The 114,022-nt window shown below is 33.6% G+C and overlaps 6 protein-coding genes and 4 pseudogenes across 8 annotated transcripts; 1 reads left to right on the top strand and 9 right to left on the bottom strand.

Annotated features, from left to right (window-relative positions):
- Positions 1-9,076: 9,076 nt before the first annotated feature.
- LOC107633803 (mannitol dehydrogenase-like) lies at positions 9,077-25,469 on the bottom strand (annotated as a pseudogene).
- Positions 25,470-30,740: 5,271 nt separating this feature from the next.
- On the bottom strand, positions 30,741-38,266 carry LOC107631385 (putative mannitol dehydrogenase). 2 transcript variants are annotated; one of them, XM_088508763.1, is made up of 6 exons: positions 38,118-38,266; positions 37,936-38,049; positions 37,347-37,859; positions 37,103-37,256; positions 35,769-35,944; positions 30,741-30,932 (listed from the first exon to the last, which is right to left on the bottom strand). In XM_088508763.1, the coding sequence occupies exons 3-6, from the start codon at positions 37,350-37,352 to the stop codon at positions 30,903-30,905; spliced, it is 366 nt and encodes a 121-aa protein (XP_088364889.1). In that variant the 5' UTR covers positions 37,353-37,859; positions 37,936-38,049; positions 38,118-38,266; the 3' UTR covers positions 30,741-30,902. The 2 variants fall into 2 exon arrangements, with proteins under 2 accessions (XP_088364889.1, XP_088364888.1); XM_088508762.1 differs by lacking the exons at positions 37,347-37,859; positions 37,936-38,049; positions 38,118-38,266 and having other exon boundaries at positions 30,903-30,932.
- On the bottom strand, positions 37,353-37,715 carry LOC148572564 (putative mannitol dehydrogenase pseudogene; annotated as a pseudogene).
- A 1,358-nt stretch (positions 38,267-39,624) lies between the features above and the next one.
- On the bottom strand, positions 39,625-46,942 carry LOC107631386 (uncharacterized). 2 transcript variants are annotated; one of them, XM_016334815.3, is made up of 15 exons: positions 46,471-46,942; positions 46,111-46,233; positions 42,930-43,014; positions 42,680-42,801; positions 42,557-42,607; positions 42,034-42,153; positions 41,703-41,961; positions 41,296-41,628; positions 41,104-41,210; positions 40,929-41,022; positions 40,720-40,861; positions 40,470-40,629; positions 40,273-40,389; positions 40,073-40,199; positions 39,625-39,986 (listed from the first exon to the last, which is right to left on the bottom strand). In XM_016334815.3, exons 2-15 carry the CDS (start codon positions 46,185-46,187, stop codon positions 39,741-39,743), a joined length of 2,040 nt encoding a protein of 679 aa, XP_016190301.2. In that variant the 5' UTR covers positions 46,188-46,233; positions 46,471-46,942; the 3' UTR covers positions 39,625-39,740. The 2 variants fall into 2 exon arrangements, with proteins under 2 accessions (XP_016190301.2, XP_016190302.2); XM_016334816.3 differs by having other exon boundaries at positions 42,930-43,009; positions 46,471-46,663.
- Positions 46,943-56,146: 9,204 nt separating this feature from the next.
- On the bottom strand, positions 56,147-58,144 carry LOC107633804 (L-type lectin-domain containing receptor kinase IX.1 pseudogene; annotated as a pseudogene).
- A 3,151-nt stretch (positions 58,145-61,295) lies between these two features.
- On the bottom strand, positions 61,296-62,066 carry LOC107633805 (lectin 7-like). Its single transcript, XM_016337406.3, has one exon. It carries the CDS (start codon positions 62,064-62,066, stop codon positions 61,296-61,298), a length of 771 nt encoding a protein of 256 aa, XP_016192892.1.
- An 8,927-nt stretch (positions 62,067-70,993) lies between these two features.
- Positions 70,994-71,791, bottom strand: LOC107633807 (lectin 7 pseudogene; annotated as a pseudogene).
- Positions 71,792-84,351: 12,560 nt separating this feature from the next.
- Positions 84,352-85,173, bottom strand: LOC110269827 (lectin 11-like). The gene has a single exon (XM_021117613.2). The coding sequence runs from the start codon at positions 85,171-85,173 to the stop codon at positions 84,352-84,354; it is 822 nt and encodes a 273-aa protein (XP_020973272.1).
- A 1,144-nt stretch (positions 85,174-86,317) lies between these two features.
- LOC107631387 (L-type lectin-domain containing receptor kinase IX.1) lies at positions 86,318-88,696 on the bottom strand. The gene is made up of 2 exons (XM_016334817.3): positions 87,342-88,696; positions 86,318-87,191 (listed from the first exon to the last, which is right to left on the bottom strand). Exons 1-2 carry the CDS (start codon positions 88,576-88,578, stop codon positions 86,440-86,442), a joined length of 1,989 nt encoding a protein of 662 aa, XP_016190303.1. The 5' UTR covers positions 88,579-88,696; the 3' UTR covers positions 86,318-86,439.
- A 5,674-nt stretch (positions 88,697-94,370) lies between these two features.
- On the top strand, positions 94,371-95,645 carry LOC148572563 (uncharacterized). The gene is made up of 2 exons (XM_088507592.1): positions 94,371-95,181; positions 95,314-95,645. Exons 1-2 carry the CDS (start codon positions 94,371-94,373, stop codon positions 95,643-95,645), a joined length of 1,143 nt encoding a protein of 380 aa, XP_088363718.1.
- Positions 95,646-114,022: the final 18,377 nt, after the last annotated feature.

Genomic DNA, 114,022 nt, shown 5'->3' with positions numbered 1-114,022 from the left:
AGGCTTGGGAAGTAAATTCACTAACATTATCAAGACGAATTGCTTTGATTGGATTTTCTGGAAATTGTGCTTTTAATCGAATAATTTGAGTCAGTAATCTCGCAAACGCCAGGTTGTGAGAAGACAATAAGCACACATGTGACCATCTCGAAGATGCATCTATCAGGACCATAAAATATCTAAACGATCCACATGGTGGATGAATAGGTCCACATATATCGCCTTGAATCCTTTCTAGGAATTCAGGGGATTCAAATCCAATCTTTACTGGTGATGGCCTTAAAATTAACTTCCCTTGAGAACATGCAGTACAACAAAATTCACTAGATTAAGAATCTTCTAGTTCTTTAGTGAATGTCCATGGGAGTTTTCAATAATTCTCCGCATCATGGTTGTTCTCAGATAATCCAATCGGTCGTACCAAGTTATGAATTCATTTGGGCTAGTAAACTTCTGATTTACAGTTGCATGTGATTCAATTGTACTAATCTTGGTATAATATAACCCAAATGAAAGTGAGGACAACTTTTCTAATATAACCTTTTTATTTAAATCATGAGTTGTGATACATAAGTACTCATGACCTCCCTCATTCATAGTCTCAATATGATATCTATTTCGGCGAATATCTTTGAAACTTAACAAGTTTTTCAGAGACTGGTAGAGATAATAGTGCATTATTTATTATGAATTTTGTTCCTCCAGAAAATAAAATTATAGCTCTTCCAGAGCCTTTTATCACATTGCCGGAACCAATAATAGTATTAATATATTCTTCTTTTGGCACAAGATGGGTAAAATATATATCACTTTTAAGAATGGTGTGCAAACTTGCACTATTCGCAAGGCATACATCTTCATTATATATTTTTGCCATTTGAAGATAAATAATAATAAATTGAGTAGTAATACATGCACAGTCAAATTGAATTCTTGATTGGAATTATTTTTCTAAAAAACACTGCACATAATGTCATATACTAAAATTTTATTTTAAAACTTGACTACATTTAATGATTTCAAAATTCATAAACATTAATATTTCATTATTTATATACATCATATTTGAAACTTAAATACATAGAAAATAAAACTGAACAATAAGTTCTTTACATTATTTATTTACATGGATACTTAACAATTTCACATATTAAACTATTCCATCATTGATCAAATGACCAATATTTCCTTCAGGGTCCTCAAAGAAATCGGATACATCATAATGAGTGGTGAAATTTTCAGCATCATTTGAAACAAAATTCATTTCCTTTCCTTTGTCGTCCTTTTTCAAAGATGCTTGATAAAGATCGACTAAGTGTCTTGGGGTACGACAGGTACGCGACCAATGGCCTTTTTCACCACAACGGAAACACTTATCATCTGTTGATTTATTTTGCCTAATATTTCTTTCTTTATCCCACTTCTGGTGAGATCCTCTCTTTTGAACATAATTCCTTTTCCTTCCATATTTTTTCTTATTATTAAAACCTTGTCATTTTCCTCTTCTGGGGTAATGACTTGCCACATTTGCTTCAGGAAATGGGGCGGCGCCAGTTGAGCACGCTTCGTGATTCTTTAAGAGCAACTCATTATTGCGTTCAGCAACAAGAAGGTAAGAAATTAGTTCAGAATATTTTTTAAATTATTTTTCTCGATACTATTGCTGCAGGAGCACATTCGAGGCATGAAAGGTTGAGAAAGTTTTCTCCAACATATCATTATCAGATATCTTTTTTCCACATAATTTTATTCGTGAGATGATTCGAAACATTGCCGAATTATATTCATTTATGAATTTAAAATCTTGTAGACGCAAGTGCGTCCATTCATATCGGACTTGAGGAATTATCACCGTCTTTTGATGATTGTACATTTCTTCAAGGTCTTTCCAAAGATCTGTAGGATCTTTTAATGTGAGATATTCATTTTTCAATCATTCGTCAAGATGACGACGAAGAAAAATCATGGCTTTGACTTTATCTTTCTGGAATGCATTATTTTCAGCCTTAATGGTATCTCCAAGATCCATTGAATCAAGATGGATTTCAGCATCTAATATCTATGATAAATAGTTGTTTCCAGATATATCAAGAGTATTGAATTCAAGATGAGAGAGTTTCGACATAATGAAAATTTGTTACCTGAGTCTTTCTAAAAATTTAATCAGAGTCTTGTGCTGATAACGTGTTATAAAATAAAGAAGTATAAGTAGAAGACTCTAGTACCACAATTACTATCTCAATATAATAAAGATGATTAATATATTTAGTTATTTACTAATATTATATGTAAAGAGTGAGAGAGAAGAGTATTCAAAAATACTTGTAAAATAAAGAAAGAGAGAGAATTGTATTAGTAATATAAAAGAGAGAGAAAATTTTTAGAGGCCTGCTACACATACAAGTCTTTTTGGCTTACAAGTCTTACAAGTTGGCACAAGCCCAACAAAAAACACGCATTATGTAAGGCCCACATCGGTTGGAGAGGGGAACGAAGCATGCCTTATAAGGGTGTGGATACCTCTCCCTAGCATGATGCGTTTTGACGAGTGAGTGTGGGGGGCTTTGGCCATCATCCCTATCGTCAAAGGCAAAACCGTGAGGCCTTGTGTGCTAAAGCGGACAATATCGTGCTAGCGGGTGGTCTGGGCTGTTACAGATGGTATTAGAGCCAGAACCCGGATCGATGTGCCAGCGAGGGCGCTGGACTCCCTTAGGGGGGTGGATTGTAAGGCCCACATCGGTTGGAGAGGGGAACTAAGCATGCCTTATAAGGGTGTGGATACCTCTCCCTAGCATGACGCGTTTTGATGAGTGAGTGTGGGGGGCTTTGGCCATCATCCCTATCGTCAAAGGCAAAACCGTGAGGCCTTGTGTGCCAAAGCGGACAATATCGTGCTAGCGGGTGGTCTGGGCTGTTACACATTACACTCCCACATTCAAGAGTAAATAAACGCACGTTATTCAACCACTTCTTGTTTTCAAAGCGCGCTACTCACCATGTATTATAAACGACTATTCTTCTTCTTCATCCATGAAAACGAGTTTCTTGCCAAATTTGAAGATAATGGAACTTCAGAAATACACCCAAACGATTACAGAAATACACTCAAACGATTACAGAAATATATCCAAAGGATTACAGAAATACACCCAAACGGTTACAGGAATTCACCCAAACGATTATAAAAATACACTCAAAGGATTACAGAAATACACTCAAAGGATTACAAAAACTACACCCAAAGTATTTAAGAAATACACCCAAAATTCGTTGAAGTACACCTTATGCATAATTCAGAACTCTTTATCTTTCTCCTCCTCATCTTCTGCTGCTTCTTCTTCTTCAAAAATGATTTCAGAGCTTAATATAAAAAAAATGGAAATCGAGAATAACGAAGAAAGTAAACAGAGAGAAAAGTACGTAAATAAAGAAGGAGAAGGAGAAGGTAAGAAACGAAAGAAGAAGAAGAAGAAGAAGAAGGTGCAGTGAAAATGTGCAGTAATGGTTGAAGAAGGAGAAAGAGAAGGTAAGAAACGAAAGAAAAGAAGAAGAAGAAGAGGAAGATAAAGAAGAACGTGCAGTAAGAAGAAGAAGAAGGTGCAGTGAAAACGTGCAGTAATGGTTGAAGAAGGAGAAAGAGAAGGCAAGAAACGAAAGAAAAGAAGAAGGGGAAGAGGAAGAAGAACGTGCGCAAGAAGAAGAAGAAGGTGCACTTGTAAAGACTTGTATAAAAAAACGCTTGTATGTGGAGAATTTCTCAAATTTTTATTGCTGTGAAGCCTTATTTATACTTGTACAAGATTATCTTTTTCAACCTTTATTAAAAGCTAGTCTTAAGTTTTTTTCTTAAAAATTTCAGTCGCCCATATTAATGGTCATCCACATCATATTCTTATCTTAACATAGTCGAGTCTAATAGATGTAAGGTGACCACTCAGATAAAGACGCCTATTTCATCTTTTGCTAAAGATATTTTTATGCTGTGTTTTAATTGGTTTCTGTATAATTTATTCGGTATTCCTCATCACATATTATTAAATTCCTCAAAAGATTTTCTTTCCAAAAATAATAAAAAATATTTAATTTGGACTAAAACCAAAAAAATAATAGATTAACTATTAGATTTTTTTAAAATTATTTATATAAAAATATAAAAAAATAATTAATTTATATTCGTAGAATATATAAAATAATTACTATATTATTATTATATTATAGATTAAAATTCACTAATTTAAAATTTCTTTTCATTTTTAATATAAGTATTAGAAATAAATAAATTTTTTATAACTAAATGTAATGTAACAAAATATATATAATATTAATTAGTTCTTAAAAAATTCTAAAAAAATAGTTTTTTTTATTTTAATAAAATAACTATTTATTAAAATAGACAAATTAATTATTTTCTTTTCATATACAGTTTTTTTAAGACATAAAAGTAATTAATTAGGATATTGGTTAAGATAATTAAAGTCACTATTTCATTAAATTTTTAATTTAAAGAGAAATCCTAGTTAATTTTGGTATAGAAATTTTAAATTTGAAAACATTGATAAAAATTATATTAAATTTTGATTTATTTTATTCTCATTTAAATTAATTAATGCACAAGTTAAAAATCTGTTTTGAAGTTATATTCGAGTTTTAATCTGATTTTTAAGGTTTTAATTTACTTAGTTTGATTATTTAACTTAGGTATCCGTGACTTATATTAGGGTTTTAAGTGTTTAGTTGAAAAAAAAATAAGGTAAAAAAATTCAATTGTCACATCAAATAGTCGCTAGAACGTATAATGTAGCAGTCGTTAGTCCATCTCAGCATGTCGTTAACGATTTTGTGAGACTGTGATAAAAATAAGATCAGGAACCAATGTGAGTCATAACTATTAAGTTGGGAGACTAAATTGAGTAAATCAAAATTTTTGAAATTAGATTGAAATACGAACATAATTTCAGAGACCAATAAGTATTATCTCTTTGTTGACAATTAAGTGTGTGTTTGGATTTCAGTTTGTAAACGAGAGTTTGTGTAAAATTAATTTTGCAAACTTGATTTTGATGAAAAGTAAGTTTGTATTAAATTGATTTATGTTTGGTAGTCTTTATATCAAAATGGATTATAGTAAAGTAAATATTGTTTGGATTACACTACTCAAAATTACTTTTAGATAAAAAATTACTAAAATAGACATCAACTTAAATAAATTTTTTATATTATTCTATCATTTTAATTTAGATATTTAAATAGATATTATTATTTATTTTATAATAAAATTAATATTTACTTACTAAAATAAAAATAATATATAAAAATTGACAAAATATATTTTTATATCAAAAGCAAAAATAATATATGAAAAATATATCAAAATATATTTTATTAAATTATATTACTTATAATTCTTTTAATATTCTCGGTACTCTTTTATTTAATACTATTTTAAACTATAAATTTTAATTATTTATGATTTTATTCTTAGTTATAATTAATTTTTTATTTACTTTGTTCTTTTTAATGGGATCAATAATTTATATTATAACAAAATTATAATAATAAATTAATATACAAGAATTACACTTACAAATTTTAACAAAGCCAAACAAAAATATATTTTTTATACAAAATCAAAAGTAAAAATTTAATAAAAAAATATAGTTATATATTTAAAATATTTGAATACTAAAGAGACTACAAGCAAGGAAGTAAAGGGTAGAATTGGTAAAACAAAATAAATTCAATACTAAACGTGATTTTCTAAACGCAGAAGCTACAATTTCCATCTTCTTATAAACGTACGTTACGAATCTAAAATCACGTTGGCGTTTAGAAAAAAAAAGTATCCAAACAAAAAGAGGAAGCGTTCAATGCACTCAAACGTATTTCTCTTCTTTCTAACGCAAAACCAAACACACCCTAAGTTGTATTAATGGTAATTAAGATCTGATAATGGTTTATAATAAAAAAAAGCATTCTTTTGCAACAATTAGGGATCGGATGTCAATGAAGCAGGACGGGGCCGGGGATGCCTCCCTGCTCCCCATCTTCGCCCCCAGATTTACTCCCCGTCCCCGTCCCCGTTCCTTGCCGTGGGGGAATATTGCTCCCATCCCCATTCCCATAGGGCCCTCATTCTCCGCGGGGACCCCATTCTCCATTTATCTGATAGTTCTAACTAATTATTAATTTTCATATGAATAGAGGTGTACATATATAATTTGATTTATATATAATTCGGATGATAAATTATTTGGTGACGTACTTCCTTTTTTTAGGGTTTATTATTATTATTATTATTATTATTATTATTATTATTATTTACATTAAACAATAACAAGCCAAATTATTGCCATAACATAATAGAAGAATAAAGTTTATCATTCTTCTCTAATAAAGGAAACAGAATTCTTTTCAATAATTTATTTAACATTTAGTAGAATAAAAATAAATTTTATTAGAATAAATTTTAGTACAAGTTTAATATTTTTATTCATCATAAAATATTTATAGAATTACTCGTAGATAAATTTTAGAAAAAAAGGCATGATTTTTAATTTTATTTTTAAATAAACTTTATTTTTAATTTTAAAATAAATTTTAATTTTATTTTTTAATAATATTAATTTTTTACCGTATATAATTATTTAATTATTTTTTAATCATATATAAATAAATTATTCTTAATAAGACTTTTTTGTGTTATTCAATTATTTTTTTTTAAAAAATAATTAAACTTTTCACAACAAAAAATAATAAAAAAAATTATGAATGAAAAAAATTAACCATCATGATAATTTTTTGTATTTTTATTCATATTTTAATTATAAACATAAATTAATTTGATTATATTATTTAGGAAATGTGACTATAGATGTAAATAAAATTTAGTTATATTACTTATATATAGTTTCATTGTATTGTATTGCTTATAAAGTTAGATTATAATTATGACAATAGAATTGTTCTGATATTTTTATGTGTGAATAATTGGTGGTGTTAAAATATTACTCTTAATTATAAATAAGGTTTATAATTTAAAAAATCAAAGACTCAATTAAAAGATACGAAAAAGATGATGTTAAAATATTCTAATTCTTTAAAATAAAAATATTCAAAATTTAATTAAAAATTATTTAAAATTTAAACTCAATAAAAATTTATATTCAATGTGTTTTGTATTAAATATATTTAATAACCTATTATATCATATTGGTTGAAATTAGCTTTTATAATGTTAATTTTCTAATAACACTTTACTAGAAAAAACTATTTTTTCAGAATTTTTTAAAAACTAATTAATATTATATATTTTTTGTTATAGTACATCCTGTTAGAAAAAATTTATTTATTTCTAATGCTTATATTAAAAATGAAAACAAAATTTAAATTAGTGAATTTTAATCTATAATATAATAAAAATATAGTAATTATTTTATATATTGTACGAATATAAATTAATTTTTTTTATTTGTAAAAATTTTAAGAGCTTGTTTTATATATATATATATATATATATGAATGTGATATATTTTTTTATATAAATAATTTTAAAAAAAATCTAATTGTTAATCTATTACCTTTTTTGTTTTAGTCCAAATTAAATATTTTTTATTATTTTTGGAAAGAAAAATTTTTGAGGAATTTAATAATATGTGATGAGGAACACCGAATAAATTATACAGAAATTAATTAAAATACAACATGAAAACATCTTTAACAAAAGATAAAATAGACGTCTTTATCTGAGTGGCCACCTTAATTTTCATCTTTCGTTGAGATATATTTAATTTCCATAAAAATAAAATAAAAATAATAAAAAAATTAAATTATTCTTACTAATCTAACCCTAATTTTTTTATTTTTTTTCTTTTTTTGTTTTACGTTGAAATGAAATTTTAATAGAAACACGTCTTCTTTGCCTCTTTCCCAAATTCATGGAAACTCCAACGACGCCAGCATTGTTTCACCGTTGATTTGAGTTTGTACCACCATCACGCACTTCATTTTAGAAGGAAAATGTATTTCAATCCTCTTTTTTTGTTCACGTTCATATTCCTTCTTCTATTACTGTTTTTGTGCATTTTGATCTCTTTTGCGTATGTTTGTGTTTCTTTTTCTACCACTATTTCTACACATCTCAATCTCTTTTTTATTCATGTTCATATTCATTGTCTATTTCTTCTTTCATTGTCGTCTCTTATTTCTCTTTTTATCATATTTTAATCAAAATATTTTAATAAATTTAAATATAAAATAAAAAATAATATTTTATTATATTTATATTTATTTAAAAAATTAAAATTTAAAAATTTTAATTAAAAATATTTTAATAAATTTTAAAAAATAATATAAAAAATAATAATCTATTTATATTGTTTAATATTTATATACAGTTTTTTATATATATTTATTAAATTTAGTTATTAATATTTTAATTAAAAATATTAAGGACATAAAGTATACAAAATAATAATAAAAAAGGCTGACAAACTCATCTCACAACACACTTTAAGAAACTAAACAGCAGAACTCCGTTCCAAAACTGACCCAGAATCATCCTCATCGTTGTGTTTATTACAAAGATTTTAGTTGACCGCAAACTATGAAGTGTGGACATTTTGTTGAATTGTCGTGTTCACATATTGGATACATTTTGGATATAATATTTATCGACATTCGGCCGACACACGTGTCTATTGTGTTCAACCATGTTTTATTAAAAAATAAAAAATTCTTTTTCGAACACCAATTAAATACCATCATGTGTTAGCGTATCCAGTCTAATTCTTAATATATATTCTTAAAATAAATTTAAATATAATATATATTATTATTTATTAAAACAAAAAATATTTTAAATACTTGATAAAATTAAAATAAGACATTAAAAATAATTAAAAATTAATTTATATCTTAATATCAATAAAATATCAAAATATCATTACGATTTGTTTCCATGTTACATGTAAGATGTTGGCATGTCTCCCATGTCGTGTCGTATCAGTGTCGGTGCATCATAGACGGCAAAGCTTGCAAAGAACCAAATATTTAAGGCTTCCTTCCTTTAAGCATTCTAATTAGTAAGAGAGTCCTTGAGGGTGTTGGCCACATCAATGACAAATCGATACCTAACATCATTATTTGGGAGCCTCTCTAACGCAGTTCACGTACTCCATTGCTATAACCTCAACCTCCGCAGTCACATTATGATTTGCTGCAAAATCCACCATCTCTTGCATCTCTTCAATACCTCCTATATTACTCCCACCAACCATCTTCCTCCCTGTATATACCATCATCATTTCATTGATTATAGAATTAATTAAGTCCCATTCCACATACATATATCTAACATATGGAGACTTACCCATAAGCAAAGTTTGGGCTGACATCTCAAGAGGCAAGGGAGGTGCTCCCACAAATATGAGTTTTCCACTTGTTTTCAATAAACCAAGCGATGGTTCAACCGAGTGATTACCAGAAACTGTGTCGATAATACCGTCATTGTACACATAGCATCCTAATTAAACACGACAAATTGTTATGGCTACTAGCTATCTATCTGGTTATATTTAGATCATGAAACAATGTCAATAATTTATGTAAAAGAGTTTACCTGCAACTGTTGATGATCATGACTGATCAAGAATGCATCGGCACCAAGCTTCTCCAATGCTTCCTTCTTCTTGCTAGGAGAAGTGCTTATTACCGTGACCTTCATATTAAAGGCCTTAGCAAACTCACAGCCACGTGACCAAGGCTCCAAGTCCAACCACGCCCACGTGCAGGCCCGGCTCAGAAAGCCCATAATATTTCAATGGGCTGTAAACTGTGATTCCAGCACTAATCTGTGTAAGTCGATTTTGTGTCTAGAACTATTTTCATTCGATATCAATATTTTTTCTAATATGTTATTTTTTATTTAAATAGATGTCAAATTCGTGATGAAATTAATCTTTAACCTATTGACTATTGAGTTGGGGATATCGTAGACAACAAAAAAAAATATTGTACATATTTATTATTATTTACTCATTGATGGCATATATGCATTAATACTGTTCACTATTCGTCTATACATGTACTTTATGATGTGTATTTTCGGAAAACGAAAAACGAATTCCAAACACACAAAACTAACCGGCAAGTGCACTGAGTCGTATCAAGTAATAATAACTCACGTGAGTGAGGTCGATCCCACAGGGATTGAAGGATTGAGCAATTTTAGTTTAGTGGTTGATTTAGTCAAGCGAATCAAGAGTTGATTTGAGTGGTTTGTGTTTGACAGAAGCTAAATTGCATGAAATTAAAAAGGAGAGGGACAATTGGCAAGAATTTAAAGTGCAGAGAAATTAAAGAGGCTGAATATTAAAGTGCAAGAAATGTAAATGGCTTGAATTGTAAAGGGAATTGGGAACGGGATTTGCAGAAATCAAACAAGGAAAAGTAAAATGCAATAAACAGAAAAGTAGAAGATGACTTGAATTAAACCGGATCTAAAACGGAATTGAGAAAAAGCTTGGTGTAGCGACGAAATAAAGAAATTGAAATTGAAAACTGTAGATCTTAGGACTCAAGAGACTAGATAGCTGAGTCTAGATCTCACTGCCTTCCTAGATCCAACAAGAACGATGCAATCGGAAATAAAGAAAAGTAAGTTGCAGAATGAGTAGAAGAAGAAGCAATTAACAGAAATGGAAATTCAATTGTGCAGAGATTTAAACAAGATCTCAAGGTGAGATTGAAACAGAATTTCTTCAATTCTCCACCCAAGATCCAAAACAAGAAAAGTAAAGAGTGCTGAGCAAGAACAAGGAAGAAGAGAGATCAATTCTCCTTCCCAATTCTCTAGAATTCTAAAGCAACAATTCAAAAATGTAAAGGTGAGCTCTCTGTAAGTGTTCCCAAATTCTCTCCGGAAAAGCTCTCCTAAAACTTAAATCCTAAGCTATTTATACACTTTCTTCAAATGGTCTTCAAGCCTTGAATTGGGCCTTTGCTCTTGATGGAATTGGGTTGATAAAGGCCTTGGTTGATTGCTCTTGGAGTTGGAGAAAGATCCATTGTAAACCGGGTTGAAATCATGAAAGTTTGAGTAAAAGTTTGAGGCAAACTTTTACTCAAACTTTTTATACCAGATGGCTTCACTTGCTGCTACCAACGTTTGGGCTAAAGTTTGAGGTCAAACTTTTGCTCAAACGTTGGCCCCTTGTGTATATGTGTGGCGCCAACGTTTGCCAAAAAGTTTGAGGCAAAGTTGGCGCAAACTTTTCTCCTCCAGGGTGTGCAAGTGTGGCGCCAACGTTTGCCAAAAAGTTTGAGGCAAACGTTGGCGCAAGCTTTTCTCCTCCAGGGTGTTGGTTTTGTGATGCCAACGTTTGCCAAAAAGTTTGAGGCAAACGTTGGCTCAAGCTTTTCTCCCAAAAGTTTGAGCTAAAGTTTGAGGCAAACTTTTGCTCAAGCTTTTTTCCTCTGGAGTGTTTTCAATTCTTCCAAAAGTTTGAGCTAAAGTTTGAGGCAAACTTTGGCTCAAACTTTTTTTCTCTGGCATGTTTTCAACTCTTCTAAAAGTTTGAGCTAAAGTTTGAGGCAAACTTTGGCTCAAACTTTTTGTTCTCTCTTGCTCCTAGCCATTCCTTCTTCCTTCAACCTTCTTCAAAACTCTTTCCACCTATCATCAATCAATCAAAACAATCAAAGCTATGCCCCAAATCATGAGATTGTGTTTCTTTCATAATATATGACAATTATGGCATAAAATCTCATGAAAGTGCATGAATTCATACATGGTTGATTGAATCAAAGTAAACATGGAAATCTACCCAATTGGCTTGCTTATGGCTTAAGAAAGTGCATAAAATCAATTGAAAACAAAAGAAAAAGGCTAGTGAAACTAGGCTAAGATGACTTGTCATCACAACACCAAACTTAAAGCTTGCTTGTCCCCAAGCAAGAAAAGAATTATTGAGAAGAAAGAATGAAATGGAAGAGGATGTTCATGCTAGCAGAGTATTATTGGTAGTTCATGGGGTTTTATGTGGATATGTAAACACTCACTTCTTATTGACTTTTAGGCCTAGAAAGTCTCCTTCAAGCATCAAGCAACACACTGCTATGACCTCTCATTATTCCTTTGTCCTTGACTATTACTTTTTTCTCTATAAGCTTTAGTTCAGTGTCATGTGTAACAAGTTCTTTTCTTTCTTTATACTTGACGCATTATTCACTATAAACACTTGGCTCACATTCCTTCTTAAAACATTGATGCCCAACACCTCTTTGGGTTACTAAATGCCTTGTAGTTAGGTTGCTCTTGATAGTGGACTTTCAGCTGATGATCCCGGGTTAGTTAACCCAAGTCACCAAGTGTTGATGCACTCCAAAGAACTTAATAATCCAAGCAGATCCTAGTACAAAGACACCACAGGCATATATTCTAAGGTTCAAGCTATTGGTGTCTAGCTTTGTTTCTTTTTTTTATTTTCTTTTGTCTTGTTGCCACTTTTTGGCTATTTCTTTTCTCTTTTTTTTTTCTTTTTAACCAAGGACTTTTATTTGATTGAGAGTCATAGATAGTAGGCCACTTTCTACTTAGAAGGAGACATCCTAGTTCTCTTATTCACTAAAAGTGAGCTATCATACAATCACACATGCATACCACCACTTACTTTTATTGTACTTCTATCTAACAGAGAACTATCTCACTTCACATTCAAACATTTCTTTTATTGAATTAAAGATGCAGACGACAAAGCATGCTTTTTGTTAAGTGAAAGTAAACACACAAGCACACACTTAGACTAGCTTACTTATTGCAAAAAAATTGATTCTACTTGAACTAGATAAACACTTTAGCAAGACATAAATCAAAGCATTTCTTAACAGCAAGAGTTAAGTATAGATACAACCTATTGGTTTGCAGTTCCTTTGTCCTTCCTTCTGTTGTGCCCCTTTTGAGTTATGATGCATAATGTCTTCAAATGGTGGTTAGTTCCCTGCACAATTCTCAAAAGTTTCTTGCTTCTCAAGCCCTTAGGTGACTGGTTAGTATGCATGAATCGAGTGTGGCTTTTGGATTTAATTTGGTGTGGGAACACCAAACTTAATTCCTTGCCACTGTCTCTAATGCAACAGGTTGTACATTTATAAATTCTTTTGGCCTTGCTAAAGGTTATGGAACCAAACTAAGAAGCAATTAACTGGTTGAATAATTTGTCTGATTGCTTGGAGCTATCATTATGCAAGAGGTGAGAGTATGCTTTTAAATGAGATTTTGGTGGAACACCAAACTTAGAATCCTTCATTCTCCCTTAAATTGTTTTGGTGTGCAACACCAAACTTAGATCCTTGCAATACAGACAAAACTACTCAACCTTTTTATTGAAACAGCTATGAAAAGAAAACTACCTCAGGTTGGGTTGCCTCCCAACAAGCGCTTCTTTATTATCATTAGCTTGACATCTCTTTCTTTGATCATGGAGGCTGAAAAGCATAGTGCCTCAGCTTTTCTCCTCTTACTGTGAACTTCCTTCCGGTCTCCTTTTTGATGATCTCTAGGTGTTCAAGTGAAAGGACCCGGTTCACAGTGTAGTATTCAGATGATTGTGGGGACACCTTCATTGGTTGGGTGTTTAACACTACTTTATCCCCTGGTGAAAAGCCTTCAGTAGGGATCTTCTTGTTTCTCCACCCTCTTGGCCTCTTCTTCTTTTCTTTCTCAAAAGATACTCCCTGCCTTGGTGGTTCCTTATCTGAGATGTTGAATTTCTCATCTGGAGGTTTTGGATCTAGTTCCTCCTTGATTTCTTTGGTCTGTTGCACTATCTCTACTTCTTTCAAGCATGGATTTGGAAGTCTTGGAGCTAACTCATTGACTACCTCCTTCAAACTTTGATCTCTGGCCTTATCCTCCGTACACTCTTCTTCTTGAGTGGGCTCATGTGGGGTTTTAAAAACATGGAATGCTAGGTGCTCATCATGCACTCTCAGCAACAATTCCCCTTTTTCAACATCTATCAGTGCTCTGCCCGTAGCAAGAAAAGGCCTCCCTAGGATGATGGGAGTGTTAGGGTCCTCCTCCATATCCAGAATGACAAAATCAGCTGGGAGAAGGAATTTCCCCACTTTTACCAGTATATTCTCTACAACTCCAATTGCTTGCTGGATGGATTTGTCAGCCATTTGAAGGAGTATTCGTGTGGATTTCAGCTCACAAATTTGAAGTTTCCTCATTAGAGACAAAGGCATCAAGTTTATGCTTGCACCAAGGTCACAGAATGACTTTTCAATTGTTATGTCTCCTATGGTGCAAGGTATATAAAAACTTCCAGGATCATCTTTCTTCTCTGGTAACTCTCTTTGGAGAATAGCACTACATTCCATTGTCATCTCAACAATTTATCCTTCTTTTAGGGACTTTTTCTTTGTCAGCACTTCCTTCATAAATTTGGCATACACTGGCATCTGTTCAAGTGCTTCTAAGAAAGGAATATTGATGCTGAGGGTCTTGAATATGTCCAGGAACTTTGAGTATTGCTTATCCTCATTCTCTTTTTTAAACCTCTGAGGTATGGAAGTTTGGGGATATGTGGCTTCACCCCTTCCTTCTTCTCTTGTAGTTGTGTTTCAAGAATGTCCTTATCTCTCTTTGAGCTTTTTGCATTCTTGATTTCTTGATCTTCTTCACTTCTCTCTTCTGTCTCTTTTTGTGGAACTTCTCTGTTGTGTTCTTCCTGATTGATGGCTTTCTTCTCACTTTCCACTATAATTGTTTTGCACTCCTCCCACTTTGTAGCTTTTCCTTTGTCCCTTGAGTGGTCTTGAGTGGCACTAGGGGATACATTTGATTGCTTCTCATCCATCTCTGCAATTCGTTTAGCCATTTGTTCCATATGCCTCTCAAGATTTTTACTTGTTATGGCTTGATCCTTCCGTGCTGCTTCATGATCTTGTCTTGCCATCTCTTGATTTTTTATGAGTTTCTCCACCATTATCTCTAGATTAGAGATTCTTTGGGAGTCTGGATTTAGTTGTGCTTGTGTAAAGTGAGATGGTTGTTGCTGGAAGTTGTTTGAACTATTTGTGGGGTTGTTTTGTGGGTGGAATGTGGACGTGGAAGGTGGATGATGGTTGTTTTGGTTAGTGACTGAATTATTGGGTGGATAATAGCTGGAATTTGGGTGGTCATTTTGGGGTTTTCTATATGGATTGTGGGTTATGTTTTACTGGTTGTTGTTCTGGTTGCTTCTTGAGTTGTTTTGGTTTGAATTCCTTTGCCATGGTTGTTGGTTTTGAGTGTGGTTATCTCCCCATCTGAGATTTGGATGGTTCTTCCAGGATGGATTGTAGGTGTCACCATAAACCTCATTTTGGCCTGAACCTTGGTTGTGCACATATTGAGGTTGTTCCTGCTGCTGATCTTCTTGGTTTTCTTTATTTTGCCCCCATGTGGTTGATGGTTGGCTTGTATTCACTGCTGCAACTTGCAAGCTATCAATCTTTTTAGCCATCTGCTCAAATTGTTGTTGAATCTGCTCCTGCATTATCTTGTTTTGAGCTAGGAGGGTGTCAACCCCTTCCATTTCTAACACTCCTTTCCTTAGTGATGGTTGGCGTTGTCTCTGATGGCCAAAAAAATATTGGTTGTTAGCCACCATGTCAAGGAGGTTCTGAGCCTCTTCAGCTGTCTTCATGAGTTGCATTGAGCCTCCTGCTGAATAGTCAAGTGCCTCTTGAGCTTTCATTGTCAGTCCTTCATAGAAATTTTGGAGTTTATCCCATTCATTAAACATCTCAGGAGGGCACTTCCTGATTAGAGCTTTGTATCGTTCCCATGCCTCATACAAGGGTTCAGCATCCATTTGTGTGAATGTTTGTACTTCAGTCTTCAATCTAATAACTCTTTGAGATGGGTAAAACTTGGCAAGGAACTTGGTTACTAGATCATCCCAGTTGTTGATGATGTCTCTTGGGAAGGATTCCAACCATTGAGTGGCTTTGTCTTTGAGGGAAAATGGAAATAGCAGCAATTTGTAACTGTCAGGATGCACACCATTGGTCTTCACTGTGTTACGTATCCTCAGGAAGGTGGATAGGTGCTGGTTTGGATCTTCCAAGGGGCCTCCTCCATAGGAACAGTTGTTCTGCACCAAGGTGATGAGTTGGGCCTTCAATTCAAAGTTATTTGCATCGACATTTGGGGTAAGGATGCTACTCCCACAATGCCTTGGATTAGCAAATGTATATGAAGCCAAGACTCTCCTCTGGGGTTGACCATTGTTGTTGGCCATTCTCACTGGTGGATTTGTTGGATTTGTTGAGTGTTCCTCCAATTCATGATATTCTTCATCTGATTCTTCCTCTCTAGCAACATTTTTTTCTCTTGCTTCTCTTCTTAGCCTTCGGAGGATTCTTTCGTCAGTTTCATGAAAGGTAGGGATCTCTCTTCTTGTATCTGACATACAAGCAAAACACAAGAATCACACAATACCAGAAAAGCAATAACACTTCAATCCATGGCTGAAGTGAAATATTAGTTAGCTTAGGCAAAAATTCAAACAGTTAGCGTGTTAGTCAAAAGTTAAAGAAACAGAAAAGAAAAAGTGCTTGATCTAGATCTCCACTTCACTTAATCATTGTCAATCTAATCAATCCCCGGAAACGGCGCCAAAAACTTGATGTGTATTTTCGGAAAACGAAAAACGAATTCCAAACACACAAAACTAACCGGCAAGTGCACCGGGTCGTATCAAGTAATAATAACTCACGTGAGTGAGGTCGATCCCACAGGGATTGAAGGATTGAGCAATTTTAGTTTAGTGGTTGATTTAGTCAAGCGAATCAAGAGTTGATTTGAGTGGTTTGTATTTGACAGAAGCTAAATTGCATGAAATTAAAAAGGAGAGGGACAATTGGCAAGAATTTAAAGTGCAGAGAAATTAAAGAGGCTGAATCTTAAAGTGCAAGTAATGTAAATTGCAGAAACTTAGATTGCAAGAAATGTAAATTGCAGAATCTTAAAGTGTAAGAAATGTAAATGGCTTGAATTGTAAAGGGAATTGGGAACGGGATTTGCAGAAATCAAACAAGGAAAAGTAAAATGCAATAAACAGAAAAGTAGAAGATGACTTGAATTAAACCGGATCTAAAACGGAATTGAGAAAAAGCTTGGTGTAGCGACGAAATAAAGAAATTGAAATTGAAAACTGTAGATCTCAGGACTCAAGAGACTAGATAGCTGAGTCTAGATCTCACTGCCTTCCTAGATCCAACAAGAACGATGCAATCGGAAATAAAGAAAAGTAAGTTGCAGAATGAGTAGAAGAAGAAGCAATTAACAGAAATGGAAATTCAATTGTGCAGAGATTTAAACAAGATCTCAAGGTGAGATTGAAACAGAATTTCTTCAATTCTCCACCCAAGATCCAAAACAAGAAAAGTAAAGAGTGCTGAGCAAGAACAAGGAAGAAGAGAGATCAATTCTCCTTCCCAATTCTCTAGAATTCTAAAGCAACAATTCAAAAATGTAAAGGTGAGCTCTCTGTAAGTGTTCCCAAATTCTCTCCGGAAAAGCTCTCCTAAAACTTAAATCCTAAGCTATTTATACACTTTCTTCAAATGGTCTTCAAGCCTTGAATTGGGCCTTTGCTCTTGATGGAATTGGGTTGATAAAGGCCTTGGTTGATTGCTCTTGGAGTTGGAGAAAGATCCATTGTGAACCGGGTTGAAATCATGAAAGTTTGAGTAAAAGTTTGAGTAAAAGTTTGAGGCAAACTTTTACTCAAACTTTTTATACCAGATGGCTTCACTTGCTGCTACCAACGTTTGGGCTAAAGTTTGAGGTCAAACTTTTGCTCAAACGTTGGCCCCCTTGTGTATATGTGTGGCGCCAACGTTTGCCAAAAAGTTTGAGGCAAAGTTGGCGCAAACTTTTCTCCTCCAGGGTGTGCAAGTGTGGCGCCAACGTTTGCCAAAAAGTTTGAGGCAAACGTTGGCGCAAGCTTTTCTCCTCCAGGGTGTTGGTTTTGTGATGCCAACATTTGCCAAAAAGTTTGAGGCAAACTTTTGCTCAAGATTTTTTCCTCTGGAGTGTTTTCAATTCTTCCAAAAGTTTGAGCTAAAGTTTGAGGCAAACTTTGGCTCAAACTTTTTTTCTCTGGCATGTTTTCAACTCTTCTAAAAGTTTGAGCTAAAGTTTGAGGCAAACTTTGGCTCAAACTTTTTGTTCTCTCTTGCTCCTAGCCATTCCTTCTTCCTTCAACCTTCTTCAAAACTCTTTCCACCTATCATCAATCAATCAAAACAATCAAAGCTATGCCCCAAATCATGAGATTGTGTTTCTTTCATAGTATATGACAATTATGGCATAAAATCTCATGAAAGTGCATGAATTCATACATGGTTGATTGAATCAAAGTAAACATGGAAATCTACCCAATTGACTTGCTTATGGCTTAAGAAAGTGCATAAAATCAATTGAAAACAAAAGAAAAAGGCTAGTGAAACTAGGCTAAGATGACTTGTCATCACTTTACAATTCAAAAAAAATGATACTATTTGCAAACACATAATTACTAAGAAATTCAGTACTATTCACAAATATTGTACTATTCGCAAATACGCCATTTGCATGTTTTAAAACACCATTCGAAATCAATATCTACTTAATTGTTCTCAAGTTTGGTATCTATTTAAAATATAAAAGTTAAGCAATTCAATACACGAGGCACAAAATAGTATTCCCCCAATTTAGTATCATTGGTGGTGACGATACGTTGCAGCAAAGAACAGTGTTCCTTCCGGTGCGTCGAAGTAGCGGAGATTTTTTTTTGCACAATTCCATTCTCAAAATCAAATTGCTGTCTTTCCTTTTATTTTTGGTGACTGAAAATTAAAAAACAACAAAAAAAAACTTAATTTTTTTTCATCTCACCACCCCCGCCACCCCTACATCTTCTGATCCTCCTCTTCCTTTTCATTTTTCTCTTCATATCACCAACTGGAAATTGTGTTTCAAGTCACCAAGATCGGCTGGGCAGTCCCGTTCATCAGAATAGAGTTGCAAGTTGCAAATGTGGCAGCAAGAAAAAGCCTTGTGTCGAAAGAGAAAGAACTGAGTGAACCCAGATAAAGAAGAAGTTTTAGCAGCAGAGACTATAGCACAAGGTGAAGAGAGCAGCGGACGGTATCCCAGCAACCAGTAGGGTCGAGATTGTAGCTGAAGATTTGAAGTTTATCTTAAAAGTCAGACTAAATGGAAAAGGAGATTTCGAAAGTCCAGAGAAGTAGGGCGACCTAGAGATGGAAGAAGCACGATGGGGAAGAACGTGCTACCGCAGCAATAAACAGAGATGGGAGAAGTGTTGGAATCTGCTGCATGTCATGCGCTTGAAAGCAGGAAAAGATCCTTGTATACTTCTTCTTCTTCCTCCAAATGCATACTGTTTCTACTGTTAGTTATTTATTCCAAAGTGGGATTAACACTATTGGGCTTCATGTTTCAATACTTTGTGTTCTTTTCTTTTGCTGACTTTTTCAAGGATTCATTTTTTTGTTTTGCGGTTTAGGGTTTCACACATATTCAAACGAGTTACAACTTAAAGTGTTGTCGGTAATGGTTCTATAATTCACGGGTAAGCATTGGATTCTTGCATAATTCAAGCGCCTCGATCATGACATCAAATTCCTTTGGGTTCTTTCTTTCTTTCTTATAATTTTGATTTGCTTACTAATAAAATGGAATCTAATTTTATTGCAAGCAAACTTCTTTGCAAGTTCTGAATTATCTGTTATTCGTCAGAATTTCTTGCCAAGTTTATTGCTATCCATTTTTCTTTTAAATTCATTTCCTGTGTTTTCTTAAACTATGCAGGAAAAATTGAAGAGAAAGCAGATAATGTGTATCATTTTATTAATATCTCTGCCTCTCTTTTTTTTTTTTTTTTTGTTCTTGATCATTTTCCTTATCTTCCCTTAGGAGGAACAAGGTGTAGAACATCTCTTCAAACACTTGTAGGATTTTCCAGACAATACGTCACAACATTTTGATATTGTGTGCATTCTTTTTTTATTTTCTATCATACCTATTATTCATTTGTTTGCTTCAAGTCATTCATGTTTGATAAAGATATGTTTCCAATAAAAATTGTGATCAAATAGATATCTATTTAGAATCACTCCTATAGTGTTTTGATAAATCCCAATTCAATTTCTAATTGGTTTGGCTCACATACTTGAATCTTATATGCTTTTTATTGCTCTGTAATACATTCCATTATCACATATAAAAAGTTCTCATCATTTCATCAAGTTTATCTATTTATTTATTTATTTAAATTCTATTATTTTGGTGACTTTGTTTTAACTGATATTGTGCATGCTCTGTTTTCAGGTCCTTTATTTATTTAATTAATTTTGTTCATTGCAAGAGATCCGTTAACCCTTTCAAACCTCTATATTTAGGAGGATAGGTGGAAATATGGTAACTAATTTCATCCATTCTAATAAATTTCTTTCATCAAATCTATAATTGTCCTTTATTTATATTTTTGGTCATTTATTTGTGTTTTGGCTTCCAAAGGTTCAAGTTGGAGGATAACTTTGTACAAAGTTGACAGTAAATTGGGTGAAGGTGAACGTCTATTGCAGCCTCTGAATTTTCAAAGTTATTTGAAACTTTTGGTTTGAGATTAATTTTGGTTTTAGTTGACTTCTATTTTTTATTTCTCAAATGGCACTAAAATTTGGGATAAGATCAGCAAAGGCAAAACATATCTTGATTTGGCAATAAATTTGGGCACTATAACTATAGCCCTTCTTATGAGTGGCAAATTCATTATATATTCCTTTAATATCTTGATTGTAAATATCCTTCATTACACATTTCTATATTGAGGAGGTAGAGGATACTAGCAGAGATAGAGACAATTGACAGAAAAAGGTCAATAAAGTTTGTTGTCATGTCTGTGTATTACAATTTTCTTCAAGATATGTATCTTTTTAAAATGAAATTTTATCCGAAATGATTGTATATTTAAAAATATTAAAAAATACTAATTTTTTTTTCTTACAATAAAATACATAACAGAAAATGAGTGAAAATAGAAAATAAAAATGCCAGATAAAAAGAGATAATACTGATAATTTTTTATCAAGGATCTAATTCATTTAAATTAAGAAAAAACAACAGTAAATATGGAAGAATAATTTGTAACTGATGATGTTATTGCAACAATTGATGAACTCAAAGAACTTGAAATGCCACAATGTGGTTACTATTTTGTTTCATTATTTATTTTTCATTAGTTGAAATTAAAATGATGGCATTGATTATTTTTAACCTTTTCTTCCTACTAGGTGCATCTTTGATTGGTTCATTTGTCAAATCAAAAATTCTTGCTGCATTTTCTGTTCCTACTGGAAAGAATTATTCATGCAATATTTTGAAATACAAGAGTCTGATCTTGAAGTAATTTCAAGACCTTTGCTATCTTTTAGATTTCATTTGATATATACATTTTCTATTTAAGAGGCATAATCTATTGAATTTGCATTTATGCATTATTAGGTAAGTACTTTAATTATTATGTCTCTTTGATAGTGTGATTGCTTGAATTGGTGGCATGTTTTTTGGCTATGATACCCAGGTATTTATTTCATTTCATTTTGGATTTCATATACATGATTAAAAAAAAACCATTATTCCTTCTTTAAATTCGTGTTTATTATGCCACATCTGCCCCAAATGATTCTTTCTGTTTCTAATTGTGTGCATCAAAGTTACTGATTTCATCTGATTTCTTACTTATAGTAGTTCATTGTGAAATTCTAATGTGTGTTGACTGAAGATATGAGAGATATATCAAGGCATTTTTCCCCTTCAATCATACTCCAAGTGTAATTAATAACCAAAATTTCTATTTTACAATTCATTCTATTTTAAGTAAGAACTGAGTTGTCACAATATCAAAACAAGAAAATTTTGATGCAGCTTTATCTTTGGTGCATCTATTCTTTTATAATATTTGTTTTATACATAAAAGAGAATTGTAATCTTACTTTAAGTTACTTACATATATCATATGTCTAGACTGATAATAAGGTAAGTAAGGTGATATAGAGTTTAAAATAGTTAAATTATGTTATTCACCTAAGGTCCCGTACTATCCCATCTAAATTGAACATTGCTAATTGCTATTATAACCGATGCAATTTTCAATTCTCATGGCCGCAATCAAGTTTTTTTTTTTTTTTTTACATTTTTTAACTTCTTAAATATAGTTTGTTTATTTATTGTCATTTTGATTGGTGTCTAATGACTAATATGTGATTAATGACCCAGCTTTGTCAGGTTGAGACTTAATTGGTCACGAACCTCATCTCGCACATGTTTAATGAAAATGCTCCCTACACGTTCACTGTGTTATGATTTGAGTTACGGGCTCTGAAAACATTGTTTAAGTGGCTAAAATAAATTACAAATTCCATAAAAAAAAAATTTTTGTTAGTTTCATGGTTTAGTTGCTAGATGCAGAGGATGATCCTTAGTTGATAAATCTAATGGCTTCTTAAGATATGCGCTTTTTTTCTAGAGAACATTGGAGGCCAAAAAACAGGCAGATTAAAGTCCACATGATGCTTCAAATGAGCCTTAGGTAAATATTGCAAGTTTGTTCTTTCTTTTTGTTTCTTTTTCTTACATTTAATTTTTGTATTTTTAGGAATACACGCTAATGCTCTATTCTTGATGATGACTTGATTATAGAGAAGTTCTCCGCAGCAATTAGTGCGTCCATTATTGGTGTAATTGGAATGGAGACATCACTTGGAAGATATGGCATTAGGGATGTTTTTTGTTTAGTTTGTGTATAATTTTATAGGAAAAAATTTGGTAACCAAAATTTTTCAGCCATAATCAGCCAAAACTTTCCATATTTTACTTCATTTATATCACTTAATAACAGTTTTATTTTTTACTTCACTCTCTTATCATTCTACTTATCGTTCATTCTACTTATCACCGTTCTTATCAAATCTGCTAATTAATGATATTAATTAGAAAATCATATCCCTTTTTATTAGGCACTATTGTAATCAATACTTAATATTCCTTTTTATAATTTGATTTTTATATATAAAAATACAATAAAGATTAATAATAATTATATTTAAGAACGATAATTATAATATCAATTACATTAAATAATTGCAATTGATTCTTTGTCCGTTATGGTATTCATTATCAATTATTTAAACTATATTTTATTATGTAGTTCAAATTATTTTACATATATACTAATAAATCATGATTCAAAATATTTTAATATTTTATTTTTGAAGACATTATACATTTAAATCAACCTATAATTTTTTAAATCACCGTCTTTGATAATTTAAAATTTTATTTCATGTTTTTCAAAGTGAAAATGATTTATTTTAATTCACATATATTTCTAAATTTTAATATAATTAGATTTGAAAAAAAAAATGTCAAATACCTAAATTAATTTATTCAATTGACAAATTTATTCATAACATCCACAAGTTCATACACATAACATCCATAATTAAGTAAGATACACATAACATCCAAAATTTTATATTAATAACATCCATAATTTCATACTCATAACATTCATAATTTCATACATATAATATTTATAATTAACAAATTTTTACAATTAATATTACCAAATTTTAAATTATGTGTCTTGTTATATATTTCAAATTATCTTACATGTACACCAAAGGGTTATAATTTTAATATTTTTTATTTACTATTCATATGTATACTTATTTATTGATTTTAATACGACGAATTAATAATTATTTTTTAAATTTTATTTTTTAATTTTAATTTTTTTATTTTATAATAGCCTATATGTAAAATATGAGTTGTATACCAGAAGTTGTTAAATTCTCTAATTTAACATCCATATTTTTATACGTATAATATTTATAATTTTATATATATAATATCCATAATCAATAAATCGGTGCTAATTTATTATTTTATTTTGCAGGTCATGAACCAACAATTTTAGATATTTTTAATTTTCAATAAATAAAAATTGATCAAATTTAAAATATTTTATTTTTTATAAAATGTGTTGAGGTGATTTGAGTTTTTTTTTAATTAAAAATATAAGAATTTGAAATTTTTATTTGGAAGAAAAAAATTATACAATTATAAATACATGTAATAATAATGAAGGAGAAATTTTCGCAATCTGATTCACATTAAATTTAGAATTAACTTTTAGTATAATTAAATAAGGAAAGATAATTAATGATAGAAAGAAATTAATTGCATCAATTAAATTAGGAGAGTGATTCACACTCTCTTATAAACGCAAATACTATTAGTCATATACCTTTATTTATTATCTATAATATTTTGGTTACGTAGCATTGCCCAATTTTATATTCCATGAATTATGTTCTTTTGTTTCCAACTTACAAAGTGACTACACGGAAGAGTATGTTAAACAACAATGTTGAAAGAATGGAGTTAATTTTGAGGGTGTTTGAAAGTTTTAAATAAGTTAGAGTTTAATAAAATGTTTGAGAGAATTGAATTAGTTATGGAGAGAATTCTTTGATTAGGAACCAAAAGAATATAATTGAAATAAAACATGTAGAGTGTGTTTGAAATAATTATTTTGTCCTTTTAACTATTACCACTAACTCTTTAGTAAGGATAATTTTGGTAATATCATAGCTCATGAGAATACAATTGAAAATTAGACTACTTTTTGTGTGATTTGATTTAAATTAAATCATAAAAATTGAATTCTTACTATAAATCAAATTTGCGTTACTTTTTACTACTTAAGTATAAAAAAGAATTCTAACACTGGAGTGAATTGAAATCATAATGGTATTATTCATATTATCACTGCATCTACAAATAACATTAGAATAGTCTAATGTTCTTCGTGTCTTCTTTTTTTTTAATTAAAATGATTACAATTTACTTTAAATTTTACAAATATTTTAAAAATAATAAAGATGATCGTTTCTTTTTTATGCTAGATAAAATAACCAACAATTCTTTTTTCTAATCTTGCTTGTTCTGTAAATATTGAATAATGGGTGAGTCTCTTGTGGCTAACATTGTTGTGGTTAAGTGTGGCTAAGACTTAAGAGTTGACCATTCACTAAATAAACGGCACCTGGTAAGTTGGTTTCAGATATTTTTTTTCCCCTCTTCTTCTTATAAAACAAAAAACATTATCAAGAGAAAAAGAAAACTGTCTTCAAATTTCTGAAATTTCAACCTCATCACTTCCTCTCTGTCAGCATCTCAAATTTCATATACATATTTATCACTAAGGCTTGAAGTTTCGATTGGGATGATAAAAAAGAAGAACATCAAGGGCAGTGTTCTCCGCAAGCAATCCATAACCCCATTCAAAGCTACCAAGAACAATTATTCCTCCAACAGCAGATGCAGCATCACAATCCATATGGCATTGGTATCTATGTCGGTGGTAGCATCAGCAATGGAAGAGGGTTAATGTTCTCTCCTGAAGCCTCTCCAATCATGCAATCACCATGGTCTATGTCTTCATAATACGACTCTTTACGATATTGTACTACAACAAATAAGGGTTTTTGCAACAGTCAAAAATTGTTACCGTAGAATGAAAAACCGTTTCTAAAACTTTAGGCGGCAACGGTTTTTGACCTGTGGTATATGCGGCCGTTGCCAATGCTCATAGGCAATGACAACCGAAAAACCGTTGCCATAATTACTGGAATAGACAACGGTTTTGAAAGAAAATTTTAAACATTTTAAACAACGGTTTTGAACTGTTACTCGATAAGCAACGGTTTTAAACCGTTCTCTTTCATGATCCAACAGTTTAAAACTATAACTGGATAGACAACGGTTTTAAACTGTTGTAATTTTATTATTCACAAAGCCAACGGTTTTAAAGCGTTATCATTGGTGTCATTTTTTGGCAACGGTTTTAAAACGTTATCATTGATGTCGTTTTTTGGCAACGGTACGGTTTTAATACCATTGTCATTTTATAGTCGTCTTAAGACAACAGTTTTAACACCGTTTTTTTTTTTGTGACTTTTGACAACGGATTTTTGTAATGATATAATTCTTTATTTACAATAGTTTTCTCATGTTGCATTGAAATTAGTTCCAACTATTTTTTTAATTTAGTGTCAATAAATAAGCTTAACTATTTAAATCAAATCACTAAAGAAAAAAATACATAATAAAGAAAAGTAGTACTCATTGCTTTGCATCATTTTACAACTTAAAATACACCAAACAAAATTCAAATCCAAATTAGAATCAATTAATTCATTGATTGCACACTCAAAAAACTTCAAAGTTTATAATCTATACATGTTGACACTAGCCAAGCCATTACCGATTAAGAACTTGATGTAGCAAGTAGCATTCTCAATCAACATGTAACTGCTAAAGTAACTAAAAGAACATTGATTAGCATCAAACATAATGCAAACTACAAGAAGCATAGAAGAGAAACATGCAACACAAAGCATATCACAACTTTGATCTTAGCAACATTGTTTGCTCTCTCTTTATCTGATGAGGAACTCCTAAGGATTTGGATCTTAGACAAGCCGCGAAATTTGTTTCCAAGTCTGCTGCCACCGAGAATGTCCTCAGCTGAGTCATCAAACAAATTTATTCCCTGAATATTACCATAATTTAAACACTCATTTGTGAAACACTAAGACATCCATTGAGAGAATCAACTCGAAATTCTCAGCCACTTTACATGCTAACAAGATAAACCAACCAGCAATTAAAAAACAACCATTAATAATAGAAAATAAGCTTAATCCAAAACTAAATTGAATTCAAACAAAACTTCTATGCTTAACTTTTTACATAGAGAGAACATATTCAGCTAAATGACTCTTTGATTTATAATAGAAAATAAGCTTAATCCAAACACACCAAACCTCAGCGGACCAAGTGGGGGACAGTGCAGTGGACGCAAGCAGAGAGGAGAGCACGGAATAGCAGTGGATGACAAAGTAGGAACCGATGACGACGCAGAACTATTTTCTCCTAACATTGCTCAGAACAAAATCTCATTAAAGAAAAAAAATTCAATCAACAAAGTAACTAATGGCAGAATAAACCAACATCATCATAGCAACAACCAACAAAATTCATAATAAGCGAAACCAATTCATAAACCAAACAAAATGAAATCATGGGGTTCTTCCCAAAAGATTTTACCATAATAGAAGAATAGTCTTTATAGTTTATACCTCAAAACAAACAGGGCAATTGTGATGCATTGTTTTTTTCAAACAGTGATGACCAGCTTCCAATAATTTAGAGTAGTAGCACCCTAAAACATATAATGATTAATTTACAAGGATCAAGAAAAAAAGATATAACTATGCAGAGAAAACAGGAAAAAAAATAAGGAACAATGAATAAAACTCACCATATTTCTCACCTCAATTCACCATTCCTAGCAGTATCATTAACCAATTACTCACTTAATCAAATTATAACTCAATAGCTGAATAACTAAAAAAAGCTATACCTGATGCTTATTGATGCAGGCAGGCGACCCACAATCAATTTTATTTGCATTGAACAGTTCCAGCCAAAACAGAATTAATATTTTTCCTATTTTGAATCAATGACCAAAACAGAGCAGTGACCAAAATAGAAAATGCATTCCAGCCAGAGAATCAGTGACCAAAACAGAAAATGCACTTCTAGCCAGAGAACCAGTGACCAAAACATGCAGTATTATACCAAATCAATATTCAAATAAAAACAGAAACTAAATCAATTAAAATAATAGAACAAGAGACACTTATGTTACCTAAACAGAGGTTGAGCCACAATGAGGAGGCAGAGAACCAGTGACACGGCACGATTCAGAAGCAGCGACATGCAGATTGTAATGCCCCCAAAGAGAAATACTTGAAGCCAAATCAAGCATGAAACACAACCAAAAAAATATAATACAGATTAAAAGCCACAATACAATGAACATAACTATTGAAATATCCACATAAACTACACATAACTTCTATCCACTAAAGTTGCTACTTTCATCAATACGTGGGGAGAAGCTAGAAATACCGGGAAATGGTTGTTTCACTTTAATGGTGCTGTTATTTCTCAATTCATTCAATTAAATGAACATATTGTATACCTAACCGCACGCCCAATCAAATTCTAGCAATTCAAACAAGTGATGGTTCTGTAGTAAAATAGCATCCCTTGAGTAAAAAAAGTAGGAACAGCACAATTGCACAACATACCCCTGAACTAAACTGCAGACAACTACAACTAACTTCAATGAACCATATTCTGGATACAATGATGTTTTTTTCTAGTACCTTGTTAGGGGATTACATTCTATCAAATAATCCAACTAATCCTAACAAAAATCATAGACTACCGTTTATGTTTAGACAATAATTTGAACAATATTCGATCCAATGTCACAACACCTAATCAATTTTCCTTTTTGAATTGAAAAAAAAGCAGCTAGTGTAGCATGAGTAAGAAAGGGACTTGCAGAAAATACGGTTACAAAGTAAAAAATGGACACATGAATAACTGTACTAAGCAACAGAGAGAAGAATTAGAAGAAAAAGAAACTCACTCTGCATGAAAGAAACGGGTCTTCGAAAATGTAGGACAGCAGACGACGGCGTGACTGCAAAAGCAGCAAAGCAGAAGCAGAAGAGGTGACAACCCACAAACGACGGCGAAAAGCATCGACGGCCAGGGCAATAACGACGACGGCGACAACACGCAGCAGCAACTCCGTCTTCCTCGCGCGACACATTTCTCTCCTCAACGATGACACGGGTGACGGCTGCAGCAGGACGCAGCGGCGAGCTGGGCGCGACGGGGTGCGGTGGCGGCACGGCTCCCTCCCCTCTTCTCCCTTCTCTCTTTCTTTTCTTTCTTTCGTGGGTGTGTTGCCATGTGTGTTGTGTTGTGTGTGTGAGGAGTGTGGCAGCAATGTGAGGAGGGAGGGAGGGTGAGTGTGAGTTAGAGTTAGTGTCAATTAGGGTTTTGTTTTGGGAGAAAAGTGTTAGAATTAGTAGGTATTTTTAATAAAAATAGGAATAATTTAGAAATTAAAAATTAATTTTTTATTTAACAATAATATTTATAAAAATATTATTTAATTGTTAATTTATAAATTATTTTTAATTAAATACACTAATTTAATAATTAGAGATAATTAGATTAATTTTTTTAAATTATAAATACAATTTAAAATTTAATTATTTAAATTAAAGTATATAAAATTTTTATTATTTTTCAATTAGTAAAATTTTTATAAATAAAAAATATTTAATTAATATAAAAAATTTTGAAAATACAATTTTGAATAAGTACAATAAACCATTTTTATATGTATTTTTTAATTTATATAATTATTTAAATATTAAAATTGTTATTTGATAAAAAAATTATTGTAATGTTTATAAAATCGTTTTTTAAAATAGTCTAAGAGAACGGTTTTATTTTGTTGTTATAACGTAATGAAAAATTGAACTTCAACTGCAACACTATAAAAACTGTTGTCTAAGACTATCTAATAGAACGATTTTAAAGTGTAGCAATTTAGGCAACGGTTTTTAAGCGTGTCATTTGTACAATTATTTAAATAACATTTACAAACCGTTGCTTAAAACAAATCCTTGTAACAATTATAAAACTGTTCTTTAAAATAGTCAAAGAGAACGATTTTATTTTGTTGCTATAAAATAATAAAAAATTAAATTTCAACAGTAACATTATAAAAAATCGTTGTCTAAAATTATCTAAGAGAACGGTTTTAAGCCGTTGCAAATTTTAGTGTTGAATTCGAAAATTTTTCATTTTTTCGATTTATTGCTGTATCGATGATGTCCAATCTTTCTCAGTTTGGATGTTAAAAATTTACAAATGTGTCTCTGATGATTTGTCAATGGGTTCAAATAAATTGTTGACTACTCTTGTTAAGTATGATTTTTGTAACTCCACATATGGTCACGTGTCTAAATTTGATTCGTTTTTGAAATTTAGCCGTCTTAGCCACATTTACTTGGCCACCAGAAAATCACCCTTGAATAATACCTATGTTTTGAATGGTTTGAGAGATTCTAATTAAAAAATCATAGCTAATTACAGTGACGTTAGCGGTAGATGTGTGTGGTTATTTCAGTTAGAGATGATACTAGCCAAATGTATAGGTTACACGCTGTTAATCTACTATATCACACTAAAAAAAGGACTACCAATAATAAAGATGAAGCCGTCCAATATATAATATTAAATTAAATTCGAATCTAAGAACTCTTTGTATACTGAACTAGTTATTAAATTTTAATATACAACTTTGTGGAGTATAGATGTATTGTTTATTTATTTAGTTATAAAATTTATTTTGTTATCTTTTTATATTTTTTAAATACAGATATCGAATCAAATCTTAATCTTTCAGTTTTTTAGTAAATATTGGCTATTTGGTGAGTCTTTAATTTCCAATGATAGTATAATTTGTGTTGTAATTTTTGAAATTCTTAACTCAAATTAATTCTTCATATATGATAGGCAAGATTTGTCATGTTTATTCAATTATGATAGTATTACATATTTTTATAATATAAATTTTGTATCAGTAATAAATAATAAAGGTAACTTAAAATTATATGTTTATAAAGAATTAAAGGTGGATGAAAAAGAAAATGAATAATAAAGAAAAAGATAACTTAGTAATATAACAAACATTTTTATTAATGCAAAAATAAATTTCTTCATTTTAAAACTCATGGACCACTGGTTTTATTTATTTTAATACTTTATGATGCATAATTAAGAAAATAATTCTCCTAAGTTCACTCTTTGATACATGAATCACGTAAATTTATTAAGAACTTGGCTTCAATGTGTTTCCAATGTTGTGAGGGAGAGAGAAAGAAAAAGAAGGCTAAGAAAAGGAAGGCTAAGAGTTATTATAGGAAAGTTTTATTTTTATCCGTTGAAATTATAGCATATAACCACTATATAAACGTTTGTAGAATTTCAATTCAATAATCATCAACAATAACAACTACATTCACATCTTCTTTTCATATTATTATTATTATTATATTTTATTTTCTTTTCTCTTTAGTAATTATATAGCGAGTGCATTATTGTGAGTAGTGTTCAATTTCATATTACTTTGTAGCTATTAGAAGTCAAAATTCCGCTGCAGACTCAACAATTGGTATCAAGAGCTAACGTTATATTATTCATTATTTGAGTGGTAAAATTCAATTTTGAATATAATGGCTTCTACTAGTAGTAATGTCAAAGTAGGCAAATATGAAATCGAGAAGTTCAATGAAAAAAATGATTTTTCCTATTGGAGGATGCAGATGAAAAATCTGCTTATATCACAAAAGTTACACAAGGCACTAGCGGGAAAAGAGAAAAAGCCGGAAGGAATGGAAGATGAGGATTGGGAAGAATTAGATCTTGAGGCACGGGCTGCAATAATCTTATGCCTTGAGAGGGATGTTGCTTTCCTGGTGAACGAAGAAGCAACTGCAGCAGGCGTCTGGTTAAAGTTAGAAAGTAACTTCATGACAAAGACTCTAACTAACAGGATCTACTTAAAATCCAAATTGTATACATGCAAGATGGAAGAAGGCACCTCAATCCGAGAATATATCAATAAGTTTGAAAGGATCATATCAAAATTAAAGGATATAGATGTGAAGGTTGATGATGAAGACCATGCACTCATATTGTTACTTTCATTACCGAAGTCCTATAAAAATCTGGTGCAGACATTGATGCTGGTGGGTGACACTTTGACCATGGATGAGACGAGGGCATCACTTTTAGCAGATGATCTACGTAAGGTTGCTACAAGTGTAATGTCATCTTCAAATGGAAGAGAGTATAATGATCAAGCACAAGGATTGTTCACGGCTAGAGGAAGGACTAATGAAAGAGGAAAAGGTAATAAGCGTGGAAAGTCTAGGCCAAAATCTAGACCTCACACGGAGAGAACATGCTTTAAATGTGGTGAGGCTTGACATTTCAAAGCAAATTGTCCAAATAAGAAGATAACTTTCAAGAAACAGAACAACGACAACCCAAAAGAAAAGCAAGAAGCAAGCTACGTCTCAAATGATGAGGAGGATTGTTACTCTGTAACAGAACAATCTTATGAAATCTCCGATAAGTGGATTCTTGATTCAGGAGCCTCTCACCATATGTGTCCAAATAGGAAGTGGTTTACTACCTATGAAAGCATAAATGGTGGCACAGTTTTAATGGGCAATGATCATGCTTGTAAAATTGTAGGGTTGGGTACTATAAAAATCAAGATGCATGATGGAGGAGTAAGAACCTTAAAGGATGTGAAGCATATTCCAGACTTGCGTAAAAATCGTATCTTCATAGGTTTGTTGGAGAAAAATGGCTGCAAAATAGTTGCGAAAAATGGGGTACTAAAAGTTGTTCGTGGTTCTTTGGTAGTGATGAAGGAAGTTCATCACGGTAATCTTTATTCTCTTTTGGGGACAACAGTCACAGGTGAATTAGCAGTTGGAATCGGTGGAAATAGAGATCAAACAAATTGCACAAAAATATGGCACATGCGGCTTGGACATATGTCAGAGAAAGGTCTATCATTACTTTGTGGACAAGGTTTGCTGAAAAATATGAAGAAACTACAAATGGAATTTTGTGAGCATTGTGTGTATGGAAAGGCACATAGGGTGAAGTTTTCTACAAGCAAGCATAAAAGCAGAGGTTGTTAGACTACATGCATACTGATGTTTAGGGCCCGGCTAAAGTTACTTCCAAGGGTGGTTCCAGGTATTTTGTTACTTTTGTTGATGATTATTCCAGGTATGTTTGGATTTACTTCCTCAAACATAAGAATGAGGTATTCGATACTTTTAAGCAGTGGAGAGCAATGGTTGAAAACCGAACAGGTAGGAAGCTGAAAACTCTACGATCTGATAATGGCACAGAGTACACGGATGGAGCTTTCAAGGAGTTCTGTGACCGAGAAGGCATTACAAGACACTGGACAGTTAGAGAAACACCACAACAGAATGGAGTCGCCGAACGACTGAATCGTACGCTACTTGAGAAGGCAAGGTGTATGCGCTCTAATTCCGGGTTAGGCAGAGAATGGTGGGCAGAATCGGTTGCTACAGCTTGCTACATAGTAAATCGATCCCCACATTCTTCTCTAGATGGAAACACACCTTATAAGGTGTGGTCAGGGGAACATGCAGATTACGAGAAACTCAGAGTCTTTAGATGCACAGCCTATTATCATGTCAAAGATAATAAGCTTGATGATAGAGCTAAGAAGGCAATCTTTTTGGGGTATCCAAGAGGGGTTCAAGGCTATCGCCTTTGGAGTGTAAATGATTCTAAGTTTGTAATTAGCAGGGATGTTACCTTTGATGAACGATCTATGATAACTTTGTCTAAAGATATGGTGCCAGATGATGGTGATGTTGGAAAAACTTCAAATACTCAAGTGGTGGAGATAGAGTCTAAATACCAACAAATAGACTCTAGTAATGTTCAGGTGGAGCATCCTAATGCTACTCGAGATGACGCAGAGGATGAACTTGATCATGAGAAAATTCAGCGAGAAAATGCACATGCATTACAACAGCAGCAGCAGGATTCTTTGGCATCTACTAGGCCAAAGAGGAATTATAAATTTATTCAAAAGTTCGGGTCAGACAAGCCTTTGAGACATTATGGGCAGGTAAACTTGGTAGATTATGCACTCTCAGTGGAGGATGATGAGCCGGTCACCTTCAAACATGCTATCAAAGACAAAGATAGAGAGTTATTTTGTCGCTATGGAGGAAGAGATGCAATCTCTTCATAAGAACAAGACATGGGATGTGGTCCCATTGCCCGTGGGAAAGACTGCAATTGGTTGTAAGTGGGTGTATAAAAGAAAAGAAGATCCTACTAAGTCAGATGGTACAAGATTCAAAGCTAGGTTAGTAGCAAAGGGATTTGCACAGAAAGAAGGTGTTGATTACAATGAGATATTTTCTCCTGTGGTGAAACACACTTCCATACGGGTGCTTTTAAGTCTTGTCGCTCATGGTAATTTTGAGTTGGAACAACTAGACGTGAAGACTGCATTCTTGCACGGTGACTTAGAGAAAGAAATCTACATGTATCAACCTAAGGGTTTCAAGGTTGAGGGTAAAGAAAGTCAGGTATGTCGCTTGAGGAAATCGCTATATGGATTAAAACAATCTCCTCGACAATGGTATAAGCGATTTGACTCCTTTATGTTAAAACAAGGTTTTTTCAGAAGTAATTATGATTGTTGTGTATACATTCGTAAGCTTCCTGGAGGTGATTATATCTATCTTCTATTGTATGTGGATGACATGCTTATTGCCTCTAAGAGCAAGGTAGAGATAGATATGTTAAAGGTTCAACTTGGTAAAGAATTTGAAACAAAAGACTTGGGTGCTGCACGAAAAATATTAGGCACGGAAATTAAAAGAGAGAGATCAAGCCAAAAATTGTTCTTGAGCCAAAGAGGATACATTGAGCATGTCATTGAAATGTTTGAAATGAAAAATGCTAAATCGGTGGTAACGCCGTTGGCTCCACATTTTAGGCTCTCTGGTAAACAATCTCCCACAACAGCAGAGGATAAGGCTTACATGGAAAATGTACCTTATGCTAGTGCAGTCGGTAGCCTAATGTATGCTATGGTATGTACACGCCCAGATATTTCACATGCAGTAAGTGTTGTTAGCAGGTTCATGGCAAACCCGGGTAAGGCACACTGGGAAGCAGTCAAGTGGATATTAAGATACTTGAAGGGCACCATTGACACATGTTTATGCTTTAGTGGAAAATCATGTCAAATCAGCGGCTTTGTTGATTCTGATTATGCTGGTGATCTAGATAGAAGACGTTCTACGACTGGTTATGTATATAAAATACATGGTGCTCCGGTTAGTTGGCGATCGATGTTACAAGCTACAGTAGCACTATCTACTACAGAGGCTGAGTACATGGCAGTAGCAGAAGAGGTGAAAGAAGCACTGTGGCTAAGGGGTCTTCTAGATGATTTAGGGCTGAAGCAAGATTGCGTGGATCTGAATTGTGATAGTCAAAGTGCAATTCATTTGGCTAAAAATCAGGTTCATCATGCTCGTACCAAGCATATTGATGTTAGATATCACTTCGTGTGTGATGTTATGGAGAAATGTGACATTTCTCTTGTAAAAGTACACACAGATGAAAATTCCGCTGACATGTTGACTAAAGTGGTGTCAGGAAGCAAGTTCCAACACTGTTTGAAATTGCTCAATATTGTTCCATGTTAGGCAGTCATTGTCAAATGATGCAACCGAATACGAATACCATTCTTTGATCGTCCAAAATTTGCGTAGATTTCAAATTGTGAACGAGGTGGAGAATTGTGAGGGAGAGAGAAAGAAAAGGAAGGCTAAGAAAAGGAAGGCTAAGAGTTATTATAGGAAAATTTTATTTCTATCCGTTGAAATTATAGTATATAACCACTATATAAACGTTTGTAGAATTTCAATTCAATAATCATCAACAATAACAACTACATTCACATCTTCTTTTCATATTATTATTATTATTTTATTTTATTTCCTTTTCTCTTTAGTAATTATATAGCGAGTACATTATTGTGAGTAGTGTTCAATTTCATATTACTTTTGTAGCTATTAGAAGTCAAAATTTCGCTACAGACTCAACAAATGTCAATGACAAATCTATACTTCACATCCGCTTGGAGGAGACGCTCCATTGCTGCGTTCACATAATCGACAGGGATAACCTCAATGTGAGGTTTAACACCATATTTGGCAGCAAAATCAATCATCTCTTGTGTCTCTTTAATCCCTCCAATGCAACTCCCAGCTACTAACTTTCTCCCTACAAAAACACATATAACATTTGTAATTAACATACATCGTCATTTTAATAATCATGAAATCCAATGTTCTGAGAACTGGATGGATAGGCTAACAAAACTGACGTGATTGAAATTTTGTCATTTATTTGTGTAGAAGTTGGTTAAAATTCAATTGCTAAAAAAGTAAAAAATTAGTCAAGAATTAAAAATATGACATGATCTGTAAATTATTTGAACGAGTAAATGAGCAAATTAGTCCCTGAAAAATCACTTGTTCTCCAAATAGTCTCTAAAAGATTTTTTTAATCAAATTCATCTTTTAAAGATTTTAAATTAGTCATGTTAGTCATTTCGTTACTTTGTTTGTTGATGGTGTTAAAATTTACTAATTAATGTGGCACGTTAAGTAACACTTTAATACACACCTAGAAATCTTAATTGACTATTAACATGATTAGTTTATAAAATTAGATAAAATCAACTCCAAATTGAGGGATTCCAATCCTTCAAGTTCTCTCTATAATTAGGTTTTGATTTGATCTAATTTCATAAAGTGAATATGTTAATAGTCAAGTAAGATTTCTAGGTGTGTGTTGGAATATCATTTAATGTGTCACATTAGCAAATTTTGACTCCATCGATAAACAAAGTGACGGAAGAATTAATATGACTAATTTAAAATCTTTAAAGGACGAATTTGATTAAAAAAATCTTTCGGAGACCAATTTGAAGAATGAATAATCTTTCAGAGACTAATTTGACCATATACTCTTATTTGAACCCTTTATATAGTTGACTAATTTAAAAAATTTTATAAAACAAAAAAATCTTTAAAAATTTATATATTTTATATAAATATATTATTTTAAAATTTAACTAATATGTGTCTCAGAAATATATATAATTAATGTTAATATAGTTTTTTTATATAAAAAAATACATAATAAATATATTTAAAAATTAAATTTTATATATTTTTTATAAAAAAATTTCAATTAATAATTTTAAGCAGTGATCTTAAAAATACATGTTAACTAATTCATTATTTAATTTTTATTATATATTTTCATATTTTGATTAACCTCAGTCAAAATTATAAATTTTTGAAGTTTTAATTTTACCGGCTTTGAATATTAGAGATAGTAGGCATGATTATGATTGTACTATGATAGACTTACCCATAATTAAAGGAAAGACGGGTAGCTCTAGAGGCTTCTCTAGTGCACCAACCATGATAATCTTCCCATGAGAATTCAACAGACCAATCAAAGGAACCAAAGGGTGAATCACAGAAACTGTATCAATAATACCATCCAAGGTGCCCATTGCAGCCTGGTGGATACACAGAACAAAAGTTCCATCTATTACTTATTCACAATAAATCACGTTTCAAAGAGTTTAGTTAGTTAGTTAGTTATTTACCTTCATCTAATGTTGGTCAGTGCTAAGCAGAAACGAATCGGCTCCAAGATGTTCAACGGCTTCATTTTTCTTACCGGGAGAAGTGCTAATCACACTCACCTCCATCCCAAAGGCTTTAGCGAACTTCACGGCCATATGGCCTAACCCGCCCAGCCCAACCACGCCCAAATGCAAACCGGGCTTGTTGAGCCCAAAATATATCATGGGGCTGTACACAGTGATGCCGGCACAGAGGAGAGGAGCGGCGCCATCAAGAGGCATGGCATCCGGAATTCGGATCACAAAGTGTTCGTCGGCAACCATGAAATCTGAGTAACCTCCATAGGTGATGGTGTCATCAACGTTCTTGGCGCCGTACGTGAGGACCATTTGTGGACAGTAGTTTTCAAGATCGTGTGCGCAGTTTTGGCAGTTGCGGCAAGATTGGACCATGCACCCAACTCCCACCTTGTCTCCAACCTTAACTTTTCTACCTTACTTCCCACCTCTGTTACTATCCCCACAATCTCATGCCTATATATAATTTGATACTCAAATTAGAATTACAATAATCCAATATTATTTGTTTTATTTATTCGTAGATAGATACCCAGGTACTAAGGGGTAAGTTGAGTTGCCCCATTCGTTCTTGAGCATGTGGAGATCTGAGTGGCATATCCCACAGTAGAGCACTTTGAAAGTAACATCTTTGTCTCCAGTTTCCCTGCAGAGAGTAGAGTGTGTTAGCAGGCATGTTACCGTGAAATGAACATAAAAGCCACAGAATAGTACCTTCTTGAGAAGTTGAAGGGGGAGAGAATGCCAGATGCGTCCCTAGCTGCCCAACCAAAAGCCTTTCTTGGATGCTCCATTTCTGTCTGAACCAGAAACACCTTGCTTGTTTAATATGTATGTTGGTTCTCGAGGATTCACTTTGATGCGAAAGCGAAAGAGCAACACAAATTTATTAGCTCTTTCTAGTTTCTACACAACATGGTGAATGCTAGCCTACACCTGTCCAATTGAGGTGGATGGTACGCCTGCCACTTTTTGCTGTTTCGCCCCCAGCACATATTATCATTTTATGCATTCCTTGTGGGGGAATTGTTATGTGATGAAAACTCAGGTGCAGTCGACTTCACATGAGGTGGATAGTTGAGAGCCGTTAGATGATTTGATTGATTTGACTAAATTTTCATCTAACGGTCCTCAGCTATCAATTTACGTGAAGTTGACTGCACTTGAGTTTCCACCTTGTTATGTATGGCACTATGGCAAAAGTGGAAATAAATGAGAACATATATTTTTTATTAATACTGGGCCACTCGGCTGGGATTGTTAATGGGCCAATATGTTGGGTTGTGTATTGTGGAAAATAGTTTGAAGAAACGCTATTGCAACATTTGAATTAAATTTTGAAATCATGGCGCTGCGTCCAGGCCAGATCCCGGATGAGAAGATCTTTGAAGTATTTTGACAGAGCACCCACTCTTTTGGGACTCAATCTATTCATACAATAAAGTGATAAGTACCGTGTCAATTAGCCGTGAATTATTAGGCGTTAAAAGGGGATAAGAAGTTGGAACTACGACAAAGAAGATGAAGATTGCGGAAGGTTGGGCTGCCCAGCCTGGACATTGTCCAGACAAAAAAAAAGTAATTTCATGTGTATCAAAGCTTCAAAGCAAACAGGACCAAATGATCAAAACAGAAAATCTCATTTTATTTGGGGAGTTTTTGTAGTGTTACTAATACTAACTATGCTGGTCATAATAAAATAAAAGAAACGTATAGGGGTTAAATCAAAAAGCAACATAAAAGTCACAAGCATGTGCCAGCCGGTGGCAGGCGTGCCAACCACCTCAATTGGACAGGTGTAGGCTAGCATTCACCAGTACAAGTGTAGAACACCTCATAAGCCAGAAGAATCGTGTTATCGTGGTGGGGAGCAGACCACTTTTTTATGCTCCAATTCGTACTTTTATATTATTGCAAAGTTGATTGTTCCTTCTCCATTGGCTTTAATAGAGTGAAATTTTGGAAAAGCAATGGAACATGGAGAAGGAATAATCAACTTCGGAATAATATAAAAGTATGAATTGATAAGAAAATTACGCCCAAATTTGAGACCTTATATTGAGTTTCAACTATTTTTTTTATTAAGTTTGATAAATATATTTAAAAAGAAATAGTATTGGAAGCCTATATTATTATGGTTCCTGAAATTCTTCGTGTTGTATCAAGTAAGTTATAATTATCACAAGATAACAATTCTGTATTGACAGTTAAAACTAAGTTGAAAATTAAAAATCGACATTTTTATTATTCTATTGTACAAATTAATTGCAATGCTAAAGTCTAATTAATTACAAAGCTCCATTTACTGTGTCCACAAAAAGGTGGAGACACAATAAATCAATTGGTTGGATTTGGTGGTCTTTCTAAACGGATATAATCATACATAACTCCTTGAAATTGGTTTATAGCTCTAGATTGTCTTAGATAAATGATATTCTTTCCTTTCACAAAATGATGACTAGGCACATCAATACTATACAGCCTATGCAATCCATGGATTCCATGTCTTGCTATGGCATTGTCTCCTCCTATTGGCCCTGTTCCAAAGTGGGCAGGATAAACACTTGGATCATTGAACCGAACCTGATCATCAAACATAAAAAAACACATTACTAATAGTGTGCATAGCATAAAACAGAGCCATAATTTGGTCACAGAAAACCATGTACCTGAAGTTCAGCATCAGCAGCAGATGCTAGGGCTAATTGTAGTGTGTAGTTCCCTTCTATTATGTCATTGCGATGTTCAAATATAATTTGCCACGTTGTTGGTTCGTATGTCTTATTCCCCATATTCCTGCATTCATCGTCACATCAGTATTATTCGCTATAATCTATATAGTTATGGACAGAACTTAATTAATTATTACCTTGTAACATGGGCATAAAACCAATCTCTATTGTACTTGTTGACACCAACAGTGAAAACAAGATCTTCATTTGGATACATGTCAGAATAACGTTCCCACAACCCATATTGCCTAAACCTGCCAAAAAAACAGACACTTAAATGGAGAGAAAAAAGAATGTCCAGAATATATATATTTTGAGCATGTTATGAACTAACTTGTCTTTGCGTTGTTCAGTGTATAATTTGTTCATGAGAGTAGGGTAAGGATCTGGTACGTAGAACTCTACGGCTGTTCTATCTGGGATACCAATTTCCCATATGGTTGGTCCATTTCTAGGAGGACTATATACAAGTTGATCCAATTTGATGACTCCTCCTAAATGTTCAAAAGATCAATTCTAATTTCTAGTTGAGGTAATCATCATAATATACATGATGATAATGTAATAAGATAATTTAATTGTACCTGGTGTTATTATGATTGTAGAATTATATTTGTAATCACCAAGAAAGCCAGGTACCCAAGCATACAAGTTATAATCCCCAGGTACAACATTTTTAATTGCAAAGTATCCTTTGGAGTCAGCTTGAGTCCAAAATTGGTAACCCTGCATGTGATAATTGAATGACATATTTATTCATTCAAGAAATAAAATTCGAATAATGGAAATGTACCTTGCTCTCTTTCTGCCATGATCCTGCATCTCCAGGTAATGCTAGGCCAACATAAGCATTGTTAGCATACTGCAATCTCCCACCCTTAACACACCTGCTACATTTTATATAAGTTATGGTGTGAAATTAAATAGGAAAATAAACATATGAAAAACATTGTATCAAATTGTTGTACCAATCTTGGACTAACAATCTTCCTAACACTGTTCCTCGTTGATCGGGTGGAAAGTAATCTGGTGATAGTGGAAAATCGTAAGGCCAGGCTTTGACTTCTTTGGAGAGCTAATAATAAAAAGACAAATTATTAATTATTGAAATTATTTTCACCCTCAAATAATAATTAATAGGTAAGACTTAAGAGAGAAACCTGGTTAATAGCATCTGACCAGAGAGACAAGGGATCATCGGAGATTGAAGCAGAGTTAAGATAGAGAAAAACAGGTCCAAAAACCTTTTTATAAGTGTCGCCTTGTTGGAAAGACATGGTTACTTCTTTGCCGGCATAGTGAGTGCTGACAAACATGGAAAGAGTGAAGGGGCCAACGTGAGAAGTGAGGTCTTGTTTGATGGGGCCACCATTGCGGAACTCATTGGAAGGAGTAATCATCCAGAAACCCACGGATTCATCAGGTTGAAGGCTAATCCATCCATGAACGTTGTTTTCACTGTTCTCACATGAGTATTGGTATTTGTCATCCACCTGAAACCAACACAAATAATTACACAACAAAACAAATCAAATCATTTACACATTCACGGGTCCTTTTTAAGTACCTCTCCTCTAAATTGAGGGTTGCTTGGTTTCGTTAAGAGAACAGCTTCAGGGTAAGCCAGAGTTTGTCCCATTTCTCTGTCTCTCATTGTTGGCATGGTTCTTTGTCTTGTACTAGATAGAGCCATATAGCTGAACCTATCTTTCAGGAGCTTATAAACAAATCTAATTTGATCAACCTCAACACCTGGAAATCCTTCATCAGGCCGATCAAATATTGCATATGAATAAAATCCTGAATCACCTCTTCGCAAAATGTACCTGTATATGTAAATATTACTACTACTACTTCATTCATTCATTCACAACATTATTAACTCACAGTATAGATACCTTATGTCTATATTAATGGGGACATTTGAGCCCTCCATCGAAGTTGTCCATGTCCTTAAAAATGAAAGCTCCACCGTATTCTCGTCAGAAGCTATAACCGAAAAATTTGTTCCGTGGATTCTGCACTATGCATGCATCAACATGTTTTACTCAATTTTAATTATGATGTGTTTGTTTATTGTTTCAGAATAATGAAAACATAAATACAAAGACATAGATTTTGAATTTTTTTTTTTTGTTTCATGTCTAATATGTGAGTTCTAATTTTTCAGTACAATACTAAATATATGTATTTTGTATGTAGTATATCTTTTTAAATTTGAGTCATAAACATAGATTTGTAGGTATAGACAGTGACCAAATACTACTCTCTTCTCATACGTTATTTTATTTTATAAAAAATACTATATTTTTATATAATATAATCAATTAAAAATAATTATTTAAAGATGACTTTGTGTTCATACTAAAAAAATAAATAAATAATGTGCACAAAAATAAATTAATATGAACATATTTTTACCTTTGAAAGGTACTGGGTTTTCCTGGTTCATTCCAAACAACATCGAAGTACCTGAAAATATAAAGACATTATATTTGTTTATTTGATTTGAAGTAAATAGCTTGCTTAGATTTGATTAGATACCCTCTATCTTGGTCTTCATTTTGAGGTTCAAGTACATTCTCAATTCCGTTATAAGATATACCAATGATATAGCCTTCCGGTATTGACAAAGTTACCGAAACAATGCCATTATCAACCACCAACTGAAAATAAGTAAAATTCAAATTCAGTTATGTTAAAGTCAACACATCAATTAATTAAGTATTTTTTAGCTTTTTTTTATAAAAATAAAACTTAACTAATTAATTAATTTAGTTTATTATTAATTCACCTGCTGATGGCTTTTTTCATTAAGCTTGACTGCAAAATCGGAAGATGATGGTGTCTGCATGCTGTTTCTCCCCCTTAAACCTTTTCTAAAATGAAATAAGTACAGGACATTAGAAAAAAAAATGTTATAACAATAATAATAATAAAAGTGAAAGCAATAACATTATATAGCATTGGCTTGCGTTTTCAACAGGGCAAAAGAAAATAAGAGAAATTAAAGAATTTGATGACGGCCAATTGAATAGCAATACATATTCCAGTTATGGTCAAAGTGCCCATCATTTTCTTTTTTCAAAAGATTGCTTCTTGTAACTTGTATTATTGTTGCTACTATAGTTAGTTAATGGGAGAAAATGTAGTCTCTGTTATTGAATGCACGTAGCTAGCTGCTAATTTCTATTCCTATTCCTAGATAGTAGATACTATATATCCTAACCAATATGGGAATTGGCTAGTGTAATTTCACTTTCACAGTTGAATTATGAGAAATGATTATGTTATGCTATGTTGCTAACTTTTTATATTGCAATATCCCACATTACATAGAATAAGTTTAGATATACCATAAATCTAAAGAAATAATAACAAACACACAACATAAATTTTAAACCTCTATTTTTCTTTTTTAATTTTGAAAGTATATTCTTTTCTATAAATTATTGGTTGATAATCTTCATAAAATTAGGTAACCTTTTACTTGAAATCAATTCATGTTTAAAACAAAAGTTGTACCTCTTAATTTTATTGCAGTTTCAAAAGCTTAGTAAGAAGGTATTTACAAATCATAAAAGTCTTATTTTAATGATAAGATTCGTAATGTAGAATTGATAGATAATAGAAGAAACTATAAGATTCCTTCTAAAATTGATAGATGAGGAGTGTTAGGGGTTAGTACTTTTGTTAAATTCTGGTTAATATTTAACTATTAAAAAGAAATTGAATGATTTTATATCATTAGATACAATTTCACACTATTAAAAACATCATTAATAATTAATTGATGACTAAAAATTACAAAATCTGTTAGTCTCCTAGATTTTTTCGTAGATATATAGCTCCTTAGAACAATTGCCATCGATGAGAATTGAGAATGCAGTATACTGAATTTTATTTTAATTCAGGAACGTAATAGTTAGTTAATTGCATTTTCTAGATAGAAATTATATGTGCAGCACGTGACAGCAGAAGTGTCAGAAAGTGCAGGGGAAGATGTGTAATATAATATATAGGTTCCTTTCTTTTCATGGCCCCAAGAGAATCACTAACTTGCAAAGTAGCTTTTCAATTGTGATTACGGTAAAAGTAATGAAGACACCACAAACAAAATTTCTATTTCAGAAAAGGAATTAGATAGATATTGTTGTGGTGACGTCATCGTATAAAAATAATATGGTAAATTATTAGATGATTTAATATATTTAATTAAATTTATTAATTTAAATTATTTATTAATTTATAATATTATATTTGTATAAAAATGTCATCATATGAATATTTTTTAAGATACTATCAGTCATGAATAATTATTGGATTTTTTTTGTTCGAAGAATAGTTATTGAATTTGGATTAAATGATAGTAGAACATCTCTATAAACATAAAAATAAAAATCAGTTTTAGAGAATTGGCATGTATATTGGTCAAATATATGTTCTCATGCTATATTCATATGTAACATTCCTTCAAGAGATTAATAACATAATTTAAGGATATGTTTGGATGGGTCATAAATAACTTTTTTTATTTTTAATTTATGAAAAATTATAATATTAATTTTTGATGTAATTTTTAAAATTAAATTGTAGTTTTGTAAGAAACTATTTAAATACTTATGCAAAAATTAAAAAATATGACTTCTTTCGTAATAAAAAATTTATTATCACATTTCTTTTAAAATAAATATTTTTAGAATTAAAAAATTAAATACAAAATATCTTATTTATAAACTACTTTTATATAAATATTTGTTATTTAAGTTATTTTTTTTAATTAATTATACCATTTTCTTAAACTGGACCTACATGTAACAAAAATTTTTTGATTAAATAAATGTAACAGACTTACTAAAAGTTATAATGCATGAACGAATTAAGTATTTTGTTGATTAGTAATTAAAAGTTTTTTAGAGAAAAAAATATGATTGGTAAGTTATCAATGCGTAGATTATTTGAAGATGTTCATTTCCATATATCCTTCAATGCCCTTCAATTAAATATTATTTGACTTTCATTGCTTACGTGTCAAAATTTAATTTAATGATATAACATTTTAAGTAATATCATATTTATTACAATATACACCTTATTATTTTAATTGATTACTAATATAATAAATTTATGAAATTAGATTAAATGATGAGAGATTATAAATATTAAAGTCTCTCATTTTAGTATTAATTTTATAGACATATTTAGTAATAAAAAAAATTAGCCAAAAATAGTTATAACTTATCTTATTTAAGATTCATTAATTGTTGCAACAATTAATGAATATTAAATAGGATAAATTTAGACTATTTTTTGTATCTCTAGTATTATCGTTAATTTTATCTAAATTTATAAACTTATTATGTTAATGACTCATGAAAAGTGTCAGTTGTAGTGTCAACAAAATTGTTAAAAAAAAAAATTGATGTGACTAATTTAAACGAATATAATTAAAAAATTATTTGAAGATAAAGACGAATTTGACTATTTTCTCGTAAAAATATTGAAAAATCATTCCTAATATAGTACTTGTTAACTTATTTGTTTTATATTTTATTACATATATTTTATGTACTATTATATTCGTGATTAAAACAATAAATATAAATAACTTTTTTAAAGAGGGAAAAACAAAAAAGAATTCAGGAGATGGAAGTCCTAAAAAGTTGTCATGTGAGAAGAAAAGAAATGGTTACAAAAAAGACAAAGAAACCGTGACCTTTTTTATTTTGCTTATAAGTTTTTTTTATTGTTTGCTTATAACCTATAGTTGTCATGGAAAGAATAAAAACAACATCATCAACATAGAATGTCTTCATTTTAAAAAACATTCATACATACTCCTCTCCACCTTGTTTTATTTTCTTTTTCCTTTTTATGTTCTCTCTGACACACGTAAAGATTATTAAGCACCAAATTAAAATGCAAAAAATGCTATATAAGCCAAAAGTTGAGAGATGAATTGATGATACAATTACCTTAATGTTGTCTTATCAGAAGAGGAGGCACCAAGCAACAACAAGAAGAAGAAGAAGAAGCAGAGTTGCATAGTCATTCCAAACCACCACAACAAGAAACCTTGTTTCCTCAATGTTATTACCCTTTAAAAAACCATACATATTAATTAATTAAAAAGAAAAAACAATAATATTAATATTAACAAGCTTCATTCGAGAGATACAGAGATTACAAAATGGCATAATGAACCAAGAAAATGCTGTTTGAATGGTTGGAAAAGTAAAGAGCACTGTGAAACTACCTTAGCATATGTTGATAATTAATTAAATTAAATGGAATTTAAGAATAAACAGAGAGTTTTGTAAAAGACATGGACGAACCTTTAGGAAAAAGTGTTTGTTTTTCAGTTGAAGAAGATGAAGGTGAATGAGCAACAACAGAAACAGGGTATGGGAAATATAACAATTGTTTTGTGTTCTCTCTCTCTCTCTCTTTCTATAACTCTCTTCGTTACTTTAAGTTCTCTTTGGAACCTTAATAATTCGCAGCTTAAAAAAACGTGCTGACATTAACATAATGGCAAGTGATTGGCCTGTATATATATATATAACTGGAAACTCAATCACCAAAACAAGTAAACAACTCTGCCTTTTCTTTCATGCTACTACATTATATTTTTTCGGCTATATATTCTATTATTTAATTTATCTTTTTTACTTTGCCTAAATGGGTTGGGAAGCCACATACAGCTACCTCTATTTTTTCTATGATTTCACATTAAGGAAGTCTTCCCTTCAGCGTAGGACATTGTCCACTCTTCAGGGTCATATCGGTCTTTTACAAATACTCTTCGAGTTTCAGAAAATCATTTGCAGCCCCTCATATATGGTGTGGTTAGGTGGAGACGTAGAATAAGGTAAGAATCTCAAAAGAAAATGTAGTAATAATGATTAATTTCTCTGTGTTTACTGAGAAAATCAACAATAATTAATTCTGAATAAAGCAAATTGTTGACCAATAGTTTTTTCTTTTAATAAAAAAAAATATATAAGCTTATGTTAATGAAGTTGTTTTGTGGCGTTATACCAAAAGGTTGACGAAATAAGAGACGTGACTGGTGGTAAAATTGATATAATACTTGCCCCGAATAACTTCTAGTCTAGTCTTCTAATTATAAATGGTACTTGGTAAAATAATGGAGGCGTTGGTATATACCTAATCCTTCTTGTTAGAAAACCATGACATTTAGTTATGATCATTTGATAAAAAATTGCCTAACATGCATACAAAGTATATTATAGTTCTGTTTTACTTAATACATTTTTTTTAATATCATATCTATTATCTAGGCCCGAACCATAAAGAGAATAGGTAAGAAAAGAATAGCCTCGAATTCAATATTATTTCGTCAACACCACCCCAAAATGGAGAAAAATTAATATCGTTATTGGAACCGCCACCTATAACAATTGACAAAGTTATTGACAACCAAATAAATCCAACATTGGTGTGAGTTGACGCTCCATAAGCATAAGGTTATAAACTAACTTAAGTTGATCCAGTAATTAGTTTATTCATTTGTTTAAATAAATGTTGGATTTGAATTTTGTCTTGTACATATAATAATTTATTGACTAATAACAATCGTTTAAATAAAATTCATATCAGTAAAGATGTGTTTGTTTGTTTACAGAGAGACATTGAGATAGGGACACTGAGACACAAAATCGTGTTTGGCAGAAGAGACATGGACAGAGACAATGTGTCCAGAGACATTAAATTAGTGTATTTTGTGTCCATCCTAATAGGAAGGACACGGAGACACTAACAAAGAACACAACTTATTTTTTATTTTTTCTTTCATTATTCTTGTTAATTTTTCATAATTATATTTTTTATTGTTATATTTTTCATCTCAAAATTTTTTGAATGAAAAAATGAGAATAAATTGAATTTTCATAATTTGTTTTAGTTTATCACCAAACAAAATATAAGAACACAAAATATTTTGTGTCTCTCTTTATCAATGTTTTGCCCTATACTATCCTGTTCTCAGTATCTTATCCTATCCTATTCTTAAAAACAAACACAATCCAACTGGTTAGTCCTTGTTATTTGGACAAGGAGATAATGTAAGCAACTAAAAAAAAGGCATATTTCTGTGTATGTGTGAATATGGCACCCACTATTCCTTGTTGGACGTGGTTTAAGGGCAAAAGTAACTCCCGTGAGACCTTTGCTTAGATCATTTGTACGATTGTAAGAATAATGATTGAAAATAATTCCGAGTTTCTAACTCATCATATTAATGATCCTTTTAATATATAAAAAAATAAAATTTAAATATATATTATTTCTTAAAAATATAAAAGAATGATATTATGTACTAAAATTTTAAATTTTAGATTTTAATAATATAAAAATAAAATATTAGGAAAGTGTTGGATAATATTGATAAAAATGATTGATCTTTTAATATTTCTTAATATAAAAAGGATAAAGCTTTAAAATTTTATTTATTTAAAAATTTTAAAAAAATTAAAAAATAAATTAAAATTTTTAATTATTCTTTAATTTGTTTTGAAAGTAAAAAAAATTGATGAAATAAAAAATAATAGGTACTTACTATAGAATTAAAATAATAAAAATTATAAAAATTATAAATGTAATAATAATATTTTATTACTATTTTTATTTTAGAAGATTTCTTTTCACTTTATAAACTCTAAAAGCTTCTGAAATTTTTTTTTTTATGGGTAGATTAGACAACTCCCAATTCTAAGTACCCCAATAAATTAAATAATTTTCATTCTTCTCGGTTGCAACTGGTAGGACTCGAATCCGAGACCTTTGAGATGGAGAGAGGGCGGAAAAAGCCTCTGAAGTCTGAACCACTACTTTTTTGTTTATGTGGGGCACTTCTGTTTTAGCCTGGGATGTTTCATGGTAAAGTACAATATCTAGAGAACAGGACCGCAGATTAGAAAAGTGGGACAACAACATTTATTTTTTTTTATTTTTTGGTAAGGGGGACAACAACATTTAATTATGCTAATTAATACTTTTTTCGGCCCAATTGTGGAAGCTTTGGTCACCATTGGATGGATTATATAATTAATACGTTTTAATAAAAATATTGGATACTATGTAACACTAATTTGAATTTTTTAAACTTTATTTTCCATTTTTATTTAAAAAATAAAATTAAAAGTGGGGTTGGCCTAGCAAAAAAATTGTATATAACCAGTTTTCAACTAATTTGTGCTATTAAAATTAAGTATGATTTGTGTTGTAGTAAGTATCTCAACTTTTATATCTATCAAATTATAATTTTATTATTCACAAATCATGACTAGCTAACTATACATCATAAAAGCTTTGTATAAATAAATGATACTCTTTGTTATCGATTATTAAAAGATAAACATAAGAAATAATTAGTCGACCACTTAATCACAGCACAAGCTAGGCTTGTGTATATATATATATATATATATATATATAAGTGACACAACCTGTTAACTAGAACCAAAAACCAAAGAGATTAAATAAAACGTGAGAAATATTATTATAATAGATAGATTGCACCTGGCAAGGACATTTGGTGCGGTCTAGATTCTAGAAAGTTTAGCGACGATAATTATTTATCTTCTCTAAAGACAATGGCTCAATGGACTTAAGCCAGGTGCACTTATTAGAGGATTATCCACGGACCCTATAGCAAGGATGACTCACCAGGTCTCTGCATTTAACAAAGTTGGTCGTTAATTTATTCAATTAGTTGAATCTGTAATGTTCCGTGAATGAGAATATTCTACCATTAAACTTTGACAACAATTATTGTCTGCTCAACCGAAAGGCCAAACACAAGAAAATAAGGTAAAAAATAAGGGAAGTGCTAGGAAAACAATAAAAATTTTGAACAACATAAATAATTACCAATCAAATGAAAATATATTACATTCTAATTTAATGTTATTAATTAAATTTACTCTTTTAATCCTATTAATTCACATTGTTTACACATTGTTCAAAAATTTTGTTGATTACTTATACTTTTCCAAAAAATAATCCCTTTGCATTGGTCACTTGTGGCCTGTGAAAGATGAAGTCATGCAACCAACAATAAATTGTTGAATTCGTAAATTGCTTTATTCCCCTTAACTAAGATTTCAAATTCAAGCAAACTGATAATGTTCAATAAGGGTTGGTATAAGTCGAAATTCTTTTTATTTTTAATTTTTTTTTACATATAAAATCGTCCTAAGATTTAATTTGATTTTAAAATCGTTCTTACCTTAAGGACCAAAATCGTATAGAAGTGGCAGCAGAAGCAGAGGTGGAGGTAGATCATAGACAACTTTTTCTTTCTTTTTTCCTTCTTTTTCTTTCCTTCTCCGTTCGCAGGAGCAAAAATACTCTCTTTTTCTTATTTTTTTATTTTATAAATTTTTTTATTATGGATAATTTAGTCCAAAATTTTAATATTTAAGTAAAAATGACGAATTTTTAAAACTTGATTTTAAACTTTATGGATGATTTTGTATGCAAAAAAAAAGTTGAAGACGAAAAAAACTTTCGACCTATACCTTAAGGACCAAAATCGTACTTAACCCTGTTCTACAATAAGGCGTAAGAGATCATTTAAATTAAGAAAAACATGTGTCTTTGGTAGCATTGCTGATTAGTCTAACATGACATGGGTTGCGTTGGCGACGAAATCGGGTGAGGGTAGAGAAATCAAGGATTTAAGGCCCATCAGTATAGTGGGAAGTATTTATAAAGTGGTATCTAAAGTTCTGGTTGCAAGGCTGAGACCTCTAATAAGTGGATTAGTTGGAGATACCCAAATAACGTTTGTGCAGAGTCGACAAATTTTGGATGGAGCCCTAATCGCATGTGAGACATTAGCGTGGCTTAAAAAGACAAGAAAGGAAAGGGTGCTTGTAAAACTAGATTTTAGAAAGGCCTTTGACTCGATAAAGTGGTGCTTCATTGATCATGTCCTAGATGAAAATGGTGGACACATGGAATGTTAGAAACAGTAATGATGTCGGTCTTAATAAATGGCTCTCCAACAAAGTCATTTGCAATGGAGAGAGGACTTAGGCAAGGTGATCCAATAATATCACCTTTCCTATTTGTGTTAGTAGCAAAAGCCTTAAATAAGATGATTCAGCGAGTAGTGGGAAACAGTTGGTTCAAGGACTAGAAGTGGGTAAGAAAAAAGTGTCATTAACGCATCTCCAATTTGCGAATGACACAGTTCTATTTTGCCCAGCTGATCCAGCGGTTTTGATATGCTATAAGCGCATTCTACAGTGTTTTGGCATGATGTCGGGGTTAGAAATTAATTTTGAGAAATCAATTGTCATCCGGTGAACTGTGAACCTTAGCTGGTAATCAGGTTGAGTAGCGCAATGCGATGTAGTGTGGGTTCATTACCAATAACTTACTTTGGTATCGCCCAAGGAGCAAATCCAAAGAAGGTGAGCACGTGGAAACCATTACTTGATAATATTGAGAAGAGATTGGGAGCGTAGAAGGCTAGCCTACTGACAAAAGCAGGGAGGGTGGTAATTATTAAGTCGATTAAGCAGTCTTTCGATGTACTATTTGGGATTGTTTAAAATGTCGGTTCAAGTAAAAAAGAATATGATCTCTCTGCAAACTAAGTTCTTTTGGGGAGTAATAGAGAAAAGAGAGTTATGCCGACCATTAAGTAGAGCACCATCCATAAGCCTAAGGAACACGGGGGGATTAGGGGTGGACAGTTTGGAGATGAAAAATGCAGCGTTGTTTAAGTGGTAGTGGAGATTCTCCGATGAATATGAGCCATTATGAAAGAAAGTAGTAAGCTCATGCTATAATATTGATACAAATACGTTTGTGGGGGATCAGAACTTCCGTGGATCTAATGGACTTTGGAAGGAAATTGCGGGAATGATAACCAAAAATAATATCATAGGAGAAAATGTGTTGGTGATGGTAAAAAAGTGAGATTTTGAAAAGATGTATGGATGGGGGACAAAACGTTGGAAGAAAAGTTTCCTAAACTCTTTAACATCTCAAATCTAAAAGATAGCTACATCAGCGAGTGTGGTGTGTGGATTGGTACTAGTTGGGCCTAGAACCTTCAACGGTGGAGAGAGTTCTTTAAGAGAGAAAAAACACTTGCTAGTGAGTTACAAAAAATGTTGGATTCTATTTTTTTTGTGTGCAGGATAGTTTGGTATGGACGTTCAATGCAGATGGAAAGTAGTCAAGAGAATCCTTTAATACTATGGCAACAGAAAAAGAGTTTGAGATATCTACAATGAAGCATATTTTGATGATATTTGGTGTGGATTAGTGCCGTCAAGAGTGAAAATGCTTGCATGGTTCGCCTTAACAGGGAGACTAATACAAAAGATACCTTGTTGAGAAAAATATTATACAATCGGAAGAAGAAAAATGTGTCACGTGTGATACCAAAGATGAGACGGTAAATCATTTTTGTATACATCGTCGTTTTGTGAGTAAATTGTTGTGGCTGTCTTTATGTTGGAAAAATGTATGGTAAGTAGGATATAATAATATGAGGTTATGGTTTGAGAGTTGGATGAATCAAGAGACTCACAAACTCAAAAAAAGGAGATGAAGTATTCATTTCTTTGCAGTTATATGGATAGTGTGGAAGAGTCGTAATGTAAAAGTATTTGAAAATAAAATGACAACATGAAATAGTGGGTGAGAGCAAATAAAAAATTGTGTTGATCAATGGTGTGTTACAAAATAAAAGGCAATGACAATACCAAAAAAATAGAAGACAAGATAAAAAAAGAACATGTTAAGTTTGGTGGCAATGTGTATATTTTTATCGAAAATAAATAGCTTTGTGGTAGGTAGGTACTTGACAACTAATGATAGTGAAATGAGGTGGTTTATGGGTAACATAATGAAGGAAGATACTGCGGGAGAGGCATTACTTAAAAAGTTACAAGTGGTAATTCAATTTTTACCGAAAGAAATTAGTGTTGTTGAGGAAGATATTACAATGGTGGTAAGCCAAAAAGATATTGTCGATTGGATTGAAGGGGAGGAGGAAATAAATTGAAAATCAAGATTCTTAAGGAATAAAACACAAAAATTTGAACCACTTGTTTCAAAATACGGAGGTGATCTGATACATAAGGATGAGAGCAAATACTAAAGGTTCGTTTTGGAAGCTTTAAAAGTAATTTTTTTTTGAGCTTTTGACTTATGAAAAGTAGTAGTATTAATGTCTGGTGCAATTTTTAAAATTGAATCGCGGCTTTCTAAGAAACTATTTAGAAGCCTATAGAGACGTTAAAAAAATGACTTCTCTCATAATATAACTATTTTTTATCACATTTCTATGAAATAAGCACTTTTAAAGTTAAAAATCCAAACACAAAATAACTTATTTATAAGCTACTTTTAATCTAGCTATTTATTGTTTAAATTATTTTTTCAAAAAAGATTTAATTAAACTGTTTATCCAAACTGGACCTAAATAAGACAAGCATGAATCAAATGACCGTGAACAACAACACTTAGTGGACATATTGGTGTCAAGAATGAGCTTTAAGAATATAATATAATGTATTGCTTACTTCATTATTAAAGTGATGCGTCCTGGTGGTCGGGTTATGTATGTACATTAGATGGTTATCATGGAGTAGGTGTTTTAGTAGTAGAATAGTGATTTATTACATAATAGCATTGAGATAAATTGCAATAGGAGAATGTATACATATACTACTGCAGGTAGATTATTTTAAAATTCATCGGGAACGTTCTCTCTAATGGCAATGCTAAAGGGGAGTAACTAATTTTTGTATGATGTCTTGTTTAACTCTCTCCGCTTAGATCGAGTGTGTAACAACTAACAACCAATCTGGAAAAAAAAAATCTAATTGAATTATCTAGCTATTGGTATAAAAATATTATTAATGGTTTTTTTCCTTTAAAAATATTTTGCTGACTCATTTTATATTTTAGCATATTCTTTTGATGGTAAATGCTTCCATAAATATCTATTCACATGTCAAACGATCTAATAGTTTGTAATATCATCTTGAGGCCTGCTACACATACAAGCCTTTTTGGCTTACAAGTTATATAAGTTGCTCCAAGTCTAAGAAAAAAACACGCGCTCCTTCAACAACACATTTACTCTTCGTCTTCTTCCTCAATCAAAACGCAAACCATCAAGAAAAAAACACGCTCTCTTTCCACCCACGTTCACTCTTCCTCTTCTTCCTCAATCAAAACGCAAACCATCAAGATTCAAAACAAACTACTACGATTATGCAGAAACGTTCCAACTCTTCGCGAAGAGTAGAAGAAATCAAGAAGAAAAGATACAAATCTCCATAAAAAATTACCAGAAAAAAGGAAGAAACATTATTCAAGGTACTGTTTTACTGTTCTTCTAGGTTTTTCTTCTAGATTGTCTCTGTCATATGCCTCATCCTTAACCAGCAAAACATTAAAAGATTTCAAGAAGAAATATACTGTCTCCCCCTATTTTGGGTGTATTTCTTAAATCCTTTGGGTGTATTTCTGTAATCCTTTGGGTGTATTTCTGTAACCGTTTGGGTGTATTTCTGTAATCCTTTCTGTAATACACCCAAACGATTACAGAAATACACCCAAATGGTTACATGAATTCACCCAAACGATTACAGAAATACACCCAAAATTCGTTGAAGTACACCTCATGCATATTTCAGAACTTTTTCTCTTTCTCCTCCTCATCTTCTGCTGCTTCTTCTTCTTCAAAAACGATTTCAGAGCTTGATGTAAAAAAACAATGGAAATCGAGAATAACGAAGAAAGAAAACAGAGAGAAAAGCACGTAAATGAAGAAGAAGAACAGAAAGAGAAAGACGAACGTGCAGCAAGAAGAAGAAGAAGGAGAAACAGAAGGAAAGAAACGAAAGAAAAGAAGAAGAAGAGGAAGAGGAAGAAGAACATGCAAGAAGAAGAAGAACGAGAAAGAGAAAGCAAGAAACGAAAGAGAAGAAGAAGAAGAAGAAGAAGAAGAAGAAGAAGAAGAAGAAGAAGAAGAAGAAGAAGAAGAAGAAGAAGAAGAAGAACGTACCTTGCATCGCGTTTTGGGGGGTTTATTCGTTAATTAACTTGTAAAGCATACAAGTCCTAATGACTTGTATGCGGAGCTTTTCTCTATCATCTTTATGTGAAAATATATTTACGAGAATATCCATCTTTTTAGGTTGTTAGATGCATAATGTGAAATTTAAATTCTAACACTTATTTAAACAAATGAGTAAACTAATTAGTTGATCAATCTAAATTAATTAGTCTTGTTACATTATTTTATTTGTTTATTTTGGTTATTGTTTTTTTTTTCTCTTTGGTCTAAGAATGTGTCAATTTAAAAATTTGATCTCATGGTATTTTACTATTTTTTTAGCAGTCAAGGTTGGTACTGGTAGAATACTCCTTTAGATTGGGCTCTGCAAAACAATTCAGCAATTTTCTGGTTCAGAATACTTAAACTATGTACAATTCGTCAGTAAGATCCAATAGGACCCAAGAAGAAAGAAAAATATAATAAAAATAAAAAATAATCTTCTTGACCAAAAATAATTTTCAAAATACAAAAGACTGACATTTTTTAATAATAAAAATATTTTAATAAATATTTTTATTTTATTTTTATATTTATTATGAATCAAATAAAATATTAAGACATAATTTAATTTTATATTTTTTATACTAAACATAATATAAAAACTTAATTTAGTCGAGTTTCACCACACTCAACTTTTTGTCCATTGCAATGTGGTAATCATAGCAGAAAGCGTATTAATAATATATAAGATTGCGTTTAATTAGCACAAGTGGTATGGATATCTTAATTATTGAGGCAATCAGGCCAAATTCAGAACCCCAAAGCAAAACAAAAAACCATATACAAAATATGAAGAACTACATCTGCTGAGTGTTGACAATCATCACTTACACAAAAACAACGAACTTGTTTCGTTCGCCATGATACAAAAATACACGATACATATTTGCAAGCTATAATAGAGATTTTCTGGACCCTGCTGACATGGATGAGTAGTTTGAGGAGTCTTTAGATGTGGCTGTGGTTCCAGAAGAAGTGTAGGTGAATTTGCACATGTCCATGGGAGGTGCGAAGTACATAGGCACAGGTAACTGTGATGGAAGTGTTGGCAAAGGAGCTTCAAAATTAAGCACATTTATGACTTGCTTTATAGAAGGCCTCATAGTATAATCAGGGTGACAACACCACAATCCAACGGTCATCAAGCACTCCATTTGCTTCACATCAAATTCCAAATCTAACCTCCAATCAGCGGCTTCTAGAAGCTTCCCCTGTCCATACAAGTTCCACACCCATTCTATCAGCCTCACTTTGCCGGGCTCTTCTTTAACTTGAACCGGCCTTCGCCCGCACGCTATCTCGAGCGCCACGGCGCCAAAGCTATACACATCAGATTCCTTACTTGATTTCCCAGTGGTGACACACTCCGGGGCTAGGTATCCCATGGTGCCGGCCAAAACCGTGGTTTGAGTCCCCAGTTCATGGTCCACCAACCTTGCTAGACCGAAATCGCCGAGTTTGGCATTGAAATTGGCATCTAACATGACATTACTTGACTTAATATCCCTATGCACCACACATTGTTCCCATTCTTCATGAAGATAAACAAGTGCAGATGCCAAACCCAATGCAATCTTGTACCTTACAGCCCAAGAAAGCATGACTCCTTTTCCAAACAAATGAGAGTCAAGGCTACCATTAGGCATGTACTCATAAACAAGAAGAAACTCACCTTTCTCATGGCACCAGCCTATGAGTTGAACCAAATTCCTGTGCCTCAGCCTGCTTATTACTCTTACTTCTGATATGTACTCCTTTTTCCCCTGTTTTGATCCTTTCGATACTCTCTTCACCGCAACTTCCATTCTTGGATTCCCTACTGCTCCTTTGTACACACCTCCAAATCCTCCTTCTCCCAGCTTTCCTTCTTCCGCGAACCCGTTCGTCGCTTGGCTTAGCTCCTTCTGAGTGAACCGCTTCGGACCCGTTCCTCTTTCGAATTCATCTTCTATAGAAGCATCGAACCCCGTATCGTCGTCGTCTTTCTTGGCTCGGTTTCTTTTCTTCCTCCAAAATACAAAACAAATAACACCTATTAAACATGCTAGAGTACCGAATCCAACACTCAAACCACTGGCCAAACCAACCTTGCTTTTCCCCGTGCTCGAGTCCAAGGTTGAATTGAATGACCAAGACAGAACGTTGTGTATTTCGATCCAATCACCGGTGGCGGCGGAGAATCCAATCCTAACAAATTCCGGCAAGAATTCCCTGAGATCAATGACATGTGAGAGACTAAAACTGCCGTTGAATGTTGGATTATCTGCATAAGTAAGGAACACGGAGAGATTCTTGGTGGTGGAGTTGTATGAAACCCAAGCATTAGCAACGGATCCATTCTTCATGTTCCTATTCCAACTCACGTTTGCAACAGATATTATAGAATTAACATTGATCCCAACATGATTAGGGTTTGGATCCCATGGATTCTCAAAGCTGTCAAACTCGACAGCGACTATTTGATTGGCAGTGGTGTTGAATGCAGATTCCCCGCTGAAGAGCCCAAGGAACCCTCCAACTGAATTGTTTGGGATGGTTGATTCAAAAGGTGCAATGTAGAATGATAATCCATCACCGAACATGTTGGGATTGATAGCTTTCATAATAAAAGAGAAATGTGTGGTGAAATCAGTGAGCTGTCTTGTTCCTTTATCCCAAAGCTTCACCGGTTGATCAAACGAGGCGCGGCCCACGCTTTTTGTAATAGGGCCGTCGATTCTGTTCTTTGTCAGCTGTAAAACTTTTTCCGACACAAATGCATCGCCCTCGAATTTAATTAGGTATAGATTTGGCATGAAATTATCCAAGTTGAATGAAACAGACTCTACAGTTTTGGTGTTATAGAGAAAAATCAACCAAGTGAAGATCATAAACATAGAAAACAAGGCCATTTGAGTTATGAAGGACACAAGAAGAAAGGCATATGTTACGTTTTGTAAGGCGAGAAGCAGAGAATAATAATGGTGGTGAAGTTTCCCAAGACAGTAGTTGCCTCAACTATATGCAACATGGAATTCAAAGATGAATAATTAAATTGCTTCAATTAGTAGTATTAAATTATGATTGTCATATGTTGAAATGTCCCTAGTACTTGATCACTAGCGACAACCCAACCCCAAACCCCAGGTAGTGTTTATAAACACGGAGAGTGACAGAAGCAAAGTTGGTTATTTAGCCAACTAATAATTATAACAATATTTCGAATCTTGAGGGTTCTTTTCTTTAGTTTTGTTTGTTTATTGGAAGAGATACTCTCTCTCGATTAATTTTAAACATAGCTTGACCTGATCAACAAACTTTACGGCCTGCACTTTGTTTGTGAAGACATGAGGATGAGAATATTGAATAGGACAAGCATATGTTGGCCAAACGTATAGTCATGAAATTAAGAAACTAAGTAACTCAGGCAACGGGAAGATACAAGTGATGAGCTCACCAAGTCATCATGTATGGTACGTGGTTACAAAAGAAACAACTATATGCCGATGCCGGCGTCTTTTTTTTTTTTTTAATATATATTTCTCTTGGAGGATATGCCGGCAATTTCTATCCCCTTCTTAATAATCTCTTTTTTTTCTAAATGACTTCTCAACCATTTTATTTAATCATATTGAAAAAAAAAAAAGCAGTCTTAATTGTGATAACTAATGCTATTCAGAGTACTAGCATGCAGTTCTTGTGAATATATTACTTAGCTTTACCTTGACAACTTTAGTATTTAATTAACTTGGAATCGTTTGGAGTTTGCATTAGAGAATGATATTTGTAGTGTCTGTGTTGAACTCTTCATTATGCCAATAATTACCTTTCACATCTCTTAAATCGTTAACATCCTCCGAGATTTAAATGGTTTGCCTGATGAGTTGACCCAAAAAAAAAAAAAAACCTAAAATGGTTTTTTTAAGTTGCAGGTTTTTATGCAACCTTTTAAGTCTAATCTTTTAGACCTAAAAGAAAAGCAGGCGTCTCTAACGGAACCTTGTAACATACTCGTAAACTAAACAAGATATTCATATATAAGAAATTAAGTGGATTTAATTCAATTTTAAAACTAATTTAAGAGATGAAAATGATCAAATTTTTATTTTAGACCATGTGAGATATTATAAATATTAATTATTACTTAGCTTCAAGAAAAAATTAAATAATTTAATTGGATTAAAAATTTAAAAAGGTAAGTTCATATAAAAAAGGTAATGTTAATTGTTAAGGAGCTTTGTTCAGCGAATCTTATAAAATTATTTTATTTATCTTAAATTTTAGATTTTTAAATCATAAACGCTTAATGTTAAATTCTAAATTACTATAAAATAAAAATTAATTAATATTTATTTAAATATTGTCACAACAATTTAGATCGAATGGATAAGTTATTTGTTAAATATAAAAATTTTTGTCATTTATAAGAAATATAATATTTATTAATTTTTTTATCATATTTTTAAATTATTTAAAAATTATTTTATTAATAATATTTAAAAAAAAATTTTTGTCAACCCCGGAATTTTTCGAATAGTGAATTCTGTTATATATTACCTAGAGATGTCAATGAGGCGGGGCGGGGCGGGGGCGGGAGGCGGGGCGGGGATGCCTCCCCGTCCCGTTCCCGCCCCCAAAATTAATCCCCAATTCCCGTCATAGGGGGATAATTGTCCCCATTCCAATTCTCTGTGTTCGCCGTGTTTCTCGCGGGTCCCCATTTTCCATCCCCTTATATTTATTATTCATATGAAAATTATAGTAAAAAATATCAAAAAAATAAAAAATAAACTACAAAATACTATTACAAACACACAAACATATCTTATCCAAGATTATAAGTCCAGAAATACAACATAGCAAATTATAGTCCATAAAATAAAATTTTAAAATATAACTTTCATTCTAAAAAAACAAAAAGATATAGTCTTTAACATCAAGTATTCTTTGATGGCCAGCATACTCTATATAGCTTCCAACAAATATCTCCATGTTCTCTGTTAAAATAACACAAATATAAATATGTTAACATACATCATAAATAAGAATTTTACACATTAAGTAAAAATTTGATGCTGTGAGACCAAGTGGAGACTGAAGAGAGTTGGGACTGTGGGAGAGAACGGCGTATGGTGCTGTGGGAACTTTGCAGTTTGAATAAAGTGGAGATGGAAGAGAGTTGGGACTGGGAATAGAAAGTAGATGGCGCAGCAAACAACACAGTAAATAGGGAAGACTGAATAATAGGGTTAGGATTTTTTAATTGGTGAAATTACTAAAAAGATTTTCTATATTAAAAATAAAGTAATGTTATTTAAGAAATTTCAAACATTTGAAAAATTATCGGGGATGGGCAGAAATCCCCACTCAGGTCTTTACACCTGTCTTGGAGAAATTTTGCTCCTCATCTCTATTCCTGTGAAAAAATTTTTTCCACCATTGGAACCCCATTCGAGACGGTCTCCGCGAAAATCCCCGCTTACGGGAGATTTTTGACACCACTAATATTACCAAACTATAAGTTTTTTTTCCCCCCTAAAAAACGAAAGCTTATTAGGCGGATATGCGAACCAATTAACACATAACCTAGTTACGTTGAAACTTTTTAACAAGTTGAAATCGTAAGAGAATAATAGGAATAAAAGAAGCCAACATTTTCAGTTTAAAAAAAAATAGAAAATGAATTATATTAAATTTAGGTATAAGACAAATATAATAGTAAATGTTGATCATCACCTCACTATATATCATGAAGTGTTTCAATAGCTTAACTATCTTCAATTCTTCACGTACCCAACTCTTTTATTTCTTTTTTATTGCAGAACTGGTTAAATGTGAAGAATTATAAATGATGAAGAAGAAGCTAATATAAGCACGCGACGTGCAATTATAACGATTCACAGTCCTACTTTTCAGGGCATTACAGCAATGTCATTCAATTTGATAGAAGTAGAAATGCCAAGTTTAATAGACTTACTTTCAACATTGAATGATAGTGAAGACATAAATAAAGACCACAAACAATAATAACAAAAGATAGAAAAGATGATGCTTCAAAGGCAGCTAGTAGAAAGTTGAATTGAAAGACCAGGAAAGAATCCTGTGTACTTCAACAACTTGTCCAGTTGAACCAGAGAATCCAACCTTAACCCATTCAGGCAGCACAGTCCTCAAATCAATCACAAACGAAATACTACTCGAACTCCCATTCAAATATCTCACAGAAACGCTTAAGTTTGTGCTTACAGGCTCATAATCAATTGTGGCAGATGCAACATTCCCCGGTTGCCATGGCGTTGTTGTTACTGAAGCAATGGAATTCACATCAATCCCAATATGAGCAGTGTTAGGGTCCCATGCATTGCTAAACGAATCAAACTCAACACCAACTATTTGATTTTTGTAGGAATTCAAAGCAGTGTCGGCGTTAAAGAGCCCTAGGTATCCGCCACTTGAATTTTTGGGCAGCTCTGATACGAAGGGCGCAATGAAGAAGGCGATGCCATCACCGAAGGGTTTATAGAGGAATGGTTCCACGGTGAAGGAGAAGGTGGTGGTGAAAGCGGCGAGGTTGCCGGTGTTGGCGTCCCAGAGGCGCACGGGGGAAGAATAGGAGGCTCGGCCGGCACTGTTGCCAATGGGAGCACTGTTTACAATCTTTGTGAGAGTTAAACCGCCGTTTGAGTAATCGGCATCACCCTCGAAGACAATGTCCTTTGTGGGTGACCAAAAGTTTGGGAATGTGAATGATGCTGAATTCACATTGTGGATTAGCATAAGGAATGCAATGGTCATTATTTGAATCCATGAATTAATGTGGGTAATAATGGCCATGGTTATATATGATTAATTATTCTAATTGAGTTTGTTATTGTTGTGGATTTGTGATAATAGCAATGTATTACTAAGGTATATATAAGGAGCTCTCAACTCTCAAAGCCTGCCAAAAATAAATAAATAAAGAAAAATCAAATGTTATATGAAGAAGCCAAATGACTTGCATAGAGCACATGAGGCGGTAGTTAGCGCTTAGACAAAAATGTAAAGGGTGATCAAAACAATGAGATTTTGGCAATATTAATTAGCATCATATTCTTATTGCCTACAATCAAGCTTGGCAATATAAAAGTTAAAATTGATTGAATATATAGACATATGACGTCATGAATTAAAGATAATTTTTGTTTGACCAAAGTTTATTTTAGAACATATGATTAACACAGTAAGTAATAAGATGTCTTATAAGTTATAACAATCACATCATTTAATGGTTAGTTGGATGTGTAGTTTTTAGATTTTAAAATGAGTAATTTTTGTCAAATTACATTTTATAATAAATAAATTTAAAAAGTTTAATTATTCTACTAATTCGATCCTATAATTTTATTAAATTTTTAATTAAATTTTTATATTTTTTAATTAAATCTTTGCACTAATTTTTATTTTTTTAATTAGATCTCTTGAATTTTGATAATTATAAAAACACACTAGAGAGAAGATCATTCTCTCATCAAGTTCTATTACAAATCCAAAAATAAAGGGTGTAAAAATTAGAGAGAAAGCATCAAGCTTCATCTATGATGAAACAAGATGAGAGAGAATGTGTTGAGAGAGAATGAGAGAAATAGGAGTATACGAAAATTGAAAAATACTCAACTAGTGAGTGCATTAGTTTTACAAGATGTTTATATAGAAGCTATATGTAATAATTCAGAGTCACTAACTTATTCACCTAATCATACTCTCTAACTAACTATGTCAGGTAGGATTCCTAATTTCTATTTATAAATATGCAATAAATTTAGCTACTAAAAAGTCTACTCAAGTTATATTTTTGACAATAAACATTACAAAATACACTAAAGATGAATAATTTACTATTATATACATTTTTCACTCTATAGTCTATACAAATCACTAATACACAGATTCACATGCGCGCACACACATGTATATACTAAAACCTTTCACTTCTATAACAAAAAATAACTTTTATTATCCTCTCTCAACTATTTACCAAAAATATTTTTTTAGAGTTTTCAACCATATCCAAACTGGTGGTGAAATCCTACAAAGACGTTAGGAAGGTACATTGAAAAATGAAAAGACTTTGGTAAAATTTTATGAAAAGGTAAATTTGCTTCTTAAGTATTTGGACTCTTTTGATGAGGACATAGCTCATTTCGAGAAAGAAAAAAGATATTATAGAATCTGATACTGAATCTTTTTATGCCTAAGTTTGTTTCTTGTTGCGCTGCTGAATACTTCTTTAGTTTGCTCTTTTTGACTTAACTAAACTATTTTTCATTTGACTTGGATGACTATACTAAACTTAAATTTGATACTGTCTGTTTTATGCATGAATCATTATGGATTGTATTATTTAATCTTTTGTGCTTGTAGATTCCTTCTTGATGACAAAAAGAGGAGAAAAATAAAAAAAAAAAAGAGAAAAAAAAGGACTAAATTAAAACTGTTTTGTTTCAGCAATTTAACTGCCTTGTTTTGATATACTTTGAGCACTCTGATTCATATTTGTGTTCTATTTTGTACTCTAATTTGGCTCACTATTTTGAACATTTTTATGTTAGAGGATTAATTTCAACTTGAACCTTGATTTTTATTGATAAACTTATTTACTTAAGTGTATATGTACTGTCTGGATTGTAGAATTTTATTAAGGTGTTTGCTAAATTTTTCTTGATGAAAATCTGGCACTATCCTAAAGGTTCTATTTTTTTTAAAATCTTTATATTAGAAATTCTTTAGAGCTTGCATACAGGGTGTCGTTTCTGTGAATATTTTTGTAAATTAGGCACACATTAAAAGGGAGCACATTGAACAAAAAAATGGGAGATTTCGGCACATCTTCAAAGGAAAATTTTTTACCCTAACTCTTTCAGCTCAGTTTAATAATGTTTGCCATCAAGAGAGAGATTGTTGAGTTTGAAAAACTGAAATGATGATAAAATATTATTAAAATATAAATTAAGAAATTATTAAAATATTATTAAATGTTCAAAATGCTTCCAATAGTTTGTTTGATATTTTCATTAGTGTGCAGGAAGAAAAATAAAATTGTTTCTTGACCCAAGTGATGAAAGTTCAGTTTGATTACTAAACAAGTTTAGCCCAATAATAATTATTCACTTCAAGTGGCTAAACAATTAAAAGGCAAAAAAACTCAAAGTGGCCCAAAACGTTCATAAACCATTCGGTGATCACAAGAAACTTTCTCAAGTAACCAAAAGTCTAAGAAGTGACTGCATGTCTTGATAACTGAAAGATAAAATTCAATTTGATTTAATTACATTAAAAACTTCACACGTCACTACACTCCTTGGTAACAGAAACTCCCAATTCAATTCAATTTAATTTGTATTGAAAGCTTTCACCGAGAGCTTTTCTTTTCTCTTTCTTCTTTCTCTTCTCTCTTGCTTTCGGTCACATCTATCACTCAAGAAGAAGATAGAAGAAAAATGAAGTCTCAGAAGAAAAGTCTATGAAAAAAGGTTAAGAAAGATCTTTATCACAGAAGGAAAGATTTGAAAAAAAGTTTAAAGATTTGTTTCCAAAAAAGAAAAAGATCGGCCTCGGTCAGGAAGCAAATCTATCTTTGTAAAAAGCTTATTTCCGTTTTAGTGCCACAAAGAAGAAGATAGCCTCTGAGTATCAAGAAGGAAGAAGCAAAAATGAAAATCATGAAGTTGTCCTGGGTCAGATGTTCATCAACGCTGAGAATTAATTTTTGGGGCCAAAGTCAAGATCAATGACCAAGATTGAAGAAGATGCATGAAAAAGGATGAGAGAGGTACATGCAAGCAGGTTTGGTTTCCCTCTCTCTCCTCTCTATTCGAATCGCTGCTACTCTAAGGTTGGAGAATAAGTTGTTGGGTTGGTTGAACCGGTTTCAACCTTGGAAGCTTCCCCTTATATATTAAGGGTGAACGACCAAAGGTTGAGATTAAGGAGAAAAAGTGAAAAAGCACAGAGTTCTCATAGCTACCCTAAAGCTTCCTGAGTTCTTCTCCTTCAATGAAGTTCATTTAGTTTCTTTTTCTTAGTATTGTTGTATGAGTCTCATGGTAAAAGACAAACATGGTGAGATTTGTAAGAAAAAGCCAGTGAGAGGTAAAAGACAGTAAGCAATATTAGAGAAAAAGCCATAGATGTCTCAAAGTTTCTTTGTACATCTTTCTGTTGTGTGTCATGATCTGTGGAGATTCCCTTACAAGTTGGGTTAGCATTTTGTTGTTGAAAGCTTAGTTTGAGTCCAAGTCAAATTCATATTGAGGTTAGAATATAAATTTGTCCCAAATAAGATTGGGTAGATCCTAGGAAAGCATTGGTGTTTGTAATCTTGAAAAAGATAGTGAAATTCTATCACTGTTATGATGGAGACTGAATGTAAGCTACATTGCGCCTAGTAGTTGAACCAGAATATATCTGGTATCAATTCTTCTTCTCTGCTTCTTTTCTGATTCTAGTTCTCAGGAAACAAAATAAAAAATATATCTTAACTTGTTATGAGACAAAAATAAAAATATCTCTGCAAAAAAAGTAGTTTAGATTTAACCCCCTTCTCTTAGTCATTGTTCAAATTTAAACAAAATATAAAAAAAATTCAAAAACCGCATGTCACAACTTTCCTCTAATGCTCTAATTTACTCTCGATGTCCCTCTTCTCTTGAGTCTCTTTTTTTTTACTCTCTCTCTCAAACTCAAGCTCTCTCACCTCTTTCATGACTGGTGTTGTTGTTGCACTCACTCGTATCTCTAATCTCGCTCGCTCATTAGCTGTTTTGCACTCAAGTTTGTCGTTGCGTGCTGTGTAGTCACTACCTCACATTCAATTAACCTTTTATTTACAATTATGTTAGACTTATATTAAAATTAGTTTTTTTTTTACTGGAAATGGAAATGTTCATTCAATTGGAGCCAGTATGTCGCACATGGCCAAATTTGTTACATGACCTGGGGCCTCCTCCATCCATACATAATTTGGAGTGGTAATTGCCAATTGGGCTAACTCATGGGCTACTTTATTTCCATTTCTTTTCACATGACTAAAGGAAACTAATCTAAATTTCTTGCATAAATCCAAGGCATCAGTAATGAATGATCCAAAATAAGAGTCTGAGATTCTTCCATGTTTTAACGCTTTCACAACCTCTAAATTGTCACTTTCAACAATAATCTCCGTGAAACAACACTCTGAAGCAAAATTTATCCCCCATTGAACTGCATATGCCTCTGCTTCGTGGGCTTCCAAAGGAAAAGGTAAAGACCAGGTTGCCGCTGCCATTATTTGGCCCCAACAATTTCTAGCAACCACACCTACCCCTCCTTTATTGTCCCTGTCTTTTGCAGCATCCACATTAATCTTCACCATCGAATTAGGAGGTGCTTCCCAAATTTGTTGATGAGGTCGATTATCTACCTGAGCAGTGCGGAATTCTTCTTCTTTCTTCTGTGCCTTCCAGTGCTCTTTGAACACTCTGGTTGCAGTTTCAATTTCCTCTATAATTGGCCGCTCTTTGTTTTCAAACACGAGTTGGTTCCTGGCTTTCCATAATTGGTGAATTAAGGTACAGAAAAATCCCTTCTCTTTCAGTTGGAGTTTTCCTAGAATATCAAGAAACCATTTTCTTAGTGTTAAACCCTCTTCTTGCTCAGTTCTCAGATTTAGGGGTGAGGCAAACCAGAATCTTCTCGCAAAGTCGCATTGCCTGATCAGATGCTCTTCGGTTTCCTCACTTTCCCAACAGCGCATGCAAGTGGGTATGCACCTAGCCCCCTTTCTGCTCAGATTCTTCTTAGTTGGCAGGGACTTATGTAGCAGCCTCCAGATAAAGTTGAGTGTCCTTGGATGTGCCTTGGTCTTCCATAACTCCTTCCAGGTATTGTCCTCTCTCTGTTCTTCATAGTTGTTGCTAGATTGGTGTCTGTTTTGAGCTTTAATTTGGTGGTAGGCTAATTTGACTCTGAACATTCCGTCTCTTGCCTTTTTCCATATAAAAGTATCTGTCTGCTTTGATCTTGGGATTGGAATTTCTTGAATTTGTCTGGCTTCAAATGGGGCAAAGATCTGGTTAATAAGATCTGTATTCCAGGCCTTTTCTTCTTCCCTTATCAGTGTCTCTACAGTAGCGTTAGGGTCTAAAATTTTTGGGGGAGACCATATTCTGGAACCGTTCTGTTTGGGGAGCCAGGGATCCTTCCAAATCTTGATCATTTTTCCGTCTCCAGTTCTCCAACAGCCTCCTATCTCCACAACACCCTTTGCTTGCCAGATGCTTCGCCATGTAAAACTGGGGGAGAACCCAACTCCTGCATTCAGAAAATTCCTCCTATTGAAGTACCTGCTGCCGATTGTCCTGGCTGCTAGTGATTCTGGGCTCTTCATAAGTCTCCAACCTTGCTTTGCCAGGAGGGCTGAGTTAAATGCTTCTATGTCCCTGAAACCCAGTCCCCCATTCTGTTTTGGTTGACAGAGTTTGTCCCATTTCACCCAATGAATTTTTCTCTCTCCATTTTTAGCACCCCAATAAAATCTGTTTATCATTGACTCTATATGATGGCATAGGCTATTTGGTAGCCTAAAGCACCCCATGATGTAGGTAGGAATAGATTGGACTACAGCTTTTATTAGCACCTCCTTTCCTGCCTTGGACAAGAATCTCTCCTTCCACCCTTTTAGCTTTTTCCACACCCTTTCTTGGACAAACTCAAACACTTGTTTTTTGGATCTCCCCACAAATGTTGGAAGCCCCAAGTACTTCGAGTGTCTTTCCACAGCCTTTATTCCCATCCGTTCTTGGATAAGCCTTTGTCTGGTTGTTGGTACGTTTTGGCTAAAAGAAAACTCGGATTTTGCCAAGTTTATGCGTTGCCCTGAAGCTTGTTGGTATGTAGTCAAAGCATCTTTTGTTTCCTGGATGTCCTGGTCCGAGGCTCTAGTAAATAGTATGCTGTCATCCGCGAAGAATAAGTGATTAATCTCTAGCCCATTCCTCGAAATTCTGATCCCATGTATCAAACTTCTGTTCTGAGCTGTACTAAGTAATCCGGAAAGTACTTCAGCGCAAAGAATGAAAAGGTACGGGGATAGTGGATCCCCTTGCCTCAAGCCTCTAGTCGGAGTGAAAGATTTAGTGGGAATACCGTTGAGGAGGATGGAGAAGGATGTTGAACTGATGCAATTCCAAATCGTATTCGTCCATCTACTTGGGAATCCCATAGAAATGAGGACTTCTCTAAGGAAATTCCACTCCACCCGGTCATATGCTTTCTCCATGTCGAGCTTTAACCCCACATAACCTCTCTTTCCCACTGTTTTCTTTTTCATGTAATGAAAAATTTCAAAGGCAATCAAGCCATTGTCAGTTATGAGTCTCCCGGGGACGAAAGCACTTTGGTTTTCCCCGACAATTTGGGGGAGGATTGCTTTTAATCTATTAGCCATCGTCTTGGTCACAAGCTTGAGGATGACATTGCATAGGGATATAGGCCGGAAATCTCTTGTGTGCCTGGGCTTCGCTACTTTTGGAATCATGCAAATGTAGGTTTGGTTTATCGGTGTTGGGTCTCCTTCTTCATTCAGAATTTTTAGGACAGCATCGGTTACTTCCTCCCCCACCTTCTTCCACATCTTTTGGTAAAAGATTGCGAGCATTCCGTCTGGGCCAGGAGCTTTTGTAGGGTGCATTTGTTGGAGAGCTTGATAGACTTCTTCTCTAGAAAAATCAGCATTGAGAAATTCGAACATGTCTTCCTTAATCCTCCCTTTGACCACTTCTACCGTTTCTTTGATATCTCTAGTTTCTTCCGAGGTGAAAAGGGTCTCGAAAAAACCTCTCATGATCTCCTCAATCTGCTCCTCATCTTCATGTTTAACTCCTCGATCATCTACAATTGAGTCAATCCGGTTCCTCTTCTTCCGTTGGGTGACTTTTTGGTGGAAGAAACTAGTATTCTTGTCTCCATATTTTAGCCAGCTCACCCGGGACCTTTGGCACCATCGGATCTCGTCTATCCTCAGAAGCTCATCTAATTCTGATTCCAATTCCCTGCCTCTCTTTACTACTTCATCAGTTTGTGGTGATTCATTGATGCTGTTTATTTCTTCTTGTGCTTTTCGTATCCGTTTTGGGATATCTCCAAAAGTTTCTCTCCCCCAGATTTCCAGCTTTTCAGCGCAAACCTTTAGTTTTCCTTGAATCCCCCCATTGCTATTTTTCCAGGCTTCTTCTATGATGTTCCCGCAATCTTCATTTGTTAACCATAATTCTTCAAATTTGAATTTACGGTGTTGTTTTCGCCTTTTCCCCACCTCCCCATTTAGGTCTATGAGAATGGGGCTATGATCGGATTTGTATCTTGGAAGGTGTTGGACTGTTGTTTTTGGAAACTTCTCTTTCCAATCCAGATTTGCCATTGCTCTGTCTAAACGTTCTTGAATGTTTCTCTGCCCTGCTTGTCCATTTGACCAGGTAAAGGGGTGTCCCATGTAGCCCAGGTCCAGGAGTTCACTAGATTGGACAGCCTCTTGAAAGTCTTTGATCTGAGACAGAGTAATTGGATTTCCACCTTGCTTTTCTTTTTGGCATAACACCTGGTTAAAGTCACCAAACACTACCCATGGAGTGTTTGAATTTTGTCCCAGATCATTAAGGAGGTCCCAACTTAATTTTTTATTTTGGATCTCCGGCCAACCATAGAAGCCAGTTGCCCTCCAGCAGTTTGTCTCCCCTTCCCTCTTCACTTCCATATCTATATGGTTTGTTGACATTGATAGAAGCTTTACCTCAATTGAGCTTTCCCACAAAACAGCAAGCCCACCCCCTCTTTGTCTTCCTTCACCGCTACAATCAACTCCAATCACATTTTGTAGACCTCCTTTGTGTCTCAGTCTCATAATCTCATCTGCCTTCTTCCTTGTTTCCATCAGAAAAACAAGGTTGGGAGCTTTTTGTTGGATGAGCTTGGTAAGAGCTCTCATTGCCCATGGGTTCCCAAGCCCACGGCAATTCCAACTTAACATCCTCATGGATCTCGGCAGGGCTGCTCAGCAGCCTCTGCCGTTCCCTGGTTGCTTGTTGTTGTTTTCTTCTTTTGCAGTGATGCTTCGTCTTCTATCTCCATGTCCTCCATCATGCTTATCTTTCTTTTCTGGGCTCTATTCTCTATTTCTTTCTTTGGCTCTATTTTACCCGTCCCGGTTCTGGCCTGTTTTTTCCATTTCCTTCCCAAGCTTGCTTTGTCTTCCTTTTCTGTGTTCGTGATCTCGTAGAGGATACTGTTTTCGTTGCCTGCTTGCTCCCCTTCCTCTATTTCTTCCCCGTTTTTTTTGTTTTTGCAGTGGACTTCTTTTGCTTTTCCTTGCTGGCTTAGTTCTCCCCTTTCATTGTCATTGTCTTTTTTTTTACTCTCTCTCTCTCAAACTCAAGCTCTCTCACCTCTTTCATGACTGGTGTTGTTGTTGCACTCACTCGTATCTCTAATCTCGCTCGCTCATTAGCTGTTTTGCACTCAAGTTTATCGTTGCGTGCTGTGTAGTCACTACCTCACATTCAATTAACCTTTTATTTACAATTATGTTAGACTTATATTAAAATTAGTTACTAGTATAAAAATATAAAATATATATTAAAAATGAGTTATATATATACAAATATATAATGACAACATTTTTACATTATTTGTTTATTAACTAATTCCTTAACACAATTTGATTAACTTATTTGTTTTATTATTATTGCCTAATAGAAGGCAGAACTGAAACTCCAAGAAAGAATATTGTTTACTTCAACAAACTGTCCCGTGGCACCGGAGAATCCAACGCTTACCCTTTCCGGCAGAACGTTCCTCAAATCAATCACATGCGACAGTGAGGCGTTCACCGTAGTCCCACCAAGAACGCTTCCACTGTAGTAACTCACCACCACGCTTAAATTTTGTGTTACTGCCTCATAGCTTACAGTGGCAAATACTGTAGTGTTCAAACCCTCAACCCCATTCAGCCATGGCACACTAGTTACGGAAACAATGGAGTTCACATCAATGCCGATGTGCGCAAACGCAGGATCCCATGGATTGGAAAACGTGTCGAATTCTACAGCAACCGTAGGATCTCTGAAGAAGGGAGCTAGTGAAGCGTCGGGATTGAAGAGACCAAGGTATCCACCTTGTGAATCTTTGGGGATTGGAGAATGAAAAGGTGCCATGAAGAATGAGATTCCGTCTCCGCCATTTGGTGACACAAGAAAAGAGAAGCTAGTGGTGAAGCTTGCTAGCTTCTGGGTTTTCAAGTCCCAGAGGCGCACTGGTAGGCCATAAGAGACTCTACCAACACTGTTAGGGATTGGTTTACCGTTTTCGATCTTCGTGAGTTGAATGGAACCGTTGGATGATGCAGAGGCATCACCTTGGAAGATGAAGAGTTCGTTTCTGTATGGACTAGAAAAGTCTGAGAATTCGAAACTAGTCCTTAAATTGCGGTGCAGCATGAGAAGAGGAATGAGGATCAAGAAAACGGGCTTTGATTTGTATAAGGACATGGCTTCAATAAACATGCTAATTAAGATAATCGATATTTGGATAATGTCAAAGTGTTATACCCACTATATATATTTATAGAGTTTTTGTTTCTAATTCAATAGACTAGACGAAGCCAAATGAACGCTTAGTAGTTGACCACTTGACCTAGTAATAATAACGTTGGATAAATAATGGTGACTTCAACAATGTCATTTTGACTTTTGCATAAAGCTTCCATTGTCTTGTTTCTCATAGGAGAAAAAGCATTTACATTTTCTATGAGCGCGGAAAGAAATTAACAATTCATTACACTCCACGCTGGTTGTGTGGAAACTAAATAGGAAAATGAATTAGAAATATTAGTGTGTTAATTCGATTGGGAGTTATTTAGCAGTTGATTATATATATCGTAAATTCTACTCTCCTTCCTATAATAACATGTACATTACCTTCTATGACGTGTTACTCTTTAATTAGTAGTTATGTTAACTATAGTTAAATTATTGGTAATTAAATTATAACCCAAAGTGAGTAATTATATAATTTACTAAACTATTAAAAACCCAATTTTTGTTTCTTCCCCAAATCATGCTCCCAGAAAATGAACCATAATTTTCTGCATCTCCTCACCCGTTCCGTCGCCGTCGTCACCACCCGAGTATAACCGCCTCATTGGGTGCCCCATTCTCTCCGTCTGTCGTGCCGTCTCCGTCCTACAAAACGACGTTACCTTTGCACATTCTTATGAATTCTCAATTTTAATTTTCATTGTAGTGCCTTGTTAATTGAGTGTCAACTAAGTTTTGTTCGTTTGTCTCCTTTTTTGAGGCAGTTAATTGCGTTGATTGAGAAGGAAGGTATAGCGGCGGGAAAGAATCAACGATGCCTTATGGTACTAATGCATACAAAGATCTGCAGCATCAACCCAAGAAGGTGGAGGAGGAGGCTGTGGTTTGGGAAAATCTGTCTCTGTTTCCTTTAATTTCAGCGTGGATCTTCCACTGGGTCGCATGCACGCTTTGGAGTTGGATTCCAAGATTCATCTCGTTGGAAGTTTCAAATATTTGTCCGTACTTGATTATTATTGTGATGATCCTTGCTATCCTTCCAAAAAAGTCTACGAACTAGACCTTGACAAGGAGGTGGAGGAGTCGAATCCAATAGATGATTTTTCAAAGTTATTGATACCGGGTTCTATGCTCTTCACAAAATCTGAAGTGTTTGTTATTTTATAAGGATGTGTGGTCTCGATCATCTCGTACATAAGGCTAGTCCTCCGAATTTTTGGGTTTTATGCGCTGCGACCAAGGTTTGGGCCCCTGATCATCCTGACCAACACTCACATTCCTTACTTGATCACATGTATTTCTATGGTAAGCTATACCTCCAAATCTGTTTTGAAGATGGAAGAGTTTTCATCTACTCTTATGACACCTATAACTCACATTGGACCAGTGAGGGTGGCAATAATTTTACGCGTTCTTTTTTGTGTCCAAGTGGGTGGCCAGCGTCGGTCCTTTCTTCCAAGTATGTGTACTCCAGGTATCAGGTAATTTCCTGCATCTTCATGTTGTTTACTCCTGAGTATTATTATTCGTATTGGTATTGCTATTGTTACAGACTTGTTTTATCCTGGAAAATACCTGGCACTTTCATGCAAATACATTGGAGAAAAATACTTGATGTGTGCTTTCCAGGTGGATGAATTGGGTGTCTGTTATCTTCCAAAGACTTTAAGGCTGCTTAGATAGAATGCCATCCTTCAATCATGAGGAAAGGTCTGTGCTTGTTGATCTTGATGGCAAAGGCACATTTCTCGTTATGTTACCTGGCTTTGCAAAGGAACGAAGACAGGACCCAGTCCTGTGCGTGTTGGTTCTTCAAGTCATTGTGAAGAAGGTTGTATCCCATCCCTCCCGGATCCCGCATAGATCTGTGAGGTCCCCAATGGAGTGTGATTTCTTAGATTGGAAGGTCCTTAGCATGAACATGTACAGCATAAATCGTGGCTTCGATGATTGGTTTAGGGTCTCTCTTTTTCCTGGCATCCCCTGCAACAAAGCCATTGCATACAAGGTCCCAAGGGAAGGAAAAAGAAAATGCAACCAAATTTGAGTTCCAAACATGCTTGCTTGCTTCAAAGGTAATGTTTGTCTCTCTGTTTTTTGTCATCATTGTCTTATGTACCTTAAAGTAAAGTAGCTTTGTTATTTGTTGTTGTCTCATGTTGATGTGAGTAAGTTTGTCAATGCATGTCATTCTTGTTTCAATTCATGAATAGAGGAAGGTTCTTCCTGGTGATTTGATTGTTAGTTTGGAATATTGTATAGATTCATGTCAAGGACAACTATGCTAGCCAGTTTTCTTAAAATCTCTAATCTATCTTATGTATAGATTATGATGTCAACATAGTAAACTTCTGCATGCCTTCTTGTTCCAATCCAATGGGAAGAGCACTACTTTTTGGATGATGATTTCTTTTATGTTTTTGATTTTCTGTGATTTTCTATGATTTTAATAATGAACTCTATTCAATTAGTCAGTTTTTGAGTTGTGTTTCTACCTTAGCTTTTTTATTGTTTTAGCTATATCGAATTATCGATCATGGTTGTTGGGATGTAAATGAATTAAAAGGCTATCTTTAATTAATTTTAAGATGCCATTAATTTGTTCTATTTTATTATATAAATAGAAAAGATCACTCAATTAAAAAATGATAATTTGTTTAAAAAGAAGATTTTCTCAGTATCACATTAATTATGTTGATATGAATAATTACTTTTTAATAAATACTTGTTTTACAAATTATATTCAAATACTTCTATAATTAATTAATTATATAAAAGTATTTTTTATTAAAAGAAAAAAAATTATCAAAAGAACAACTGGACGGCTGGACACATGAAATGAAAGTATGAAACTAATGCTCCTGAATCCTTACGATGGCAATTGGTTTGGCATTTAATTGAATTGAAAAAATAAAATAGGAAAATTTATGTCATAAATTATTAAAAACATGAGTCACAATTTAATTGATTTTTTATTAATAATATGTGGAGAACTTTTTTTTATCCTATAAGAATTTATTAGACTCTTAAATTCGGCTGAATTATGTATCGAGTACATTATATTAATACAACAAACAAACAAGTTAACCAAAAACAAATAAGGAACACATTGTTATGCATTATTCTCTTGCAGGGCTCCACAATTTATATGTCTTGTTTACCTATGATTCTAAATCCGATATCTTTCAAGCAAGGTAATTGTGAAGAATGACCTTAAGTGTCTAATATTGAATTTCTATGATAATCTACAATAAAAGAACATATTGTGCACCTAATTTTATATATTTTTTATTGCAGTTGGCATATGATCAGTCTCAAAGAGTAATACTAGTATATAGTTTTTTTATGGAACGTGCTTTACATGCCTTAATTTTTCTTATTAGCTTTTGGCCTTATTTTTTATTTTTAATTTTAATGCCTTTAATAGTGTATAAGTTAAGGACTTAATGAGTTTCTTTGACCGTATTAGTAGTTTTGAATTTTGAGATATAATCTAAATAAAGAAGCTAGTATTAGTGGTTTAGAATTTTGAGCCAATAACAGGAATCCATCTTGCATTGTTTCTTCTAGAGTTCTTTCGGTGCTTATTAAATTCTTATTCAGATAGCATATGAAAATATAATGTCTTTTGGAGCTAAATTATGAAGGTTTTAATTAAGCATCAAATAGGTATTTTACTCTAACTTAACTATGCCTGGATTTAATCTATTGGTGGAATGATAAAATTATATTAGGAAATATTCGGAAAGCTCATGAGCAATGCTGGGAATTGCACTTTGTGTATGTAGCTAACATTCTAGCCACTCTCAATTGTTATTGTGACTGCTACAAAAGTTGTGTTCTTTGGTGATACTCTGCACATTAGAAGGTACCATTTGTTCAATTTTGACATGGAATAACAAATATACTAATGCATATGAGTAAGGAAATTGCTTTGTGTCATTTGTTTTGTTAGTTTAAATCATTCTTGAGTCTTAGTGATGGAAAAATATAATGAAGAAAAACATATTTCAAATAGATTTATCTCAAAATGAATTGTACCTCAAATCAAAATAGTTGAAATCGAGTAGACTCTTATACCAAACTAAAAAAAAATCAATAATAAATCAATAATTTGCTCTCTAACGTACTCATACTTGTTATAATAGACATAAGTGGATCAATTTGTACCCTCCACGACGTTATACAATGAGTTCTTATATTTTATCATTATTTTATTCATCAAACTCATAGTTGATTACGTTAGTTTGCTTAATTATTTATTTGCTTTAAATTTTTTCTTGTTTGTATTTTGCAGTATAATTGGATCTGTAATAATATCAATTAGCTTTTACAAGCTATTGATAATGTTCCTCTTTTACAAAGCTATAAAATTGTGCATCAAAACATACATAATAGTCATAATACTAGTACAAACCCTTATATTCTAATTCCATTGACTTGCATTCTAATTCCTGTATGCCAAAAGCTTTAATGGAAGATTATTAATTTTAATAATTCCTAGGGTGCATTCAAACTTGGATGCACATTTTTCCCAATAGCCATCAAGTACAATAAAATTTTATAGATGCATTTTGAAATAGTCACAAGTAACAAATCTTTCAATTTTTTTGTATTTTTATTTTAGAATTTCTAGTTTTCATGCATTGTCAGGTAATCATTCAGTAAGCTGTAATTATTGATATCTTGAGCTGTGATGTTTGGTACTTGGGGCCATAGAATCAGAAGCTATGAGAGGCATCCATTGAATTTGTCTCTGCGATGATATGCAGCATCTTTGTTTAGCTTCAAGGAGTTAAAACTTGAAACAGTGTTTAGTACTTTATTTCAATGGTTGTAGGGTGAGATAATCTCAAAACGTGTTAGCTGGTTCATGGGATGGATATCCAAAGTACAAATTAAAATGTTAGGAGGGCTTGCTTCTCTCATGTTCTATTATCTGTTTTGTTCTTGTTCTTTATTAAATTGGTTTTATTTTTTCATCAATCTTTTGATCAATGTAATTTTCATGACTAATTGTGAGAATGAAAGCATATTGTTTTAAAACAGATGTATTTGGCTAGTTTGTTGGATATAATGTATGTCTGAATTTGTTATGACTTTTTTTTTAATATTGGGTCGCTGATTATATGTTGAATATAAGAAGTAAAAGTTGAGTAATTACTCATAAATTAATTAGTATTAATTTTCTTATGACTTAAAATAGTTAATAGATAATTAATTAATAATATATACCAATTGAATAATTGTATAAATAAAAATTTAATTTATAATTTCGCAAAATAATTTTTAAAAAAGATAATTATGTATATATTAAGAGTACAGTACTCACAAAGATGCGTAGTGAGTACTAAATCATATAAATAAAGATTATTTTTTTAACTTATTGTCATTTTTAAAATCTAACAAATAATAAACCAATTTATTTTTATTAAAAGATTTATTAAAAATTTTTTTACTTAAAAATTACTAAACTTTTTATTATTTATTCAAATTATATTATTTTAGCTAAATAAATTTTATCTTTTTAAGTAGCTCAAGTATTAGAATATTTAAATTATCTTTATAATTTTTAATTTTATCTAAATTTAATTTTTTATATTTTTAGATTTAATTTTAAAAATTTATGTTAATGTTAGAATATTTTTAAGAAATAATATTATAGCTTAATAAATCTATTAAAGACAGGTCGGTTATGGCACGTCAATGTGAGCCAATTTGGTGATAAATAGAATACACGATTTAGCGTTCGTAGTTAAAATTTGGTGGCTAAACTCTATTTTTTGGTAGTGTACGTGACAAGTTTTTCAGTTACATTTTAAACATCGTATTTTTATTCTATGTCTTATGTTGTCCTATTTTAGTAAACGAAAAAGGTGATAACATAAAAGAAAAGAAATTTAAAAAATTTAATAGTAAATGAGTAAAATGACATAATCTTCTTAGTTCAATAAATGTCAAATCAATTAATGAATGCAAACTATACAAAACAAAGGTAATTAGTAAATGGTACAAAATTACCAATCATCCTAAAATTTGAATCATCTTCAATCTGCCATTCCAGTTTCAGGGGCCACAACAGGAGACTCAGTTGTTCTGGAATTCATCCCGGACTCTTCGTTACTTGTAGATGCACAAACCAGGATATCGGGACCAGGACTTGATGTTTTCACTTGATCAGTAAAAGCCGATTTAGCTGCTGAGGTTGGTGTTGTTCCACCACCAATGTTCCTATCTTTTTCCATCTTCTGCAGATTTTTCATACTGTCATGTCTTTTGTGTTGATCACAAACCAAACGTCATCTTCCGTTACAAAAGCATAAAAATAACATAGTTTATAAATCCAAAACACAATATGCCGAATCACCATACAACGAAATTCTAAACATAGTTATAGTATGAGATATCTTAGTGAGGATGTCAAGATGGCTGCTGATATTCTTTTTTGTATCATCGTCTACCGGCTCCTTTGGGATTCTACCAGGAACATTAGGACAATTTTTGTTGTAGTGCCCTGTCACACCGCAGTTTGAACACCTTCTACGTTGCTTAAATTTTGAGTTTTTCTTGGGAGCTCCCTTACTCTTCACCACCAATGGGTCAACAAAGTAGTCATCGTCTAAATTACCGTTGCGTGGATTTTCACCTCGCTTTTGGAGTTTTGTAATTGTGTTGACAACATCATTCATTGCTTCGATAAAATCACTTGAGGGAAAAACAGAAGCCTATAATTGTTCAGAAAATTAAACATGAAGGTTATCTCTTTCAAGAAGGCCAAAATGCAGCAGGACCGAATGCAACATTAACTCCAGTGACAATTTCTCTGAAGGGTTATGTTGGCTATTTTGAATTAATTAACTAAAAACAAATGCAAAAAATGGCTATATCCTCAAGTAACAGAAGAACACAAGCAAACAGAGGGGATCATCCCAAGTCCTTGGGATATAATTACTATAAGTGGATTATATTAATTTCACTGTTTCGAAGTCAAATTCTATCTACTTGGGCAAGGTCCCAATTCAACAAAGTAACCATTGCTTACCTACTTTTCTTTTTTCTATTCAGCCACTCCCTGACAAATGCCCTCCATAATTCCATATAATCATCTTTAAATATTTGGTACACCACGCTTACTCTTTTAATCACTAATTAATTGCAAGAAGATAAATTAAAAAAACAAAACAAAACACCAACAACAACACAACATCAGCAACTATAACAAGATGAAAGGTTCGAAAAAATAACACAACAACATCCAAGGTGTTTCTGATCAAAATTAAATCTACTCTTATTCCAATTACCTACTTCAATTCCAATTAACTCAGTTCAGAACAAAATTAAGGGACATCAAGCAAACAATGAACAGCACAAAACTCAGGCTAGAATACACAAATAAATACTACAAAATGATTCCAAGTCACAGCAAACAAAATTCAAATTCCAGCTAACAAAAATTATGAACAAAATTAAGTAATTAACCAAAATAAATTATTCCTATTTCCCAGTCACAGAAGATAAGATATTCAGAACTAAAAATCATGAACTTAAAAATTTCAGAATCAGTAATCACAAGAATGAACAGCGCAAAACTCAAGCTAGAATACACAAATAAATAAATACTATAAAATGGAGAAAAGGAGAAGACCTACCTGAAGTACGAACAGAACGAACAGAGATGTCAGCGGCGAGGGAAGGTTTCAGCTAACGGATGAAGACAGAACGAACAGAGATGTCAGAGAGAAACTGAAGGCTAAGTTTGCTATGAAGAATATGGGAGATTTACACTAATGTTGATGGAGGTCTAATGTTAACACGACTTTTGGAAGTTCAAGCTTTGGTGATCCAAAACTATTTAGATAAGTAATTGGCAACTTACAATATCTAATAGTGACCAAACCTAAAATCTCTTATAGTGTGTACAAGTTTTCTCAATTTATCCAACTTCCTTTAATTTAGATTCTTATTAAAAATTGTTGAAACGGGTATTGAAATACTTAAATGGTACAATAAGCTATCATTTATATTTAAAAAGAAATAATTTTATAGCAGTTATTTTTTATTGTGATTCAAATTAGGTTAAGGATTTTAATGATAAAAAGTCTATTAGTAAATAATGTGTATTTCTTGATTCGAATTTGGTGTCTTAGGCATCAACAAATTAACGACTGTGACTAGGTCAAGTATAAAAGGATACTATAGGAGTATAGTAGATATAGTAGAATAATTGATCTGATTAAAAACTATGATGAGTGAGTTAAAATTCTCTTTAATAGAAGTTCTAATAATATACTATGATAACTTCAGTACAGTATTATTAGCTGTCAATCTTATTTTACATTCTAAGTCCAAATATTTTAAGATATACTTGTATTATTTTAGAAATCATGTAAACAACAAAGAAATCGGAATAAACCACATTTCAAAAATTGTGCAAGTGGCTGATATTTTCACAAAGGTTATACACTCATAAAACTTTCTACACTTCAGAGACAAACTTAGCATTAGTGATCAAGGTCAAATCAGCATAGCAACAGCAGTCTTCAAGAAAGTATAATTTAGAGATGATGAAGATCAAAGAAAAAAGAAACCGCTTAAAAACTAAGAAAATTAGAGATAATGATAGGAGTTATGGTATGTATATATATTAGTAAGGACTTACTTAATTATAATTAGTAATGAGTCAGCACAAATTAGTTATAATTAGCTTAGTTAAAGCTAGAGATTAGTAAGAAGGAGTACATGCTAACAACTTTTGTTAGTTAGTTTATAATAGTAATTTCCTTTCTCATTGTAATTCACTTAGCTTTCACCTCATGTCATAACAGCATCATCTCATTTTGATTGATTCAACGTATCTCTCCTTCAATTCCTCTTCTTCTTTCTCTACCCTCTAAGGCTTGGGGTTTTTTATTTCAAACAAAATAATTCTAAGTTACAATAAACAAAATTTAAAATCCAGCTAACACAAATCAGGAATAAAATTAAGTAATTAACCAAATTAAATGATTCCTAGTCACAGAATATAAGATATTCAGAACTAAAAATCATGAACAAATCAGAAATTTCAGAAACAGTAATCACAGGAATGAACAGCACAAAACTCATGCTGGAATACACAAATAAATATTATAAAATGATTCCAAGTCACGGCAAACAAAATTCAAAATCCAGCTAACAAAAATCATGAACAAAATTAAGTAATTAACCAAAATAAATGACTCCTATTTCCTAGTCACAGAAGATAAGATATTCAAAACTAAAAATCATGAACAACTTAGAAATTTCAGAATCAGTAATCACAAGAATGAACAGCGCAAAACTCAGGCTAAAATACACAAATAAATGAATACTACAAAATGGAGAAAAGGAGAAGACCTACCTGAAGCACAAACAGAGCGAACAGAGATGTCAACGGCGAGGGAAGGTTCCAGCTAACGGATGAAGACAGAACGAACAGAGATGTCAGGCGGCGAGAGAAGCACGAAGAAATTCTTGACAGTGACGGTTACAATGACGGTGACGGAGGCACGGTGAACACAGAGATAGCGCTCTCGAACAGAGGAGACGACTTCAAGCTCCTGCGATGGCGCCGACCTTCCACACACGATGCCTGTACATGCGACGGAGCTGCGGGGTTGAGGTGGCTGCAGTGGTTGGCGTGGCTGCGGGCTGCGGGCCTGCGAGGCTGGGTCAATGGGCCGGGTGGGTACAGGTTGAGTTATTTTTTCTTTCAATTTCAGAGAGGAATGGGGCAAAGGGGCATTGAGCTTCTGAACAATGATAAGAAATATAACTTTACTTTTTAATGTTTATAGAAATTATATATTCTTCCCTCTTATAAAAATATTTAATTACAAAGTTACTCTACTTTAGTTAAGATATTAACTCTTATTGAATTAAATTAACTCAAACTAAAACTAAACATCTAATTAAAATATGCTATATATATATATATATATATATAATAATGTTAAGTGCATATTAAAATTAATATAAAATATATATTAAAATACAAAATATACATTAAAATGAGTTAAATTATTTATATATTTATATATAAATATATAGTAGTTAAAATTTATAGCTGATTTTAATAATATGTAAATAACATTTTTGATATACAATAAGTATGCTAAACATACGCTAAAATTAATTATTAATATAAAATATATATTAAAATATAAAATACACATTAAAAATAAGTTAAACTACACGCATAATATTTTTATTTACAATATAGTCGTAAAGAGTATATTATGTAGTTTCTTTTTTGAAAAATAATAGGCCCTTTTAATTTTTGGTAAATTTTAACTCAACATTATCACAACGAAGCAACTTAACCTGGGTGGAAATTCAAGGAAAGATTTTGAATTGAATGAATGGAAAATTATTGGAAACACCGACTGTTAACAAAATAATAATGCAAGGATCTTGAGTGTCACTTGTCCTATAGTACATGTCTCCTTGGACACTAACAACAGAAAGATGAGGAATGTCGAATAGATACAACCAAATTCGCATTGCCATTACAAGGCTATATTATCAATGCAAAGACAAAAGATTACAATTTTCATCGAATCATGTATACTAGATAGAAGAGTCTCTGTCAAATTGGTACACTCTTGTAGTGGGCTATAACATTTTGTAGAGACATTTTGTGGCTGCTAAAGATGTTATAGTAGTTAAGTAGGGTTTTTTTATATTCTACTTTATTCAGCAACAAAACATGGCTGCTAAATAAAATTCACTATACTATAGCAAAAAAAAAAAAAATTGTAGCAATGAGTATAGATTAGAAATGAAGCTGAAAATTTATATCTTTTGGCAGCGAATCAAAATGTGGTTAAAATGATCTTTAGGAACAAATTCTAGCCAATGCAGCAACGTGTATGTGTAGCAACATTTTTTGCTGCAAAAGTATTCAATTGCAAGCAAAGTTATTGTTTGCAAATTGCAACAACTTTTTCGTTGCAAAAAATGTTATCCCGTATATTGAGACTAGTTAAAACTTGGGGTGAATTAATATGTGCTTTTCTATTTCCTTTTTCCAAGGCTCGAATTAAATACTTTTGATTTTAATAACATTTTTTTTTTTTGTTTAGGTGGTTTTATCTCTGGTAGATACTCTCATAAGGTTGACATCTTTACATATAAAGATATATAGCATTATCGATCGTTAGATAGCTTTATATATTTAATTAAATATATTTAATAAATTATTTAAAAATTCACCATGTCATTTTTATGTGAAAATATCATTACATTAGTATTCTCCCTTATCTTTTTATTAGAGAGTTGTTAATTATACATTATATTAATTATTTGCAAGTATATATTTCAGATTTTATATTTTGTTTGATCTATCAATTAAGTATTTATCATTAAATATAATAACTAATTTTTCATTAGTTTGTAGGCACCTAAATAATTATAAGTTGAAAAAAATATTTTAAATTTCTTTTATATAAAACTTGCATATTAAATATCAAGAGTAAAGTATTAAATTGGTAACGTAATTCTGTTTTAATTCTTAAGGTTTAAAGTGTCCTATTTGAATCAAAAAAAATTTTATTTAGCTTCAATTTAGTCTCATCGGAGGACAAAGATAAATAATTAACGAAATGTCCTACATGACAACAGTATAAGAACAAGGTCGATAATTTAGAGAATAAATACAAGCTCCAAAGGCATAAAATTAACTGTGATGCATCAATACATTTATTTACCATTTTTCTTATAATTAAAATGAAATATTTTCTATAAAACTAAAAAAAAATGTTAAATACATGTATTGATGCATCCACGGTTGATTTTGTGCCTCTAGAACTTGTACTTATTCTCCAAATTATCGATTTTGTTCTTATACTACTGTCATGTAGGATATTTTGTTAATTATTTATCTTTGACCTCACGGTGGGACTAAATTGAAACTAAATAAAACTTTTTTGGATTCAAATAGGATACTTTAAACCTTAATGACCAAAACAGGATTACGCAAAAACGTAGAGAATTAATTTAGTACTTTACCCTAAATATCAATTATTAAACATTTTTAAAAATACATATATGCGTAAGTACTTTATTAATCAAAGCAAGTGAAAATTAAAATACGTTATATAAATAGTATTAAAAATAATTTATACAGAGCGAAAGTAGATAAAATTTTTGTCTTTGTATATTAAAAAAGTTAATAAAAAAATAGTATGGATATATTAATATATATCATTTTTTTAAGCATTGTTATTTTTCCATTATTAATGAGTAGAGCTTACAGTTCATACAGATGTGTGCAGCAGGTCGCTTATATGCACCACACTACTCACTTTATTCTTATCCTTGAGAAAGGATATGATGATTATTTTGTTATACATGACACTGATATAAGATAAGAACCATCAAGGCCTTAGCTATTGAATGATGGTGTATGAGAGAAAGCAAATTAAAGCATGCAATCAACAATATATTGTTGTGTCTTTCAATTTCCATGCATGCATATATATGTCCCTAGCTAGCTAGAATTTAGAATGGAAGGACCAAGAAAGTATGTCATGTGTCTCAACCAAGTCACCAGTGGCAGCAGTGAATCCAACAAAAACTTCTTCTGGCAAAACCTTAGTCAAGTCAATATCATGCACCAAACTCGAATCCGCTACCTTATCATGAAAAAACACGTTCACGCTCAATCGCTTAGCCCTAGAATCATAGCTTATGCGTGCAGTCACCTTGGTTCCATCAGGCTCAAATTCAATTAACCATGGCGCAGTAGCCACCGACTTAATGGACCCAACATCGATTCCCATATGAGATATCTGGTACGCTTCAATCGGGTCCCACTCGTTGTTGAAGCTGTCAAACTCAACAAGCACGATCTTATTATGACCATTATTGTCATTATTTATTAGGGCGTTTTGATGAGTGAAGATTCCTAGGAATCCACCACTGGAATCTTTTCTATCTGGGAGTTTGAAATCCGGTGGCATGAGGAAGAAGGCGAGACCATCGCCGTAGTTTGTTGCGCTATTCCTGTTGACGAGAAAGGTGAACTCTGTGGTGAAGTTTGCGACTTTGCGGTTGGGTTTGTCGTAAATGCGGATAAGTTGGAGGAATGCTGCTTGGCCAACACTGTGTTGGAGAGGGAATCCAGTTTTGTTCTTCTTTGTGAGTTTGATGACACCGTGTTTTATAGTGCCATCGTTGGCGAAACCTATGAAATCATCTGGGGTAAAACGGGGGAAGTTGAAAGACACGTCAAATGCTGATGATGATGATTTCACATTGATCACAAAGGAGAGGATTAAGATGAACGAAACGGCCGAGATGGGACTTACAGCCATGTCTTTTTTTTTAAATGGTGGTTTCTTTGGTTCAATGATAATGGTGCATGTTGAGAGCAGGTATAATATAAGGTTGAGTTATGATGTACGCCAAAATCAGTCATCAAAATCAGTTATCAGTATATAATATATACTAAAATATAAATATATATTGAAAATAAACTAAAACACATATATATTTATATACAAATACATTAGTGGCTAATTTTAATGTATAAATAATATTTTTGTATAGGGTTACTAGCTTACTTATTAATTTTCAAAAAGAAAAATACTATTTGAACACCAAAATTAGCCACCAAAATCAATCACTAATGTATTTATGTATAAATATATTTATAGTTTAATTTATTTTCAATGTGTATTTATATTCTAACATGTACACGTACCATAACCCTTTGAAATTATGTGAGACACAGCTAAGGAGAGAATTGAACATGCATTCGTTTCTGTATTTTTGTTTTAAAGACAGTTTCTAAATGTAGTTTGGGATTATAGTTATTAAAATCCAAATTATAATCAATTTGGTCAAAATATTAGATTAGTGGATAAAAAGGATAATTAAATCGTTAGATTGAAGGTTTAAGATACAGAATTTTCGACTATTTTTAATTTGCACCGGTCTCCTAGTTAATTTCAACAATTTATCCTACAATGAATTATTGTGATCTTGTGGATCGGAGCGACGTGGCTAACATCTTCCATTTTTTGTTGTACATTGCAAGACAAAATCTATAAATGCATCCAATTGCGCCAAAATTAGGGAGGTGCGCCCTTGTTAATTACAGCTAAAACTTGGAATTTCGGAATTGTTAATGTTATTTACTACGATAAAATTAAAAGCTTGTGAACAAAAAAGTAAGAACAAATTAAACAAAACCAGACATCAACTTACACAGCCCAATGTCGGAAAAATTATAGAGCACGTATTGAGTAAGCAAAACTCTAGTCCTGCTACTTCTTTGGATCAGAATTCAATTTAACCAAGGTATTAGCTTGCTTGTCTCATATGCATGGAACAATAGAAACGTAGATATTTTCTATGAATCGGAGATAGATATTAGATAGATAAAGCCAACTAGAACATCGACATCAATTATATTACAACTTACACGCTTATTCTTTTTACTAAACAATGTGTAGTGTTCTTTGTAAATAGAAAATAAAAAATAAAAATTATAGTTTATGTTTGCAAATTGCAAATATTATTGTTCATTGTTTAACAAGTGAAGACATTAGTTACATGATGAACAAGTGTAGACAAAATCAACGGCCAGTGTGAAGGCTCGTGGTTATAGAATCTTGCACTGATGGTGTTGGTGTTGGTGTTGGTGTAATAGTAGGATCATGGTATGTTGCAACAGGCCTCTTTGTTGGAAGGTTGATTGGCATGGCAGCTTCAAAATTAAGCACATGAACTGCTTGTCTTATTGACGGTCTCATAGTTGCATCAGGGTGAGCACACCATAGCCCCACAATCATCAAGCACTCTGCTTCCCTTTCATCAAAATCTTTCCCCAACCTCTCATCGACTGCCACAACCAGTTCTCCTCTTCCATAATGGTCCCAAACCCACTCAACCAACCCCTTTTCACCATCACAATCTTCCATCACATCAAGGGCTTTCTTCCCTGTGGCTATCTCCAATGACACCACACCAAAGCTGTACACATCAGATTCTTTACTTGCCCTTCCTGTGCTCACATATTCTGGTGCTAGGTACCCTAATGTTCCAGCTATCCCTGTTGTTTGGGGACCAAGTTCATGGTCCATGAGCTTGGCTAGTCCAAAGTCACCTAGCTTCACATTGAAGGTGGAATCCAGCATGACATTGCTTGATTTGATGTCCCTATGCACCACACACCTCTCCCATTCTTCATGAAGATATAGCACTGCAGATGCTAATCCAAGCCCTATCTTGTGCCTCACATTCCATGGGATTGGTGACTTTTTGCTACCAAATAGGTGAGAGTCAAGACTTCCATTCGGCATGAACTCGTAAACAAGCAAGAACTCCCCTGAAGTTATTAGAAGCTAGTTTAACAATTCTCATAATTAAGAGGATGTTTTAAGTTTAGAGTTTTAGTTTTTAAATTGGGTTTCTGAATCTTGATGTTAACATTTGCTACTTTCTTTCTTTGAGAGTCAAGTTGTATGCAAGAACTCACCTTTGTCATGGCACCAACCCAAGAGTTGCACAAGGTTCCTGTGTCTAAGTTGGCTAATGACTTTGACCTCAGTTACATACTCTTTCTTCCCTTGTCTAGATCCCCTTGATATCTTCTTCACAGCAACTGATAAGTCTTGATTTGCAAAGTAACCTCTGTAGACAGATCCAAACCCTCCTTTACCCAACAACCTGTCTTTGGAGAAGTTGTTGGTAACCAAAGCAAGTTCTTTGTACGAGAACCTTCTTGGTCCTGCTCCTCTTTCAAGGTCATCATTCATTGAGGTTAAATTCATAGCCTCTAATTGATCTTTCTTGCTTTTCTTCTTCCTCCTATTCCAAAGTACTCCAAATGCTGCAATTGCTCCCACTGCTAGAGCACTACAAGAAACAGTTAGAATCACTACTAACCTTGTCTTCTTTGAATTGTTTTCTTCAGCTCTGTCCAAAGTTGAGTTGAACTCCCATGACAGAAGAGTGTGAGTCTCTCCAAAGTAACCTGTTGCAGCAGAAAATCCAATTGTAACCCACTCAGGTACGACCCTTGTCAAATCAATTGCAAGAGAGAGACTAGTGTGTTCTTCAGGATCATATGAGTTTTGGTACTTCCAAGATACACTCAAGTTCTTAGTTGTGGAGTTGTAACTAATCCAAACATCAGCAGTATCTCCACTGTGTAAACTAGTATTCCAAGGGGTCCACTTTGTTGAAACAATTGAATTGTTGTTGATCCCAACATGCTGCACAGTTTCACCCCATTCAGAGTTTGGGTAAGAGTCAAACTCAACCAGGACAATTTGATTCTGTGCTGAATCCTTTGTTGTGGTGTTGAATAATCCAAGAAATCCACCAGAGGAATTGGGTGGGATTTCAAAATCAACAGGGGCAAGGAAGAATGCAAGACCATGGCCATAGGTGGTTTTATTTCCTGTGTCAATGATGAATGTATAGTGAGTTGTGAAATCAGTTAGTTTACCAGTTCTTGAGTCCCACAGTAACACCTTCTTGGAGTAAATGGTCCATCCAACTTGGCAAGTGTATAAGTCATTCACATTGAAATCAGCAGAACCATCCCTTGTTGCTGCAGATCCTAGGTAGAGTATGTTGGCATCACCAGGATTGAAAACAGGGATTTGGAATTGAATTGAGTAAGCAGGATGAAAAGAGAAGAAAATGGAGTATAAGATGATTAGTGGAATAAGGGTATGTGGATGATGATGGTGGAAAGTGGAAGCCATGCATTAGTTCCCTGAGTTTCAAGGAGATCAGAAAGGTTGAGTTTGGACATACGAACAAGACAATGCTGAGTCTTTACAGATAAATTAAACAATCTTATAACAAACAAAAAAGACAATAGAATGATAGATGATACTTGCGATAGATTTGACGAGGTTACATTATACTAATGTAGTAAATTAGTTTTCTTTGGACACACTTTAAAATTTAGCTTTAAGTGAAGGGTTACAACATGAACCGTGCACTGCACAATGAGATAATATTTTTAATGATGTCTTAAAGAACTTGGAGATAAAACTAAAATCACAACAAAACATAAAGAAACAACAACTAATGGAATAAGTCAATTATAGTTTTGTCAACGTTTGTGCCTGGAAATATATATAAAGGAACTAACTTCGAAGAAAATAAGAAGATCCGGCAGAGGTTGACTATGAGCTGCATTAAATTCTCGAAATTAAATAAATAAATAAAGGAATAAATTTTATTTGGAATAATTTATCTTTTTGATAAAATTGTAATCATCTAGTAATAAAATGTTAATCCCTATAGTTCAGAAAAAATTCAAATTATAAAACATATTTATATACTAATACTAATTGAGAGCAATGAAAGGGAATTAATATTATTTTTTCACAAGGACAACTTATATGATCATTATCACAGGTACCCTGATAATATAAAAAGATTATATGAAGATGATTTTTTTAGCTGGCACTATATATTTTATATACAGTCAACATTAATGAAATATTAATTAGTAGCAAGGAAACAATTCTGCGTTTTCTCAAAGTTGTAGTTTAATTTTCTGGTAGATTATACTTGGTTTGCAACAGTTAACATTTGAAGATGCAAGGAAATTGTTGAGAAACAGACTGCTAAGAGTAACATCATGAAAAAGTCATAATCTGACTTAAAAATCCAAAAATACTATTCATACACTAAAATGATCAACTAAAATCAGCTATCAACGTATTTGTGTATAAATATATGTGTGGTTTAATTTATTTTTAATGTATATTTATATTTCAATATATATTTTATACTAGTAGCTGATTTTGATGTACACGTAACATAATCGCTATAAATTTTAAGTCACTTTCTAATCAAGGTTATAAATTATTACTTATATCAATAAACACCATCAGGTAGAGTTGCCGACTTGCTGCTCGGCCTGCATTTTATATAAAGATAATTTTTTTTACAGTATATAAATATAATATTCACACTCGTTAAAAATCTTGAAAAGTGTCTTTATTATTTTGAATTCTGAAAAGATAATTTATTGTTAGTATTTAGATAAAATAAAAATAAAAACTCAAAGCATATAATTCACTAATACACTTTTTTTTTTAAACATTAATAATTTATTTATTTTTTTTCAAATGTGTTTGACAACTTCTAACTTTAGGCACTATAATATCACAAATTCAGTCACATTATAGTCTTATATACACTCATACGCATTATATTTTAAAAGTTTCTATTTACTATTTCTCAGTTAGGATTTTTTTTTTTTTTTTTTGTGGTGTACGATCTCAGTTAGATTTTGATTTTGGATGATCTGGTTATTCACTGGACAAATTAATTATCATTGTACAAAAGGCCTCGACCACAAGATTGAGGTTTTTAGATTAGCTTTTTTATTTGGACATTGGGCTTTGAGTCTAACTTTGTCTTAGCATTTGTCCAATTTATTTTTGGGGAGAGCAGGTATATTTTTTTTCCTCTAACCCATCTTGTTTCCTATTTGGTAACTTGGGCTATATACTATAAAAATGGGCTAAAGATTATTTCAATATTGAAAACACTTAAATACAATAGCAGTATAAACCTGTACTATGCAGTTGAGGCATAACTCTACAGATAAATTATATGCCCCTTAATCTGTTATATTTGAATTTAAACTTTGGTGAATACGTCAAATATTGAATATCAATTCTTTAGTGTTATATGAATGAATGTATAATGTGAGTATGTTGTGATGTTGTAATATTTAAGATTGAAGATTGTCCAATTCATCTAATTTTAAAAAAAAAAAGCATGTACTATGTGTAGATAAATTATTTCATTTTTCATTTTCTTTTTTCAAAGAAAAAAAAAGACAGAAGAAGAAGGAAAAAAAAATGTTCGGTTGGATTTGTAAACAATTAGCTCACCAGTCACCAATAACACAGTTAACTTCAAGCTCCAATTAGTGCTAATTGCAGCAAAATAACCGTAGGATACTTTCAAGCTCAATGAACAAATTAAATACACTTCATAACGTATCTCAAGCTTGCTTAATGAACAATTACAAATATATTTATAGATCATTTATCAAATAATTGAATCTCTCAAACACTAGGGAGCATATTATAACATAAAAACATAAATGATATGTTTGAATGAAGCGATTTACAAGTTCAAATAAATAACAAAAAAAAAGAAAAAAAAAATCTGGATCATGATAATAATGGTGTAGATCCAGTTTATAAAACCGTTGAAATTCTTAATTTATAGAAATATAATTTAATTTACAACCTTTAAGATATATAGATTTGTACATATATACCCTCAGATCCTTTAATTTGGTACTTGATAAGAAGGAAAAGGGAATACAAGTTGTCCTTCTTAGATAGTCAAAATTAATTAAACAAAAGTTTAATTACAGTATCACAAGGAATTGAAGCTAACAAGGAATATGTATATATAAGTAGTACTAATTAATTAATAATCCCACCTCTAAAATCTTGGAAGACATGGGAAAGCCTTCTAGCTTCCTCATCAAAATTCTGAGCGTAGCTGATAGGATCATACTGAAACGACAGAGCTTTATTGTTATTATTATTATTATTGGATCCACATCCACTAATGCACATGCTTGTCTTCTTGCTCTCCTTCATGAACCTCCTAAGGATTCTCCTCCACCTTCTTCCTCTAATCTTGTTGCTGGTTGTTTTGTTGCTTTTATGGTGGATTCTTGAGTACTGAAATTCATCGTGCACTGGAAAACATGCCGGTGACAACATGCACCCTAAGTACGAACCTCTCTTTGATGCTATGACATCCTTTTCCATTTTAGCTTTCTCTTATGTTTTTTGTTCGAAATTATTCACTCTTTGTTTTTAAGGTGGGTTTATATGTATGATTTTTTTTATTCCATCTTCTCTTTTTTTTTTTTTTAGTTTCTTATTGAATTGGACTGAGGATTAATTTATTACCATTTATATTTAGATTCTTAGTACTATACATATGTATTAGTTAGAAATAAATAACTATTTTATGAAGCTTTTTTTCTTTTTCATAATCTGAACATTGAACATGTATTAATTGTTTGCCATATTCGGATATTTTGTCTCGTTAATTAAAAACAATAGTTTGTCACTTGACACTTTTGTGGTTAAAATTAAGCTTATAATAATAACAAACTCAAGTATTTAGGACCATATTCATCTTATATGTATGTATGGACCACACTAAAATAAATGAGGGACAAGGGTCCTGCCAGTCTCACTTGCCCATGTGTTATGTACTTATGCATATTTCGTTATGATTGAGTAGTCAATTATTGATAATTTATATGTGAAGGCATCTAAGATCGCGAGAAAAAAAATATGGTACAGCCAATAATGATGAGTTATTCACGTCAATCTACCACTTCATTATTTATTAAACAGAGAATAAATATAGACAACTCAAGGATTCTCTCAATAGGAGAGCTTCTCTTCTCTCATTAGGAGAATTTTCTGTAAACTTTTAGGTTCTTCTTTAATAGAGAGTCTTTCTTCTCTCAATACACACAGTCATATCCTCACAAATATAGCATTAAATCTGAACCTTCTACAACGCTGAGAAACCTGAAATAGACAGTCATTTTACTCAAAAAATCACAATATGAACAGCATTGAAAGAAAAGTCATCAAGTTCAACAAACCTAGAGAGCTAGGGTACAAGAAAAATTGCTTAAATGTAGTAAGGAAGGTAATAAGTGAGAAAGAGATAAATTTCAAAACATACAAGAATGCGCTACTGAAAATGTAGGAAAACCCACAAGAAGTGGCAGTTATTGATATTGGATCAAAAAAGTTGTTATTCAGTTTCAAGGACAGGAAGAGAGGACTGCAGATTATGCAGAATGGCCCTTGGAATGTCAAAGGAAACATGGTCAACCTCAGATTATGGAGGGAGGGGGAATCGGTGTTTGAAGTGGATCATGACTTCATGGAATTTTGGATCCAAGTGCATGGTATCCCACATGACCTCATGGAAAAGGAGACAGACATTGTTATCGGAGAGATGCTGGGGGTTTTGGCTGAGGCAGAAGATCCAAAAGTCGATGGCGTTCTTAGGAGATCATATCTGAGGATAAGGGTTAGCATCAACATAACCAAGGCTCTGCCAACAGGATTCTAGCTCGACAGAGAGAAAATGCCACCACTGTGGGTCTTCTTCAAGTATGAAAGGCTACCAGATAGCTACTGTTTCAATTGTGGTATATTAGGACACGAGAAGAAATCGTGCAAAAACCCAACAGCAATGGCTTGCTGGGACCCATCCAAGAAGAAGTACTCACCAGGATTGGGAGTAACCCAATTTAGACCAAGTCCAACCATGAGAGGAGGAACTTCAAAACAATAGGGAGGGAAGGAGGCAGAGGAGGAACAGGCGTGTGAGCAAATGGGCCCTAGACGGGAGAGTGGTGATGAACAAAGCTCTGAGGAGAGTAGGATAAGGGCTAAGCAGGCACCGCAGCAGAAAATCAGGGAAGAAAGCGTATAGGAAAACCAAACAAGGAGAGAGGAAGAAATGGCAGAAGCAGGAGAGCAGGTAGAGGGAGTATCGAAAATCCCCGAATTTCAGGATGATAGGGATATGCTGTTTGACCTAGGAGCAGCGTTTAAATTTAAAAATCTTATTATGGATATAAGAGAAAGAAAGAATGAATGAGCCAGCAACACAAAGGCCCAGAAGGGACATAAGGGGAAAGAGGCCCAGAAGTCAAGTGGAAATGGACTAAGGAAGGATTTTGGGTCCATCCTAGACTTAAATCCTTTGAAAGCAGAGAATATTGAAGGGAGTGGGCTGAATAAAAACCCAAGAGAAGAAATGGAGGTGAACAGCTACAAAATTGAAAACTGGAAGTTGGGCCAGGAGAATAAAAGAGAAAAAAAATCATAGGTCAGGAATTAAAAAGACTCATGTTAGGAAGGAAGAAGGATGAGCAGGTTAGTAAAGGTAGAATGGAGAGTATGAATCACCAGGAAGTGAGGAGAAGAGGAATGCAAAATGATGAACTGAGCAAGCCATCTAAGGAGGCAAAGAACAGAGAGCTGGATTTGGTTAGTCAACATGTTAATCAGGGTGAAAATGTCTACTTTGTGGAATTAGCAAGTGATGAAGATGAAGACAAAGCAGTTGAAGAACAAGCTGAGTGGAAAGCACAGTTAGCCAAGAAATTGGAATTGAAGTTGAGTCTGAAAAGGAAAAGAGAGAACTGGTAGGTGCCAATGCTCACATACAAGGACAGGAAGGAGGAACAAGAGGACAAGGAGCTCAAGGAAATGAAGAATGGCAATACAGCTGTGGATACAGGGGAGTTTGAGTTAGCTATGCATGTGTCTAGGCAGAGTAGGGGAACACATATGGCTGAGGAGGCGGGCCTTAACATGCCCCAACCTCAGCCATGAGTATTATAAGTTAGAATTGTCGGGGAATAGCGGCTGCCCCGACAATTTCTGAGTTATATGAGATATGTAAAAAAGTAAGGCCGCTAATAGTGTTTTTAATGGAAACTAGGGCTAGAAAGGAAAAAATGGATAGGGTTAGAAGAAAGCTTAAGTTTGACTATATGTTTTGCGTGGAACCCCGGGGCTTGTCCGGCGGTCTAAGTTTGTTATGGAAATCTAATACTAATATTAATGTTTATGAGTTGTGTGATAATTACATTAAAGCAAATATTAACATTAACAATGATTTGAATTGGCAGGGTATTTTCGTGTATGGGAATCCAGTTTTTCAAAAGCGAAGGAGACTATGGCATGAGCTTACGGTAAGCAACATGAGTAAGGAAGTACCTCAAGCTTATTTGGGGGATTTCAATGATATTTTAAATCAATATGAGAAGGTAGGCATTCATCCACAACCTAGAATTTATTTAGAAACGTTTAGAAGGTTTGTAGATGATAATGATTTAATAGATATTGATCTTAAAGGCAATAAGTACACATGGTTTAGTAATCCAAGAAATAATGTTATCACTAGGAAAAGACTAGATAGAGTGTTAGTGAATTGGAAGTGGTTGCAAATATATCAGAATGTCAATTTAAGAGCCTCTCCAGCCGTTACTTCGGATCATTGTGCTTTAATTCTGGATACACAGCAGCGAGTTCGGATAAAAAAGGATTTCAAGTTCGAGGCCTATTGGGTAGAACATGAGGAGTGTAAAGAGGTCATCCAAAGGAGCTGGAAATGGGAAGATGGTAGTAGAAACTGTTGGAATCAATTCACAAAAAAGAGGAACAGATGCATTAGGGAGTTAATGGAATGGAGCAGTAGGAAGTTCAAAAGAGCAGATAAAAAGATAGAAAGGAAGAAAATAGAACTACATCAAATTCAAGAGGCAGGTATGACAGAAGAGGAGCAAAGAAGGGAGAGAGAATTAAAGAAGCAAATATCAGAGCTATGAAAACAAGAAGAGAAATATTGGGGGCAAAGATCAAGGCTAAAATAGTTAAAGTGGGGCGATAAAAATACAGCCTTCTTTCATGCGACAACTATTCAGAGAAGAATTAGGAATAGAATTGACAAATTGAGAGATGAGACAGGACAGTGGATTATAGGGGAAGCAAATATCATGAGATTGGTAGAAAGACATTTCACTAAGCTGTTTACGTCGGAAGGAAATAGGAACCTGGAGGAGTGTGTAACAGAAATTCCTAAGAGAGTCACAAGAGAGATGAATGAGGAGTTAATGGCGAACATCACTGATGAGGAAATAAAGGAAGCGGTGTTTATCATGGGATGCTTAAAAGCTCCAGGCCCAGATGGACTAAATGAATTATTTTTCAACAACACTGGGATATTTTGATAAAGCAGTGTGTGGAGTAGTCAAACAGATTTTTAGGGAAGGCAGCGTACCGGAGGACTTGGGAGAAACAACTGTTGTGTTGATTCCTAAAACGAGTCAACTAGAAAGCCTGAATCAACTTAGACCCATAAGCTGTTGCAACTTCGTGTACAAGATAGTGACGAGGGTCTTGGTGGGGAGGTTAAGGAGAGTTTTAGATGCTATTATATCTCCAGTCCAAAGTGCCTTTCTAAAAAGAAGACTTATACAGGACAATATAGTAATTGTGCAGGAAGCTTTTCATAAGTTAAACCAAAAAGGAAATCATGAAAGCAATGACATAGCCATCAAATTGGATATGAACAAGGCATATGACAGGCTGGAATGGAATTTTCTACAAAGGGTAATGGAAGAGTTTGGTTTTAGCAAAGATTGGGTCAAATTGATGATGAGTTGTGTGAAGAGTGCGAGTTATAGATTCAAAATAAATGGCAAGCTATCAACCAAGATCATTCCACAGAGAGGTCTCAGACAGGGAGATCCCCTATCGCCCTATTTATTTATTTTGGCTGCTGAGAGTTTTACTATTCTCATGGATAAGGCGAGGAAGGAAAATCTTATATCTGGAATTAGGCTTGCTCCAACAGCACCGGTCATTACTCATCTACTTTTTGCTGATGATTGTATTATTTTTGAAGGGGCACAAGAAGATGAGATTTATCAACTTATCCAAATTATAAATAAATATACAGAGGCATTAGGACAGAGAATTAACACTGACAAGTCCGGGCTGATATTTGGAAGGCAGGTATCAATACAAAGGAGGGTGAACATTGAGGAGATCACTGGAATGGCATCATGGGATGATCTGAGAAGATATCTAGGGCTACCAGCAAGATAGGGAAGATCCAAGAATAAGGCATTGGAGTGGATACAGGAGAAGATGCTGGACAAGTGCAAGGATGGAAAGAGAAGCTATTAAATCAAGCCGGAAATGAGGTTTTGATAAAAGCAGTAATACAGGCGATTCCTGTCTATGCTATGAATATCATTAAATTTCCCAAATCCTTTTGTAAGAGAATTGAAGCAGCAATAGCCAGATTCTGGTGGAGAAGCAATGGTAAGGAAAGAAGCATTCACTGGAAGAGTTGGGTAAAAATGACAAGGAGCAAAATAAATGGAGGTTTGGGATTCAAGGATTTAGAATGCCAGAACATAGCACACCTAGCTAAACAAGCTTGGAGGTTGTTAAAAGAGGAGGATGCTATATGGGTTCAGACTCTAAAGGCCATTTATTACCCGAATTGCAGCCTATGGGAGGTGGGAGTAGGTAGGAACGCTTCATGGATATGGGAGAGCTTGCTAGAGGGAAGGGATTTCCTTAGAAGGAAAGGAAGTTGGAGTATAGGGAATGGAGCGGAGGTAGATATTTGGGAAGACAATTGGGCGCTAGGGATAGGAAAATTGGGAAGAGGCGGAGCAATAGGTATTAGAAAAGTGAGTGAGCTGATTAGAGAAGGGGAGGGTTGGGATAGGAACAAGATTAAAGAAATATTTCATGGAAGTGTAGCTGAACTAATAACTAAGACTCCTATTAGCCTGATCAACAAGAAGGATCACTTTGTTTGGCAGCACAGAAAGGATGGACAGTACACTGTGAGAACCGGTTATCATGTCGCTAAGGAGGAGAAGGATTCGAAGGAAGAGGGAAGAATCTGCAAGGCTTCGACTAGTCAGGATTGGAGGGAGATCTGGGAAGCTATTTGGAGATTACCGGTGCCTCAAAAAGTTAGAATGTTTCTATGGAAAACAGTGCATAGAATTTTGCCAGTAAACACGAATCTGCACCAGCGGAGAATTACAATGACGCCCACATGCAGCATATGCCAGAAAGAGAATGAAACAATTGAACATGCGCTATTATTGTGTCCGTGGACTAGAGCAGTGTGGTTCGAATCCAGTATTCAAATTGTTCCTACGGCCTATAATGTAAGATCTTTTAGAGAATGGATAATGGATAAAATCAAAAGAATAAAGACTGAATCAGGGAGTGAACAAGAGAAAACTTTATGCAAGCTAGGATGTGTTTGTTGGTGCATATGGAAAGCAAGGAACCATCATATATTCCAGCAAACAGAAATCATCCCACAAAAGGTAATAACTCAATCAGAATATCTAACAGCAGAATTTCATAAGGCAACACAGGAATCCAGTAAAGCAAACATTCCAGATACAGGCAGGGGCGGTGTGAGAAAAAGAATTACCTGGAGACCGCCGCCAAAGAATAGGTTGAAAGTGAACACAGACGCAGCTTTCTACCAGGATACCGGTACAGCAGCTCTAGCAGCAAAAGTAAGGGACTGGCAAGGAAAAGTCATAACTGGGACAACAGCAACATTCAAGACAATATCACCATTAATTGCGGAAGCTCAAGCATACAGAGAAGCACTCGTACTTATTAAGAATCTTCAGATACCCAATTGCATAATTGAAACTGACAGCTTACCTCTGGTTCAGGCAATCAAGGCTAGAACGCTTATAGCGAAAGCAGATGCTATCATTCGAGATATTCTCCAACTGCTGGAAGAGGCTCCAGATGTGGGAGTTACCTGGACTCCAAGGGGTGGCAACAAATTAGCTCACCAACTGGCAGCGATGGCAGCGGGGAATAATCTTGGGAGACAATGGACAATGAACCCACCTACTCAATTAAGGAATACAATCAGATCAGAAGCAAGTCTCGCAACAATTCAGCATATTCAAGATATACAGAATCCAGCCAACAACAATTCCGATTCAATCACCCATCAAGAATTGCATCAAGAATTGCAAATTGAAGAGACGTTACCTGGAGGGGTGAAAACGGAAACCCGAGACAAGCCATCAGCGATAATCAAGGAGCACCATCGCCTCAAAGCAATGCACCTATCCACCAATGACAGCCACAAGATAGTCTCTGATAGAGCAGATAAGGACAGAGGAGGAGGCGCAGTCGATCGGGCAGAGATTCAGAAGGAGGTATGCCGGAGAGTGGGTAGCAATCTTCAACCCAAGGATCCGACGGATGTTGCAAGGCAGATCCGATTGAAGGCTAAGGATAGAGGAGCAGCGCGTGAAATGGGGTTTGGAAGGAGGCAAAGGGACGCAGATCAGGAGGAAAAACCCGTCGTGAGGCGCAGCAACGGCCTACTTCAGCACGAAACCTTCAAGATTAGAGACGATAGAGGCAATGGGAGAGGAAGAGCCCGGAATCATGAACATGCACAATCGCTGGAGGAGGAGAACACAACGCTGGATAGCTCGTAGTGAAGGAGGGAGAAGACCAGGCTGAGGCGTTGAGGGTCAGATTGTATCCGGGTCGGGCACGAGTTTGGGTGGGTTACGGGTCTCTTAGCTTCAGGTGCCTTGGGCCGGGTTGTTTGGCTGGTCCAAGGCCACGTCCAAAAAAAAAAAACAGAGAATAAATATCTCTATTTCTTTTATGAGTAATGCTAGAGACAGTAGAGAGCGAATTTTTTAATCAATAATACTAGTCAATTATTTTTAATTTATTTTATTTATTTAAAATTTTATGTCATAAATCATAAATTTTTAATTCAAAATTAAAATTATAAATTTTAAACCTAAACAACTAAAAGTTGGTTCATCGTGTTTTTTTCTTTTATATTTTATGTGCATTGTGTTGTTCAAGCAAAGAGATAGTGTTAATAACTTCTTACATTATCAACAAAAGAAAGAGAAAGTATAGCAAAAGAAATTATACTGGATCCAAGTTTTTGGTATTATTATTAGGATTAAGTACTTTTTTCGCTCTTAATGTTTTGGGTAAAAATTAAAATTGTCTTTGACTTTTTTTGTTATTAAAATCATTCTCAACGTTATAAAACATTATAAAATCATCCTTTTGTTCATAAACAATATTTTTTAGACAATTTTACCCTTAAACAAAAATTGAAAAACCATCTCTACCCTCACCACTAACCTTTGCATCATCATCACCAATGCTATGCATCTCTTTCTCTCTTTTCTTACGGCCACCACCACTGCCACCATAACCATCACCATTAGCATCATAACTATCACACCTTTCTCTCTATTACCAATTCATCATCCTAAATCACTACCATCCACTCACTACCCCCAACTCTTTTCTTTCCACCTAAACCCTTTTTTTGTGCAACAATTCAACAATTTAACAAAAATATCAACCGCAATCATCAACAAAACAAGTTTATCAAAAATTTCAAATTAAAAAATAATTCAACAATCATCAACTGTAATTTCAAATAAAAAAATCAGCAACAACGGAAATTAAAAAAATTAGAAAGAAAGAAACGATGTTTATGTTCTTCAAAAATTAAAAAAAAAAAACATTAGAAAAGGAAGAACGAAACTCTTGCTAGCGACAGTAGAGACAGAGCAGGTGTACAGCAATGATGAGGGAGTAACAAAACCCTTGCCCAGCGACGATGGAGTGGTTGAAACTCTAACGATAGCGGCCCAGCAGAACATAGCGTGACGGGAGAGGAACCAGAGCTCAAACCTCACGACGACGAAAAGAAAGCCCGCGGATACATTGAGAAGATGAGGGGAGCAGCAAAGGATTGGCCTAGCAGCGACGGAGCGGCTGAACCCCGGTGACGGCGGTGGTGGAAAACACCAGCGACGGTGGCGCGACAAGCCCCAGCAGAAAGAGAGATGAAGAATGATAAATCCATCGCGACAAGTCCTACAGCCACAATGCGACGGCGGCGCCACCCTCTTCCTTGCCGTTACCTCCCTCTTCTTCCCTTCCTTTTCTTTCTTCTCCCTCTTTTGTTCCTTTTCTTCATTTTGGTTTCATTTTGGTTTTTCTGTTGTAGGTGGAAAGGGGTGGGGATAATGGGGGTGGAGGTAATGGATGGGGTACTGTGGGGGAAAGGATTTTTATATCATTTTAAAAATTATTATGGACAAAAGGATAATTTTATAATGTTTTGTAACGTTGAGGATGATTTTAATAATAAAAAAAGGTCAGAAATGATTTTGATTTTCACCCAAGACGTTAAGGACGAAAAAAGTACTTAACCCTTATTATTATTATTATAATAATAATAATTATTATTATTATTATTATTATTAAAACAATAATATTAGAGAGACAATAACTTAAAATTATCTTATTTAATTTAATATTTATAATTTTATGTATATATATTCGTAATTACACATATTTACATGTAAATATTATTCAATTATTTTAATGATAATTAAAAAATATAAAAATAAGATGAACAGTAATTAACAAATACAAAATAGAATAATTTTAAATTGTTCTATATTGTTTTTTATTTTCTCACAAATATTTTTATAAGAAAATTTGGTTTTATTTCTATTTTCACATCCATGCATTTTATTTAAGTGAGCTTACTAAAACAGAGTCATAAATGTTGATCACCATCTATATAACTACATATAGGGTTGGCAATTCATACCCTATCCGCAAATACCCAACCCAATCAAACCCGTTCGGATAGAGTAGGCTATCCGACCCGCTGCGGGTAGGATAGGGTACGGGTTTAGAGTGTACCCTACCTTACCCTACCCGCACCTGATATATTCGTAATTACACATATTTACATGTAAACATTATTCAATTATTTTAATGATAATTAAAAATATAAAAATAAGATGAACAGTAATTAACAAATACAAAATAGAATGATTTTAAATTGTTCTAGATTATTTTTTATTTTCTCACAAATATTTTTAAAAGAAAATTTGGTTTTATTTCTATTTTTACATTCATGCATTTTATTTAAGTGAGCTTACTAAAACAGAGTCATAGATGCTGACCATCTATATAACTACATATAGGGCTGGCAATTCATACCCTACTCGTGGATATCCAACCCAGTCCAACCCGTTCGGGTAGGGTAGGATGCGGGTTTAGAGTGTACTCTATTTTACCCTACCCGCACCTCATATATAACACATATTTTATAAAAATTAGGTATATAGTAAAGGAAGTGAGAGTTGAACCCACAACTTCCCTTATGTAATGACTTACAATAAATGAACAACCACTAAAACTAGTTAGTTAATTTAGTAATTTTGAGCATTAATTTTTTATTTTTTATGTTATTAATATGTATAAAATTCGAAATGATTGAATTTTATATTTACTTTGAAAATATTTGATATTTCTGCGGGTAGGGTAGGGTTTAGAATTTTAGGGTACGGGTAGGGTTAGGATTGAGAGATTCTCAACCCGCGAGTAGGGTAGGGTAGAATTTTAATAAAATTTTCAACTCGCGAGTAGGATTACCCTACCCTACCCGTTGCCAGCCCTAACTACATAATAAAGGAAAAAAAAATCACATTCATCAAATAAATGTTGATCAAATTCAAAAAAAAAAAAAAGTACAAGATATTAATCAAAATAGTTTTATACGTACGTTCAATTATATAATGCTACTATATTTCACATTGACCACGTGAATAATTATCTAAAAGAACGGATGTAATTACATAATTGTATAAAATAGTACAATAAAATTAAACTCATTAAACAAAACAAAAATATTTCTTGCATATTAATAAAATCGGACAAAGAGCAGAGAAAGAGTACGTACTCCGTACTCAAAGAGAATGAGAGAAAGAGAAAGCGGAGGCGAGCGGTTGAGGGTGAAACACAGTGAGGAAGATGGCCATGCCATCGGAAGAGATAAGGGGGAGAGCGTGGGTGGGTGTGCATCCGGTGTTAAGGAAGGTTCTTCTCGAGAGGGGTTAGGAAAGCCATCCAAGGTCTCCTTTAGAGATAAAGTCATTGGTGCAGAAAAGTCTAAGGCCTTTGCATTAGTAGGGTCTTTATCTGAGGATGGTATCGCGACGGTGACAGGTAAGCAGGGTGATTCTCGTCCACCAAGTGTCAGTTTTACCAAGGAGGCAAAGAGCTGTCTAGCTGAACCTTATAAGGAAGCCATCGTGATCAAGGTGCTGGATAAGTATTATGGCTACACGGCTCTCATGCATAAGCTCCGGATAGTATGGCGCATCAAAGGAGGGTTTGATTTGTTGGATGTGGGATTTGGATATTTTTTGGTTAAATTTGATATTGCTGGGGATCGTGAGAAAGTCATTCTTGGTGGCCCGTGGTTGATAGATGGTCACTATGTTGCAGTAAAGCCATGGGATGTGAATTTTAGGCCATGCGAAAAATCCTTTGGATCAACGCTGGTATGGATTCGAGTCTCGGGACTTCCAATTTGGTGCTACTAGGAACAAGCAATGCTGCGAATTGCTTCTGCAATTGGGATTCCGGTGAAAGTAGATTTGGCTACTAAGCTTGCAGAAAGAGGAAAATATGCCCGAGCTTGTGTTCAAATTAATCTTGAGTTGCCTGTAATCAAACATATTATAGTGGAGGGTGTGACTTATGAAGTGGAGTACGAGAGTTTACAGTTGATTTGTGCTACTTGTGCACGGTATGGGCATGATAAATCGTTGTGCATGGAGAAGGAGTCCTTGGAAGGAAACATAAATTCCTTTGGTGATGGAAAAAATAATGAAGCCCCAACACTAGTGCCACACAACAATCATGAGATTCAAAAAGAGGCTGAATCAGAAGCTCGTGATTTGGGTGAGAAATTAGGAGTTGTTAAAGGGAAGGATGTGGTTACGGAATCATTGGCTCCTCACGTGCCTGATGGTCTTGTTAATGAGGCATGCATGGATGATGAAGAGGGCTGGCAACAAGTGCTGCGTAAGAAAAAATTTACAATGGGCCAGTCATCAGGTTTGAAGGACCAAGATGGAAAGCAGCACAAGTTTGGTTCGAGAAGGGTTCCAAGGCCCAATTTGCATGGTGATGGAGGCAAATCAACTGGCATTAGGATGGGGAAGCAAGAAAAATATGAAATTGCGCCATCTCCATCGCGCAGAACTCCTGCACGTCGTGGAATTTCTCTACGGAAGCGTCCTCGGCCTTCCTCCTTGCAGAACTCGCCAGTTGATAAAAATGGTGGCACAACGGAGGAAACCTTAGTAGATGGAAGCATGGCAAGTGCAGTGTCAGGGGGTCCAAAGGTGGCAATTATTGAGGATCAGAGTGTGCCAGTACCGCAGGACAAACCACCTATTGAGGTTGGTGATTCTGTTTAGAGTTTATGTTCTTATTTATTCTGTCCCTATTATTTATGGATAGTTTAAATATGATTGTTTGGAATATTAGGGGTGCTTCTAATAAGTTAGCCCGGGTGCATTGTAAGGAACTTGTTAGGAAATTTAGACCTGTTTTCTTTATTGTGGTTGAAACTCACTCCCCTTTTCAGCATTTAAAATTATTTTGGGAAAGGTTGGGGTATCACTCTGTTGGTATAGTGGAGGCAGAGGGGCATAAGGGAGGTATTTGGTTTCTATCCTCTATGAAGGGTGTTTGTTGTAAGTTCATTGATGCTTTTGATCAAGGTGTTACTGTTGAGGTTCACTTTGATAATTTAATTTGGAGGTGTAGTGGTATTTATGGCAGTCCTCAATTTAATAAAAGGGTTCTCCTTTGGGATTATCTTGTTGCACAATCCATGGTTTTTCAAGGACCTTGGATTGTTCTTGGTGATTTTAATGAAGTCAAATTTTCTCATGAATCTAAGGGCTGTCAATTTTCTCATCAAAGAGCAGACATGTTTGCTACTTCATTAGGGGATAGTGGTTTGTTTGATCTGAAGACTATTGGGAGGCAGTTTTCTTGGTACAGGAGGGTGAAAAATTATGTTGATGTGGCAAAAAAGCTTGATTGAGTCTGTATAAATAGTAGTTGGTTATCTATCTTTCCAGAGGCTTATGCAGAAGTTTTAAATAGGCTTCAGTCTGATCATTGCCCTATTCTGGTGCGTTGTAAAGGTCGTCCTCAGCCTAAAGGGAATCGACCTTTCCGATTTGTTGCTGCTTGGGCTACTCATCCTGGGTATAAAGATATTGTGAACCAGTCATGGTGGTCTGGTAATAGAGGAATTCATGGCAAGCTTTCAGAAGTACAGAAGAATTCACTAGAGTTTAACTCGAAGGTATTTGGTAACATTTTTGTTAAGAAATGTGAATTAGAGCAGCAGATTAATTATTTACAAAAGCGTTTGGAAGTGGTGGATAGTATTTATTTGCGTCAGAAAGAGCAACAGTTGTTTGATGATTATAATAATACTCTAGTGCAAGAAGAGCTCCTATGGTTCCAAAAGTCCAGAGAGCAGTGGGTAAGGTTCGGGGATAGGAATACAAGATTCTTTCATATTCAAACTCTTGCGCGAAGGAAGCATAATAAGATTCATGGCCTTTTTCTCAAGGATGGAGTGTGGGAAACTGATCCAGAGGTTCTGAGTCAAGAAGCAGAGTCTTTCTATAAAAGCTTATTCTGTCATTTGGATGATGTTGATTTGGGTTGCCTTGGTGATGTGCCTCTTCCTTCTCTGAATGAGGAAGCTTGCAATAATCTTACAGCACCAGTTACTATGGAGGAAGTCAAAACAGCTGTTTTTCACATGAACTCTTTTAAAGCTCCAGGTCCGGATGGGTTTCAAGCTTTCTTCTTCAAAGAATATTGGGAGATCATTGGTCTTGATGTTTGGAAGATGGTTAAGCAGGCATTCTCCGGTGTTACTCTTGATTCGAGAATGTTGGAGACTTTACTGGTTCTCATTCCAAAGGTTGAATCACCGGTATCTATGAAAGATTTCAGGCCGATTAGTCTCTGCAATGTAGTTTACAAGATCATCACAAAGGTCCTTGTTAATAGGCTTCGTCCTCATCTTGCGGAGATTGTTGGCCCGCTTCAAGGAGGATTTATTCCGGGACGAGGAACTCCTGACAACATCATTATTGCTCAAGAAGTCCTCCACTTTATGAAGAAGACTAAATCAAAGAAAGGCACACTGGCCTTTAAGATTGATCTGGAGAAAGCTTATGACAGAGTTGACTGGAGGTTTTTAGCTCATACCCTTAAGAGCTTTGGTTTTCCTATTCCTACACTTAATTTGATTATGAATTGTGTCACTGCTTCTTCCTTATCTATTCTTTGGAATGGGAGTCGTCTGAATGGCTTTACTCCTAGCCGAGGTCTTAGACAAGGAGACCCTATGTCACCCTATCTTTTTGTGTTGTGTATGGAGCGACTGGCATGCTTTATTAGTCATCAGGTTGATTTGGGCTTGTGGGAGCCGGTTGCTATTTCTAGAGGGGGACCAAGAATATCCCATTTAATGTTTGCGGATGACTTGCTTCTATTCTGTAAAGCTACAAAGAGACAAGTGCAAAATGTGATGTTGGTTTTAGAGACTTTTTGCAAAGCATCTGGGATGAAGATTAATGTGGAGAAGTCTAAAGCGCTTTGCTCCAAGAATGTCTCTGCAACAAGGAAAGAGATTTTCACTGGGGTATCCTCTATCAGATTTGTCCAGGATTTGGGCAAGTATCTTGGAGTTACCCTTAGCCATTCTAGGGTGACTCGTTCAGCTTTCAATGGTGTCCTGGATAAGATTCGGAGTAGGCTAGCAAGCTGGAAAGGGAGTTTACTCAATCGGGCTGGTAGACTCTGCTTGGTTAATTCTGTTGCCGCTGCTATTCCCACGTACCAGATGCAGGTCTCTATTTTTTCCAAAGGAATCATTAGTAAATTGGAGTCTATGATGAGGAATTTTCTTTGGAAAGGACAAGTTGATGGAAGAGGATTGAATCTTGTTAGTTGGAAGGTACTGGTTACTCCAAAAAAATATGGAGGTTTGGGGATTAGAGATCCTTATTGTGTAAATATTGCTCTTCTTGGGAAGCTAGTTTGGACTTTTTTCCAGCAGCCAAACAAGCTATGGGTCCAATTATTGAATGCCAAATACCGATCATCTCTATATGACTGTTTTAGTTATCCTAAGAACAAGGACTCTCCCATTTGGAGGTGTCTTTGCAAGGCTTGGAAAGTGTTGAAGGATGGGTTTGCTTGGTGTATTGGAGATTTGAACAAGAATTTTTGGTTTTCTAGCTGGAGGAGAGAAGGACGGTTATCTAATGAGATGGATTATGTCCACATTTCTGATTCGAATCTCCGGATACAGGATATTTGGTCGGTTGGTAGGTGGCATTTGGATACTCTTTATTCTCCTTTATCTCAAAATCTGAAAGATAATATTCTCTCTTACAATCCAGATGAACAAGCAGGTCCGGAAGTGGGTTGGTATTGGAGTGGGTCTGCTGCCAAAGTCTATGACTCACGCAATGGTTACTTGTGGTTGTGTAAGCAGCTGTTTGGTTGGGAGGAGAGGGAGAATTGGCTTTGGCTTTGGCGTCAGCTTGTTCCGGAAAAGCATAAGTTTTTGGCTTGGTTGTGTCTTAAGGAGGCTCTTCCTACTGCAAGTTTTCGCTTTAGAAGAGGGATGTCGTCATCGGATAGGTGTCCAAGATGTCTTTCTAGCCAGGAATCGGTTATACATTGTATTCGGGATTGTCCAAAAGCTCAGCTTGTCTGGCAAAGGTTGGATATTCCTTGTCATCCTTTGGATTTGAAGAACTGGTTATTGTATCATAGCAGAGAGCACCCGTTCAAGTTCTTTTCGGGACTTTGGTGGATATGGCGAGCAAGGAATAACGACATCTTTAATCCCCACGAAACTTGGCCTCTGGAAAAAGTCATTTGTCTGGCATTAACTTCAGAAAAGGAGCTTAGAAATATTTTTGAATTACAACGTATGTCCCTTCCCTCTACTCTAAATGGTTTTTGGAATCCCCCATCCATTGGTACTTTTAAGATTAATTGTGATGCTAGTTATTTTGGTTCGGGTGATAGTGTTGGTTTTGCTTGTGTTATTAGAGATTGTAATGGGAGCTGGCAAAGGGGGTGTTTGGGAATGATTGAGAGTAATAGTATTCTTCAAGGAGAATTGTTTGCTATTTGGAGAGGATATCTCTTAGCTTGGGATGTGGGTCAACGAGATGTTATTTGTGAGACAGATTGTGTGGAAGCATTTAATCTTGTTACTCAAGATGGTTTTGGGTTTATTGATCCACTGGTGCTCAAAATAAGAGATATCATGCATTGGAATTGGCGTGTTGACTTTCGTTTGATTATGAGAGATGCAAACACGGTGGCAGATACTATGGCAAAGATGGCGATGAAGTTACAACTTTCGCATGTGGAGCTTCTTTCACCTTGGGAGGAGTTTAAGAGTAGTCTTAAACGGGACTGTCCCTCTATTTAAGCAGTTTCTTGTTTTGTTTCTTTTGTTTTTCTTTGTTTAATTTATTTCAGTCACCAAAAAAAAAAAAAAAAATCGGACAAAGAGAGAAAAAACCACTTTATTTCAAAATGCAAGATATATCAGTATATCACACAAAACTAAAATATGTGTTTCATAACCCAATAATAAAATAAAAAGGTTCGAAGACAATCTTGGCCAACTAATTAATGGAATTAAGTAGGAGATTTGACTGAGCATATTACGACAAAAAAAAAAGTAGAAAGTGAGTAACGGTCAAAAAAAGAGCAATTCATGGAATAAAAATTCAAAGAATCGAAAAGCATTCATTTACTACTTGCAAAGACCATTGTCAATAAGACACCAAAAAGAAAGAAAAAAAAACATTGTGAATAATAGAGTGAAAATTGAACGTAAATTTTATATTCAAAGTCAAACCATGGGCATAATAAAATGCGTGGAAGCTACACCTTTCAAGGAATTAAACATCACAAATAAATTAAACAAAAAAAGAGACTAAGAGAGAACAATATTTGTAGGTGGTAATGGGATATATGTATATGATTTTGGTGCAATCAGTCACGAGCTCCATATACATTTCCACCATTTGCTGCATGTGAGGCTTGCATTGCATTCCATCGACGTATTTATTTATGAAAATAGTTTAATTAGAAAACATGCAAAAGATTCTAAAATTTGGAATCGAAAACAGTATCAATGGTTGAAAAATGAGTTTTTTTTTTCTATTTTTGTTGATAATCTTTCTGAAGACATTTCGAAGAATGAATTATTTCATCTGTTTAATTGGATTGGACGCATTAACGATATTTGATCTATCTATCACGAAAATAAAAAGGTGGTAATATTATTTTTGCATTCATCCGATACACAATGAAAAGTGGGGCTCTGAAGGCTATAACAAAAATGAATCGTATGAGATTGAGAGGGAAAGTTGTGTACGTGAGAGAATCGAAGTATAGAAGGACAACTGAGACAAAAGTCCGAAAGACAATTTAGGAAGGAAGTGATAGTCGGAATAAGGCAAATTCTCAACCTCATAGAGGAGATAACCAAAGGCAGGTAGAAAAACTAACGAGGCACCAAAAAGAACCAGACACGCATGGAAATGGGTGGACGAAGAAAGTGGAAGTATTGATGATGAAAGAGAATCTGAACTAGCTACAGAGAAGTCTGGTCGGCGGTACGACGAAGGCAATTGATTTTAGTTCGTGGAAGGAGATGATTGGAAAAAAATCTGTCTCAAGTTGTCCAAGTACGAGAACTGGGAGTGTATAAAGTTCTTTTGACTTTTGATTCTGTATTGAATGCAGAAGAAGCATATGCGTTTAAAATGAATAGTCTCTTGCAATTCTTCCATAGTATATGGAGACGGGATGAGATGGAGTGATGTGAAACTCGAACAGTGTGGTTAAAATGCTACAGAGTTCCGTTACATGCGTAGTCAGTGGATACCTTTAGTATGTTAGAAAGCCAATGAGGGGAAATAGTCGGTGATAAAGTGACAGAATCGTACATGTCTTTTAGTGTTGGACGAGTACAAATTGATACTTGTATCATAGATATGATTAATGAATGGGTCCATATCACAGTAGGCATCAGTGGATTCGATGTGCTAGTGAAAGAAGTGGTACGAGAGACTTTTGGATTAAATTGTTATGAAGAAGCTAATGAAAAAAAGACTGTGTGTGTGCGTGTGTGAGTACGAGCTTAAAGAGTACACGGGCTACAAAATTGACGGTTTTCAACGATTAGGCAGCCAATGTGGTGATGGGGGAGCTGAAGGAAGACAAAAAAGATAAGCGCAGATTGATAATTCCTGAAATTATTTTGAATGAGTGGATTAATAATCATTCAAAACAAAATCAGGTATAAACGATAACATATCAACCAATTTATGAAGGAATGGAAGGGAGAGCGGATTGTGTGGGATTTGGTTATATTAATTATGAAGCTGAGTTTGAAAATACAGTTACATAAGTTTATGAAGGTAACTTTAATGGGATGAAAAAGATGGGCAAAAGGAATAAGAAAAAGAAGGTTCTTTGTAGGTTTGGTGCTAGACCTAACAATTTAAGGATGTCAAAAAAAAAATAGGGAAGGATCCTTGGGCCGGGTTTCCTCAATCAACCGGTTCGATGATGTTGGAATTGGGTCTAGAACTCAGGTTAGGCTTGATGAAAATGGAGCACGGTTTTCACGATAGAGATGGGCACGCTAGAGAAAGGTCTACGGCAAGTGTGCAAGAAGCTGCATCTGCGACACTTGCGTTGGAGACCGGCGCGGAGGTGACCTAGGGAGAACAAATCGATGTTGAAGGAGGGAAACTGAAGGCTGGACGCGGCAGAGGAGGCTCAACGTAGCAAGGGAGATGCGCAACCCTGACGTCGCCTATGTTGGTTCGTGAAATCGAGGAGGAGTTGGTGGTGGAGAAACAAGCCGCTGCTCTCCCAACGGTGACATTGAATGGAGGGATTGGTGGGTTGGGTGTGTATGTTGATGATGATGGTGCGAAAGACGTTGATGAAGCAACGGGTGATAGGGATGACATTATGAATGATAGTGGCATGAGTTCCAGTACAAAGAGAAAAACATTAACAAAGGGAGAGGGGGAGCTTTCGGAACACGATGAATAAGTAGCTAGGAAGAGGGTTGTTGATGATGGTGGTTTGGATAAGAATGAAGGAAGTAAAGAAAATAGAGATAGTATTTTGGAAGACCAGATGCTTGAAAATAGAAAAATTTGAGACTTTGCCTTGGAATTAGGTGCAATTTTATACAATGAAGAAGATGATATCATGTCTATTCTCCAAGCACAGAATGATAAAATTGCTCAAAAAAGAATATTGGCAAAACATAAAGAGAAAGTATGACGCTACAGACCCGAAAATAAAACTAAAGGTGTGTAATAATTTATTAAAATAATTTTGTTCTTGGAATGTTATGGGTTGAACGGTGATAGAATATTGAGCATGGTCAAAAACCTCAAGAAAAAAATTTAAATTGAATATGTTAGGCTTGTTTGAAACTAAGAGGCAGGTAATGACAAAGTTTGATGTAATAAGAATTTGGGGAATGATGCTGGGGATGGGAATATGTTGGGTCAAAGGGTGCTTATGATGATTTAATTTGAGATGAAATAATGTTTAAAATGAGTCGTTGTCATACGCTGATTGTGTGTTGAAGGAGTTTTATTAAAAATAATTTCAATTGTGCTTACTTTGGTGTATGTGGCTCATATAAGAGAAGAGAAATTTACTGTGTGGGAAGAATTGAGTTATATTACAGGGTTATGTTAATCTCTATGGGAGACTTCAATGAGATTGTACAGGTGGATGAGAGATAGGATACTGTCAGATTAACAGCGACTAGACGATTCTAAGAATTGGATACAAGAAGATATGCAACTGGTGGACTTCCGTACGATTCTAAAAATTGGATACAAGAAGATATGCAACTGGTAGACTTCTGTTTAGATATCGAAAGTTTACATGGTTCAGAAGTCGATCTTGCAGTCGGATTGACAAAGTTTTAGTAAGTTTGGAGTAGTTGGAGACATAGTTATAAAAACCGAACCGGACTGTTCGATTTGACCGAAAAACTGGTGAACCAGATTCTAATCCAGTTCGGTTTACTCCTTGGACCGTGTAAGGAAGAAAATCGGTGTGAACCGATAAGAACCGAATCAAACCGGTCAAAACCGACGAGAACCAGTACAAACCGGTCTAACCGAACCGATTTGCTTGAAAAATTTTTTAAAATGTCTCCACCAAGTCCGAACCAAGAACCTCTGAGCAAAAGCAGCCTCCACTTGCCACTCGGTCAGTGCTCTTCTTTTTACTATATGTGACAAATATTAATTATATAGTATACATAAATATCTAATTTAATTTAATTTTTGTTTTTTCTATTTTTCAAATTAATTATATTTTAATTATATACCATTATTAATATAAATATAAATTTCACTAAAAATTTATTAATTTACTTGATCTATTTCAATGTTAGTATTGTGATTAAGGTTATTTGTTTTGATATTAGTGTTAAAATCTACTAATATTATAGTTAGATGATAAGATTTGTGAATTAATTAATTTTTTTATTGTGTCAAATTAAGATACTATTGTAGTATTACTGATAAATTTTATGGTTTTTTTATATTAGTTATTTTTAGAAGTTGAGACTTGATTCTTCATAAAATGTTAGTGAAAATATATATATATATTTCAAATTTTAATTTTAAGTTTTTAACTATTTTATATTTTATATTTACGTGAGATCCGTTTTATTGGTTCAACAATGATTTATCGGTTGAACTAATAAATCAGTGAACCAGTAGCTTGATCGGTTCGGTTTTGACAACTATGGTTGGAAATGTTTCTACGAGTACAAAATTAGGAGTAAAAAATTAAGAGCATACTATAGGAAAGAGAAAGACAAAAAATAGCTAATGAGCTTGTTTGCGATTATTTCTTTTGTTTTTTTTTTTTTTTTTTGTTCTTTTTTTATTTTTCTATTTACTTATTGTTCTTACTCCACTTATTGTGTGGAGCTTTTTTGTTCAAAAAATAAGTTTAATTAAGGACAACAGAAGTCAATTTTTTAGTTATATTAATTAATTTTTTAAATTTTTTATTTTAAATTTTAAAGTCTTAAATTTTAGATTATAAACTCTAAATTCTAATTCTAAGTACCAACTTCTCCAAAAAAAATTAAAATAAAAAAAATAATTTTATAATTAAAAAATTAATTAATATTAGTTAATTATTAAAATTAATTTTCTATATTTATTCATATCAAAATATTATAAATAATTAATATTTTATATTATTTTATTCAATACTAATTTTTTTATTTTTATTTATAAATATTGATCTCAATTAATATTCTCTTAATATTTTAGATAACTTTTATTTAATTTGTGTATCCAAATTCGGCTGTTGGATGGTCTATCTTAATTGAATAAGTAGTAACGTAATAATTTGAAAATAAACATAAAAAATATTTGATAACAAAACAAATTAATAAAAATAATTAAAATTTATTTTATCTACTTAGCATTATCGAATAGCTATTGGTACTGTGTGTTTGAGATTTTAGGTTTGTATATCTATTTTGCAATGGACATGCATGATACATCATGACGAATAATAATGCAAGCTAAGTGGGTAGATAAGGGTTTGACTTGGGCAATGTACAATGCACATGTTGAGTTGAGGGAGTAGGGATGGCTCAAGTGTTTGCCCCACATGCATGCAAAATTGCAAACTAGCCAGCCGGTAACAGCAAATTCGGCTAACTTAATTCTCTTCAATTTTCACCCTAAAGCCATTTTATTACCCCAAAAATCAAGCACTATTGCAGCTACATGTATCAAAGTTATCAGAGTTTAAATTTTGTTTTATATATGTAATAATTTATTGATTAATAATAAATTTTTAAATAAAATTTTAATATATAATAAATTAATTATTGACTTACTAAATTAAAAAATACTATGTACAATTTAAAAAAAATATGACATAGAAATAATGTAACATTATTGATGTGATAATTAACAATAATCTAAAAATCTTGTATTACTAAGTTATTGGACCTAACACTTTTAAAATGTACTTTTTAAAATTATCTTTAATATATAATTTGATTTTTTTAAATATTTAAAATAATTTTAATTTTATCTTTATTATTAAATTTTTATCAAAAACAATTTTAATTAAATTGTTTTTTTTTTTTTTACTTTAACTGCAAATTCAACTCTATTCATAATTCTAACTTAACCCCAATTTCAATCCTAACTCAAAACTCTAACCTCAATTTAAAATTCAGTCATAGCATGCCAATTCTCTCATTACTAACAATCCCAACACTACTAGCAACCTTATTTCATTCCCATCTTATCCCACATTTTGCTGTCACCATTCTAACCCAATCATATAGAAGTCATATTAGATAGCATTTAGAAGAGAGACAGAAATATAAAAGTAAAAGTAGAGATAAAAAGGTGAAAAATAAAGAAACATGATAGATGTGGAGGTGACATGGACAACGACTTTGAGAAGCAAAAGAACAATGGATAGGGGGTATGCGCTCTTCGATTCTGTCCTTCCAACAACCGTCATCGACCTCAAAGATACAAAGCTAAGGCTGATGACAAAGTGAGGGAAA

Source organism: Arachis ipaensis, chromosome B3 (genome assembly GCF_059453495.1).
Source record: "Arachis ipaensis isolate K30076 ecotype BB chromosome B3, ASM5945349v1, whole genome shotgun sequence".
NCBI lineage: Eukaryota > Viridiplantae > Streptophyta > Magnoliopsida > Fabales > Fabaceae > Arachis > Arachis ipaensis.
The sequence above is the reverse complement of the archived record's forward strand: the minus strand, read 5'-3'. Positions and strand labels throughout refer to the sequence as shown.

Coding starts and splice junctions, on each gene's coding strand:
- LOC107631385 (XM_088508763.1), bottom strand. Junction 35,945..37,102: donor CGTCTTTCCTTTAATTATGG/GTAAGTCTATCA, acceptor GTGTTTTTGTAG/GGAGAAAGTTAGTAGCTGGG. Junction 30,933..35,768: donor AGTATAGATTTGTCATTGAC/ATTTGTTGAGTC, acceptor CTCCCTCACAAC/ATTGGAAACACATTGAAGCC.
- LOC107631386 (XM_016334815.3), bottom strand. CDS start 46,187: ATGACTATGCAACTCTGCTTCTTCTTCTTCTTCTTGTTGTTGCTTGGT. Junction 42,154..42,556: donor AAACCCAGTACCTTTCAAAG/GTAAAAATATGT, acceptor TGCATAGTGCAG/AATCCACGGAACAAATTTTT. Junction 41,023..41,103: donor AGATTGTTAGTCCAAGATTG/GTACAACAATTT, acceptor AAAATGTAGCAG/GTGTGTTAAGGGTGGGAGAT.
- LOC107633805 (XM_016337406.3), bottom strand. CDS start 62,066: ATGGCCATTATTACCCACATTAATTCATGGATTCAAATAATGACCATT.
- LOC110269827 (XM_021117613.2), bottom strand. CDS start 85,173: ATGGCTGTAAGTCCCATCTCGGCCGTTTCGTTCATCTTAATCCTCTCC.
- LOC107631387 (XM_016334817.3), bottom strand. CDS start 88,578: ATGGCTTCCACTTTCCACCATCATCATCCACATACCCTTATTCCACTA. Junction 87,192..87,341: donor GGGTTGGTGCCATGACAAAG/GTGAGTTCTTGC, acceptor TAATAACTTCAG/GGGAGTTCTTGCTTGTTTAC.
- LOC148572563 (XM_088507592.1), top strand. CDS start 94,371: ATGGATAGGGTTAGAAGAAAGCTTAAGTTTGACTATATGTTTTGCGTG. Junction 95,182..95,313: donor ACATCAAATTCAAGAGGCAG/GTATGACAGAAG, acceptor ATAAAAATACAG/CCTTCTTTCATGCGACAACT.